Source organism: Diceros bicornis, chromosome 11 (assembly GCF_020826845.1).
Source record: "Diceros bicornis minor isolate mBicDic1 chromosome 11, mDicBic1.mat.cur, whole genome shotgun sequence".
Lineage (NCBI taxonomy): Eukaryota > Metazoa > Chordata > Mammalia > Perissodactyla > Rhinocerotidae > Diceros > Diceros bicornis.
The window spans coordinates 29,298,820-29,442,998 of NC_080750.1; positions in this window are offsets into that span (position 1 = coordinate 29,298,820).

Genomic DNA, 144,179 nt, shown 5'->3' on the forward strand with positions numbered 1-144,179 from the left:
AAGAACTTTTTAAAACTAATTTGGCAAAATGCATCATGACCCTTAAAAACATTCACTTTGCTTAATCTGTGCTAAGATACTAACCCCAATTACTGGAAAAGCTCAAAGATGCTCATTATAGCATTACCTAAGATAATGAAAAATTGAATAACACCTAAATGCCCAACAAGTATGTGTGTCACACAGGTTAAATGTCATATTATGAAGCCTTTAAAAAGCTGCCTAAGAAGAAAACAGGTACAAAAATCATGCTAAAAGAATCATTACAACTATGTATATATTTTTTCAAGGGGGCTCAATAGATACCAACTGAAAGGCTGACCCCTATTACCTTTGGGTAGCTGGAATACAGGTGAAATTTTTCATTCCTTCTATTTTATATTTCTAAATTTTTTGTAATGAGCATGTATTATTTTTACAATGGAAAAAGTAAACTCCATAAAAAATGATTAACTTTTCTAAAAGTGCAGCTCAGTATAGGTTAGGCATTAAAATAAACTGGCTTCTCAGGCATGTTTGCTTCAGACTGAGCTATTTTCAAAACATTCTCATCATATGAAAGTTGATTGAGGCCAAGGAAACCTAATCTGCTCTAATTTCAGGGTCACCAACCTCAGCCACATAAACAACCAGGAGAAGATAGATTCTGGAATGCCCTTAAAGAAACCTGAAGACATGATTTTTCTCCCTTCTCTAGCCATATTTTTTTCACTGAATACAACAAACAGGGTCTTCTCCACACATCAACAGAAAATCCCAAACAGGGAAAAGTAACATCAAGTCAACTCATTCACTGAGATACCTAAAAAAAAAAATTATATCATGAATACTCAGTGTATCCCCTTCCTCATTATTGAAACCTGATCAATAATATTTATTATTACTCTGTTCCCTTTATCATATGACATTCATGAGACATAAGTACAAAGCAAAAGACATGAAACATCTCAATTCTGAGATAGTAATATAATTAGGAAGTAGAGAAAAGATGGAGAGAGAGATGAACGCATAGATAGATATAACATCATTTATTTTCTGACAACGCGAGTCAGAAATTCATAGAATTTAGGAATTGGGAGTTACTTTATGTAAAACTAGTCCTACTTCTTCAATTTGTGTATGCTTTTGTCAAAATTAAGAAGAACGCCATAGGAGAACATTGTAGACAGATGTCAAAGAAGGCCACAATGGTGGGGAAATCCTTAGAATCAGAGTCTTGATTAAATTAAGATATTAAATTAACTTAAGCAATTAAAATGGTGGTGTAGTGCCTTTAGCCATCAAAAGCAAGATTCTTCTCTACATCCATGACAGATAATCGTGTAGATGAGGTTGGAATCCTTTAAGAATTATCTTTGATGCCTTCATCTCCATACCAAATTCTAGGTCATGTGAATTTTACCTTGAAAATATTTCTTGCATCCATCCCACCTTTTCTATTCTCATCAATCTAGATGAAAATAATAGCATTAATCCAGGCAAGAAATGAAGATCTGGGTTAAGATAGTGACAATGAGAACAAAGAGGATAGGGTGGAGATGAGATATATTTTAAAAGAAGTACAGGAAGGGATTGATGACTGATAAGATATAAATATGGCACCCATGTCTTCTGAACCAAAAAAAAAATAGGATACATGGCCTGACAATCATGAGGGTACTTGTGAGTTCAATGGGAAGGAATATTTGCTCTCAGGCCCAGCTCAGAAAATCCATGTAGAGGGATTTCTTTTTTTAAGTGAGCATGGCTGAGAGTTGTAGAATGGGAGCCAGGACGAAAGAGTGAAGACAGCCAGCAATAGGTAGAAAGGAAAGCCCTCTCTAGGCTTTAAGTACTAGGCTACTTTCTTTTTCTATTCAAGCATGTTCTCTTCTGCTGGAAAATGCTTTGTGAAACTGATCTGAGGTCGTTTCCAACCTCACGAGAAATCTGATGCAGTATTTCATCCTAAACATTATAAAGCTTGGCATTAAAAGCTTCCCAAAGTCTATTTTCCCCTGGAGTCAGGTACCATTTGTCATTTGCTCACACATTCCTTCTGGCAGACTGCTTTACAATGATTCCCATGGGCAGCTATGGGACTGGAGAGCATCCTTCACACATGACTTCCCTCTGAGTCCAGAGGCCGATGGACACAAGTAGAAAACCAACTCACCCCGTTATTGATGGCATCTCCCATTTAGGGAACACATGTGTCATCTTCCCTTCTTATTGTTCACCTGGGTTTATAATGCACCACCAAAAATGAAACTTGAAGCCTGAAAATAAGTTCTATATTAAAGTGTTCATCCTGTGAATCCAAGTATTGTTGTTTTGGGGTGCTTGCCCAAGCCTATCTGTTCCAGAGAGACAGGGAGTAGTAAGTATACTCTCAGGGTGAAGACAGAAGGATTGTGCAAAAGGGATATGAGCAGTATTTTAACAGTAAATATGGTGATTACATTTTTTGAAACAAAAAGTGTGATTTATAGTCTGAAAAACATTTTTATATTCAATACATTGGAGGCCAAGAGAAAAATATTTTTGAAATTAAAACTGAAAAATCCAAGACATTGGTCACTATAGCTCTAGAGTCACATAGAGAACAGTCTTTATTTTTTTTCAATCTTTGATAAAAGGATTTTCGAATCCTAAATTCTTAAATATGGAAGGAATAAGGGGAGGAAGGTGGGTATCAGAATGTATGTTGATCTTACTAATTAAATTAGAAAATAACCAACTGTCTCTGTAAATATGGCTCGCAGTCTAGAAGAAGAATTTTTTGGTCCATAACACGGTTCTGCAATATAATTTTAACCTATGGCCTAAAACGAGTATTGAATACAAACCCTGTTGGGAGTTGTGGGAAGTGTATAGCATCTACATTTGTCTTACCTTGTAACAGGAAGGAATATTAGGGGACGAGTAGAGAGACCCTAAGAACAAAGCAGCCTAAAATGGCAGTGTTGTAGTATTGTGGCCTTGATGGTGGTCCGTTTCACCCTTAGAATGCATGTCTAAGAGCCATTACAGCTAATGGGGAGTTGTGAAGACACAGGAAAACAGATGTCTAAAGAGGATTTTTCAGCTGATGTCTCTGTGAATATGATGGAGTTTCTGGTATCTATTAATGTTATTGATTAAACCACAGTGCATTTACATATCCAGAATGTAGTTTATGTTGAAAATTTTTCTTTTAAATAAAGACTTTCTGTACCTTTCGGCTCCCTCATGTATAGTGGAAATTTTTCTCTGCTCAAAGGGCAACCATTGCAGAAAAAGCTCCCACCTCTGGGCATCAAATGGGGGCATTCCTGAACCACTAGAGGAGGCTTTGTAGTAGTTAAAACCATACCTACATGACCTCTAACACGCCTCTCTCTCCATGCGGCCCCCTCTGTAGTGATGGGCTTCCCCTGAGGAGAGGGTAGGCCTGGCAGCAGGGATCCCACATCCACAGCCCAACAGACCTCTGGACCTCCATAGTCAGTGTTTGGGCGCGGTCTTGTACACCACACACAATGATCTCATGATTTCAAGAAAATGGAAAGAAACTCCCATCTTGGGGGAAATGGAGAGGTAGAGAACAGATTGCAGACCTAGAGTGACTCATTTCCAAAGGAGATCTCCCACTCCTCCTGAGGACCAAACAGATTCTACCAAGCTCCTGGAGAAAACTAGGCATATTCTCACGGTGTCAAAATGCTGAGCAAGATCTAAAGGAAGAGGCTAGTGTCACTCACTCCATACCACAGCCTTGAAGGTTATGTCTACACACAGACAGGTTTATGTTTAACTTGTTGAGTTCAAACAATAGCCCATATAGCATATTCTAGAAACTTTGCCCCATGACTTAAATCTATCTTTAAATTATCACAAACAAAATATCAATAGGTATAACTGTTCTGAAAGACAATTTGGCAATACTTTTCAAAAGCCTTTATTATGTGTATGTACTTTTGAACCCAGCAATTTCCCATCTCGGAATTTGTCCTGAAAAAGACATCATGGAGGGGCTGGCCCATGGCGTAGTGGTTGAGTTTGGCACTTCAGCTTCAGCGGCTCAGGGTTCACAGGGTCAGATCCTTGGCATGGACCTACACCACTCGTCAGCCATGCTGTGGTGGTGACCCACTTATAAAGTAGAGGGAGACTGGCACAGATGTTAGCTCAGGGCTAATCTTCCTCAAGCAAAAAATGAGGAAGATTGGCAACAGATGTTAGCTCAGGGCTAATCTTCCTCACCAAAAAAAAAAAAAAATCATGGATTTAGGCAAAAATTTAGCTATAAGGATGTTCAATCTATATTTGTTTATATTAGTATAAAACTGGAAACAACCAAATGTCCAACATTAGGGGACTGAATAAATTCTAGTATATTGATGTGAAATGCTTTGCACCATTTAAAAGTAGTATTATGGAAGAATATTTAATGATACAATATGCTACCTGAAAGAAAAAGAATATAAAACAATATGAACAGTATGATTCCATTTGGGGAAGGTATCATAAAAAACATAAATAAGCAAATTAAGAAAATCAAAATCTTCATCAACTTAGTAATATTTTAGTGTAGCTTCTAAAGTTTGCACAATGAATATGGGCTATTTAAAATAAAAAATAAATTTTTAATTACTACTTTTAAATTTCAAACAATTAAATATTCCTCAATATTAATTATCAGCACAGCTGTTGGGAAAGAAGAAAGAAGGGAGGAGAGAATTAGCATGAGTTGTTTTTACATATGTCATTTCTTATTCAATTTCATATAAATGTAGGGTCAACACAATTTGAATTGCCCCCTTTTGGTAGATATCAAAGAAAATTAAAATGTATATTTTATACTGAAAAGGCAGGAGGAAAATGCCTTGCTTTTCTCTGAATCCTTTATTATTAAAACTCCATGATTAAGGTTACTTCTATTTACTGAACTGGGTGAATTCTAAAGTTATTTCCCCCCTACTCCCCCAGGTGAAGGCGTTAATTTGCATTACCTCTGATTACTCATTCAGAAGAACAGCCAGGTTGCATCTGCTATATATTATGCAGTGAACTGTTGATTATCTGTGGAGACAAGGACAATACAAATAATAAAAATCCACAGAGAATACCCAAACTTCATTTTAGCGAGAAGTGTCAACAGTCTGCCAATGTTGTTAGCAAGGAACAAAGCTGATTTGAGTTTTATCTCCCAACTCCCTTCCATATGCTTGAGGATTATGCTAATAAGAGGTGAAATGACCAGCAGCAGAGGCAGCCCTGGGTAATTCCTAGTCCGGAGAATTGGTTTCTGATTAATCAAGATTTGGCTGAATTGGAGCACGGACATGAAACTGTCTCCCAATAAGGATCTTAAATATTCATCATCTAAAAAATTCCATTTACTTGACAACATGTTGACTAGAGTTTATTTCATTTATGAAACTCAATTCATGTAATACCCCATTTCTGCCCCACTTGAACCTACACCTACAATGTAGAATAAACAATGAACTCATTTCTCTTTGTCACGCTATCCTACTAAACTATCAAATTAAAATTTCTAAATATGTATTATTTATAGTAATTACCATTCCATATACCAGATCAATCTATTTAGACAATATTCAACTAACCTAAAATTCAATAGCCTAAAACTATTAGGTTTCTAAAACTTGGCAAGAAAATGTGTCCTTCTGTGACCTTTCTTTAGCTGATATAATCTACAGAAATTCTACACTCCTACATGTTTACACACACACATAAACCCTAGAAATGTCCATGATTTGATTTAACAGATGCCTCTGACACTCCATATGTCCATATATCTCATTTTAAATTTGAAATTAAGAAATTTAAGACAGGTCTTTTCAGATCTTATGAGAAATATCATTTCCCTAAAACTGCTTTTCTCTGAGAGAGTATCATAAATTGACTGACAGGGATGTTAACTGCATTAACTTTTTAAGATTCTTTCAATCCTCTGTCCTCTGTGAAATAACTATAAATTTAGATTGGTAGTTCATATGGCTCTTTCCCCCATAACAAATACAAATAAGATAAATTGGACTAAAACTCTTTTATGCTTTATTGAACAACAGCCAGTAATAAGGCAGGCTCAGAGAGCAGATTCTAATATCAGATGCATGGTATAGCTTTAAATATCTTCTATTGCACTGGATAACAGGTTAAAACCCGTCCCTTTACTAGGAGATTCAAATTGCCTCTTGTAGATTCTTCAACAAGAACTTTTCGGTCTTTCCTTTTGCAAAGTGATAAGATTTCCTCTACCTACTTTCTACACAATCTATGTCCCCATCCCAGGAAAATACTCCATTTTCACCACAAACTCAGAAAATACTAGGCATTCTAAAGAGAAACTGATTTATGATTTGCTTGGTTATCAACAAGATAACACTCCCTCTATTGTGAATATTACGAGTCAATGTCGCCCAGTTAAAAGGCAAACCTGAGCAGTCATCCTCAGTGATCCCCATTTGTTTTAAGTTCGAGAAGCTTCTCAGCTTCATAAAAATAAATATAAAAATTAATTTTTATTAAAATAAAAATCAGAAAAACATTACCAATGTAAATCTTTCTTGGCCCATATATTTGCTTTCTGATTCAGAATTTCTCCCTTTAAATAATGGGGCATGTCTCCCTAAAGTCTGGAGGTATAGTGGCTTTCTTCTGCGTGTGTGACTATTTCAAATCAAGCCTCATATTCAATTCCTTGGTGTCTCCCCACACGAGGCATGAGGAAGGAGAACCAATACACCAAAACATTGCACTACGATTTCTGACATTCACTTCCTGATTTGGGGGTAAATTTTTCCCAAATTTTATTAAATTTTTAAAAAGATAAATATATACTTTCTACCTAAAAACAATCGAATCAGTATTACAGTATTTCTACATCCCATAAAATCCAGCTTCAACATTTATTGATCTTTTAGGACCTCAAAATGTCCCTGTTATTTTCCAAAAGTAAAAAGTACAAGTAGGATTTAAAAAAAAAATAGCATTCACCTAAATATGAATGAAGGTGCCATATATAGACCACATATTCATCAGGCATTCAATAATTGCTTACTTTAAGTAAAACAAATTCCAGTGGTAATGATAGGGAAAATTATGCCTTCTATGATAAAAATATGATGTCATTTTATGACGCAAATTTTTCCAGAATTAGCAACGTTCTTTTTTCATTTTTATTTTTAACACTTTCCTTACTCTTTTATCTCATTTCAACTTGTTGGCAGCGGTCCTGGGCATTGAAAGCTTAAACTCCAAAGGGAACACATATACTTATCCCAGAATCAACCTGAGCCCACGTCCCTCAAGGTTCCTTTGTTTCTCCCTTACCTTGTTCCAAAAATTAACTTCTGATTGTTTTTTTCTCAATCACGTGGCGGGGCAGGGGAATGGAGAGCTATGTTTATTCCAACACACCCAATGTTTGAAAAGTCCTTTCATGGAGAGTACTGAAATTGTTATGCAGTTTAATAACAAAAAGAAAACAAATAAACTAAAAATATGGTGTTTCGAGGTCTCATACTGACTTTTATAAAGAAGATGGAAATTATCATTTTAAAAAATGAAGGAATCAAATGTGTTTTGTGTGTTAAAAAAAAAAAGCTCGTGCTACAACTAAATGTTCCCTTAGATTGAACATCTACTGTTTCTCTAGCTATTATGTGAAGCTAACCTCATTTATATCCCATACACTTATTTTAAACCAATGTATTAAACTACACTAGATCCTTTATCTCTGCTATTTTAAAGAATTCAAAAAATGTCCAGAGTAGAGAGAAGATAATTTCATAGATTCCCTGTGAGGAATATTCTCCTTTAGAGGCAAAGAGAAATTAGGAATTGAGCAACTGTCTTCTGATTTCATTAATTGTGATAGCTATTTGAAAAATGCATACTAAATGGAGTCTGGTTTTTCTTTAATAGCAATACTTTAGGGTCTGAGATACCTAGATATCAACTTTTTGCTTTGCTTTTCACACAAGCCTAGACTGAAACACTCTAATTAAGAATCCATCTTGCTCCTTTCCTCCACAAGTAAACTTCTCAAAAGAAAAATCCAAAAGATTTCCTTTGCTGCCCTTTCTCTCCTACATGCTGGACAACCTGCTTCTGTCCCCACTGCTCCCTTCAACTGCTCTCATTAATGTTACCAGTGACCATTTATTGCTAAATTTTTTGAATACCTTTCAGTCCTTATCCCAGTTACATAGGCTGACCCTTTCCACCATCACTGGTCCCTGGAGACTGCAAAAGTATGACCTTCTCCATGAAGCCTTACCCTACCCACACGGCAGCAGTGACTTTGAGCATCCCATCCTCCGTGCTCCTGTGCTCCTGGAGCACCTTTGCACATTCTAAGAGAATTTCCATGCGGCAAAGTACCCATTTGCTTGTCTCCCCTACCGACTATCAGCAATGCCAGTGCAGAGGGTTTTAGCCTAATTTATCTTTATACCCACATCACCTACCCAGTGTCAAGACTTGGCTGACAAATTATCCTATGTTTTCAATCTCAGGAAGTAGAGCAGAAAGCCCTGCTTGCACTGCATGATAGTTCTCTGTCACGGCATTGAGAAAGAGAGGTTTCGCCTAATTTCTTTCAAGGCACACTCCAGCACGGTTCTCATCCATTCCTCATCCTGAGCAAAGAGGACCCTATTTCAGACCACCATGTCATCAAACATCTCAAGGCCCCTTTTGTACCTGCAATGGAGCCTGAACAAAAGTGAGATGCGTGGTGGTAAGGAGACAGGGAGGACAGCCAAAGCCTAGAAAGTTTCCAAAATAAATCCACTTTTCCTGCCTCCTTCCCCTTCTCTATGCATTTAGATCTCTTTGGAAGCACTGACACCTCCGCCATCTAATCAAGACAAATCTTTCATGCGGTAATTAAAATACAGCTCATCTTCAAGGGGAACAGAAAAACAAAGCCTGAAACAATTAGCTGACTGTGCCAAACAGCATGGTTCGTCCCCTCCCGCTCCCATCCTGGCCCTCTCTCCCCACTTCCTTCAATTGCTTGCTTTTAAGTATTTTCACAGGAAGGAAAACTTCATTTTGCTGAAAGGTAAGAAACTAAACAGACACTTAGACTAGGAAACAGTTTAATTGAATTTCATATGAAAAATGCTTAGGACTGTTTATGACAAACGTCAGGCTCCCTGCTCGGCTTGAATTGCATTAGGCAAGAAAGGGAGTCAGAGGTGCTTGCTAATCTGTTATCGTCAAGTTAGAACAGAATATTGCATTAGCATGCAAAAGGACACAGGCCAGCAACACAGGCAAAGACAAGCCTTCCCAGAATGAAGACTGCAGAGGAGAGAGGTAAATTGTGCTAGTAATAACTCAGAAGGTGGAAAATGAACTTGTCCCTCGCAAGGCTGTGTGTGCCTTGATTACATTAGCGCGACTTGCGATTATTATGCAGCGTATTCATTTTTATTGTATTAGTTTTTGAATAGTCTGTAAAAGGCCAGTGTTTTATTTGGCTCCCTGAGCCACCTGTCTTTCCTACAACATCCCCTACCAGCACATTCAAGCATTAGCGTTCAGGTTTTCTAAAATCTTTTAACCATTGATGTCTGCCAGCAGTCAAATTAAATTCAAAGGGTTTAGTATAGCTCCAGGTTTAGCTTTATAATTTACTAAGAATGCCCAAAGCACTTGCAATCTAATTTGCAGTTCAGCAATGAATACCATTTCCTAACGAAATCTGCCTGAAATTTCCTTTTGAGGCTTCGGAAAAAATACACTTGTGACACCTGTGTGTCTTCCTTCTGGCACTGACTCAAAAAAATAAACCTGCCAAGAGAGAATGATATACCTCTTGCAAGGTGGCACAGGAAAAGGTATCAAGGGAATGGATTTGTTTTTATTGCCAGGTTATCTGGGTCACTCTATATTTCTTGTTAAAATTTAGATTTTTTTTTTCAATATCTTCTAAGTCCAATATTAGCACTATATTCATTACAGCTTGACTAGCAACCAGCATAGGCTTAACCAAAATCTTGGCTCTCTGATAAATAATTAGATAGATGGATAGATAGATAGATACATAGATAGATAGATAAGTGGTATATAGATCATAGATAGATAGATAGATACCACTGCAGACAAACCAAGCTTTAATCATTTCTGTATCTCTATGGAAGTAGATTCCGTCTATTTTCAGTGGCAGGCCCAAGTGTCAATTCCTAATCTTGGGACTAATTTCGTTTCTATCACTTAATCCTGAAGTACCATTGCTCGCAGTGTCCTTGTGCCTCTATTTCACCCTTACAGAAGGGAAACAAAGGAGAAAGTGACTCTTAAAATTCTATAGCTAACTTATAGGATTGTTTCGTCTTACAAAAAGATGGCCCTCTCTTACCTGAGACTAAAGTATGAGGAGGAATCCTTGAAGAGTGTTTTGAGAATCTTCCATGAAAGCTGAAAATATCAAGTGTCATTTAACTTTTATTTTTAAATGTAATCTTCCTTCCTGGTATGTAGGAATTCCAATTCCTAGCCATAATGACAAAAGTAGCTAATGGAAATGCAGCAAACCACTGCCGGGTAAACTGAAATCTTACAAGCTCTCCCTATCACAGGGATGGTACTCACCACTAAAGGAGGCTATAGATATAAAATCATCAGGCTGACTTAATTTCATTAATAAATGGCAGAATTTGGAAGCCCATTAGAGAAGTCAGAGATGCTAGCTATACCCACAACAGCGTTAATCACTTACCATCAATCCAACTAAGTGTAACTCTAGAAATCAAACCATTAAAGTATAAATTGGAAAAAGCTAAGTTTCTAATGACTCTAACGATCTAAATCGGGTTGTTGATCTCTCTCCTTTCATTTCCCACTCAATAGGCCCCTTTATACCTTATAATAAACTCTACAGTTTTTAAAATTTGAAAATACTAATGGGGAAGCATTTTTAATGTTTTTAAAGCCTACCAACATATCAGCCCTTAAAAGGAGAAGAGTCCCAAGACAGAAGGAGCAGAACTGTCAAACTGCACAAGCGCCTCCCCCAGCTCACACCTCCCCCCAGCTCACACCTCCATTCCTAAATCCCGCCTCCGCCCTGTGCAGACTTCGAAGGCTGCTTCAGGCCCGAAAGTATGGCAGAAAATGAAACAAAAGCAAATGCCACAATATTTTGATTTTTCATTTTTATCACAATGAAATACAAAACACAACTAACCTATGTCATAAAAATGAAAATGGATCTGCTTTTCAAGCACCCCCTTTCTCCTCACTCCTAACCGAACCCGTCCCCACCCACTTCAGCTTATAACAAGAAACCGTATTTGTTTGTGGAGTACCAGACAGAAAATTAGTGTAGTCAGCCGTTCCCTTTCCAATTAATTTAGTGAAGCAGTAACTAAATAATCCCATTCCATCAAGTCTGAACATAAAAATATCAGCTGCATAGCACTTAGTAAGGAGGAAGAGAAGTAACTTGCATTTTTATGTACCTTCTACATCAAGCACTTTGCTAGGCCCTTGTACATATTATTTCATTTTCATCCTTACAGGAACCCTGCAAGGAAGGAATTATTATCTCCATTTTACATAAACTTTCTTTACATAGAAAATTTAAATAACATCCTAAAGATCACAGAACAAGTATATGGCAACCCTGGGACGGTATCCAAGATCTCTCTAACTCCTTGCCTTAAAATGAAAATGAATGAATAATAAAAATTATTAACACTTTGTGTATGAGTATAGAGTAGGCGAGGGTCTATACTTGATATTCTTAATAATTCTGTTTATTTTTAAATTTTAACTTTTCTTTACTGTTCCCTGATTATCTTATTCTTAGATATAGTCATTTACTTATTGAGAAACAACTCAACCTGCATCCCTTTCTTTCCCCACTTTCGTCTTCATCCTTTCCTTTCTTCACTGACTTGGTTCTATCTCCCAAAGATCCAGGCAGACAAGATGAGAAAGAGTACGACTTGATGGGAATTAGTGAATTGTGTTTAATGTAAAATTAATTCTGAATACAGATTGTTTGTTAGATTTTATGGATACTTCTCACGTGCATTTCTGATTGGAATAACTTTACAGAGAGATTAAGGCCAATAAAATCCCACAAGATGTGGAGTGTGTGTCAGACATCTAAAAACTCTTGAGAAAGCAATTATACCGAGTGCTGTCTAATAATAAACCCAAATGGACAGCTATGATATGAACTGCGTTTTCTAACAACGCTACCCCCACCTGACTCTGCATTGCAATCTTTGCTAGACTCTCTGCAAAAGAACAGATGTTCTGCTTTGGGTTGAGAAATCAACAGCTACCATTCATATGTTCCAAAAATTCAAGGGCCTAGTGCTGCTGTTTTAAGAATGCTAATTAATTCCAGCCCTTATGTGCCAACATTCTTGCAGTTTCAATCAATTTCATTCTCACAGGACTTCGGTCCCCAGTACCCCCTTTGAAAGTCTATGGGGAAAAACAAGTAGGAAATGTATACTTCACCAACCTGGCAGGGGAAAGGATTAATCGAATATGCTCTGATTTGTCTATTTCTCATAGCATTATCATTGCCATCCTCTCTGCTGTATCAATTTGAACAGGTAGGCACACCCCAGATGACAAATTTAATTAAAACAATGCCTAGAGATGCCTTTGGTCATATTTTTTCCATTTATTTACCATTCAAATACAGACTAATTTGGGAAACAGCATAGAAAGAGCTATTTATGAATTTGTTCCTATTTTTATTTTATTGTTGTTTTTAGAGGAGTGGATGCCACTGTGCAAGTAGCTTCTTTCCTTTTTTTTTTTTTTGAGGAAGATTGGCCCTGAGCTAACATCTGTTACCAATCTTCCTCTTTTTCTTTTTTCTCCCCAAAGCCCCAGTACATAGTTGTATACCCTAGTTGTAGGTCCTTCTAGTTTTTCTGTGGGATGCTGCCTCAGCATGGCTTGATGAGCAGTGAGTAGGTCCGAAGCCAGGAACCGAACCGGGAACCCCTGGCCCCCGTAGTGGACCATGCGGACCTTAACCACTACACCACCAGGCCAGTGGCCCCCGTTTGTTTGTTTTTATATCTAGTGTTGATTGTGTATAACATCCAGCCAGGAGCATGGTAAAAAATGCGAGTTCCTGGGCTCAAAGCCCACCCACAGCGGTAGATCTGAGAAGGTAAGGGATATCCACATTTTTCAAATAAATGACCTATACTGAGGCAGAGGACCTCAGGAAATGCTGTGTTCATCCAAGTGCACTTCTGAACACGGATGTTAACAATCTGCATGACCTTTGCCCCAGATGAGAGAGCTCAGGCAGGAAAAGTGCTGTGGGTCAAGTACGGTATAAAAATCCCGTTCCGCTTACATTAACGGACCCTGCTCTGCTCCCGGCCCCACAGACGTCCTTCCCATCAGAGTCTCCCATAGTCTCCTGTGGTTTGAATCAACTGGGATGATGACAATCACTGAGACCTGAGGTGGTGCCGGGGATTTGCTTTCTTAATAAGTACCCCCGGTGAATCTTCTGCACCCTGAAGTTTGATGAACTGCTACCTAATGCTGAAGCAGATCCAGATACCAGATCCCTACCATGAACTTCCTTTGCAAATCAGAAAGACCAGTGAAAGAGCATTAGCTGAGGAGTCAGCCAGCCCTGGATAGAATCCAAGGTGCTTTACTTCTAACGGCCTGATGTGAACAAGTTCCTTAACCTTGACTTAATCTCTATGAGTTTTAATTCCCTCATCTCTAAATTTGAAATAATAGTGTTACCTTTCAAATTGTTGTGAGAATTAAACATGATAATGTATATCAAAATATATGGCACAGAGTAGAAATTTGAAGACAATAGGAGCAAGGGGTTTCACATTTGTGTCTTGCCCACTCATCTGAGGAACAGGGCCTGCGAGGCTTTCCAACAATTATTTGCATGAGTTGATACACAAGACTCTTTTGGGATTTTGCTGAAGGAAAGTAAGGAATGTTATTTTTTGTTTCAGGAGAGTTTGGGAGGGGTTTGAGAAAGAAGAGGAAGAAATGAAGAACACAGAGAGGGTAATAACGCGACTCATTCCTATTCTGTCACTTGACTTCATTTTGTACCCCAACAGGGAGGAATTAGGGCCATGGTCTGAAGGAGCTGTTTTCTAAAGAGACTTTTTGTGACTGTATACCCAGGTCGTGATGTTTTAGGGCCCAAGTAACAAAGTGAGGCAAAAAAATGGAGAGAGAGCCATTCTCTGTTTGTGGAATCCATTGCCAGTCAGAGTCCTAAAGATGGGCATCATGAGAAGAATCAAAAGACAGCACTTAGCATGTGTATCAGCGGCCTCACAACTGCCACCATGAGAAATGACAATGGAAAGGCCCCCTCAGAGGACTTGGAGGGCTGGGTGCAAGGGATCGCCACAGAAAGCAAAAAGTAAAGAAAACAGTCTAATGCTGCTTAATTTCTAAAGCTGAAAATTCATTTATCAGACATGCCAGACTTCACTGGGGAACCCCTCACACACCTGGAGAGGTCTTGCAGGGAAGCTCAATGCCCCGCAGGAGAGAGAAGGGACAGGAGCGGGAACTCTGGGTTCTTGATGTCACCGTGCCTTGCTTTGCATCCACAGATGGCTGACAATTTCCATTATAAATGCCTCTTATTGGTTCCCAGGGGACCAGCCAAGTAAGAACAGAGAGAAATAAATGTTTTTTCTTTGCCAGAATTATATGTCCAAAAAAGCTCAAGAGGCTGGCCCCAGGGTGTAGTGGTTGAGTTCATGCGCTCGGCCTTGGCTTCCCTGGGGTTCACAGGTTCGGATCCCGGGCATGGACCTATGCACCACTTATCAAGCCATGCTGTGGCAGCATCTCACACACAAAGCAGAGGAAGATGGGCACGGATGTTAGCCCAGGGCCAATCTTCCTCAGCAAAAAGAGGAGGATTGGCAACAGATGTTAGCTCAGGGTTAATCTTCCTCAAAAAAAAAAGAAAAAAGAAAAGAAAAGAAATTTAAAAAAATAAAATAAAATAAAAGCTCAAATAGTAGTAATATCATTTCTACATGGGCTTAGTTGTCACTGACCTCGAACAAACTATTTTGACTTATATATGATATGGTCTCCTCATCTGTGAAATAGCCTACTTGACAGAGGATCTCAAGGCTTGATATATGAAGATCAAAATAGCTAAAGATGATATATAGAGAGCATATAAAAAAGTCGAAAAATTAAGGTTTTGATCTATATCTGATGGTCAAGTAGTGTAGTCATATGTGAATTATATTGTATTTAGATGGGTGGGAGGAAGAGAGCAGAAAGTCTTTGTGGGTTTGCTCTGCCAATAACAGCTGAGTGACCTCGAGCAAGTCCTTTAAACACCATAAGCCTCACTTTCCTCCTCTGTAAAGGGAAGAGGTCTGTAAGATCTATTTTGTCCCTAGGGTTCAAGGTAGAAGATGTCAGGTCTCAAGAAGAGCAACTAAAAATACCATCTCCTTGTGATGTCAAGGGAGTTACATCACCCCGCCCTTTCAAGAAGCCAAATGTTGACAGAGATCTTCTGTAAGCAAAAAGGAACACTGAAAAGCCTTGTCAGGCATTCTGCAGTTGTTTGGTAATGCAGATTTGAATGTGTCTATCTTGAGCATATCCAGATGTTTATGCCATTTGGATGTGTGGTAAAAAGTTAATGTTTCACTTAATGAGATGCACCCAGGCCCCTTTCTGGCATTAAAGCCACAGTGCAGAGTGGAGGAACGGGGCAGCTTGTCTTCACAGAGAGAACGACACCCTGTAGTCACCAGCTTATGGATCACACTGGCCATTTGAGTTCAACCTCTATGTTCATTCATTAGTCATCAACAAATATTTACTGTGTAAGTTTCCTAAGCTAGGCACTGTGCAAAGATATGGGAAAAGCAAAGAAATCATTTCTGCCTTTCCTGAATGTGAAATCTAGTTTGAAGAGATAAGCATCCAAGCAATTGCAGAACAAGAAAGTATATCACAAGTGTCACATGATTCTAGATAATAAGTGCCATTTATCCGATGGATTTTAAATTTATTCAATATCTTTCTTCAGCTGAGTAAAACATCAATTCTAGATGGAGCGCTCCAAGGTTTTTCCAGTGAACGTGGAATTTGAGCTGGAATGCAATGATGAATGTAAATGGAGGAATAAACTGGAAGAGGCCGGCTACAGGAAGGAAAATTAGCATAAACAAAGGCACTAAATTGAGAAATCTCAAAGCAACCCAAACAGAACAAGTTAAATCTTGCAATGTTGCTCAACGTGGCAACCACCTACAGGTCCCTACTTACTATTTCTATAACTCACAAAGTGGATCTCATCAAACTGATCATTGTAAACACCTCCTTGACTCAAAGTGCTTGTTTCTTTAACCAGAATTACTCATTTCATCAAATTAAGTGGTTACTTACTGGACTATAGTTAGAGATCTATAAATCCTATCTCTTCATTAACACAAGAAAAAAATAGACCTTCCCATTTTGGCTCACATCCAGTAAGAATAGAATAGTGTGTCGCCCCCACTGCCCTCTTAGCTTTAGGTGGATCTCTGCCTTTAGCTAACTCAATAGATTTAATCCACAATAAATCCATTGGGACATGTCAGAACCATGAATGGCAAAAAGTCAACCATGAGGCTTCCCAGTGGAAAACACGTTGATAAATATCCCAGACATATCTGGATTTAGCAGTGTATCATTGAGCCACCGAGCATGTAAGAAATCTTGTTAACCATTAGCGATTGGTGATACAGATCCCTACCATGAATTTTCTTCGCAAATCAGAGAGACCTAAAACATGACATCAGCAGCAGCTCGTGCTTGGAAATAAACTCAGGACTAATACCAACTGGAAACACAAACATTGGGATGAGCAAATATGTTCAACAAAAGAGAGCCTTTATACCGCACATCCGGCAGTAACCTCTCTCATGACTGAGTTAAATTCTTCCTATTTAATAATTGTTAGCCTAAAATAATCCTCATTATTTTATATATTTTTCAGTCGTTTGAGTACTTTAAATCACAAAAATCTGTTTACAAATAAATTATTTTCTTTAAAGGTTTCTGTTTCAATTACCTTCTGTAACACAGCATGTCTATGATTTTCAAGTTTGGTGTTTGTTCCTTCACCTTACACATTCTGCCCTTTCACAAGTCTCTCTCACTTGGCAGTTTCTATTTATATTTCAACGTATTAGTATAACAAATTTAAATAAAATCCTCCACTTGTATCATTAATTAGCATTTGGCACTGGGCCTGATTAAATGCCCTTGGCAGTAAAATTACTTAAGTATCTAAAAGGTTATTTTTATCATTTATTAAGAACGCCTGTTAGAGAACTATTAACACCAACTTCTCAACCAGGGCAACTCTGCAGAGTCTAGTGTATTTCCTAACGCTCCTCTCCAGACTGTGCTGAGTAACCAGCAGTCAGCGTGGTCAGTTTTTCTAACAAATAAGGAAAGCTTGTCTGAATGAGAGGAAGTTTAAATAATTAAAATGATTCTTTGGCTAATCCATGCTGGAACTTCTGGAAACAAAGTTTTCTCCTCATTATTGATCATTTAGGGATATATGAACAGGGATTTATTTCACCAGCAAAATTCCTAATCTGTACTCTTCTTTTTTTTTTTATCTTTTTTATTGAAGTATAGTTGACATACAATATTGTATTAGTTTCAGGTGTACCACATAGTGATTTGACGTTCATTTACATTACAAAATGATAACCCTGATAAGACTAATTACCATCTGTCATCATATTGAGTTATTACAGTATTGTTAGTCAACAATACTTCTTATGCCGTACATTACATCCCCATGACTTATTTATTTTATGATTGGAAGTTTGGACCTCTTAATCCCCTTCATCTGTTTTGCCCTTCTCCCCACCCCCTCCCCTCTGGAAACCACCAATTTGTTCTCTGTATCTACGAGTCTGTTTCTGTTGTGTTTTGTTTGTTCGTGTGCTTTGTTTTTCTAAAGATTCCACATATAAGTGCAACCACTATGGAAAACAGTATGGAGGCTCCTGAACAAATTAAAAGTAGAACTACCATACAATCCAGCAATTCCATTGCTGGGTATATATCTGAAGAACACAAAAACAGTAATTCAAAAAGATATATGCACAGAGCATTATTTACAACAGCCAAGATATGGAAGCAACTTAAGTGTCCATTGGTAGATGAATGGATAAAGAAGATGTGGTATATATACACAATGGAATATTACTCAGTCATAAAAAAGAATGAAATCCTTCCATTCGCAGCAATATGGATGGATCTAGAGGATATTATATGCTAAGTGAAATAAGCCAGACAGAGAAAGAAAAATACCGTATAATCTGTACTCTTCTTACTGTAAAGCTGAATGTACTTCTTCAAACACCCTGACCGAATATGAACTGCACTGAGCCTGGAAAACCTTTGCTTTATAACTATGAACTCTCATTCCTAAGTCTCTTGTTCACTACTGTATTTCCAACAACTAGCCCAGTGCCTGGTATATAATAATTGCTCAAATAAATATGTGTTATGTAATGAAGTAAAGAATATCAATTCATAGTACACCTCTTAAAAGAGAGGATGGCATAAAAATAAGATGGATTTCCTTATTTTTTGCTTGTTTGTAATTCCATTTAAATATGAGATATGGCTATAAGAAGTGAATAACATGGAGGAAAAATATTTGGAGCAAGCAATGCAGTAAATCTTGGAAAATCAGCCCCTGTGACAGTATGTTTTTCCCCTTTCATGAAATGATCTGGGTGAGGAGGAAAGGAAGGTGGGAAGGAAGGGGAGGGGGGAGAGAGGGATAAAAGAAAAGAAATTCATTCTTACCTAACATAGGAAAATATTGTACTTAAATAAATGTTATCACTTAAGTAATCTATTGAATCTTTAGTATTTCTACAAATTACATATATAAATATATACACAGTATAAAATGAATAAAAATATCCATTTGCTGTGACTTTTCCAAGTATGGTGTTTTGGGGTTTCCTGACGCATCAGGAAAATTGGAAACAATGTCCCATGATGAGTAATGCTTTGGTGACTAGAATAAAGACTCAAATGTTGCAAATGGAGAGTCTGATTTACTAGAGACTCTACTGGGCTTTTGACATATGAGTAAATATTTACTAAGCAAAGAGGTTTAAGACGTAAAGACTTCCCTAGGGAGCTTACAATCTGGTTGTCTTCAAGAAGAATCTTAGAAGGAAAAAATGTATATGGAGATAAAGAGGAATCTGTGTTTCAAGAAAACCTTCAAAAAAGAAATAAAAACTAGAAAATTTCGGGATATGAGAAGACATTACACAACATAATGCATTTAACACCTAAAAGAACCTCAAACTCCAGGAAAAAAAATGCTCAGAAATGTAATTCACCACCACCTTCAGTCATAGGTATACTGTTATTCAACTTTAACGAAAAAGAAAAAAAAATCCAAATATTAAAGGAAATTAAAGTAGATCTAAGCTATATTTTGAATTAAATATTTATCAGTCAAATTCATAAGCAGAAGCTGACTATTTTTCAAATATAATTCAACAGTGAACAAGGTGAATTTTAGATCATGTGTGTAAAAGAGGCTTGAATTAATTCTCTGAATATCAACGCTAGGCTTTGTAAACACAGACAATACACTGCTCAGTATATTGAGTCCCCTTCATCTTGGGAAACATCCATTGCATTAGTTGCAAATTCTTAATTTTCTTTTCTTAAGTTTCCTTAGTGCTACTAAAAGTCAAACAGCCCAGAAAAGGATTACTACCCTTCTCCTTGGAACAGTTATGGCAAAAGCCTCAGACTAATAGATTGACATGTGTAAGCTTACTCTGTGATAAAAGGGAGAAAGACGGAGAAGAGATCTTTATTAAGGGACTTCCATGTGCCAGATGCTGTATTAAGCATATTATATGGATTACCTCTTTTAATCTTTACAACAGCCCCGCAAATTAGTATTAACAGGAATATTATTTCTATTTTGAAGATAAAAGAATCGAGAATCAGAGAGATTTGGCAGTTTTCATAATGCTAACCATTAGTGGAAGTAGGATCTGAACAAAGGTCAATCGAGCTAAAAATATCTGTGCTCACCCCACTAGTCCATGCAGCATCCTTTACAAGACAAAGTTTCAATAAAACCACCGCATACTCATTCTGGGCTGTAAATCTGCATTCAATCTCGTAGGATCTTCACTATGCCCAACTGACTGAGGACTACCAGTGACTACCTTCTGTTTCTTCTAGAACCTGTACTCTGGATGCAATATTCATACATCTGTTTCATGTACTTTGGGGATATCATGCACTTAGGTAGTTCTCTTGTGAAGCTAACATTGCCTGTTTTATAGATATTACATTTGTTTACTTATCTTATCTTGGCATCATCTCCACCACCAACAACAAAAATATCAGATTGTATTTTATTACTCTCTTCAGCCCCTAACACAGTGACTTGCAAATTGGTAGTAAATAGTTGCTGAATTGAACTGAAATATACTGAACTGAATAGGATTATCCTGAATAATAGGATAAGGCAGCAAAGTTTATATCATCTTTGATTCAAATAATTATTGAGCACCAACTGAGTGCCAGATGACATTTTATTTCATAGTACCACCCATGGCATTTAGTTTTCTTACAACATCTTTTAAATAGCGAATGAGACCCCATTTTTTGAAATATGGTTATGGACCCCTATAACTGAAGATATAATGGTATTTGATATCTTTAAATTTTGCCATTTAGAGCTATAAGCCAGTACTGTAGAAATGTCCATGGAGTCTTTCTATGTGACCTTTTTCTCCCGGGGGGAAAGTGGAAATGTGAACATTTTATCCTAGAATCTTTTTAATTAAGAAAATTCAATTCTTGAACTACGTTGGACATTGCAGGTTGGGAATAAAGTGGGGAATCTGAAGCAATGTCACGATGCTTTGTGATTTACTCCCATCGTGCTCAGATTTCCTCTCCATTTTTTGTTAAGAGTTCTGAGAACCCCAGTCCCTGAGTAATTTCGTCTGCTGGCTTCTGATCCTTCTCACTTCTTTTCCATGTGGCCATTGTGATGTGGCCATTCTGGTGGTTAAGATATGCGCATCCTTGGGGATGTAATTAAGGAGGCACTGAGATGCTTTTATCAAAGAACAGCTCATCTGCTGCAGCTCCACTGCTGTCTGTGCGGGTTAACAACTCGGCAGTCCTTTCATGTCCCAGAGTCAATCTGTGTTTAAAGGATGGAGGTGAGTGGGCAGGACAGAGCAGTTTATCTTTGCTGCCTTCTCATTTATTATCACATTGCTCTCTCACACGGCACTACCTTCGCTGATCAAAATCAGGGACCACATATCACCAGAGTCATTGGGCTGAAAGGCAAAATACATTCTTCGTTCAATCTACATAAGAGCGCCTAAAATAATCATAGCAATAAATCTGATGGAAATACCCAAACAAAGAAATGGCTTATTCCAGAGCAGGAATTACTGTCTTCTTCTTTTGCTAGCTGCTCATAGCAGTTACAGACATCTTTCCAATATATGATTATTCTCAATTATCAGATCAGCCTGTGAAATCGTGCCTGCAGCTAACGCATCTGCGCTTGATTTCAAACAGGGAATGGCCAGTTATCAGCAGGAGAAGTTGAACTCTGTTCTACTTCCTGACATGAGGCCACAACCCTTTGAAAGACTTCAGTATAAAGATGTTCTACTAAAATAGCATTCATCCAAATTGTGCTTTCTCTCTGTCCCTCCTAAAATTCAACACAATCAAAATTTATTAGGTGCCTATCATGTTCCTAGAGGGTCAAAGTGAGAAGCCAGAAAAATAAGAATGGAAGAGACAGAGGCAGATAAGAACTTAGGGAGATGGACGAAGAGAACTGCAACTCTGAAAGAAATCCTGAGGATTTTTCAAAATACCAGAAATCAGACCACTGAAATCAAACAAAAGCAAAAACATGAAAACAGAAATTTTTTCATCCATTGAAAAGACATGAAAAGTCAATCAACATGAATGTGATAGCCCAGGACCCTTAATGCAGAAAACTCGAAGCAAAAATCTGTGCCAGGAAGACAGATGGAATTCATCACTCCTTTGCAATTTCCTGAAATACACAGAGCTTTGCAAACTGTCCCTCTGAACTATGAGAGTAACATCATTTAACATGGTCATTAAATGCAAGAGCCATAACATGTATAACAACTGTGTGTAGGTGCCATAAGCCTGCTGAAAAAAACACAGAACATCTCAAATTTTGTTGGCAGACTGCACAAAAAAAGTGGTACAGGGCTCCCACACAACGCTGAAAGACCCTGTTCCACCTAAAGCCATTGAGAAGAGACTCCAAGCCCCGACTTAGCCTCATTCAATAAGCACATGATCAGGAATGACTCATTGGAGAATGGCAATCCAAGTGCCAAGAGATTGGACAGGGGCTCCACTAAAGAGTAGAGGTAGCAGAGGGCAGTAGGGAAGGTTTGCGTGACCTATCCGCTTCAAGAACAAGATATGGCTTTCCTAGGAGTCTCTGGAATAGAGTGTTTTGCTGCAATGAAACACTAGCTCCGAACAAGCCATTCCAGCACATAAGAGCATGAACTAACAAAGCCTGGAGTCCAGTGGAGGCCACCTCCTCACCCTGTTATATTATCTGAAACCAGTGGCCAGCGTTGCTATGACAACTTTTCAAAGTAGCCTTATTGGGGACCAAAAAAAAAAAAAAAAAAACCTCCAAGCACAGATTATATTTACGGGACATGAAAGAGCTGGTCAATTCAATGTAGGGTAAACGGTCAGGACAGCTCTTAAGCATTATTTAGAAATCCTCTACCCCCAATTTTAAAAATTGTCTGAAATCTTCACTTATATTGTCATGAAAGTATACAGAAGTTTCTTTGTAAACCTTAATACGATAATTACATAGAACCCCAAAAGGTTGACCTTTCTGATTCCTATGATCAAAATGTAATTTTCCTCTGTCCCAGTACAAGCATCTCACATCGCAGGAGATTTTTATAGCCCACTTGATATTCAAGCCCCATGAGAGAGAAACTTTGATGCAAAGAAGCAAGTGGAAAAGGGAGATGAGAAATTTCCCGTATGACAGTGACTCCACGATCAAGGACAGGCAATCAAAATACGACAGATAATGAAGGACTTGTCCTCATTTTCCAATTCTACCAAGAAAAAAAAATTACTTCCCTTAGTAATTATTTATTTTCCACATTTCACACGTGGTTCTTGTGATAATTGCTAACTTTGTGAAATGTTAGAACACTGACACTCTTGTAAAGCAGAGTGCCTTTTGACATTTATGAAGTGCTGATTCTCTATAAATATAGAAAAGTGGTAATCATCACAAGAACTACTCAGTGGAATAGATCAATAGTGAAGACAAATACTATTCTTTCATTGAAATTCAGAAGGCAAAAAAAAAGTCCATTTTTTATCTCGTTGATAAACTAGCACAATCTGTGACTAACAAATAAGATTTAAGATCAGAGCTATGACACAGCAGACACAGGGAAATTTTAGTAAGAAAGGAATCATAGGTCAACTTGTCTATTTCCTCTCCTCATATAGATCTATATATAGATATATGTGTCAGAACACCTTCGGAGATAAGATAGTGGCAGCTATACTGTCACTCACCTTATGATCTCTTATTAAAAAAATCACCAATTGTAGGTACTTTGTAACACAAAATAAGCAATGATATCTATCACAAAATTGCTGGAAAAGCAGATAAGTTTCAAAGGGTGATTTGGGGAATATTAAGTGTAAATCGTGCTTCAGTTTTCAAGCGACATTTCTTTTTCCTCACAACCACAGAACGGTGCTGGAGAAGGCATGGTGTCAGTTGACACCTCTGAGAAGACCACATGTAGCCCAAGTCAGAAGCTTCTCAAAGGGCTGAAGGTGGGCACTTATGCTTATTTGCCAATTCAAATCTTGTTAGGCTTGTCTGCAATATGAGAGAAGGCCGAATATCTACAAACCAGACAGAAAGCAACATGCCAGCAGAGGCTGTACCCATCTTGTGGACTCAACTTGAACGCTGGGTTAATTCTAGCAACCGACAAATCTAACGTGGCTCTCTGACCCCTCCCTCCCACTACCTTTCCTCATATTTTAAAATCTTAAAAGGATCAGGGATCTGATTGCCATCAAGGAGGTTCCAATTCCCACATGGGTAATACAGGCCTCTGAAAATATGTCAAGTGGCATCATTCCTTTATTGAGCAAATATTTGTGGAGCACCTACTCTGCATATGTCTATAAGAGTGTGTGCTGTAGTAGTCAAAATTGTGGACTGTAGAGCCAGGCTGCTCAATTCAAATCCTGGCTCTGCCATTTGCTAGCCAGGGTGGCCTTGGACAAGTTAATACAGGGTAAGCATTAACTTAGCCACTCTTGATTGAGACGCCTCAATCTTCTCATTTGTAAAATGAGGAGAATGGTAGCGCCTACTTCATATGGATCCTGTGAGGATTAAGGAGTTAATACATGTGAAGCACCATGACATCATGTGCCTGAGCCTGGCATCAGCTCTCTTGTCTCACCAAACAAGCTGGTGTTGGCTAATAAGGTGAATTAGGAACTCCCAGTTTCATATGCCTTATCTGGTCTGTACTATTTGCTCTACTTCTCACCACCAAAGAAAGAAATCTAGTAAGGCATTCTTCTATTTTTTTCATACATAGCCTAAGACATCCAACTAAGTGTTTAATAAACTGTTAATTCTGCCTCAATATTTCCAGACCCATTTACCAAAATTAATCTCATAGTCCACTAGGACTAACTGAAAAAAAGTAGTTTGTTTCAACTTCGAAAAGGAAACACTCTAAAACCCATCAACAAAACGAAAAGACAACCTACCATTTGGGAGAAGATATTTGCAAATCCTATATCTGATAAAAGGTTAATATCCAAAGTATATAAAGAACTCATACAACTTAACAAAAAAAAACTAACAACCCAATTAAAAACTGGGCAGAGAATCTGAACAGACATTTTTTCCAAAGAAGAAATATAAATAGCCAACGGGCACATGAAAAGACGTTCAACATCACTAATTATTAAGGAAATGCAAATTAAAACTACAATGGGATATCATCTCATGCCCATCAGAATGGCTATAATTAACAAGACAAGAAATAAGTGTTGGAGAGGATGTGAAGAAAAGGGAACCCTCGTACACTGCTGGTGGGAATGTAAATTACTGCAGCTATTATGGAAAACAGCATGGAGATTCCTCAGAAAATTACTAACAGAACTATCATGTGATCCAACTATTTCACTTCTGGGTATTCATCCAAAGAACATGAAAACACTAATTTGAAACGATAGGTGCACATCTATGTTCATTGCAGCGTTATTCACAAAAGCCAAGACTTGGAAGCAACCTAAGTGCCCATCAACAGATGAATGGATAAAGAAGATGTGGTATATATACACAATGGAATACTACTCAGTCATAAAAATGATGAAATCTTGCCATTTGCTGTAACATGGATGGACTTTGAGGGTATTATACTAAGTGAAGTAAGTCTGACAGAGAAAGACAAATATGGTATGGCTTCACTCCTATGTGGAAGATAAACACACAAACAAACATACAGATACAGAGAACAGATTGGTGGTTACCAGAGGGGAAGGAGGGTGGGGGGAGGGCTAAAGGGGCAAAGGGGCACATTCACACAGTGATGGATGGCAACTAGACGTTTGGTGGTGAACATGATGAAGTCTACACAGAAGCCAAAATTTAATGATGTACACCTGAAATTTATATAATGTTACAAACCAATGTGACCTCAATTAAAAAAAGAAAGGAAACACTCTAACATTCCAATTTATTATTATTAATAATAATACCCACCGTTTATCATTTACTATATACTAGGGGTTATGTTAAGCACTTTATACATTTTACCTCTTTTAATCCTTACCAAAAATCCCATGAATTGCCCCAGTTTATAGATGAGGAAAGTGAAGCTGATAAGGACTATGTATCCTGCCTAACATCGCACACATAATAGAGTAACTGCTCTAGTAGCTGCTATAACAGACCCCCAAATCTCAGTGACTGGGCACAGTAAAACTTTCTTGCTCACGTCTCAGTGTGAAGCAGCAGCGGCGATGAGGGTGGGAAGGTAAGGAGGCTGTGCTCCACCAAGTCCTTCAAGGACCCATGCAACTCCCATCTTCTCAGTCCTCTTCCAGGTCCTCCGCCCCCTGAGTCTTCTCCATTCAGATGGCTGAGGGGAGAAGGGAGTGATGATCACATATGGAGGGATATATTTCCAGCCCATGCCTGAAAATGGCACACTCTGCTCCCGCTGCTCTCTTTCCAGCAACCAGAATTCAGTCACATGGCCACACCTGAGCTGCAAGGGAGGCGCAGCAATGTGGCCGACCTGTGTGCTCATACTTACCTCTGAGACATGTTGCCAGTAAACAGCAAGTCCAGGTCCTGAACCAGATGCCCTGGGCTCCGAACCCCTACTCTTTCCCACTGCACTATTCATATCTGCACCCGCCTCTCAGATTCCCCTGCCTCACTCTGCCAGCTGACTTCTCAACAGATTGTAAGGCTAACTCACTCAATCTAAAGTCGTACTTGTGAAATTTTTTTAAAAGTTTCACATATATCTAGTTGAATATAACTATTTTTTCGACATGGTTTATTTAATCTCATCATGAAAATACTTAAGAATGCTATATGACTTTTATTGACCCGTCTCAATCTCTCACCAGCCTTTGATTCCATAAACAGGGACCATCTCTGACTGAAACAGTACAACCTCCACAGGGATTCCAAATTATTGCTGTCTCTTCAAAGTGCATATCAAAATATTACTCATACTAAATTTAAATTTGTGACATATGAGACTCCAATTATGTGCATGACTTCTGTTTAACTATTTTTATGCATATATTCACTGGATTCTTGTCCTTGAACTAAGGAAATAAAAAGACACATTGACGACCCATCTTACCAATAAGTGATAAACATTATGAAAAGCCTTCAAGAACATCCAAAATCTGATGTATTGATGCTACACTCAAAAAAATAATTGACGACAGACATAGCAAAGATTATTATAGTCAATGCAGGACTACAAAATGATTAAACATCAGAGAAGGGTTGAGCCATATACAAAATAGCACCATAGAAGTCTTACAAACAGCCTAAATATAATGTGAGAGTCTAGAATCCGATTAGTTAATTCTGCTACTTGAGCAGCACACTATTGAAAATCAATTCAAGAAACCTATCAACGGCTAACAATAGAAGCCTTTATGTTCAACAATTGGAAAAGTTTTATTAGCATCATTATTTCCATTTGCCAAATACTTTCGGCCTTCTGTCTTCTTAACAGCCAGCCCTGGTGGTCTAGTGGTTAAGATTCGGTGCTCTCACCCACTGTGGCCCTGGGTTCATTTCCCGGCCAGGGAATCACACCACCCGTCTGTCGGTTGTCATACTGTGGCAGCTGCATGTTGCTGTGATGCTGAAAGCTATGCCACCGGTATTTCAAATACCAGCAAGGTCAGCCATGGTGGACAGGTTTCAGCAGAGCTCCCAGACTAAAACACACTAGGGAGAAGGACCTGGCCACCCACTTCTAATAAAATTGGCCGTGAAAACCCTATGAATAGCAGTGGAGCATTGTCTGATATAGTACCGGCAGGTGAGAGGATAGCACGAAAAGACAGGGCAGGGTTCCTCTCTGCTGCACACAGGGTCACTAGAAGTCAGAATCAACTCAATGGCACTAACAACAATAAATCTTCTTAACATAGGGTAGGAGTCCATTTCCCAAGTTAGGCATGACAATGTAACTTGCTTTGGTTTATGAAATGTGAGTAGGAGTGACAATTGTCATGTCTAGGCAAAAGATTTAAGAACAAGTACATGATTTGCCACAATCTCATCTTCCTACTGTGGTGGATTAAAAATGGCCATAAATTCTCTGTGGCTTCTTCCATCGAGAGGTGGAGCCTTTCCCCTATTTTTGAATCTGAGCTGACCTTCTGGCTTACTTTGACCAATAGAATGGGGTGAAAGTGACAATGTGAGCATTATCCTCAAGAAGCCTTGAAATTTCACCTCTCACTCTTTCTTGGAACAATGAAGCCCAGTATAGACTCCTTGAAGATGAGAGACCAGGTAGATAAAGAGATCCAGCCATCCCAACTGCTCCAGCAATCTCAGCTGAGCCCCAGACATGTGAGTGAGGCCAGCCAGGCCCAGCCAGTCCCCAGCCAACCCACTGCGGGTTGCATAAGCAACCCCAGGCAAGAAGAGCAGAACTGCCAGCTAAGCCCAACCCAAGTTGCAAAATAGTGAGCAAGTAAATAGTTGTTTTAAACCACTAAGTTTTAGAGTTGTTTGTTACACAGCAATAGGTAATGAAGACACTCCCCTGGGCAACTGTAGTAGCAGATAGAGAGCTTCCTTCAGCCTGGATCTCTGGGTGAGGACAGAGCCGAGTCCCTCAAAATGCATAACAAGAGTAAGAGACAACCCTTTGTCAGTGAAGCTACTGCAATTTTGAAGTCGTCTTTTACTACAGCATAACCTAGCCATTCCTGACTGATGCAGAAATTGGTACCAACAAGTGGAATTCTGCTCTACCAGAAGAAAACTAAAAGTGAGGTCAGGGAGTGGACAGAGAGGAAACCGCTATCAGAAGCTACAAGGATGACAATTCCTATTGCACAGTGATACAATGTTTGGTAAAATGTTCACCTGTGAAAACTCAGAAGGCAAAAATGTACCAAATGAATAGGTAGCTCTAAGGGCCAGTGGAGAGGACACGGAACAAAGCGCCACAGCCACCCTACAATGGACACTGAGCATGAGCAGGAAACAGACCTTCCATCTTAAGACACTAAAATGTTGGTGGTTGATTGTTATCAAAGTATGTCCTGACTCATACAGCCTACAAGCCATTCTTAACACTAAAGTAGTGTCTGTCGGCACTGAAAGGGGAAAGACACCAAGTCACTGCTTTACTATGGCTACAGAGCATTTAGCTCTGGAACACTGGGAAATGAAAGCCCTCATTCCTGTGGCCAAACCTTCAAAACAACCAGATTTTCTTGAGTAAAAGCATTAGTAGCCTATGGAGTACAGGGCTGCAAATAGGAAAAAGCCCAGTGAAAGAGGAGAAAATGATTTGCTTGGGATTTTCTCCCCTTTTAATATTCTTAGGCCCAGTGTTGGGAGTTCTTTGTTATAAGTGACAACACTGGAGAAAACATAACTCCAAAAATAAGAAGAATTCTGTTACTCTTTTTATCAATGTGTAAGGCTGGTACAATCAAACACATAGAGCATTATGTAGAATGTGACTCAGAATAAAAGAGATGGTTTTGTTTTATTTTTTTATTTGGATTTAGAGTTAGTTTTGAGAAATGTGATTTTTACAAAACCACAGGACATAGACGAGCCAGTAAAAATTTACAGTGATGCTTAGACCTACCCAAGCTTTCCTCTGATATTTTTATAGTCGTGACCTCCACTCAACCTTTCTTCCTTCTGAAACTGCAACCACCATACTTGAAGTGTGCAAAAGAGGACTTAGATATCAGCAGGAACTCCAGGTGGGGGAGTGAGATTTAAGTGCAATTGATATCAGGCAACAGATAAATCTCAACCAAGGGAATGAGTCTGTCCCTTCTCAAGCAGCAGGCTTAAACATGCCCAGATCTAGGGTTGATAGATGTGTGCCACTGTTTCATATACACCAAGGTGACCCCATTCACTCAGCCTGCCATAGCAGTGATTCTTGAATAAATGTCCCCAACCGAGAAAGAAGTGCAAAAAGAGATTCTAACAAGCCAGACTCATCATCGGAATCAACATCCCTGAGCTCCAATGACTGAATCAAGCCAGGCCAGCCCTGGGGAGCCCCGGACTTCATCAGTCCCACTGCATGCAGCAGCAAATGGAAGTTTCCCCCAAAAAAATCCTGCTGATTCTCATGGAAATGGGCATACCAATATTAACACCAGCTGGGCAGCTAATAAAGCAAATATCAGTTATCTAAGAAGGCCGCTAGTATTGGCTACAAGTAGAGGAAAGAGCCAAGAATAAAGTGAATAAATCCAAAGGAGGAAAAATGTAACACTTTGGAAGAAATATGAGCAGAATCAGTAATGCTAAACTATTTGAGCATTTAACTGGGAAAGATTTGCATGCATGATTAGTGAAATTTGAAAAGTGGTGTACTTATGATTCCAAGATACATTTTTTTCCCAATAAAATGGGCACCAGCACAGAATCCTAACTTTTCCATGTAATACAGATCAAAGAATACCTATTTTTAAACAGTGTTTGCTTCAGGCTGAATCACTGTCCTCTCTTTAATAGTATCTGTAGTTGAGAGATGTGGGGCTTGTTGATGCCATATAGTTATCAACTTGTGAAATATCTGATTTTGCTATTTACATAGCCTTTAGAAATTTAATGCTGTAATAATTTTCTGGCACTTGAATTCTTTTCATAGTGAGTTTAAATATAAATACACAGCCCGATCCCTGCTACCACATCCATGTTCAAGAATACTGTAATAGCAGGCCCAGTGAACTTATAGGCTCAGAGAAAAAAAGGATTTCCTCATCATTATTCCTAGGAAAGGAATACAGCTTTCTGTCAAAAGGCCCTTGAAGCCCATAAAAAAGGAATAAGGTGGCTTGAAACAGGTTTTTGTTTGTTTATTTTGTGTTTACACAGATTTTTTTCTTCTAGCTTTATTGAGATATAATTGACATCTAACATTGTGTAAGTTTAACGTGTGAGCATAATGATTTGATATATGAAGATGTTGCAAAATGATTACTGCAATAAGGCTAGTTAACATCTCCATCACCTTGAAAAAAATTGTAACTATATTTATCCCACACAAAAAGAACTCAATGAAAAATCGTAAAGAGATACTTTCAATATTCAACCAAATAATGTGATGATCTTTTAATTACTTTGTTTGGTATTGTCTAGACACAGACTATGTGGATGATAAAATATCAAACAGAATTTTTTCTTGCCCAAAGTTTGGGCTCTGGGCTCTTCACATCTTGGTTAATACCAATTTCAAAAAACATATGTTCAAACTAGGGTCCAATACTTGATCACTGTTAAGGAACAAATCCTATTATCTAAACCAATCTCTGCAGCCTCATATCCCACATGCACCCTTGCAGATCCCTCCTCATTTACGTGTGATCCTGCCTCCCTAAGTCACCTGATGTTTCCCAAACATGCCAGACTCTTTCACACCTCCCCGTGCTGCTCTCCACACCTGAAATGTCCTCTTCCCCCTGCTAAATGTAGTCAGATCCTAGTCAGACCCAGTTCCAGTTACTCAACACAATTTCCTCTAACAACACCTGGCAGAATGAACAGCACTCTCCTCATCCCTAAAGACTTTGTTCATATAGCTACTCAAGCAATCACTACGAACCCTGTGCTCTTTTAAGACTGAAATCATTCTTTAGCCCTCATCGTATTCTGATCATCTGAGAGAGTGCTATATGAGTTATCTATTGCTGCAAAAAAAAAAGCTACCCCAAAACTTAGTGACTTAAAGCATCATTTATTATTCCACAGTTTCTGTGAGTCAGGAATCTGGGCATGGCTTAGCTGGGTTTTCCAGCTCTGAATATTTCACCGGCTGTAATCAAGGTGCTGGCAGGGGCCATAGTCTTATCTGAGGGCTCAGCTGGGAGTGGATCTGCTTTCCAAGCTCACTCCAGTGGTTGTTGGCAGGATTCAGTTCCACATCAGCTGTTGACTGGAGGCCTTCCTCAGTTCCTTGCCACCTGGGCCTCTCCATAGGGCAGCTCACAACATGGCAGCTGGTTTCATCAGAGCAAGCAAGAAGGCGAGAAAGTGCCATCAAGAAAGAGAGTGCTAACAAAACAGAAGTTACAGTCTTTTGTCGTGGTAGCGACTTCCCATCACTTTTGCCATATTCTGTTTGCTAGAAGTGAATCACTAGGTCTAGCCGACACTCAAGGGGAGGGTATTACACAAGGGCATGAATACCAGGAGTTGGGGTCATTGAGAGCTGTGTCAGAAGCTGGCCCCCATAAATGCCTTACATAGTAAGCATTCAGTAAGGATTTATTAATACAAGTAGAAAAGAAATGTGACATTTTCTTCAAATGTCTCTAGTTGTATGATCAATTCCATTAACTTTAAGGTTACGTATTAATAGAAATTATACAAAGCCTATGTTCAGAAACACATTTTCAAAATAAGCACTTGCATGCAAATAATTGATTTTGAAAAAGATCTTACAGATCTTGATGTCTGTGACTTATTTTCCAAAGGTTCAGAAGAAGAAAAAAAATAGATAGCTAAATAAGAACAATACTAAAAATGTGGCAGAATATTAACAACTGGCTAATCTCAATGAAGGATATATGGATGTTGATTGTTGAATTCTTTTCACTTCTCCGTAGGTTTTGACTTTTTTCAAAATAAAAAGTTGAGAGAGGATTTTAAAGAACTATTTCTACGTAGCTCCCTCATAAGCTAACAATAGCATCTCAAAGGCAATGTGAATGTGAATTTTAATAAGTAATACTAGCTGCTGAAATTAGCAAACCCAACAACTCAATGGCTTCACATGATAAACATTTCTCACTCTTGTCATAGTCAGTGTAGGGTAGCTCTCCTAAACGACTGTCATCCACACAGTATGACACTGTCATCTCCAACACACCACAGCAGGAGAAGAAGGTATGTGGATATTTGTAAAGGGATTGCTTATATTGGCTAAAAATATTTAGCAAAGCCAAAACAGAATTCAATCTCTATTTATGAGAAAAGTAACCACTATTTGCATTCTGGGTCCAAACTTTCTCTTATTTGTACCAAAGACTCCAGGACACCAGGAGGCAGGGTGGAGGGGGAATGGGGAGATGGGAGTGAGGGAGTGTGGAAGGCAACCACTAGAAGAATAATTAGGAGGCCCATCCAAATTTATACCAGTCTGTTAGCTGATGGGTTGTCATTTCAGTCCAGATGCTTTTAAGAGATGCAAAAAATTTAGAACTCTCATGTAAGTGAGTGGGGAAAAAAAGTGTGAAAGTATCATGCTATGTCTTTTTATATGCTTACAATAGAAATAGTCGAAGCAAAAAATATGTATGTGTGTGTGTATGTGTGATGTGTCCAACAGAAGAAACCCTCTCTGATAATATTGAACAGATTGGTAGAAAAAAGAAGGGCCTATAGATAACCACTCTGCCTTATGGATGGTCTGCATCAGCAAAACAAGGGAAAGAGAATCATGTTTCTGCATCATGAATAATGTATGCAGCATATTGAGCAATGCAATCTCTCTGTAATTGTTAGTATCTCTTTCACCAATAGAAATATCAGGGACAAAACTCTAGGACTTAATAAGCACATATTTTGTTACACATGAAGGAATTTGAGGCCAAGGGTACTGTGAAAGTATTAACTATGCTTGCATCTTTTCATCTCCACAGTTACAAGACAGAAGAGTTTAGCAGGACAGCTATAATGCCAGCAGTGTCACTGCATTATATTAGAGCATGAATTCTTCATGACCATCTAGGTAGGATGCCTTGGTTTAAGTGGTTGAACACCAAGAGGGTTTCAAAGATCAAAAGGCAATCGCTTCTTCTATATTTTTAAGTGCAAAGCATAGACTGGGATTATTTTGCTATAATTCAGCAATCATTTAATTTGCTAGGAGAGCAAAAAAGATATCGTTCTGTTCGGATCAGATTACAATTACACTCACCCTATTTATGTCTAGTTACATAGGAAAGAAGGTGCGTACTTAAAAAGACCTAAGACTCGGAGACATTAAAAACAGGGCTACTTGTACCCACCATGGATATGATTTAAAATCACTGGGAATGTTCCATGTCCTAATAATTCTCCTATACTTCTGAAAAGTTTCACTTCATCCTTATGATTCCAAAATTCCATTTATTACACTAGGGCCTTGTAAATCCATAAATCTCCTGAAATTGTGCACAAAAATGTGCAATTTTTGTATGGGTTTGTGACATTTTCCTGGAGAGAGTGTCTAGGGCTCTCATTAGATTCCCAAAAGGATCTTTGAGCACACTAAAACTAAGGCACTGGACACTTCTTTGGTTAATAAGCTCTTCAAATGCAAATTACCCTTGGAAGCTTAGTGATGCCTTTTACACAAACAGTTCCCAAAGGCTGGTTGGCGTGTGGCCCATACATGCAGAAATGTTAGCAATCTGAAGCCTCTCTCTTTGGAACATTTCTGATAACTCCAGGTTGGGTGAAGGGGGCACCCAGTTTGCATAGAACTGTATGTCAGCAGATGCTGCATGGTGCTTGCTCTGTAGTCTCTTTTCAGAAATTTTGCTAACCAGACACCCTGCCGCAGCTTAATTTCTCAAATTTCTCACCAGCCCTGCAAAGAGAAGTTGTGAAAAAGCAATGGGCGACTTGAGGGCTATAGTTCCTGAGCTTCTCTTAGTTCTAGAATATTTCAAATTGAGTGAATGAGTTAAAGAATAGCTTACAGTTTTGTCAAGTTCTTCCATGTTAAATTCGATATTTGACAATGACTATGCTAAAAAAAAGTTCTAGATGATGTTAGATAATCTTGGTCTGTTGGTATAGATTGCTCAGTTGACATTTTTACATGTAAAATAAAAATGAATGTTGTAGTTTTACTGAATTCTATGTTTTAAAAATATCTTATTTTAAAAAAATATGTCAGTATGAAGTTGCCAGCTGTCCTCTATCACGCTGAACTATCTTTTCATGTAAGATTACCTCTATCCTAATTTGAAAGTATTAAAATGTCCTTTATTTTATAAAATTATGATGATAGAAGTTGAATAGAAAAGATAACAATTTAAAATTTTCTAAATTTCCCTTATTCATAAAATCCAAAAGCCTAGCATTGATTTATACCATAATGTGAATTTACTTATCAACTTGATTTCCTACTTAGAGAGGGCTGAATGCTCTAAGGAAGAAAAGGTGAAGACCATGGAAGACACAATAAAGAGAAGTCGAGATGTTCTGAGGTTTTAGAACCCCGAGAGAGGGCTGGCATAGGTGGAGCACTCTTGCAAGGGTTTGGAGTGGTCAAGGGAAATATGAGGGATCTGGGGACCTGGGGACCGAAAGGGAAGTGGGAAAGCCCCCAAAACAAATTCTGTCTCTTTTGTCATGTTCCCGACAGCCTTCCCTGGCTGTCAGGGTATATTTGTGGCAATCACTGCCAAACAAAGTTAAAGCCAATGCTTCCACTGTAAAGACATCCTGGAAGTGTTATATTTTATATAAATCTAAAAGTTGTATTCAGAAAAGATCATCTGATGTGTTTATTTATAGAGATTTCTGAAAATTTTTGTTTTATTTTACTTTTATATTTCTATCCCTCTGGGAACATTTTAATATCTGTAGAGAAACAAGGAGATATTGTTTAAGCACAGTCAGATCTAACAGATACCAAAGATGTTGCCTACACTTGGGCCCAGCAACATGGCCACATTGCATGGAAATTCCCCATAGACACTATTCCTGCTGTTCTGAAGATTCTCAACCATCCCTTCACCCCTTCAGCAAATATTTATTTGGAATGAGTTAGATCTTTCCACTATCCCCATCCAATTCAGCTAACTCATATTCACCAGTCAAACAAGGATGTCAGATCTTTAAATATCAAAGGCCACATTTATATTAAGTTGAAAATATGTTTTTAAATTTCTAAAAGCCTTAGCAGAAGCCTTTTTTTTTTTTTTTTAAGAATTGTGACCATCAGTCTGGGAAGTGACCACTCACCTGGTGGCCTGCTATTAAAACCTCTCTGGGACACTCAGCACCTTTGCTTTACAACAAAGAAAGGCTCGTTCTGCAGCTACATAAAAGGATCTTCTAATAAAAAAGCTTCTTGCTTGTCTCAAAGGAATATTGGAGGAATGAATTAGATAATGCCTTCAAAAAGGTACTTTTAAACTGTGCTATGGAAATAGAAGATGCTATCACTATTGTCATTTTGTTATAGATAATAATGTTACTTGTTTTTCTTGGAAAAACTACCTTTCCATCAAAAAAAGCCAAAAAGCAAATATACTTAAAGTAGTCATTTTATGGACTTAAAAATGTATTTGTGGCTAGATGGACATTTCCCTTCTCCCTTCGTCCCCTCCAAGTCCAAGCAACCCCATGGGACCCAAGATTTCTGTAGTCAAGGTTGGGAGAATAGAGACAGGGCATAGCAATATAGAAGCAGAAAACAGCAGGGAACAAAATTACAGAAACTTATCATGAGAGGAGAACTTTGACAGCATGTAATTCAAATTCTTCACTATAATAGTGGAAGACTTGGACCTAGAAAAGTTAAGCAACGTTCCAAACACTATACAGTTAGTTAGGAACAGAGTTGTGGTAGTTCTTAAACACAACCAAATGGATGGAAGGAGAGAAGGAAATCTCCCATGCCTGTTTCAGCATCACCATGCATCGTCCCAGAACCTCATAGTCAAGTCCCTGAAGAGGCCTGCAAGCCCTGTGACTCTATAGCATGGGGGTTAGGAGTTAGCCCTCAAGTCTGGTGACTTAGGCTCTTTCCTAACCCCACCCTACTCCCTAGCTGGGTAACCTTGGGCAAATAATCTCTCCAAGCTTAATTTCCCTCGGCAGTGAAAGTAGATATTATCAGTACTTACTCACCATGGGGTTGCTGAGAGGATTAAATGAGACTACATAGACAGTGTTTAGCACAGTGTCTAATGATAACTGTTACTTTTAATGTCTCTAGATAGCAAAATTAAATGAGGATTAAATGAGAAAGTGCATAAAAAGTGCTCAGCACTATGCCTGACACCTAATAAGTCCTCAACAAATATTGGGAAGTATTATTACTTCATACTCTCATACACACATCCATTTAACAAGTATTTGTTGAGTCCCTCCCTCCTAGGGGCCAGAAACTATGCTCCATCTGGGGATTCCATTCCCTGAGCTCAACTTGCTTACAGTCAAATGGAAGAGACAGACGTGGCCAAATAAATGCTCTATATCAGCAGTGGGCAAACAACGCTCACAAGGCAAATCCATGCCTGTTTTTGTGTGGTCTACAAGCTAAGAATGGTTTTTACATTTTTAAATGTTTGGGGGGAAAAATAAAATGAAGAAGAATATTTCCTGACATCTGAAGAGTATATGAAATCCAAAGTTCAGTGTCCTTAATTAAATTTTATTGAAACACCACCACACTCATTTATTCAGATATTGTCTATGACTGCTTACGATCTTAACAGCCAAGGTGAATAGTTGAGACAGAGACCATATGGCCGGCAAAACCTAAAAGGTTTACTATCTGGCCCTTTACAGAAAAACTTGCCAACTCTGCCCTATGTCTTGGTAAATACTACAGTGCATATGTGCACTGAAGGAGGCTATAGAAGCAGTGGTAGGGGATGGGGGTACCCAACTCTGTCTGGGAACTTGTGGAAGCTTCACCAAGGAGCTAAGTCTTAAAAATTGAGTAGGAGTTTGCCAGATGGAAAAGCAGACATGGATACATAAAGGCTTAGAATCATGACAGAACAAGAGAGGTTCTGGGAAAATAGCACGACACTGGGTGCTTCTTTAAGCCAATCCTGAGCTCATTGTCCTAGCAACGTCCATAAATGCCATCACTATATGTTCCTGTGAGGGAACACACTAGATTTTCAACTGTCTAGTAATCTCCAGAACATTGTCCTTAACGCCAGAACAATTCTCTTCTCTGGGAAACGTCACATAGAACTTGTGATCCTTCTGAGGTTTTCAAGTTTCTGATGGAAATGAGATTTAATGGCCTCATTATGAATACGCTCCTTCCTTGTGTCCACGTCTGGCCCTAATTAGCATGTGTCACGGGATTAATCTGTAACTGTGACTGGTTCTTATTGCAGGTGTTAAAAACATACCTGGCTATGAAGTTTTAAGGAGCACTGTGACATGAGCTCCATGATAAAAAGGAGTAGAGAAAAAGAAAATATACAAGAGAAGTGCAGGACTTAGCAGGTGGCACCAAAATGACACCTGGTAACACGGGAACAGCTGGCAAAAGGATGTTAAGGTCTTCTGATCCTGGGGCCAGAAGATAGCAGCACTGACAACTGGAGATTTTCCTGAAACTTGAGACATGGGGGAGAAACAAATGGCAAATGCATACGTGACTTCAATCACCGGGGGCCATGACACCACACTGGCTTTACTCAGTGAAATCAGTCAAAGGCTCTGCTCTTGCAAACTCAGAGACTGCCATAAACTTGAAGTCACATGACAGAAACTAAGAAAGACAGAATCCAGTTGTGAGATACATACTCAAAACAAAACAAAACAAGACAAAAAAACCCAAGTATCAGTTTACCTTCTCCTCTCTGACTTGGAAGGGTCAGTTAATGGTTGGTCCACCACCTAGGGCAGCTCTACTCCCCAGTCCTTCCCACTTCCGTACAACATACAGCAGTTCACCCAGCTCTGCCAGGCACCCCCAGTGCAGCCTGAGCATTACTTCGTTCTTCTACCCAAACTTCATTCATCCAACAACATGTTGACTGAGCTCCTCTATGAGGCAAGCACTGTACTAAGAGCCGGTGGTACTGTAGGGAACAAGACAGAAGCCGTCCCTGCTCTCATGGAGCTTTCTGCAGAGCAGGGAAGACAGATGTGATGGTCAACAAACTGAATGCTCTGGAACGAGACAATCAAGGAGCCTAAAGCAGCCAAGCCGAGCAGCAGCTACGGTGAGGAGGGAGGGTAATGGAGAACTCCCCTCTGTGGACAGTCCGTAGAGGCCCCTAAGCAGCACGCTTTGTGTCCCATTTTTTGGTAGTGTTGATTAAACAAATCCTCTGGCTTTCACTTACAGCCACGAGGGCACAGGGGCTGTATCGAGGGCACAGGGGCTGTATCAAGGACACAAATCTAAGTCACATGCAGCACACAGTACTCAAAACATCTCCCCCTGCTCCTGAGTCAATCTCTGCGTGCCTGGCTCTCCCCTCACCTGAGATGAATGCTCTCGCAGAGGTCTTCTTAGTCCCCCTGCAGATAGACTTCAGTGGGCTTCCCCACCAGCCCAGCAGAGATGCCCAGACATGTCTGCACACGAGCAGGGGTCACCTCCTGTGTTCTTTCCTGGGAAGCTACACAACCCCTGAGAAAATAAATTGAAAACTTCAATTCGTCCAGCCCCTGGCTCATGAGCTATGTTGGACATGCCTGAACTGCGCTTAGAGGCAAACCCGTATCCCAGCTACGGGCATATAAACATCACTTACTGACTGACCCTGGATGCAAAAAAATTGTGCAGTATGGATTGCTGGGATCAAAATTGAATCCGCGCTGCATATTTATCATCTCCCAAACAATATTCACACCATAAATCAAGCTCCAGCACTTTATAGAAATGCTTTCAGGCACAAAGTACCTCATTGTTATGTTCTACACCCACAAACAGTGTATTTTCTTAAATGCAGAGCCAGAGGCAGCAAACCATTCAACTAAATAGGGAAATGCTCTTAATGCAACAAGTATTCTCTGTGCAGCCAAACTCCAATAAAATCAGAGGGAAAATGTACTTCCTTTGCCCTCCATAGAAAGAACGTGCATAAGTTTGAGAAAAGCTGAGAGACCCACTTATAACCTCTCTCACAATAGCAATCAAACTACCCACTCTTTGTAAAGAAGGACTACATATAAATCTCCTCCCATCAAAATGAGTAATATTGTTATTTTAATATTTATATGTGTGCCAAAAGTATACACAGCCTTATACAATAAATAAGATTGTACCAAACCAACAGTAAAGTCTCTGCTCTAAGGACCTTTCCAATCCAATACATAAGTAAAACAAGAAGGAAAACTGTAGATGAAGCCCTGAGCTGGAAATGGGAATTAGAGGTGGCATGCTTCGGTCAGTCTGTGGGCTGCCTCTGGATTCAAGGATGTACAAGGAAAGACTGTTATAGAAAGAAGAACAAAGAAGGGTATAAAAAAGAGAAAGGAGATAGAGACCAGTTGGAAAATGAAGTGTTGTCTCTCCCCCTGGGCTCCATCACTTGGGATAATGTTCAACAGAAACTCTTCCCCAAGGAGACTCAAAGCAAAAAGATTGCAGAAAAAGGGATTCGGTTCAGGTGGTGATTGACAGTACGGTCTCGGAGGGAAGACCAGGTTAGAATCCTGGCTCTCCCAGAAGTGTGATTGGGATCAAGGTCCTTAATGACTTCTGTAAGCCTCAGGTTCCTTATCTGTAAGATAGGGTGACAAGAGTGTGGTACTTAGACTCATAGGGTTTCAGAAAAAGTAAATTAAATAATGAAGAAAGCACAGTCCCCGACATACAAAAAAGTTCAAAGTAAATCTTATCTATGATATTTTTTTAAATAAATATATTTGTCCTCATCTTGAAGGCAAAAGGAAGTGGTTTTTTGGCGTGGTGAGGGAAGTACTGGCTGGTGTCTGAAAGGCCTCGGTTTTGGTGTCAGCACTAGGCAAGTCATCTAACCACTCTGGAGACAGCTTCTTCATAGAACACAAAAATGTTGGACTAAACTATCCTAAAGCTCCCAATATCCTTAAAATAATTCCATGACTCTGAGATTAAAACCAGTAAGTTCTTATCTCACTCACATTTCTTGCCAAAATGCCAAGCACCATATGGGCTCTCTGTAATCTGGATTCGGTGTTGCCACAAATCAAATCGTGTTTCCTGAGACACGGCTGACAAATTTAGACTAGAGTGTGGGTGTTTGTCCTGTTCCCTGACAAGAGCTATGAGAAGGGGTCAATCTCTTTCTTCTCATAGTTCTACATCAGTCCCAAGAAGCCCAGGTCTCTTTGTTCTGAAAGCTGCCTGACTTTGGCACTTCTCCCAGGACGAGGTGGCAGCCATTACCTTCTTCCTCTGGAAAAACACCCCAAGGCCTAGAATTATGGAAATATATTCAGTATACTTTGCAAAGTTTTCCCAAATCTGATACCACTGAAATAAAAAATACAATGCTTACTCTAAACAATGGAAATGAGGTTGGAACTGCACAGGTAATTATAGTAAAAGGAATCGTGGAAATGCATTTTTCTAGGAAAATATCTAACAATGGGTGATTTCTGAAGCCCAGGGTTGTGGTTCTGAGTGGCATACATGCAATTTCAAAATATCTCTTCACTCGTATTTCTCATAACAATCAATGCAATACTCTTGCTCTTTTGATAAGAGCTAGATAGTGTTTCATTTCCTTAGTGTTTCACAAGCACTTTGAAATCCTGTAACAAAGGGTGATATGAAACGGATGTATGAGATTTATCTAAAATCTAATTGTGTTTAGCAATAGTACTGCTTATAGAAATCCCCCTTGTATAAGATCATATGTGATATATTTACGCAGCAATATACAGTAGCCACAATAAATGATGTGAGTGATTACTTAAGCTGCAGGTATTAATGTTGTCCTCATCTCCCTTTTCTCTGGCTATTTGAGTCCCTTTTGAACATAGCTCATTTCTATGTCATCCACATCCCTTTGGCTGAATGTGCTGCTCCTCTCACATATACATTAAATTAAATTCCCTAAGAGCTAAAGAGAGCACACAAACCAAGAGAAGACCAACTCTGCACGTCTCCATTGTGCTTATAATAATAGATGTTGATTTGTGTTCAGTTTCTGTTACTGAAGAGCAGTTCCAATTTTTGAGATATAATAGAGAAAATAAAAAATAGTTCTATCATACTGTACTTTATCACAGCGACAAGCTAATTGGATGGCATGGTAGTGGTAAAAGAACATGGATTTAAGTTGGAAAATCTGGGCTTCCTTCCTGGCTCCACCACTTATGCTATGTGTCTGAGACCCATTCGGCTCATCTGTAAAATGAGAGACAGGATATTCTCCTCATTGGACCATTAGGAGGATTAAATAAAGTAATTTAGATCAATGAAAGAGCACTATGCAAATATTAGCAGTGATTGTGTAATTTAATCAGTGCCACCTCAAACCTTTTGTGGAAAAAGGTGGAATGATTAAATGGATGCAGATAGATAGATAGATAGATAGATAGATAGATAGATAGATAGATAGACAGACAGACAGATAGATAGATAGAATAGAATAGACAGATAGAGAGACAGAACTTACTAATGATAATTTCCAATACATGTATGATATTTTATCCTTACAAAGTAACCCTAAAAGTCATGGAGTCTCTGCATGCAGCTGTGCATTTTGTGGCCTGTACTAGGGTATCTCTCTAGCCGAGAGGATGAGTGGGGGGATCCAGCCCACACTCCACTCACAAGGAGCACGACCTGGCACAGGACTGTGTTTGCCTGGAGGTAGGGACACATTTTTATAATTTTCAGAAAGCCCTCCTATGGACTAGCAGTGAGTGTGACCAGAATTATTGCATTAAATCCTCAGATGATTCTGAGAAATATTATTGCCCCACTCTTACAAATTAGAAAGCTGAGACTCAAAGAACTGAAATGAATTGTCCAAAGCATTGAAGCAGGAATTGAGGTCTTCTGACACTTAGTCAATGCAATGTCTAGTACACAATGGAAACCTAAGAGCACAGGAACTCCCAAATAAGTGTTAAGCAGACTGACAGAAAACTGGACAAGACATGACAAAGGTTCAACCACAGAGGTTAGACTTCATACTCCACTTATTTCCATCAATAGGTCCTGAATCCACAAAAGGGAGAGGTCATATCAAGAACCTAGAACACAAATCTAAGACAGACAGATGCAACCTCCACCACATACTACACAATAACATACGATTCTTTCCAACAAAATGCTTTTAATATAAGTAGAGGAAACAGACACATAGCTAAATACACACAATAAAGTGTTAAATGGAACTGTGATAGAAATACAAGACAGGGGCTGGCCCCATGGCTTAGCAGTTAAGTGCGCGTGCTCCGCTGCTGGAGGCCCGGGTTCGGATCCCGGGCGCGCACCGACGCACCACTTCTCTGGCCATGCTGAGGCCGCATCCCACGTACAGCAACTAGGAGGATGTGCAGCTATGACATACAACTATGTACTGGGGCTTTGGGGGGGAAATAAATAAATAAAATTAAAAAAAAAACTTAAAAAAAAAAAAGAAATACAAGACAATGTATTTTCCAATTTGTATCTCTAAACTGATGGAGGATTCAGATAAATGCTCTTAAGATGGGGTGATGTGGGGCCTGAGACCTGACAGGATTAGAACTTGGGAGGGTGGCCCTGACGCACGTGTTTAAGAACTCTTTGTGTGAATTTGTCAGAGCATGCTGGCTGACGTGGGTCACCAAGAGCGGGGCAGGCGGCTTCAGCATCTGCATCCCGCAGGTGGGGATGAGCAGAAAAGGCCCAAGGGATGCAAGTTTAACAGAGTAGATCAAAGCCTGTAACTGGAAAGATGGATCTCAATGACCCATTGATGAAGGCAAATGATTGGGGATCCGGGAAGGATGAGTACAAGGAACAACACAGGAATAAGAGAGAACTCTGAACAAGTAGCAGTAAAGGGTGTGCTCTATGCACTCTTAAACATATTCTTACTGTGGATGAACCATAAGAAGTTTCCTTTAAAGGACCAAGTTCAGAAGGGACAAGAGGACCTAAGCCCTGGAGCTCTGGAAGGCCACCCAGTGAAGAAACAAAATATCTATAGGGATAAATCTTCAGCTTGAGGCTATGAAAGTGTCCAGTAGCCCTGGGGAGGATGAAGTCTTCAAAAATTAAGATGATTGGAGCTAGGAAGTAGAAAAAGTATAGGAACATACACAAAGGGGAAAATCTAGCACACGGTAGAGTGGCATTCATTCACTCTTATTGATTCAACAAACTTCACTAAGTGCCCATTAACAATATGCAGTAGTAGTGGCAGCTAACACTTAAACATAGCACTTCCTCTATGCCACACATTGTTCTAGGGACTTTTAATCATTTAACTCTCATTCCATTTTGAGGTAGTTATTCCTAACATTATAGAGGGGAAAACTGAGGCACAGAGAGGCTAAATAGTTTGCCTGAAGTCATTCAGCTAGTGAGTGGCATAAGCAGGATTTAGACCCAGGCTCTCTGGACCCAGAGTCCGTGCTTACATCCTTGACTATGAAAATAACCTGCTACATATGTTCTGGCTCTCTGCCAGCTTCCACAGCTGTGGTAAGCCTTGCCTTCTTCTCCTAAAGGTATTTGCCATCCAGTGGAAGTTCTGGAAGAGTAGTAAATAGAACATGGAGGAGAGGGTCCCACGTGAAGCTTCAGTCAATCACAATTTTCCTGGGTAGACCCAGATTTTCTCGCCCTTAATTGGGTCCCATCCATGGAGAGCTCGCCAATTACGGGAGCTTGATAGTGGCATTAATCAGAGGGAGGAGAAAGAATCAGACCTCCCAAACACTCCTCTACCCTTCTAGTAATAGACTTATATTACACACATTGAGTTTGAGCATTTAGCAGGTATCTGGAATTTATTTCTGGTTTACCTGGAATCCTTGATTTAAAAAAAAAAAGTCTAGGACATCCTGCAGTTTGTCATTAAATAAATGTAAGCCTGTATCAGGAGTCTGTTTAAGTTTTATTTAAGATGGTCTCCGTGAAAGTTAAATGGCCTTTAAGAAGAAACTCTGAATACATGTCTGTGTTAAAGATTATTTATGACCTGAACACATTGTAAGCATACTGCTAAGAAGAGTGACACATGTGTTCCTGAAAATGTGCAGGAAAGTTCAGAGGCATTCAAACGGTCTTTTTTCAGAGCCCCATATAATTGTTTCAGTGGTAGGCACTGTGCCTTCTGGCTTCGGCCTGTATAGACAGCCCTTGAAGAAACAGCCCCTGACCCCATGTATATTTGGCACACAGATGTTGTAAAGGATTGTTCACTACAGTTTTTAAGTTCTCTTTAAATAAACTGTTCCAGTTATTTATTGCTACACAACAAAACACGCTAAAACACAGAAGCTTAAAGCAACAAATAAAACTTATTTTTGCTCATAAATCTGCAATTGCGGCAATGATCAGTAGGTACAGCTCACCTCTGTTCCACTTGGCTTCATCTGGTTGTACTTCTCTTCATCTCCACCAGGTGGTCTGTCCTGTATGGCAGCTTCAAGGTGGCCAGACTTTTTACATGTAGGCTCAAGGCTTCAAAGGCCTGTGTCCCAAGAAAGAGAGCCAGGAGAAGTTGTATTGCCTTTTAGGGTCTTGCCTCAGAAGTTACGCCGCCTTATTTCCGCCATATTCTATCAATCAAGGCAGGCAGTCACAAAGCCAGTCTAGGTTTAAGTGCAGGGGAAAATAGACTCCACCTCTTGTGCGAGAGTAACAAGGTTCTGGAAAATCATGTGAGATGGAAAATATTGCTCCTGTGATTTCTGATGCAGTCTACCATATGAACCCATAGGAAGAATTTGTCTTAGATCCCATACCAGGAATTAATGTGATACTAACCAAGAAAATGTTGGCTGAGCTCATGAAGCTGTGAATCTTGTTCCTCTTTTTTTCCATTGGCGTCCAGAAAACTCAGAGACAAATATGTTGCCTTCCTCTAGCCAGACCCCTTGGCAAACTTCATATGCAATAACTTATCTAGTCTTCATTTTATTTTCCTACCATTATTTTCCCTTTGCTCCAATTTTTCTCACTTTTACAACACCCTCTTGTTGTGTATTTTGTGAAGCTGCCTTAAACCAAGTGAGATATGAATTTTAAAATACTCTAAAAAAACAGAGAACCCACACAATGGGAAATATATCTAGTAAAACAAGATACCAAAAGAGAATAAACCTCACTAATAAACAAAGTACATATTAAAACAAGGAATCATTTTTCACTTATAATTTAACGTGGATCCTAAGCTCAGTGGTTAGTCCCTCACTTCATGTGAATTATTAAAATGATTTTCTTTTCTTTAGTAAGGGACAGTGGTCAGGGTACAGACGATGGGATCAGTGCTTCTATGTGTACCTGGGAGAACTGTAAACTTGCACAATTGTTTTCACAAAATAATTTGGTGATATTTATTAAATGTTATAAACTTTGATCCAGTAAGACCTCTTCTGGTTCTAGAATAAAGAAACAATGCAAATTCTGAGAAATCTGTATTTCACATTAGGATATATGCATTTCCTATCATGCATTTCCTATATGTCTTAGGATGTCATCTCAGCTTATCTTTTTTAAAACCTGTGATAAAATATACATCCATAAAATTTACCATTTTAACCATTTTTAAGCATACAGTTCAATGGCATTAAGCACATTCACATTGTTGTGCAACCATAAACACTATCCATCTTTGAAACTTTTTCATTATTGTCAACATAAACTCTGTACCCATTAAACAATAATTCCCCATTACCCGTCCCCCAGCCCTGGTAACCATTATTCTATTTTCTGTCTCTATATATTTGACTATTCTAGGTATTTCATATAAGTGGAATCATATAATATTTGTCCTTTTGTGTCTGGCTAATTTCCCTTAGCATAATGTTTGGAGGTTCATCCACATTGTAGCATGTATCAGAATTTCATTCCTTTTTTAAGGCTAAATAATATTCCATTGTGTGTGTGTATATGCGTGTATGTGTATATATATATATACCACTTATGTTTATCCGTTTGTTGTTCAATGGACATTCCAGTTGTTTCTATCTTTTGGCTATTGTGAATAATGCTACTCTGAATGCCGGTGTACAAATATCTGTTTGAGTCCCTGCTTTCAATTCTTTGGGGGATATATCTAGAAGTGAAATTGTTTTGGTTTATTTTATATCAATGAAAAACTAGAAGCAATCATTATGTACAACAAATAATGGAATTTCTCACTCAATTATGGTTCATACCCTCGATATGCTTTCTCTTTTTCAAATGAGGACTCTAGAGACCGCACAGGCTACCTTCCTAGGCCCTTGTTCTCCACACCCTGCATCTGCCTCCACCACAGCACCTGACCCGCCATGTTGTAGTTCCCTTGATTGCTTCTCCTACAGTGTTCTGTCACAATGGGAGTTTTGTCTTCCATCTCTGGCCTCAATTCCTCAATGGCTGGCACATAACACAAGCTTGATAAGGGTTGACTGGGTGAAAGATAAATTAGCTAGACATGGGATAGTCAGAAATCACTTCCTAGTCAATTTGATTCAGATGTTTATCAGCTGATTGTGAAAACCTTATCAAGGACATGAACACAGACTCTAATTTGGGGAATAGAAAATGAAAATCTTAGAAATGATAGGAAAATCTTAGGAGGAGTGTGAATATACCTATTATTCGAGGGCACTAAGGTAGGTTGCTTTATTTTAGCACTTAGTATACAGAAAGACAGTAAGGTACTTAAAGACCTGGAATCTTTCAGGAAGGCCAGGTGAATCTTTCTCACACAGAAGCATTCACACATACACATGACTCTTTCCTTTCTGTTCCAATGAATGTGCATACAAATATACACACCTATATTCTAAGATATAAATGAGTGTCCAATATTCTAAAATGCTAGAGCTAGTAAAGATTTAATAGCCATAATATATCTAACTCACTCTTAAGTCTTGAAGAAATAAATTAATTTTTAGTAATATATATCAGTAAATCCCATCTTATTCAATATAGATCTTCCATCTTTTCATTTAACACTACATCCTCTTGAAAGTTGAGTCAGACCTTTATTCAATGTCACTTCCTCCAAGAATCCATCCTTGATCCACCCCTTCCCAGGGCACACCCCTCACTCTCTCTCCTTCCATGGCTTTACTCACTCTTCATGTCATTGATTACCACCTCATATGCCAGATGTTTAATCTTTCCTTTGTTTATTTTCTGTCTCTTGTTTTAGAATGGATGCTCCCTGAAGGCAAAAGATTTTATTCACCCAGTGCTTAGAGCAGCACCTAGAATATAGTAGCAATTCAATAAAAATGTGTTAAATGACTATATATATAAAGTTAAATTAAAGAATCAGGAACTAAATCCTATACAACACACACACACACACACACAAACACACACCAATTACATGTAAATACACCAAAAGTTAACAGTAACATCAAAATTGTCACATTGGTGGGATTTTTCTGTATTCTAAATGTTCTAACACAACTGCTGTGTACCTAGGTAGGGTGTTGCCAAGGTGGGCAGTTTGCTGTCAAGAACTCTCATGTTGGCACTTCAGTGAATCCACAGTGCTCTAGAATCTTTTACTCAACTTTGCAAGCTCAAGTGGTTGATTTTTTTCACAACCTGAGAATACGTCATTCTTCTATGGATGCACTCACATTAACCTTGCCTACAAAGACCAATATATAAAACCAAATGCAGAGTATGTCTTTAAAACAAGAAATTTATCTGCCAAGGGGACCTCAGCTGTGACCCATTGACTTAGTGACTATGAAATCAGATCAACAGTATTTGACATTAGGATTCTGATATTTAACGGGATTAATTGTTCTATATGTGGACTTGGTGGCTGCATCACCTCAAAAAAGCTGTTCCCATCCCCAAACAGATGAAGTCTGCTGGCCAGAACTCCTCCTGGTCAGAGCTGGGACATAATGGCGAGTCTGCCTCTGTGACTTTGCTAACTTCCATCGTTGCCCATCTACTTCTTTCTCAGATTGACATGTTTTTTCTTATGACATTAATCCAACTTAACTCATAATAGCTTTTTTTTTAATTTTTTTTATTTATTTATTTTTTTCCCCTCAAAGCCCCAGTAGACAGTTGTATGTCATAGATGCACATCCTTCTAGTTGCTGTACGTGGGACGCGGCCTCGAGAAGCGGTGCGTCGGTGTGCGCCCGAGATCCAAATCCGGGCCGCCAGCAGCGGAGCGCGCACACTTAACCACTAAGCTATGGGGCTGGCCCCTCATAACAGCTTTTTGACATGCTAATATAGCCAGTGTTGTATTGTACTTCCTGCTTCTAGACCTGAACAATATTTATACTTGTCATGTTTTGCATATATCTAAAGTCATCATTATGCTTTGATTTTTTTCCCCAAGACTCAAGAGTACCTTTTTTGCACTGTTGCCTGCATTAGAATTATAAAAATAATTTCTAAAGTCAGGAAAGAAAACAATCCATATTAGGAAAAGTTCCTTTTTAAATCAGGTTTTTAAAAATATAAATGCTTCAGAACTTGTAACAGGCTCCCAGCTTGAATCTAAGGTGTGTTGCCCCCCAAATTTAGTATATCTGGACATTGCAAAAGGACTAGTGGGACAGACTCACCAGGGATCTATTTGAATGAGGATCAAGGTTCTTCCTAGGAAAGAACTCATGCTGAGGACAGAGTAAATGGCTCCAAACAGCCTCAGTTTGGAAGGGAGAAGTCAATGAGAGCATAGCATGTGACTGTCACTCAGACTCTCGTCCAGCCCACGCTGATGGCAGGTTGCCCCAAGAGCCAAATACTTCTTTCTCCGAAGCCTCCATGGGGCCTTCAGATTGTAAAACATCAGCAACGGTAGTGGCAGGTGGCTAGGTGGTGGCAGTAGCAGCATTGTGCACATTGTCACCAAGGGTGGTGACTGCTAGAATGCTCTAGATATCAAGGACACAGAGGTCAGTGCCCCCATTGCCAGGCATCAAGTAACTTGAACAATGGCAGCTGTGGTGCCTTGGATGGACACTGGTGACATAGCTGAGTTTGACATCTGCAATAACCGGAGTCATTATAGCAAGCCAGGAGAGGAGACATTTTTGAAGTTTACATGACACAGACATTTCTTATAGACTTTTAGACTATTTTACCAAATTTGAGAGAGCCGGACTTTCTGCAGACCAAATGAGAACAGATACACAGAAATATTGCTTTGTGACTGTTGTTTATACCATTTCAAACCAAGATATGTGTGGCCTGGGAAATATGGGTCATATACCTAAGAGTTAAGTTTCAGTTGAATAGAATCATTTCACTTATGGAAAATGATTCATTCACAGATTACAGAAGACCAAATAATCACTATTGTTCTCATTCAAATCAAGCTACATCTAGCTTTAAAAAATGCTTATTTCTAAATTTAAAAAAATTATTTTAAAAATACAGAAGAGCACAAATGACATCGTAAACACCCATTTCTACCACTCAAAATGAATATTAATATTTTGTCATATGTGCTTCAGATCTTTATCTTTTTTTTTTTTTTTTTTTTTTTGGTGAGGGAGATCATACCTGAGCTAACATCCGTGCTAATCCTCCTCTTTTTGCTGAGGAAGACCCACTCTGAGCTAACATCTATTGCCAATCCTCCTCCTTTTTTTTTTTTTTTCTTCCCCAAAGCCCCAGTAGATAGTTGTATGTCATAGTTGCACATCCTTCTAGTTGCTGTATGTGGGACGCGGCCTCAGCATGGCCAGAGAAGCGGTGCGTTGGTGTGCGCCCAGGATCCAAACTCGGGCCGCCAATAGCGGAGCGCAGGCACTTAACCGCTAAGCCACGGGGCCGGCCCCAGATCTTTATCTTTTAAGAAATAAAGCATCACAGTCAAGGATACTGCCCCCTACATTCCCTTCCCTGCTCTCATTTCCCATCCCTCACCTTACATCCCAAGAGGAAATCATGGATGCAATTTTTAAATACACAATAAACAATTTAACACATTATTTATGGATACATAAGTACAAAGCAAAAGTAAAAAGACAAGGAAAAAATACAAACCAACCTAAAATTTTAAAATAAGAGATGGGAAGAGAGTATTTTACTCTTCTTATAAATACTGTAAACTATAAAGAGACTGATTCCTTTTGAATTCAAGGAAAAGTAATCAAGGATAGTGAAATACTTTACAGAAAAGAATTACATAGCCATAATCTCACTCTTCCTTTTCAGTTGAGTGTGAGAAAATGACAGAAGAAAGTTGGGAGCTGGGAACCAGAGATAAGATAGTGTTTCTTCCTTCCAGCAATTCTTCTTTTTAGAAATTGAAAGAGGAGGAGACAAGGAGAGACCTGCAGTTGATCTCTGAGCACTGAGTAGCTGGAGGCACCATGATACCAGCCAAGCCTAGAGAATTAAAGCAAATGCCTAGACATGGCTTTTGATGCCAAGCTAAGAAATTCAAGGTAAGCTACAAAAAACGTTCTAATCAGGGCCTACATATGTTTGATTACAATAAATAGATATACCTGTAAAATTAGTTAAAAAGCTACTCTATTTTTCCATAATCTTTCCATACTCTTCACTTAATTTAAGAGTGACTATAAAGCTTCATTTAAGTACCACGGTCATTAAAAGTATTTAAATAAAGTTTTCAATTGAAAAGCGAAAATAATGTACAAATTGGGAATTATATATCAGGGGTCAGATTTCTAATTAAACAAGGAGATTAAACCTATCATTTATCTCTGCTCCTTCCTGAAATCCAACCAATACCAATATTAAAGGAATAAAAATATATTAACTCCCAAGTTCTCAAAACATGGGTAGGGCTTGGCAACTGACCCTAGACTGGGGACAAGAGTGCATTGTAGGTCTCCCAGAAAGCAAACCACAGGAAACAAGAGGGCAGACGAGCAGAAGAGAGCTATCAACAAGGTTCTGGAAGCTAGAAAAGAGGTGGACTTGTGGTAACTGAGTTAGTCAAAGACAGAAGGCTGGAAAGTGCCATGGTGGAGGATACGGAGGATTCTTCTTATCTTCTGATAAGAAGAACTAACCTCTTCATACCATAGCATTCCAAAAAGATTCAAGATTGGGAGATGCTGGGAGACAAGGCTGATTGATAAATAACATCCCCCTTTTTTCTCAGGTGAGTTCACACCAATTAAGCTATAGATGGGAGCTGTACAGCAGGACATCAAAATGTCACCTTTAATGTACAATCCTGGATTGGATACTGGACCAGAAAAAGATTTATGGAAAAACATGAAATTCACATAAGGTCCATGGATTAGTTTATTGTAACATGTTGGGAATCTCCTGCTTTCTATCTTTGTGATGTGGTTACATAAGATGTTAATATTAGGGGAAGCTGGGCGAAGGGCATACGGGAACTCTCCGTACTATTTCTGCAACTTGCCCAGAAGTCTAAAATCATTTCAAAATTTAAAAGTTTTTTAAAAAGGTAAATGTCTCCTTTATTACCGATCAAGCTTTTATGAGAAAACATAGTTTATTCCGCCTGAATTAGGTAAATTTGCTGACTCCACTCCTGAATTAGACAGATTTACACATTATCCACAGGCAATGATGGGCCAACTCAGGTATCACCACAGGATAGAGCCAGCAGGCCCTAAATGGACCATGGCCGAAAGCCGACGAGAACACATGTTCTCTACAGACAGGGAAATCTTACATTTGAGATCATACGATCACCGGAAAGAAAGATGAGAGGAAAGGGCCGAGCGTCCTTGCCCACTTCTTCTCCTATATTCTCCAATTAAGTCCCTCTTCTCACCTGGGGAGGAGTGAAGGCGGAAAAATAATCTAGAAGTATTATTCTAATACAGTGATCTCAGACTTTTTGGTCTCGAGACCCTCTCATACTATTAAAAATTACTGAGACCCAAAAGAACTTTTGTTCATGTTGGTTATATATATATCAATATTTACCATACAGCTGCTACCTTTCAGTATCTATTAATTCATTTAAATAATATTAATAAACCGAGTACATGTTAACATAAACAACATATTTTATGAAAGATAATCATATGTTCCAAAAGAAAAAATATAGTGAGAAGAGTGGCTTTGTTGTACATTTTTATAAATCTCTGTAATGTCTGGCTTAACAGAAAACAGTTAGATTCTCATATCTGCTTCTACATTCAATCTGTTCTGATATCACACAACATCATGTTCCTCTGGAAAATTCCCCTGTACACTCATAGGAGAATGTATGAAAAGGGCAAATAATATCTTACTGTTATTATAAAAAATTTTTTGACTTTTCAGACCCTCAGACCACACTCAGAAACACTGTTCTAATAAACGCTCTTCTACATGCAGTAATGGCAAAGTAAATGTGCCCCAAGCAGGAGAGAGCAAGCACCTGTGAAGGCTGGAGGGTGAGCCTGAATGAGAGCAGCATTGGTTGAAAGTCTGTCTGAAGCAGTTAAACCCCTCCTCCTAAGTCCCCTCTCTTAGCTGGTACAGTCAGGTGACTGTCTCTCTCTCTCTCTATGCTGGCAATTTACTGAGAGCCTAAACCCAGACAAGCTCCAGACTCAGAGAGGCCAGCCAGAGCTGAAGAACACCCTACTAGAACAGGAAAACTGGGTGAAATCATGCATAAGGTGCAATGAGATCACCCTTGCCTTCCTTGGCTCCTAGAATCCTGGCAGCCTGGATTCCCCCCAACACACACACCCTAAGCCAGAGATTGGGTAATTTTTTTCTGAGGAAACTGAACAACCCAAGAAAAAAAAGACCTATTAAATACTGACAGTTGGGCTATCCATTAATGAAACAGCACCAACCAATTACCCTAAATTAAAGCCCATGTCTTGACAAGCCGTGCCTCTGCACACAGTTCCAATCAGCTCTTCATGCTTCAATTCTTCAGTGCCAATAGACAGTCCAGGATTACTAAGCCAAACATTCTCAGAAAGCATCCAATGGGGGAAAAAATAGACAACATGATAAAAATAAAGTAAAAGGACAAAGCATTAAAAAAAAAAGAAACATTCATCAAACAAACAACGGACTTCTTAGAAGGTAAAAATATAAAACCAGAAATTTAAAAATCAATAAAAGTTTTGGAAGATAAAGTTGAGGAAATCTTTCAGAAAGTAGATCAAAGAAAAACTGATAGAAAATAGAAAAAATAATGCTAAGAAAATCAGGGAATCAATACAGGTTAAACATACAACAAATATGACCCCATAAAAAGATAACTGAGAAAATTATCAAATATATAAAAATGAAAAATTCACAGAATTGATGAGCTTGAGTTTCCAAATTGTAAGAGACCATCACATACGCAGGAAAATATGCAAACATATGAAAAAGAAAAAAACCCACACGTAGATATGAAACTCCAGAATAAGGGATAAAGAGAAGACCCTAAAAGTTTCAAGAACACAAAAATAGGGAACACATGATGATGGAGATTCAGAATGGCATCAGACTTGACAATAATAACTCTGGAAACTTCATGGTAATGGAGCAATGCCTTCAAAATTCCAAAGTAAAATGATATCAACCTAGAATTCTAAATCCAAACCATCATTCAGAGATGAGGATAGATTAAAGAAATGCTCACAAATACAAAGTCTGAAAAAGATTACTTCTCAGGCAACGTTTTTCAGGATGCTACTATAAAATGCAATCCACCAAAAGGAAGTAGTCAACTAAGGAGAAAAAACATGGAATCCAGGATAGAAGACACGGTAGCCAATCTTCAAGATGGACCCAAACGAGCCCCTCCTCCTGGTATTCACACCTTTTTACAGTTCCCTCCCATTTTGGACAAGGACTGATCTGTGTGACCAATAGAAGATGGCAGAAGGAAAAATCTGTCACTTCTGAGATCAGGTTATAAGAAACACTGAACCTTTCATCTTGGTTGCTCTCTTGTGCTCTTTCTCAAGTCACTCACTTTGGGAGAAGCCAGCTGCCATGATGTGAGCACCCCTATAGAGAGGTCCATTTGGTGAGGGACTGAATCCTGCTACCAAGATCCATGAGAATAAGCTTAGAAGCAGATTCTCCAGCTCCAGTCAAGTTTCAGATGCTTGCAGCCTCGTGAGAAACCACGAATCAGAACCATCTAGCTAAGCTGTTCCTGGATTCACGATCCACAGAAACTGTAAGAAAATAAATATTTATTGTTTTAAGCTACTAAGTTTTGGGGCTATTTGTTACACAGCAATAGACAAATAATACACAGGGGATCCAACACAGTAGATAAATGAAAAAAATTCCCAAGATAAGGAAGCCCCAGGGCAACAGTCATGTAGCAATCTTAAACAGTATCCAGTCTGGATTTGAGCAGGAAGATTTGGGCTCTAGGAAGGATGTCTACCGCAAAAAGTGGAGCTGGTAGATTATCTTATGTATCTTATGGTAGAGAAAAATTGCATTCACTTACTTCAATACAAATACACCTTTAGTTACAGTCACAAACACTTCCGTTTCAGACTGGAGTGTTAACAGGTACATAGAAAGCTAAGCAGAAGAAAAATTGGAATAATTATTAACTCTAGAAAAAAAAAGATTGTTCTGGAAAGGAAACATAACTAAAGCACATATGTAGCCCAACTGTGAACAATATTTATAAAATCATAGTAATGTAGATATTGGACACTGATTTTGCCCAAAATTGTAATAATTCTATAAGCCTTCATCATTCTCTGTCTTAAAAACAAACAAAAAGAACTACTTTGATTAAAATAACATTTTAATTTAACAGTGTTTACCTATCATGGGACACAATCAATGGACAATGTCTACAATTAATAAATCACAAAATAGAAATTTTCTCTGGATATTTGTCAGTAGCCACCAGAAGATACCAAAAATAGAAATGTCAAACGTGGTTTCCTCTGGGAGCCAGGACTGGGAATGGCGTTCGGATATTTATTGCTGCATTACAAAATACCCCAAAGCTTAGTGGCTTAAAACAAGAAGAATTGAGACTTACAACAAAAACAATGCAGGGCTGGGTAGGAAAGGTTTGCCTCCACTCCACGCAGAGGCAGCTAGGATAGCTCAAGTAGGGCATAAGTGACGCTCATCCAGATCTCGTGCCATAGCTACACAGTGTCTGAGTGCCGGGTCTTAAATTCTGACTCCTTGTGCTCTGCCTCAAGCCCACGTTAAATTTCTAATGTGAGTTTATTCATTCATGCTGTTCTGCAAACTTGCTGTCAGCCCCTAGGAATAAGAGAGAAAATCATCAAGATTAAAGAGATACTAAGGCCACGAAACACGTCTAGAGCCTGCCTGAGGGCTCCACTCTCCCCAGAACTGGAGTCTAGAGAGCCGCAGGAGGTTTGGAAAGTGTTAGTCAGGAGATGGTCCGCCTACCACGAGGGAGCCCTCGGTGTTCAGGTTTCCTCTCTGAGCCAGCAGAGATGGGCGATTTACACATTTCAGGCTGATACCATAAACGAGGCAGCCATTTCCTATGTTGCTCCTGCATGTTTTCAAAGCAAAAGAACCGCAGCCAGCCCTGGCCTTCTCCTTCACCTCTCCACAAGACCTAAGTTACTGGCTTGAACAGCCAGATGGGTGCCAGAGAAGCTGTCTGTCATGATACAGAGGCCTGCCAAGAGACAAGCCACTCAAATCAAAGAATGAAGACAGAAATGCCATTTGCGGACCTCTTTGAAACTGTCTCAAGACAGAAGCTTGACTCCTTGATGTCTCAAGTCAAGTGACTGAATCTGGTGGGATGACTTTTTTTTTTTTTTTTTAAAGATTTTATTTATTTTATTTTTTCCCCCCAAAGCCCCAGTAGATAGTTGTATGTCATAGCTGCACACCCTTCTAGTTGCTGTATGTGGGACTCAGCCTCAGGATGGATGGAGAAGTGGTGCCTCGATGCGCACCCGGGATCCGGGCCCGGGCCGCCAGCATCGCAGCGCGCACACTTAACTACCAAGCCACAGGGCCGGCCCGGGATGACTTTTAAGATTGGATATAGGTGACATATTTAAGGGTTGCATCTGAGAACGCCCCATTGCTTTGACACTGGGTAGTGAAGAGGAAAACAATATGGCTCTGGGTATAATAGGTCTTTCTTATCCAGAAAAGAGCCCATTTTAAAACAATTTTACTTCGTATGAGTTATGGTAACTTTGAAAAGTGATTTCCTTTTTTTTTTTGCTTTGCTCTGCTTTTTGCTTTTGTCTGAAATTCTACTATAGTAATAGTATAAAATGTAAACTAGGCTAGAGCTTTTCTATTTCCTATGTGAGTCATGATTAGCAATTAGAACTGGGAAGAAATACAGCAAGGATAAAGGCCATCAACAGGTAATACCAAGATCTTGGCCTCTTCCTCATGAAATCCTTTTTCTAGATTTATTAACATTCTCTCTGTTGAGGATGTTTACATGTAATGAAATGACCAAAACAAACGAAAAAAACAAAACCTTAAAAAAAGACCATTCATTTAAGCCTTAAGTTTACCTTCCTTTATTCAGATCTTGTGAGTTCTCTACTCTTTTATATATGTATTTAAAAATTTAAAGGAAGTTGCTAACCTGAAATTTCTAAATATACAAGGGGATGTACAATATGTAAGTTAATTAATCAAGTGTTGCCATTAGATTAGACTAAAAGTTTCCAACAAGAAACCAGTATAATTTTCACCTCTAGAGTTCTGCATCATTTGTCTAATCAGAAAAAAATTTATTGAGGAAGTATGTTTCAGGCACTATTCTAGGCTCTGGGGGACACAGCAGTGTTCCAGATGTCTATTGTTGCGAAATGAGTTATCCCAAAATTTAGTGGCTTAAAAAATAACAATCATTTTATTATTACACCACATAGTTCTAGAGGTTGACTAGGGTAACCTAGGCAATGTCTCTTGGGGTCTCTGACACCCTTGCAGTCAAGATGGTGATTGGGGCCTGGAGTCATTGCAAAGGCTTCCTCAATCACATGTCTGGTAATTGATGCTGGACCTCAGCTGGGGATGTCACTGCATCAATTAAACGTAGCCAATTCTTGTAGCCTGGGTTTGCTCACAGCACGGCGGCTGGTTTCTAAGACTGAGAATCCCAAAAGAACCATGAGGAAGCTATATTGCCTTTTACGAGTTAGCCTTGGAAATCACATAGCATGGCCTCTGCCAACAGTCACAGGCTGACCAAGATTCAAAGGGAAGAAGCATAGACCGCTCTCGATGGAGGAGTGTAATGTCACATTCTAAGAAGACAAGAGATCTTGCGGCCATCTTGGAAAATTCAATCTGCCGTGAGAAGTAAACAAAAATATAAAGTCTCTACCCTCATACATGTGTTTAGGGGCAGGAGGAGCCTGGAAATAAACAAATCAAGAGATAAATACAGAAAATATCAGGTGATGATAATTCTGTGAAGAAGAGAGAGAAAGGGAGGGGTATTTAAGATATCTATTTTATGGAGAGTGGTCACAAAAGGCTTCTCTGATAAGGGGCCATTTGAGCAAAGATTCTGGAGCAAATGAGCAATTGAGCCACACAGATAGTAGTGCAAGAGCATTCCAGGTGGAAGAAATAACAAGTGCAAAGATCACAAGAGGAGAGGGTACTTCATGTGGTCAGGGAGTGACCAGGAAGGCAGTGTGGTTGGAGCGGCAGCAAGGACTCAGGGAGAGGGCAGGAAGGTTGCTGAGGACCAGTCTCACAGGGCCTTTGACCATGGTGGGGACCATGGACTTTCCTCCAAGTGAAATGGAAGGCATGGAGAGTTTTCAGGTGGGAAATAGCAAAGTTGATTTGCATTTTATAGGATGACTCTGGCTGCTGTGTGACAAAGGGAAGCACAGCAGGCAGATCTAGGGTGGAAGTAGGAGATCAGTTTAGAGACTTCTACAGTCATCTAGGTGTGAAATCATGGTAACTCGAACAAAGAATTAGCAGTAGAAGTTGTGAGAAGTGGTCAGGTTCTGATGCTAAAAATATCAAACTCCATTTTTTCAGCATTCAGACAATAAGCCACATTTATTGATCTAAATATTAAAACCTGAGTTTAAATAATAAATGTTGATGAATAAAAATGCACCAATTATGGGCCGGCCCCGTGGCTTAGCGGTTAAGTGCGCGCGCTCTGATACTAGCGGCCGGGGTTCGGATCCCGGGCGCGCACAGGCGCACCGCTTTTCTGGCCATGCTGAGGCCGGGTCCCACATACAGCAATTGGAAGGATGTGCAGCTATAACATACAACTGTCTACTGGGGCTTTGGGGGAAAAAATAAATAAATAAAATTAAAAAAAAAATGCACCAATTATCACGTGGCTGCATATCACAAGCAAATTTTCTTTTAACATAGCATTATGGGTTATCTCAAACATTTCCTTCTACAACTTTAATGTTTGTCCCTCCTGTGACATAGTCTAGTCCACATATCCAAAGTGAAATGCAAAATTAAGGCGATCATCACTTAGCCAAAAAATGTTTGACTGAAATATCTAGATAACCAAAGAAAAGGTGTTTTAGAGGTCCATATGATCTAGGTAATTACCTCAAATTTCCACTTCCCTTTATGTATGCAGATAACAGTAGCAGCTGGGGTGAAACTCATGGGTAAGAAAAATGTCACCCCTGTGAGGTAAATGGCTTTTATAGGACAAGAGAGTAAATCACTCTTCAGGGTACTAGGTGCCCTAAAGGAGGTCATTCCCTCCCACACATCAGATCACTTTATTCCCGGGGAGTTTTACGTTCCTGCCAGCTCATTGACCACACAGTCAGGACGGCTAGGCAGCTCTTAATAGATTATGGGTTATGTCCTTATTATGTTTGCTAAATGGTGGTACATCTAATCATTTTTATCATGGAGGGAAATTTCATGAGGTCTCTCTGGCCTAGCCAAATCCCAAAACAGGATTCCCTGTGTATTCCCTTATGCCATAACTGAACGTTAGTTGAACCAATTAAAGAGAACATAATAAGCCAATTCGTTTTTCCTCACTTTTCTTAATGAGTGTATAATGTGTGCCTGCTCAAATTACAGCTCATTTGATAAGAGTCTTTGCTACGCTACTACTACAATTTGGCATTATTTCATTTCTTTCAGTGTCAATGGCATCAATCCAATAGCTGAGATTCTCCTTTGAAATTCCACAGGAATTGAACTTGTCCTTACAAGATAATCATTTACCCTTTAAATCCAACATCCTGACCAGCAATGTGGATGGCTGCAACACGGTCCCTCAACAAAACGAAGCTGAAGCCAAACCACATCCTAAAGATGAGGCTCTTCCCTGAGGAATCAGCTGACACTCAGATATAAGGGCTTTGGCTCCCATGTTTCCAAACTTACAGTATTATCACGCCACCACCAGAGGTGAATCACTATGTTCTGTTAGGTTCTTTTGGCTGTGATCCATTCACCAAGATTGGCATGCAGATTGAGCAAAACCAATCCAAGGCCAAGATCCTATCCATGAATTATGGGGAAAGAAAAACTCTTGGATTATTGTAATACAGCCAGCTCTATATCTAAAGGGAGAAAGACAACCAAAAAAAAAAACAACAATAGAATAGAGTCAGAAAATTTTGTAACTTTGTCAATATTTATTTTCACCTAATAACTCATTAAATCACTATAAAAGTCAACGCATATGGTCGGATATGACAGTTTAAATTCCAGAAAGAGTTATAAGTCAAGTTAAACTCATAATACATAATGTAGTCTGGGTGTCTCATTCATGAATTATAACATTTCTATTACATCCCAACTGCAAATTACCAACTTGTTCCCTGTCCTGCCAATCTCTTGATTAAATGGGGGACTGTTAGGTATTATGGAAATATATTATGGTAAAGGATGACTCCATCATTTGTCTCCATTATTTCAATATCCTTATTTAAAGTTTCATCACCAGAGCAGCTGGCCCAACCTGAATTGTTGATTTAGCAAAGCGATAGGAGCAGGGAAGAAATAGGAAAAAAAAAAAAATGTGGCCAGAAAGGCCCACATTCCATAGTCATTATCTTGCTGTGTCTCATCATATCTTGCTCTAATATTTGTGAGCCTTCAATACTTTTTGTGTCCATTTTGATCACTTTAGTTCCTTCTCTTCAAAGTTATTCTTGCTTTATAGGCCTTATTCCCATGGGACTGAAGGGCATTTTATTTTGTCTTACACTGATAATGGGGCAATAAGTTGTACCCATCAAGTTTCCCTGTAAAATGGTTTAATGTCTTGAAGCAGTGCCAATATGTCAGCTGAGGGAGTGAATCAAGTAGCTATCATTTCAAGTTTATTGGAGATCCACACTGCATTAGGTCCTCATAAAGAACTTGTTTAAGAATTAGTCTCTTCTAGAAGCTGAGATTCTAAAACTAAAGGACATATAAATATTTCAAAATATAAATAAGTACCTATATATTGATCAATTTTAATAATTTTCTTTTTATTTGTTTTTGTTTTGGATTAAAGTGGTTTATTCCCTTTTTTCTACTTGCAAAGAAATACAAATTCACTATAGAAAATGTTGAAAATAAAAAGTCCTAAAAAAAAGAAAACAATAATCACCCACAATCCCAATATCCAAAGATACGGAGTGGTAACATTTTACAGTTTCACAATTAATTCTCATTTATATTCTCCATTTATAGTAAAAGAGAATAAAATCAGTGCATTACTAGCAGAATTTTTCTCAAGAAGGAAACCATCTTTGTTTAGGAACACAACTAAATAGACATATTTGGTTATAAACTTGAAGCCCACAAAGCTTGGCGTGAATCTTCTAAGACAAGACAAAAGAATATCTAAAGGTTTTTCCCTGGAAATGGACAGGAATAATAATCTAGGAGGAGAGAGGAGGAATTAAAGGAGAGACGGGCACCCCTGGCATGGTAGAGGAAATGACCAGTAATTTTTAAGGCAGTTCTATCAGAAGAGTAGAACCAGAAATGTTTAATATGCTTTTAATTGGAGCAATGAACACAGACCCTCTGACCCTCCAGATCAACCCCCAAATCTTCAGTAAAGTCTGCAATATACAGCATCTTAAGTTGGTGGGAATTTAGGGAGAAAAGACATTGGATAAGGACAATGTGCAAAAGGATAACATTGTGCAGGAAAAGAAACAGCATCCAAGAGGGCAAAATGCAGACTGGAAATCAAATATGGAACCAAAGTAGGAACTCACAGCCAGAAGTGATTACAAAAAATATCACTTTCCTAGAGTCCCAGAGATCATGGAAAAAACATTGAGTTTCCCACTGAAATGGGGACATAAACAAAATCGTATTTAAATATAAAAGACAGATGACCCCTAAACAAGCTGGAAGTTTCAGACCTGATATCTGGGTTACATTTTTAAGAAAATACTGTAAGCTTTAAGTGATGATGATGATGATGCAGTTTACATAGTTAAAGGTGGATGTGATGGAGAAGATTATGGGATTGTTTTTAAAAGACTATTCAGTCATCACGTAGCCAAATAAACTTCCAGTATTTGCCAAGCACTTCCAGAGACAGTTTGCTCAGGTAAATTGAATACAATCCTGATTGTGTCCAAGTTTCACATCTGGTCCCATTAACAGCTTCTGAACCTACTCTCCCTACCCACAGCTAGCTCTTTGGAGAATCTTTGGTGTTGTTTACATGGTAATGAGGGAGGAGTAGAGAAGGCAATAGAGAATGGGATTGATTAAGTATGAATCCATTTGCATTATTACCATGTGCTCTGCCCTGAATCACAGGCAAAAGAGACTACAGGAATATAACCTTCAATACACAAATAAATCCACATAGGTACTGTCAACAAAAATTTAGTGATCAGGTGAGGGAAAGTCACCAAAAATCAGAGGAGTCAGGGATGTTTGGTAAATTAAGCTAGACTTTAAAGAATGTACAGAATGTCAATGCATAAAAAGAAAGAAAAGAAAAAAAGATGAGGGAAGATCATTCCAGGCTGGACAAGAGTTTGTTATGACATGGAGATGGGAGTTAGAGAAGAGAGTAACTCAATCAAACAGAAAGTTCAAGCTCAGGTTGGAAATCCAGAGTAGGATCAGATTATGGAAGCTAAAAAGACTGAGTCTCAATTTATTAGGAAATGGAGAGCCATTGTGGATTCTTGCTCAGGAACTGCCATGGTAAAAGTGGCATATTAGAAAGATTGGTTTTATCTAGTTAGAGGGATAAAATATAGTACACAGAGAAGGTTGCTACAGTCATCCAAGTTCAAAGTGATGAGGGATGTGATTAAATGGGCTAAGTAGTGCTATCTTCTTATGTGAAAATGGCTATATTTACTAGGCACCTGAGAGCAATTACACAAAGGAACAGGAATTTTAAGTAAGTACCTATTTCGATTTTATTGTCTAAAATTCCAATGGATTGACAAGACTAATAGGCATCACAGCACAAGGTGGAGTGGGGAAAAGAGGAAGATGGTAGGGAGTTATGTGGAATAAAGAGTTTAAGAAAAGAAACAAGCAAACCTAATGTATTCATTTCCTAGTACTGCAGTAACGAATTATCACAAACTTAGTGGCCTGAATAACATAAATTTATTACCTTACTGTTCTGAAAGTCTGTAAAGAGCATCTTTGTTTACACTCATTGGCCAGAACCTTGTCTTGCCATCACACTTAGCTGGGAGATGAAGGTTTGTGGATCTAAGATGTGCCAGCCAGCCAACAGTGTCTGTCACATCCCATAAAACTATTTCCTTAGTGGAAATAGAAAGCTTTCAAATGGAAACAAAACATTACTTCACAATTAAGCACCAAGAATGAGAAAAGAAGGAAGAAGAAAGAGAGAAGGAGATGGAAAAACATTTCCTCCAAGAGAAGAACTTTTTGACATTTGACAGAGTGTATGGGACATCAGAAACTATTTCCTACTGAGGTGATGCCATGTTTTTCCCAGGAGATATTTAAGGATTTTCAGTTGCAATCAAGTGGATGGAAATGTCTTACAATTTCTCTCCTACTAGAAAACAAGGAAATGGACAAGATAGTCCCCTGAGTTGCAATTTAATCCCAAACTGAGCTTCTGGAATATTAGGTTTCTGTCGTCTCAAGAACTGTCTAGGAAAGTGTTCTGGCGATAATCCAGAGGCTCCAAGACAGGAACGAGGACAAGAGTAAAAAATGCCAGATATTAAAAAAAAATAAAGATATTTAAATGTTTCTAGGGATACATCAACATTATAAATGGTTTGATATAATGTCATTTTGTGTTTAAATGATAAGCTTAGGGTCAATATTATCTGTAATGAGTCAAATTCCATACATGGGCTTCCTCCATAGACCCAAACATGCAAATCCAAGATGGAAGTGAAAAAAAAATCACAAAATCTTTCAAGAATCTAGTCACTTAAGAGAGGATACTGTCATCTCAAATATTCCGAGAAGACTATCCAATTGAAAGAAAGAATGTGTATGTGTGTGAGAGTGAGTGTATGACAGAGAGAGAGAGAGACAGTTGGGAGACGGGGAGCAGTAAAAAGAAATAGAAGTGTTTTTTTATGAATAAAACTCTGAAAACACTGCATTCCACCTGTACAGAAATTGTTGAGCAGTGTTATTTTGCTGACCCAGCAAGATATTTGGTTAGCAAATCTCCTGACTACATAAGAACACATTGAAAATTACTTAACTTGTTAGTAACTTCAAAAAACAGAAGTTCTTGGCAGTGTCTTTGCTATGGAGCCCTATCTCTTGTTTTTGAACTCATTCACTGGTCTTCCTGCAGCTACTATTCCCACCCCTCTCTGATCTGGCAGAGCCTTCCTTTCCCACCCTTGGCTCCAAATCCCAGTTTACCCACTTCTCTTTGTCCAAGAACCTGCATTATAGTCCTGCAATCTCATGTGTACGTCCCCAGACTGAATATATTCAAGTGGTTCCCTCCAATAATCCTCTTATCTAGGCCCATATAATTTATGAAAGCGAATTTTGTGAAGGTTTAAATGTAGTCTGTACCATATTCAATTTAATTCAATAAATATTTATTAAGTGCCCACCTAGAATTGTGTTATGCATGGTATGGAATATAAAAGAAATATATAGCACAGTCCCTCCTGTCAAGGAGTTTACAATATTCCTGGGAATAAAACTTGGATGCTGAAGTAATTACAGTGTGCAAGACAGTATAGAGCAATGCAATAAAATTATGCAACCAAGACCAAAATATAAGGTGCAGACAACATTATGTTTGGTCAGGGCAGGCAGGATGGAGCTATGGGGAATAGTTCACAGAGGAGATGGGACTTGAGCTTGTCCTTGAGAGATGCACGGATTCGGCTGGGTGCTGCAGCAGAGAAGGGCACTTCAGGCCATGGAAAAAGTGTGAGTAAAATCAGAGAGCAGGAACAGCAGGCATGACGTGCAAGAAGAAATGTGAAGAGGCCAGCCTGACGGGAGAGAAGTGGAAGGGAGGTCCCAGAGTTTTGTTAGAAAAAGCTGGATAGACAGAATATAATAAAACCACATTTCTGTGCCTTGAAGGGCACAATAACGAATTTGGACTTGAACCATATGCTCTTCATCTATCCATATCTCTTCCTTGATGTTGAGTCATTCATTGTCGTCAGAGAATTCATTCACTGACAGCCAGCATGACATGTTGAGAAGAACATGGGCTACAGAGCGAGAAAGCACTGATTCTGCCTCATATGTGACCTTAGCAAAGTCATTTAACTGCTCGAGCTTTAGTTTCCACAACTGTAAAAATGGGACTATCAATGCCCATCATTTAGAGTTGTTGTGAAAAATAGGGATAATGTGGATAATGTGCCTTGTGGGTACAAGTAGATGGAATCCTTTATGAGTGTCATTCATTTAGAACCTATTTGTTGAATGTCTGCTCTGTACCCAACACTGTGTTCAGCACTAGGAAAATGAAAACGAAAACACACAGTGCTTATTCTCAAGACATGAATGACACAGTTTACAACAATGGAAAGAGCAGCAGCTTGGAGTCACATATACTGGAAGCTGAAGCCCATTCCCACCACTTACTAGGTGTATGAATTTGGGGAAACTATTTAATCAGTCTAAGCTTCGGTTTCATCATTTGTATAATTGGTCTAATAGTATCCACCTTACAGGCTGATTTGAGAATTAAATATAAATATGTAAAGAAATATACCGCCTGACAATTGGAAGCACTCAATAAATGTTATTTGCCTTATAGTGGAAAGGTAGGCATGAAAAATAATCTTATAACAAGAAGTAAATGACGGGAAGGGAGTTAGAGAAGTTTTCACAGATGACAAAGTCCCTGCACTGAGACTTAAATAATGAATAGGATTTGCTGAGTTGGCGTGTATTAGGAGGACATTCCTGGAGGAGGAAAAATCATATGAAAAAGTACAGAAACATTAAAAGGACTGGCACCTTCTAGGACATGCAGATAATTCAGTATTGCTAGATCATAAGTTCAAGGCAGAGTCCAGGAGATAAAAGTGTGAGATAGACAGGAGCCAAATTATGAAGAGCCTGGAATGTCACAGGAAGGGGTAGAGCCCATCTGATGAGCCATAGGGAGTCATTGTTGAATGTTGAGTAGTAAAGTGACATGATCAGCACTGTACATTGGAAAACGCTCTGTGGCATGGAGGGAGAAGGGCAGGAATAGCAGTGAGGAGGCTATTGAAAAAATCTGGGTGAAACAAGGAGACAATGGGATAAATACTGAAGATATTTAGGAGCTGTTTCCAAGAGAATTTAGTTTTGACTGGATTTTAGAGGAGGGTAAAGATGAGCAAAGAATCTACCATGCCTCTCCTTGTCTTTCTGGAAGATGATGCATTTCTTGAGATCGAGAATACAGATAGGAAGCGGGTTTGGAGTAAAGATGATGTATTCTCTCTGGGACATGATGATTTTGAGGTGCCTGTAGAACATCCAAGGGGAGATTTGGACATATTGTTCTGGAATTGACAATGGAGAACTGAGCTGGCTGCTGCTGTAAACTTAGAAGTCGTTGAGATGTATGGATAGGGCTTAGCCCTGAGAATAGGCTCGCCCTGGGAAAAGGACAAGAGAAGAGGCAGCTCTCAAGTCAGGCCATTGCTACTTAGACCTAATAATTGAGTTGCTCAAGTAGACAACACTCAAATCCTTTAAGGCAAAAAGATAAATCTTGGAAGTAGAGTATACTTAGGTATGCCCAAAGTCAAAGAAACCCTTTTTCTGGCACACCTTTTCTCTACATGATGTAACTTTCACTTGTTTGAAAGAAATGAGAGAGAGTGCATAGAGAGCATTCTTGGATATTGAGGGACTACATACAGGATGACAATTATAAACACACTGTCTTTAGAAAAGCACTTCATTTACAAAGCAGATTTGACAGCTCAAGTGGCTTTTTGGCAGAGCGATCCTGCCTGGCCCCTGTGCGACCTGGTGAGCTTCGATTACAGCTTTGATGCTAGCTCTACCACAGAGACCCCCTAAAAGGGGAGTGATAAATGAGGTCCTGTCAGGCTTCATTCCCTGGGTGGCCTTGAATCTCTGCTGTTATCTGTTACCCTGCCAGTACTGACAGTGATGAACACAAGGCAGGCAGCTAACGACACCCCGATTCATTACCCAAAAAGAAGGGAGAGCAGAAATAAAGGGAAGGTGACTGCCATGTCGAAGCTTCACTCACGTCCGTGCCATCTTCCTCCTACAGGTCTGAATGGTTAAGAAATGATGGAGCCCATTTGTCTCAAACAAGGGCTCTAATGATACTCCGAACAGAACAAGTCACAGTGAAGCTTGCTGGGGAAACTGTACGCTGGCCTCTTCATGGTAAAGCCCTTCACAAGCCTTATAAACATAAGAAAAATTATGTAGCAGCCTGATTTTTTTTTTCAGTTCACTCTTACTGTAGAAAACATTAAAAATCAAAGACACATAAAATCATCAATCTATACTGATTGCCCATGCTAAATTGTTATTCATTCCAGGAGAGCACACAGTTTCTGTAAGATTATAGTAAGCCTGTAACTCCGCAATAGCAAGCATTTCAGGCAGCCCTAATCATTGTTTTCCATAATAGACATTTATATCTTTAAGTGGGTATCTGATTCCTCCCTAAGCAATATTTCATCAAGATTTTTGTTTCAACGGGTTTTTTTTCTGACCTAATAGGAAATGAAGGCTTTTGCTTCATTGTCTCCTTTTTCTTATTAATGGGACTTCCTGTGATATCTGAAGACACTGTGCATGTTCAATAAAGACATCTTGAATTTAATGTCCAAGGAAGACAAGATTTTCCATCTTAATCCAGTCTATTTTAATCCAAGGTGTTAATCAGGGCACTGGTTCTGTGAGACAAGAAGAGAAAAGAAGTTTAAAAAAAAGTAAAAGAAAAAGTTTCATAGTCAAACAGATTTGAGACACCCTGGGTTTATTCCTTTCCTACAGATTTCTTTCCTGCAGGACTTTTTCAGAGTCTTTAACATACTAATGTGCATTTTGACTCTCCTAAAGCAAATATAGTCTATAGTATTTCTCAGTCTATTTTCTTCTACTTAGAATATTTTTGGGGGATATATATCTAGACTAGCATTACATAGAACCACACTTTGGGAACTGTTGGTCTCGATTTGCCCAGAAACCCCATCTTCTTTTTTTTTTTTTTAATTTTTTGTTTATTGCAGTAACATTGGTTTATAACATTGTATAAATTTCAGGTGTACATCATTATACTTCTATTTCTGCATAGATTACATCATGTTTACCACCCAAATACTAATTACAACCCATCACCATGCACATGTGCCAAATTATCCCTTTCACCCTCCTCCCTCCCCCCTTCCCCTCTGGTAACCACCAATCCAATCTCTGTCTCTATGTGTTTGTTTATTGTTGTTATTATCTACTACTTAATGAAGGAAATCATACGGTATTTGACCTTCTCCCTCTGACTTATTTCACTTTGCATAATACCCTCAATGTCCATTCATGTTGTCACAAATGGCTGGATTTCATCGTTTCTTATGGCTGAGTAGTATTCCATTGTGTATATATACCACAGCTTCTTTATCCATTCGTCCCTTGATGGGCACTTAGGTTGCTTCCAAGTCTTGGCTATTGTGAATAACGCTGCAATGAACACAGGGGTGCATGTATCTTTACGCATTGGTGTTTTCAAGTTCTTTGGATAAATACCCAGAAGTGGAATAGCTTGATCATATGGTAGTTCTATCCTTGATTTTTTGAGGACTCTCCGTACTGTTTTCCATAGTGGCTGCACCAGTTTGCACTCCCACCAGCAGTGTATGAGAGTTCCCTTCTCTCCACATCCTCTCCAACACATGTTGTTTCCTGTCTTGTTAATTATAGCCATTCTGACGGGCGTCAGGTGATATCTCATTGTAGTTTTGATTTGCATTTCCCTGATAGTTAATGATTTTGAACATCTTTTCATGTGTCTGTTGGCCATCTGTATATCTTCTTTGGAGAAATGTCTGTTCAGGTCTTTTGCCCATTTTTTAATTGGGTTGTTAGTTTTTTTGTTGTTGAGATGCATGAGTTCTTTATATATTTTGGAGATTAACCCCTTATCAGATGTATGGTTTGCAAATATCTTCTCCCAATTGAGAAATCTCATCTTCTTACTCATTTATCCCATCAACAAAATTAAACGATTCTAAAGTTATGTTCTAAGTATGAGGCAGAGTGAGACAGTCTGAAGGTAGAATAAACGCTAACAAAGATGTGTTTCCCCCAAAGAATGCACAGATCTTGCCCCCTATATCCTGTCCTTGTATATTCTGCTGTTTATCCTTATTTTCTGTGTCTAAAAGAAAGAAGTGTGGGTTAAAGAAGATGCTAAAACAGAGAGAAAGGCAATAATCTTAAATTTGGGACAAAGGCAATGGAGATGGTTACTACATGGCTTTTATCCTTGCTCTTTGCTAAAGATCAAATTGTCTTTCTAAAAAAAGTAGCATAAGACATTACCATTTCTTTTGGAAAGCATTCCAAGTTTTTTACGTAAGTACGTAGGAAAGTGGTCAGAGCTTTAGAAACTACAGCATAAGTTAAAAAACAAAAAAGTGCCAAATCTGAGAGCAAGCACAAAAGGATAATTCACTTCAATATTATATCTTACATGTTTCTTGTTATGTAAGACATATATACATTAGCAGCATTTCTCATGTTGCCTATTTGGTTTCTTCTAATAAAGTAGGCCACTAATTATGTTTCAAAATAACTTAGCTGAGGAGATCTGAAGTCTGGGCTTTAACACAAATGAAACTTAAAAGGAGATATGAACTAATCAGCTTTGTTTATGAGCAATTGTTTGTTAATTAAGCCACGGGGCAAAGAAAAAAATTAAAAACAAACTGAAATTTTCATTATTCAAAGAATTTTAAACTAGTATCAAAAGCAGTGTGTAAGCTGCAAACTTGTAATGACTAGAAATGGACTAGATAGCCTCTATGAGCTTTTTCATCTTTAAAAAGCAATCAGGATTCAGGTGGGGAGAACCGATCATCCAAGAACTAAAGTAATATCGGGGAGATGAAACTATCATAAATTAGAAGCAGCCCATCATTCTTTTTCCCTGCTATCTTCTCTCCAGGAGAAAGTAGACTCTCTAAAAAAGCTGACTACATCCTTTCCTCATGTGCCCCAGGAATTCAAAAGCCAATCATGATGTTTCCTAAATAAAGTACAAAGAAAGATACTTCCATTTTTTTTTTCCTTGTTCTCAGTGGCAGATTATTTGGATCCCGACCTCAAAGAATTTACCAGAGATAGGACGAATATAATTCTGTGGTTTTTAACAGAATGAGGTTTATCCTTCCACCATTTCCATGTAAAATTCTTTCTTTCCAATTTTCTACAACCAACTGTACGCCTTCTACTTTCTCTGCAAAAGAATTTATTTCTGTCTGGCCCATCTGAATTGTTCTGTTCCCTTGCTACCCACTGGTGACAAATATACTTCTTGGTTTCTAAGTTCTCTGAGGGCTGGAGGATTGATGGGTATGAAGGAAGAACTGGGATCGCCAATGCAAGGAAGGAATTTATCTTATTAGTCTCTGATTCAAGTTAATCACCAGGGAGATAATATTTTAAACTCCAAAAGACTTCTTGGAAGTTTCCAGAATTTCTCCAGAGACACAGATCAATAGACCAGAATAATCAAAAAAAGGGAGCGAGTTTGCCAAATGTCACTCACTTGGTAGGGTGTTTTACTTGAGTAAGCAAAAGGCTTTTAGTGGAATTATTCCAACCCAGTGAAAGAAGGAGCAAATCAACCCTCCAGGGAAGTGCCTCCAAACTGCTGCTGAAGATAAAAGAAAGGGTGACATTTTAATTCCCATCTCCAATCCTCAACACAGGGATGTAGGTGGCACTTGTTTGTTATGTTGTTTAGTTGATGAACAGCTTTCCCACAGCACAGAGCAATCAATGCCCTCTCCACTCAAAATAATGCATGATGATATGGGGGTCCAGAGCCCCATAATTTTGCAGATGACCCCCTCCTTCTCTTTCAGCTAGAAGTAACTGAAAATGAAGTCTGCCTGATTGCTGTGAGAGCAACTTTGGCTTCTTTGATGTTTAAATATGAGCCCCCAGAGCTCAGGGCTAAACTCAGAGTTATCTGCCCTGTTACCCTGAAGCAGGCATAAAAATTCAAAATTTTTAAAGCAATGTCTAAGTTTTAAAAACAACAAAGGAATCATGCATGGTAGGGCACCAGGTAACAAGCAAGCCTCTGTCTCCCAAGAACATTTCCTGAAATGGCTCCTTTACCATTTGTTAATTGTAAAGCACACAGGACTCCCAGCTCACAGGATTTCCTCTTCTTTCTAGATGCCCCTCACCTTTACACCGCAAGCTCTAGCTGCACCTACAGCTCCCTTGGGACTTGGCTCCTTCCCAAGCATTTCTGTCTTCAACTTGATACATATGCTCTTCTCACTTTCTCATCCTCTCTCTCTCTGCTCCATCTCTTTCTCTGTTCCTCTTTATTTCTCTCAATCTTCCTCCAGACGCCTTTCTTCTTTGGTTATGGCAGCCACTTAAGCATCCATGGGTGCTCCAACTTGGCTTACCTGGCAGGGGGCCACAGAGACTGCCCAAGAGAAAAGAGACACTAGGAAACTGTAAAAACCTGAGCTAGAACAAAGCATTTCTTTAACTCAAAATCAAAAGTATTTTCCTTAGCCCATGCTGCATGTGCTATATTGTTAACTTCTATCAAAGGAGTTCATATCTCAGGAATCACGGGAAAGTTTCAAATATGATTGATGGCTGGTCAAAAGAACATCCATAGCGCGATAAGCCGCAGAGAAGGAATGTGTTGAGCCGGTTCAGGATTGCGTGGCTGTGCCTTTCAAATTCCTTTCATCACAATCAGTGACTGTAAGCACTGCAGGGTGAGAACAAGCCAGGACTTTGTGGAATATTCTTAACTGCTAATATGTAATCCATACAGCCAGTGGTAGCAGCCCGAGGATAAAAGATTTAAAGAAATGAAGACACAAGGACTGATTTTTTTTGAAAGGCAACTTGGAAGGAAAAAAAGAGTGAGAACAGTAAGATTTATGTTAACCCATTGGGAGTGCTCTGGAAATCTCTTTGATGAAGGATTGAGATTGCTTTGAAGCAGACTTTATTGAAGCAAAAAGTAAGTGTGGTGCCCAGGGACTCGGGTTGACTGGGTCACTTATCAGTCAGCCTGACTTTGAGTTTCCTTTTTCTTGCAAATTCTACATGCTACCAAACTCCGAAATGCTGCTCTACAAAAATATTCTCCTTCTGAAGAGGAGGTTTGTATTTAGCCTTAGTAATTGGTAGAAACTTGACAGATAGGGCATACAGTAAAAAGATATGAACCCAGAAAAGAAAATATACACACACAAACATACCCCAACATAACATGTAAAAGGCTACTAAAAAATCTTAACCATTATGCACGTCTGTTCTCACTTTGAGCTCAGATTTCAAACACAACACTGCAGGAGAGTTGGGACAAACCCAGTGAACATAATGGGAAGGTAAAAGTGGCTAGCAGTTTCTGTTAATGGAGGAATTGTGTGGGCAAACATGGCTTTAGGAGCAAGAAGTAAAGATGGTCTTGGCTAGAAAGGAGAGAACAACAAATAGAGGGGTTTGAACCATCAAAGAATTTGCCTGAAACTAGGTATATAAAAGCTTCTCTTAAACTAGTGAGACTGCCAGTTCAGGGACTGTGGAAGAATGCCTTAACAGAAAAAGATTTTTTTAAATCAAGGAGGAAAAGTAACAAGTACCAATGAGTGACATAATGACTAGAAAAAGACACACTGCTGATGATCAAGGAAAAGATGGAACTCTGGATTGTCCTTTCTAGCATAAGCTGTTGACTGTGGCTCTGCTTAGGATGTTACAATTATTCTTTTCTATCCTTGTCAGCTATGACCATAAAGTAATGAGGCTGATTTTTTTAACAAACAAACTACAGCTTCTACATTCAGTGTTGATTTTCAAAGAAATCAATCTGCTGTTCTTAGATTTTAAAGTCCCTGATATCAGCAAGCTATTTTCTTTGTGACTCGTGATTTGCCTCCAAAGTCAGTTTCCGAAAGGAAAGTTAAACCCAGAAACTGTTTGAACAATCATACAGCAGTGCTCGTGGTATCACCGAAGTTAGTGTTTAACCTTCCCAGGTAACTCTTTGGAAGGACAATACTAACTCTGAGATACAAGTTCAAGAACGGTCGTACAGAAATCAGGCATTGGTCCCAAAACAAAGCTATAAAATTATTGAAGCAGGAGGATTGGTCCTCCTATACAGCCCTGTACACAGATACTGAGAAATAAAGCAATCTGCTTACACTGACCAATGAAGAAACCATACTAGAAAATATGATAGCAAGTGCAGTGGAGACTCCACCTAGATCATTATAGCTCCTGAAACAAAATGAAGTCACTATGCTGCCATTTGCCCTGATAAAGAAATACAAACACAGTGTATTCTCAGATGTTTAGCCTACAGATATGTTCCATGGATAGCCACAAACCCAACACTAATCGCCAAGGTGGTTCCTAGGGAAAACGATAATACTACCACTTGGCAAATGCTAAAACCCACCTCCTCCCCTTAGATTTTCCACAAGAGAGCAAGAACACTTAAAGAGAAGACACAGAAACTTCAATATCCTAAATGAATAAATATCTTTCTACAAGCAACTCATCCTTTCTTCTATAGAAGGAAACAGTCCAGGGACATAACAGTAAATGGATACATCTCCTCTACACGAGGAGCTCAAGCAGCACCATCCCACCCAACCTCAAAGAGTGATGAATGATAAATACTCTGTTGTTTTGTAATATCTGGGCCAGTTTATTGTGTTTTATTACATTGTCCACCATTGTTGGAGTTCCTTAGGGGTGGTCAACTCCAATGCCATAGAATTATGGCATTCCCATTTGGTCTAGGGGAAAATAAATATATTGAACACATGAACTTTGGGAAAGTTCATGTTTTTTCTACTATTTGCCAGCTTCTGTAAAATCTACTGGTTACCTGAAGCTTTTTCCCAAATATGAGGGAACTGACTCAGTACAAAATGTTGAATTTTGGCATTCAGAGGAAACCCAGAATCCAATACAACGGGTTGACATATTGGTAAATGTTTTGAGCTCCAAAGTGGCATTACTTCTAAGTTTCTGAGAGATGAGCAGAGCCCAAATAGGAGAAGTCCTTGAGGCCATATCAGGGACCAGAGTCAGAAAATTATCACAGGTGATTTCAGACTTGAGGATGAGTCATCAAACTCCAAAGAAAGCACTGAAAAATGGTTTGAGGAAGGAATGATTTCTTTACCATAACTGGTCAATTTCTCTGACAAACCAAGATGATGCTTTCAGATCAGCCTAAATTGATGTGTTAATGCACAACAATGGAGAAAGAATGGGATGAAATAACATTTGTTGAGCCTCTATCATGGGCCGAAGACTTTACACCACAACAATCCAATATGAGAAGAATCATTACCTCCATTTCTGCACATGAATCACTTGAAGACTCAGAAGTGAAGTGATTTATCCACAGTCACAGAGCTTGCAAATGGTGGCTACAAGATTCAAACCTGATCTCTCTGGTATCTAAAGCTAGGTACTTTTCACATCCCTAAGCTGAGCTCAAGTAACTTCTAACAAGATGTCTTACAGTTGTTTCCTGCTTTCATGCAATCTGTACTATGAAAATCCAATTTTACGAAAGACTTTATTTAGGAAAAAAACTCTATTTTAAAAATAATTCGCCATTGAGTTCTTTTAATAAGGAGCTCACCTAGAATATCTTAATAAACGAAAAGAATTCATCTCTTGCATCAAGTATGCATATTTGTATAAGCAAGGGGTCATTTTTTATGATGCATCACTCGTTTCCTCCCCATCTATCTCCTCACCGTGCCCCCACCAACACCACTACCAACAACCTCCCAGTAGTCACAAGCGTTTACCTAAGGCTGGTCCTCAGGGAAGCCATAGACAAGGCATTTAAGCAGGTGAAAACGACTGAAGAGTATGAACTTGGTAATGATAGGACAGGGTATATCTCCTCCTCTTCAGGCTCCCCTCTGCACTATTGTTCTGACTCAGCTTCCCCAGCCTCCCACTAGAAAGCCATATAGCATCCATTAAATACAACATAAACACTATACTCCATGGGGCCCCAAATAGAACCTAACGTGCAAACAGCACTTAAAGGCCCTTGGTCGCCATTCTGTTACTCCCATCACCAGCCTGGTTCAGAAGCCTCATAACTTGTCCTCTCCACAAGTGACTTGGCTACAAAGCAAGTTGTTTAAAGTAGCAGATAACAACCTCCCTTGAAAGAAACTAGTGAGGCATTTTAGAAAACAGGGTCTGTAGCAAACGTGGTCACAGGAATCACATAGCAACCTCTCAGGACTCGTTTCCTTCGGCAACACCCTAACGATGCTGCTTACGGTCTAAATGATGGAGAACAGTTCTCCCCCACCCCCTGAGGTCTGTGATGCCCCAGTATTTCCTCTGTATCTGATGCGGGGAAAACTAAAAGGATGACAGTGCCAGAAAACTTTCTCCTGGCTAATAGAGAGAACTTGAGATCACCGGGAGAGGCTCAGTCTATTGGAAAGACTCTTTGGGCAGTAATGAGACTGAGAGATTGATCTGCCTTCAGCCAAGGCCTCTCCTAAACCATCCCAGATGAGACTCTAGCTTATTTTAAAGACCTCCTAAGAAAGCAGGCTCTTAACTTTTCCCTTCTGCACAGGAATAAGGAGAGAAATAGGAAGGCAATTCATTTACATCTCAAATCAGCATATATGTGAGTCAACATAATTGGCCAAACAAAACTGAATTCCATGATACTAGGTAGGTTATTCTTAGATCATTCATAATGAAAGTATTTTCCTATCTATTGCCTATTTATAGGGTCCGAACTAAGGAAATCCAACCAAATCATTTCCTTGATCAAAATTCTTCTACGGCTCTCCATAATCTCAGGAATCGCATGTAAAGAAGATTGGAGAGAGAAACCCTCTTTTCACATGCCAGCCATGCTTTCACTTAGGGCTTTGCACTTATTGTTCCCAGAAAGCCTATGACTCATTCCCTCACCTCCTTCAAGTCTATACGCCAATGTTGCTTTCTCACTCAGACCTTCCATTACTACCCCACTTAAAACTGCAACACTCCAACACACACACACACACATACCCGTACCCCTTTCACACTTTTTCTCTATAGACCTTATCATCATCAAACATACTATATAATTTATGTCTTTTTTAATTATCTATCTTCCCCTAACAGAACAAAAGCCCCATGAGGGAAAGTATTTTGGTCTGTTTTGCTCACCGTTCTGTAACCCTAGTTATTAAAACAGAGCCTAGTACACAGTAGGTACTCATTATACGATTGATGAGATAATTGAATGAACATACAGCTTCTGCAAGACAGAGTTGTATAAGCTGGCAAATGATTACCTTTCTCAAATAGGACACAGACTGATGAATATGCAATAGCTATTCCTAGTTAGGATTTTAATTCTGGTTCTCTTTGAATCTTCAGCTGTGATCCCTGGAGCCTTAGCAAGTCTCTGAGATGTGTCTTCTCCCCACAACCCCTTCCACAGAGCCATGAGAGGGAAGATCAAAAAGCAGGGCCTCTGGCTCCCTGACTCCTGCTTCAACCAAGCCAGCTCTTCTATTACACGTCTTATGCACTGGGGTTTTCTGTAAGATGTTACTAGAGAAGAAACTGTCCCATTGATATAAACATAGAAAAACTCTAGTCTAGACCATGAGACAGAAAAGCATGAAAGAACACTGGGTAGAGTGTCATGGAAACACGAGCTTAATTCATTCCACACATATTTATAGAGCATCCATTGTGTTCCCAGTCTCGTGCTAGACACTGGGAATACACAGAAGACATAGTCAGGCTCACTTTTAACCAAGTTCACACAACAAATAATTCTAATATCCTCTGAAACTCTGAGAAATCAAATGAGCATTGAAGAAGGTTGTCAGGGATGCGTCCTGCCAGATGCATCTGCTGAGTCTTAAGCATAGCTATTAGTCAGGTAAAGCATAAGAAGATTGGCCTTCACTTCTTGACTTTAAATAAGACCTTAACCTCTTTAGAACTTAGTTTCCCCAACTATAAAAAAAGGGCCTGGAAAATTAGCTGATATGTAAAGTTCCTCCCAAATGTAAAACTATGTATCCAGCTTTTCCTGCTCACTCTACAACCAGATAACAGAAATCATTAGTTTTGAGTAATACTACTAAATATGGAGTGTTTTGGCCAATTCATCTGAACATTAATAATACATTTGGCACAGCATGATGATCTGAACGTCCCAAGGAGAGTCATTTAATTAATTGATGTTTTCTTCCATATATGAGAGATTTTTGTTGCATTGTCCAGATTCAATTTCAATAATTCCATTATAACTATGCTCCACACTAGATATAAAGTTATATAAGATATATATATAAAATAAGTTATGGAATTACAAACTTTATTGTTCACAATTAGTATCAAGTTTTCTTTTTTTTTACATTTAAGACATTCTTCCACATTTAACATATTGAGCAAGGAAGCAGAGCTCTCTAAATCTGTTAAATTTGGAACTACCAAAAATTTCAAGACATTTTACTCCTCCATGCTTTCAAATCATAACTAACATGTCAGCCAGGAATTTGTTCATTGTCATCAACTACCAAACTATCGAAAGTTAACAAGATAGCATCATGATAATGAGTGGGATTCTGAAGTACATGTGCTTGGAGAATGTCTGTGTTGGGGCTTTAGATGTGTATAAATCTCATTACACTCATGGTGCCCAAGAACTTGGTCCCTAACCAGGGGATTGAAGAAAACGACTTAGCATCAAAGGAATAAAGTTAATAGCAATATTTCTAAACACAAATGTTGACATGTTCTTAATTTTAAGAGGAAGCAAGGAGAAAGTAAAAGGATATGAAAAGAGATATTCTTAAATTATGAAATGTATAATGGATTTCATTTACAGTTTTGGCACTGACTGGCTGTGTGACTTTGGATAGATCACTTGAGCATTTTGAGACTGTGTCCTCATTTATCAAATGAGAGTAATAATACCTATCAGAGGAGAGACATCCCAAATTTCCATCAACTGATGAATGGATAAACAAAATGTGGTATATCCATACAATAGAATATTATTTGGCATTAATAAAGAAAAGTACTAATACGTGCTACAATATGGATGAACCTTGAAAACATTATACTAAGCAAAAGAAGTCACAAAAGACCAGATATTGAATGGCTCCACTTATATGAAATGTCCAGAAAAGGCAAATCTATAGGGGCATAAAGGAGGTTAACAGTTGTCTAGGCCTGGGGGATGGAGGGATGGTGCAGTGACTGCTAATGGGTATGGGGGTTTTTAGAGGGGTGATGAAAATATCCTAAAATTGATGTGGTGATGGTTTCACAACTCCATGAATGTACTAAAAACCAGTGAACTCAACACTTTAAATAGATAAATTGTATGGTATTTGAATTACATCTCAATAAAGCTGTTATTAAAAAATAATACCTATCAGGTTTGTTGTAAGGATTAAACAATATAAAACATATGAAAGCTCTTCATCAAGAACATTCTGTATAACATTAGCCATATAATTACATTTAAATTTTCCTGAAAAAAGATGTTTTGATGCCACCCTATCAATCCAACAATACCTAAAATAAGCCTACAACTATCAAAGTAGTCACTATCCACCACATGGTCTTAAATTAGTACGTGTAACTAATCTGGAGGCAGGCCCCGTGGTACAGCGGGATGCCAGGAGTCTGTCTCACTAAGATTCTGTATTCCATCTCCATTGCTGAAAACTTGGGCAGCAGTCACTTTAGACCTTGTCAAACTTGTAACTGTCTCACTACTTGATATCTTACTCTGAACATATGCCAATAAAGCAGACAATGATAAATGTGCTGCAAGGTATTTTGGACATCGGAAATCTACTGTAAAAACAGAGGGGGCAGGTGTACGTAAAGCAAGAGAGTTGGAGAGAGAGTTTTCTCATATGATATAACCATGTCAATTCTAATTCTGAAACCCATTTGCCCTTGCATCTGGAGTACATCTTGGTGAACACAGCTTTCTCTTGTTTCACTTAACAACTGCTGTTAAAACTTTAGTGACAGAATGAGAAAGCCATTAATGGAGATTGCCAAATGTCTAATTAGGTGATGTTGAAAATCAAAGAAGGGAAATCCAACTGCTAAACATAATAAGCTATGGCATAAAATCATTGATGAAAAAGAAAATGACACCTTTGCCTTGTTAAAATAGGGTACACGTATTAGGTATTTTCTGCCATTCTCCATGATTAAGTCTGTTAGGACTAGTTATTGACTAATTAAGTTTCAACTCTACATTGATTTCACATCTGATCAAGCTAAAATCCAGAATTACTGTGAACTCAGTGTAACTTGAAAAAAAAAAGGAATTAAACCTCTCTTTCTAAAACTAAAAAAAGTAAAAACCATAAAAGAAAATATAAATGTTTGATTACCTGAAAATCTTTAACTACTTTAAAAAAAAAACACCTAAACAAAGTTCAAAGACAAGAACCAGATTGTGAAAAATATTTGAAACAAATAAAAAAGAAACATGCTTATATCCAGAATATAGGAAGAACTTCTAAAAATTAATAACAAAGAGATAATCCAATGGGAAAATAAACAAAGACTATAAACAGGCAGTGCACTGAAGGAGAAATACAAACGGCCAAGAAATATATGGCAATAAAGTCACCCTCACTAATAATCAGGGAAACACAAATTAAATCACTAATGATATTTTGCCCCAATCAGATAGGAAGAAATATTAACATTTGAAAATATCATCCACTGGCAAGATTTTATAGAGAGAAGGATCTATTCATCAGTGGTAGCTATATAAATTAGGAGATTCACTTTGCGCCACCTGTTAAAATAAAAAAAGTTCATACCCATGACCCAGCTATTATACTTCCAGAAATCTACTCATTAAAAAGAAAACACTGTAGCATATGCAAAGATATTCATGCAATAGAAATTGTAGAATTGTTAAATAAAATGTTGTATACTCAAAAGGGGGAATATTAGATCATAGATAAAATGAATAAACTGGAGTATAAGTGTGTGTCTGTGTGCATCACCATAGACGGTTTTGTTTTAAAAGTAATTTGCATAAAAATATATAAGATCTAATATAACTATAATGCTTTTCATGTTACAAAGCAATACTATACATTTCCTAGAAATACATATATGTATGTATATTATTAGCGCAAAAAACAATCGTCTGGAATAATATAAACCAAATTTGTTATTATGAATACCACCAAAGAGAGGTGCCACTAACAAAAGGGATAGCAAGATTTAGGTGGTAGTTGAAGAGGACTTCAGCTCTATCTATCTGAACTGTTTTTATAAAAAGCAAAAAATGAAAACATAGTGAGGTGTTACTTGTATATTTTTTTAACTATATGTTTAGGAAAAAGCCTGAAAAGAAGTCTATCAAAATGTTCAAGTGGCTTATTATGGGTAGTGGATATATTCAGGATTGTTATTTTCACATATTTGGGGGGGGGGGATATGGTTGGGGGTCGGGTTCCAAATTCCTCAAGTTAAAAAAACGGTAGAAAATGTGGCTACTATAGTTTGCTATTCAGTCATATAGAATGACAAGTCCAACTAAAAGAGTGGCCCAGATTTCAAAGCACACTGTATACTATGTGGGAGAGATAACCCACTAACTAATCCACTATTATCCATTAGATTAAACATTAGATTAAAATCTTTATTAAGCTTTAAGCTTTCACCTTGAAAATCAGAGAGCAGACCTTTGAAGAAATGAGCAGAACCAGTAGATTTTTGTGATTAAATATTACTACATAATTTGTCTTAAACACTTTTCCTTTTTAAAATGTCAAGATAATTATATGTTAAATATTATCTTAATAAGCCCTAGAAATCCAGATTTTAATTATAGAAACTTAGAAAACGTGAGCTTCTAGCCTCACATCATTTAACTCTGGCCCCATGGAATTTGCAGGCTACACCAGAATCCTTCATTACCTGGTTACACACTAGTGGACAATATGACATTTTGCTTGGAAATGATATAGGATAATATGATGGAAAATAACTGCACTTTTTCTATTGTGCTTCTCCTGTAAGGCTATAAATAAGTTGAATTGTGCTCCCTTGATTTATGTTTATGACTATTATTATGAAGATTTATTTTGGGTTCAGTGCTGACAGTGTGCTGAGTACTGTACCAGAGTCATAAGAAGAAATGGTTATGCCCCAGAGGCTTACATACCAAGACAAACAATTCAGCCATAAAATACACCAGCTAAGAGATGCTTAATCTCAGCAGTGCAATGCTTCTTGGAGTTTATACGTAGGTGGAGAAAATTTCCTCCTCCTGGGGGAAGAAGGTTAACGCTCTTTGAAAGACTTTGAGGGCCAGTTTTCAACAGAGATTTCATACAGGGGTAAAGAAACATCAAAGTGCATGCTCTTAGGGCATAGCAAAGGGGATGGTCGATTGAGGGTTCCCCAGCAAACAAAGAGTTTTAGGTAGTGAGTTAGGTATTGTGGGTATAAGATTGCCCTTCAAGGACTTCAGTCTAGTGGGCATACTCAATTCTACGATTCCAGATAGGTTAAACGTGCTACTTTTATATTACAACCATCTTAAATCTGCTCTGGAATAATATTGGTCATGGACATCTAACTATTGAGGCCAGTGTTTCAAAATGTATATTTTAAAGAATAGGAGGTTTGGAGGATGTTTTTAGATATGACAAAATAAAAAAATCTGTGGACAAATAAACTTGAGAAATGCTGGGTTAAAGTGAAACAAATATCTCTATTGCAAGAATTCTCCAAGTCACCAATCTGGCCATGAAAATTGTGAATCTCTGAGTTTGACTACAAAATAATTTTGGGTAGAGCACTTCACAGGACTAGTATTCCAGGAACTACACATTGGGAAACACCAAGTTTGGTGGAAGGGAGAATGAAAACACTGTGTTTTAATCATGATTGTTGTTCTGGTCCTTTGTTTTCTAATTCAAGTGCTCAAAGGACATAAGGCACACCAATGTCTCTTCCAGCTGAGCTGAGCAAGATACAATCCTCTTCATCACCTTCCAAGCACGGTTGGAAGGTTAACAAGTGTAGGATAAGGCATAATACATGAGTCTACACATTTGTGATAGCCAGCCTCCAAGATGGTCCCCAATAATCCCTGCCTCCTGGTATTCCTGCCGTTGGGTGGTCCCCTCCCACAAAAAATAGTGCTGACTTGTGTAACCAGTAGGATAGTGTGGAAATAATGGAGTATGACCTCCAAGGCTAAGTCATAAAAGTCATTACAGCTTGTGCCTTGCTGTTTTGAATCACTTGCTCTGAGCGAAGCAGGCTGCCACATTGTGATAGTACTCAAGCAGCCCTACGAGAGACCAGTGTGGTGAAGAACAGAGTCCTTCTGCCTACAGCTGTTTCAACAAGGCTCTTAAAAGCACCAAGTCAAGACTTCAGATAAATGCAACCCCAGGAGAGACCCTGAGCCAGTAGCAGCCAGCTAAACTGCACCCAAATTCCTGATCCACAAAAACTGTGTGAGATAATAAATGTTTGTTGTTTATGCCAATAAGTTTTGGGGTAATTTGTTACACAGCAATAGATAACTAGTACAACATCCCAGATTTTTCAAGATTTCAAATATTCTGTCCTGTTGTTCATCCACGTGCCCTAATTTGGGGGTTCAAAATATTTGATCACCAAAAGAACTGCTTGCCTTGTACACAGGGTTAGAGTCACCGAATCTCAATCAGTACTAGGACGAAAAGAGCTCTGTATGGCACTCTTTCAGAACATAGTATCACCACCCAGTTCACTGAAAACTTCTATTTCCCAGATGGGGCAGGGCAACTTCTCAACGAACTGATAAAATCACAGAGATAACTATCAAGATCCTTTTGGAAAATAGGCCCAATGACCAGGTTATTGAGAGTCAGAAAGTGTCCTCTACTAGGGGGGTTGACACTGATATTGTCTAAACTCTTCTATGGGGTAAAGCAGAAGGATCAATCTCTTATACTAACTGAGTTGAGGGAGTAGAGGTGAATCCAGCTCTCCCCTGTGGAGCATCAGAAAAGAGGGAATTGAATAGTGTCCAAGGATGAGGGCAAGATTGGGAATAAGAGAGACAATACAAAGGGTCTGAAGAGAGCTGTGCAGAGAGGTGAAAACACGATAAGAGGCAAGGGGGCCTGGAGCCAAGATAACAAGAACAGAGCCAGTGGGTTTAAAGGGCATGCCCTAGTGCATCAGTAGAAGCCCTGTAGAAGGGAGCTGTGGAGGATGCTGAGCAACTTTGGAAAGAGGGTAGTCCAACGCAGATGTGTGAAAAATCCCCAGATCATATGAGAGAAGCAGACTGACCTGGAAGGAATAGACACACAGGTTAGGCAAGGTTCACAGAGCCACATAGGAGCAGCATGCTCAAAAGAGGCTGTGAGCTATACGACAAGATGCACCTCAGTGGGAAATGGAGCATTAGGGGAAGGTCCTATCTGAGTTATGACCTTGGGGACATACCCAAAAATAAGTGAGAGGGGGAAGAAAGGAAGAGGGGAGGGAAAGACACAGAGAAGTATATGGACTTCTTTGTTCATAGTAGCCACTGTTCCTGTTAAGGAAGTTTGGCAAACACTTAGCCTTACCTATCTAGCTGGGTATGGATTTCTGAGTGAAGAGGCAAACCACAGGAAAATAACCCAGGGTCGCTTGGACCGCAAGTGCCTCTGACACAAGAGTATGGGGTGTTTGAGTGTGTATCAGTCTCCTTTTGCAACATTGATAACCTTTTAAGGAATTCTGCATGAATAAGTTGGAATTATTTTCTCCCATTGCACCAAGTCCCAAAATAGTCCATGACCAACGATCCATTACAGCCGCCGGTAGAAATAAATTTACTTGAAACTTTGCAACAGGCTCAATACACAGTCTTGCCCACAGAAACGCACGTAGCGATAATCAGTATTCCTCTCTGGCCCCAGAGCTGGTGGATAATTACAATTAAGCTTCAATGGATTAGCTGCCAGCGGGACAGTAGATAGTGAGTGGTATTTTACATCTCTACTTTTTCAGCAAATTTGGGCGTGTGAAGTTTTTTCCTTCTCCACAGAAAACAAAAAAGTTATTTCCAATTAATTCAGGAGACCATCAAAATTACTGAAAATTGTACTGTTCCCCATGGTAGGATGAATGAGGTGCAGAGTGACTCTCTTCATTGTGTTAGGAATGCAAGGGTCACTCACATTACTCACAGAGCCCCTAGTTTACATTTTTCAATTAGAAGATAATCAGTGTGCCATTATGAGTAAAAATTGTTGGAATGACCTTTTGGCTGTATATTTTAACCTGCAAGTCTTCGGGGAGGGTTTGATTGAAAGCATGACAGGAGAACAAGGTGAGTTATACTGATGATAAATAAGAACAATTATCACACTTATTATCTGATAAATAATTTATTGTGATTTGCCATTAATCCATCTCAAGCCACCTCCTGGATAAAAACACACCCCGAAGACTGACTTCTTCCGCTTTCCCCACATTGTATCAGAAATGCTTGTCTGAAAAGCACAAAGGAAGCGTTTACCTGGAATATAGAGCTGTCACTGCATACTTGATCATTTTAATCAGTGCACATAAATTATGCCCCTTATATAAATGGTAAATCAGTACTTCTCTCTCAGCTTAAAAAAAAATGTCTGTGAGAAGCCATAGCGCAATACTTAGGATTCTGTTTTGTTTTTAAATCTTGTCTTCCATTCTTCTTAAAAGCCATCAGTCTATGCATTTTTGGTCAACGCCTGCAGCATGTTCCTAATATCAGAGTGTACACACTATTATAAAAAGATAATTAAGTTCTTTACAATACTCCATAAATCCAATTGCTAAAGATTGGTTGAATCTATAAAAATGATTCTAAATATTGAAGACTAGTGACAAATGTTTTTCTATTGCACTCTACTTGCTGCTAATTCCAAGAGGCATACATGTATTATTCTTAACCCTGATGCCAGATAAGTAATGTAGATCTTTTGGAGGTACGGATCACATTTCCCTAGTGACTTCATCTACTGATGTCTTTAAAAAATACTATTTTTTCCCTTTGTGCCTTCAAATCTGACCCCATGGTGTCTCTTGTTCAAAGATGAGATTTTAATTCTACTTCTCTTTTTTTTTATAATTTTTGTTCCTTTTCAAAAATGGATTTTTTTAAGTAAATTAATTTGATTTTTCATTATTTATATCTGATGTTAAACATACATTCTTTGTTAGGATTTTTTTTCCCATGATTTTTTCTCTTGACATTTTTGGCCACTGATTTGCTATTATTTAATTACTCATCCTAGCTATAAGCTTGAACTCATTTCATAGGATTCCAGGAACATTTTTTAATCAATAGAACATTAATATTCGGCATAAATCCTTGTGTCCTTATCAGAAATTACAAATTGGTGTTACATGTTGTGGTCTTCCCTACTTTGGCACTGAGTTATGGACCTGAAGTAAAAAGGTTCTAGTCTCTGCCTTCACACATGTGAAAGACATTAAAATATCTTTTTAAGATCTGTTGAGAATGTGATCACACCACCATTTAAGTAATTTGACATCCTCAGAGTCAGGGAATTCTTCATCATAGCTACCCAAACCCCTCCAGCTACAATGGAAGCCCATTTTAAATTTGACTTTAGGACTGGGAGACTCATTGAACTTTATTTTACAGATGAGGGAACAGCAGGTAAGCAGACACCACAGTACCTTATCCTCAGTGTATCCTCAGCAATGGATGGGGGTGGGGGAAGTTTTTGATAGGCATTCCTTACTCATGGTCAGAAAGTCTTTTATCCACCATCATCTGATGAGCCAGGATCAACTTCATAGATCCCCAACTAGAACAGGCCTGAAAAACCCCAGCCCCACATGCCTTACAGAGTAAAGCAACAGAATGGAGAATTATGAGTGCCCTTCATAGCATTATAATTTTAAATAATGAGTAAATTCCTAGATTACACTCAATTTAAGGACAAGGCTACTTTTCCTAATATATTCAATTTCTAATATATCATACACAAGCTATAAAACCGCCCTCCATGTGGAATCATAGGAACTGTTTAAAGAAAGCTAAAAGGACCAGAAAAAAAATTCTGTGCAGCTTTCTCTTGTCTGACATGAGAAATAGATGTCACTAATGCAAATCAGGACAACTGAAGGTCTCGTGATAATGCAGCATTCAATATTTTCATGCCAACATCAGGAGAATTTACAAAAGGGAAAATTTTTCTTTTTCTCTCACCTATGTCTCTCTATTAAATATATGTATGTGTCTGTGGATGTGCGTGTGGCTCAGACCGCACAAATACACTACCAATGAAAAATAAATGGCACAAGAAAAGAAGTATTCTACTCCCTTCCAACCAAAATTAATATGAGTTTCTTACAGATGTGTTCCTCTTTTTAAAAGATAATCCACTTTGAAAACTGATAATCCAACTCTCCCCATCTAGAAGATCTCAGGGAAATTAGGTGGATGGTATTTGATTTACGGAGGCTAGCAGAATGCTTACAGGGAGATTCTTCTGTTTAAAGCAATTCCAGAAATGGCCCTTCTGTGATGACGCTTGTGATAGAACATTCCAGCACTCCCTACCAGGCAGAACAAAGCTCACATTTCACACAATTCCAGATATCCTCGGGCTTCCTAAGTTACCACCTGTGGTTTGGATCTAAGCACAGAAACCTAAAAGAGGAGACAAATCATCACTAAATCTCTTGGGTGCCAATCCACAAATATGAGGAGCCAAGGGAAATAAGCGGGCAGCTCTTGAAGTGATGCTCCCAGAAAGGGAATTATGACCTGGTTGGCGTGGGGGAACCTGTTGGGATAAATCAAAGGACTGAAATGTCAATACGGAGCAATGCAATCTGTGAAGAGAGGACAAAGAGGTGGGGAAAGGAGGGCTTGAGCTATAGATCAAAACGAGTTGGACTTGCAATGAAATACAGATGGATGATAAAGGAAGTAGCTACGCTGAGTTAAGGTAAAAGAAATATATGAAATAAAAGGGAATTAGCAGTGGGGGTCCTCTGTGCACTACTAAATCAGGATGAACTCACTGATAAATTACTGTAGAGGGAAAAAACAGATACCCATATCCACATAAATAAATAAAATGTAGCATGGGTATAAATCTTGGCATCGATGTCTCCCTGCTGCTCCCTACCAACATGTTCCAGCTTTCTTGCCTCCTTTTCCTCCTTCCGACTCCCAACAAGTGTGGACACTAAGACCTCCGTTTAACTTCTCGCCTTCGAATTAATGACGATATTCTTGGTTTCAGTCCTTTCGGTCCCTTAGGCAGACTCTGACCACTCTGGGGTTTAAAGGCACAGTATAAATATACCAAACATAAGTAAAATGCTAAATGACAAGATCACAAAACTCTGCCACTCTAGATTTCAATTACTGAGACATTTCTTAAGGGATAATAAAAAGAGCAAAATGCAGGTCATCCGGGAATTTTTAGAGCTGCGTTGCTTAGTTGCTTGTTTCATAAAGTGGAAAGGGCAGCTAGAGGTGAGTCAATTTAGGCCTGCTCACGACAAATAAGGAAGAAACAATCAGGAATCTCAAGGTGAGGGACACTTGAGAGCATGACCTGATTCCATTTGCTATGCTGAGAGGAGCCTTATTTGTGCAACTTCTCACAGATACACAAAATAGGAAAAAGGTGAAGCCATAAGAGAGAATTCTACCCTGAAAGTTAAAACTCACAAGAGAAAAATCTGTGAAGCAAAATTACAATGTGAAATGTCATTCTTTAAAGGGCTTAAACAAGAAGTGTGATAAATGTTATTACTCTACAGTGCCATAAGGGTGTTGGGGACTCAATCACTACTCTGATTTTGCCCAACAGGTGTAAGAAGGCAGTTATAGGAAAACAGACCTGTTCCAAAGTGCTTTCAGGCTAAAGGCTGCAGGGAGAAAGGCAAAATGGGAAAACCACTAATACAGCCATCAAGCTCATAAATAACTTTGGATCATTGCTGTCTAGTTGCCCTCTTGGGTTTAGAGGCACCATAAGGTCAGGGTAAGAAAAGAATGAGTAAAACTAAAGGTCAGAAAGGTCCAGAGAAAATCCATTCAAGAACCAAAGGAAAACCAGCCTAAACCAATCTTTAAGATCGATTTTCTTAAAGATCTCAGCAAAACAGTTCCAAGAAACCCTCTAATGTCACTTCAAGATCAGGTAAGTGTGTCTAAGACTGGAGAAGAACAGCTGCACTTCTAATCTGGGATACAGATAATAGAGTATCTAAACAGTTAGAAATTAACACCCATGGGGATGGTGCCCAGATATGTGATCACAGAAACTTTACAAAATGTGTGCATGCATGCGTGGATGTCAATACATACATATATACATGTCATCATGGACTCTAGTTGCAGTGCAAAAGAGACAGATTTTAATGAATTAAAGTTGATATTTTAAACATTTTTTTCATGCTTCATTTCGACCTTTGAAATGTATCAACATTAAGGCTATATTATCCAAGTTATGGGCAAGCCTTCCCAGGCTACAGCCACCCTAATGAGGTCCTCCATGAAGGGACCATAAATTAAGAGAAGAATCTGAGGGCAGCACCATGAAAGAGAAGGGCAGAAAGGGTCAAGAATCAAATGAGTTTGTTCCCCAAACTCTCCTATGTACTTGAACAACGAGCTGTGAGAAAGAAATGTTCTCTCCCAGTGCACAAGGCCACTTGCTAGCTTATTAGTAAATCAAACTACCACCAAAAGCAAGATGGAAGATTCAAACTCAGGTTTGGGCTTCCCCAGCAGGGATGCCAAAGTCCATCCTTACAGACCTGCATAGACTGACAGAGAAAGGTGACAATGACATACCAACTTTTTTAAAAAGAAAGTTATAGAACAGTATATATAGTCTGATCCCATTTTTGTTAAAACACACACACATTATAAATGTATATATTTTATGAGCATAGAAAAAGATCTGAAACAATATACAAAAATCTTGAATGGTGTTTACTCTTGAGTGAAAGTGAGAGTGGAGAGATGAGATTTATTTTGACTTGATTCATTTCTGGATTGTTTTAATTTTTATAATAATGGTGTCATTTTTATAACTTGAAAAAACAACTTTAGTATTCTCAGAATTCAACCTTGAGACTTCCCAGCCGCTTTCTATGATTGCTTGTTAAAATAAAGTAACATTTGTCCATCCAACTTCCATGAAATCTCTAAAGGTCAAGAATTTACGTTCTCTGTGAAAGACAGAGAAAGATTGAGTTGATGCTCCAGGATAAGGAGACAAGAGGGCTGGCTCCGTGGCTTAGCGGTTAAGTGCGCGCCCTCCACTGCTGGCGGCCTGGGGTTCGGATTCCCGGGCGCGCACAGACGCACTGCTTCTCCGGCCATGCTGAGGCCGCATCCCACATACAGCAACTAGAAGGATGTGCAGCTATGACATACAACTATCTACTGGGGCTTTGGGGGGAAAATTAATTAATTAATTAAAAAAAAAGGAGACAAGAAATAGGATAACTACATACAATGCATGTGCCTGGTCTGGATCTGGACCAAAGAAAATTATTTTTTTATCTTGCAATAAAGGACATATTAAGATAATTGATAAAATTTTAATAAAGTCCATAGATTTAATAGTACTGTCAATTTAATTTCTTGGTTTTGATAACTGTACTGTGGATATACAGGAAAACATCCTTAGAATACTCACTGAGGTATTTAATCATGAAGGGGCATCTATCTTGTCTTCTACTTACTCTCAATTGGGTCATAAAAAAACATAGATATAAATGTATAAATATAGATACACACACGGGGAGAGAGAGAAAGAAATGAAAAGTAAATGTGGTAAATGTTTACATTTGGGCAATCTGGATAGAGTTGATACAGGAATTCTTTATACTGTTCTTGCAACTATTCTATAAATCTGAAATTATTTCAAAATAAAGTTTTAAAAAATCCAGAAGGAAGGAAGGAAGGGAGAAAGGAAGGGAGGGAGAGAGGAAGGAAACTTGCCTTCTCTTCTACTCCTTTCTTACAAAAGATGCTCTGGTCGTCTTTTCTGTTTTGTTTGTTTGTTTGGTTTTATTCATTTACATGGTTTGATATCATCAGTGAAAGCTGATATATCTTCAGAAGGAAAAGTGAGTTTTCACAAATACTTGAGACTAATTTAGCTAATAAACATCTCAAGATATTTCACAAGCAAATATTGATAGCAAGTGTGATTAACCCGACTTACCAACAGATCAGAAGATTTAAAGAATTTGGACAAAGTCAGAGTAAGTCAGTGATAGGATTAGAAATAGAAACCAAGTTTTCTAGCAACTCATTCAGTATGATTTTTTAAGCCAGAATTTTGTAACGTAGCAGCTATTCTACAGTGGAAATTGCCCCTGGGAAGCTACAAGAGTTCATCAAAGGCAGAGGGTCAGAGTCTTCTGTCTGCTGTGGTGAGACACTGGTCATATTGCTATGCACTCCATAAATCACAAATAATAATATCCCGAGGCATTCTCTTCTGTATTAAAAGATAAGAACTCTGTTTTTGTTTCCAGAACCATTGCTCTCTTTCCCTGCTTCACATGGCTCATGTAATTCAGAAGATAGACTTCATTCAAAGAATGAAAAATAGGTGAGTCTGAATCCCAGTGCCTCTCTCCATCAATTCAGCAAGCTGCAGAACGTTATCTGCCTTGTAAGTAGCTCAGCTCCCCCTAACAAGATGAATTTCTTTCCTAAAACAGGTTTGTACTTAGGGCTCCACCATCAGCAGTGTTAGCACCACTCAGAGGAAAGGATGTGTTGCTATAAGAAGCCCAAATATGGGTTTTTTAGTGTGCAGGTAGACCTCATCTTTGGAGGAAAAAAGATACATAGTACTCATATATAATGGGCCTTAGCCAGAAATGGTAAGGAAACATTGTCCATGAATCCTGGCAGAAACAGAGAGGCAGGCAGAACTTCAAAGTCATCTTGAGACTAGAAATGGCTCCAGAGGCTTTCTGCAGGCAGCATTCACATGGACTAAAACCTTTCCACCCAAAGTGTAGTTCGCACACCAGCAGCTTCAGCACTACCTGGGAGCTTCTTAGAAATGCAGAATTTCAGGGCTGTCCATGGATAGGTTGAATCAGTATCTGCATTTTAGCAAGATCCCCAGGAGATTCTTAAGCACATTGGAGTTTGAGAAACACTGGACTAGAGGAAATGATGCAAAAGACAGCTTGAGCCTAGAAGAAGTAGAAGGAAACAAGACCACAAAAGAAGACCCCCTGTTCTAGTCTGAACTACCCACACACTGGCATCCAGTACTCTGCCACTTCATCCCTCCACTCCATCCATTCTCCCATCCCTCCCACGGGTCTTGGATCCACAACCTGCATTCACCCTAAGTGAAGGGCAGGCACTAAACAGCCTCATGGCCTGTTATCTTAGAAAGATGATCATATGGTTTTCATCTTTCATTCTATTATTGTGATGAATCATATTTATTGATTTGCATATGTCGAACCATCCTTGCATCCTAGTGGTAAATCCCACTTGATAATGGTGTATGATCCTTTTAATGTGCTGTCGACTTCAGCTTGCTAGTATTTTGTCAAGAATTTTTGCATTTATATTCATCAGGGACATTGGTCTGTAGTTTTCTTTTTTTATAGTCTGACTGTCCTATTTTTAATTGTCTGGGAGACTAAAAGAAATAACTTCCATTTATTGAGTGCCTACTATGTACCAGGCTCTGTCTCAGGCAGTGTACATATATCATCTTATTTAATGCTTGTAACAACTCTGTAAAAGTTATATCATTAGCTCCAATTTACTAATTAAATAACTAAGGCTTTGCCCAAGATCACACAGCAAGAAAATATTTGAGCTAGGATCCCACTCTAGATTCTGAGTTCTGTGTTCTTTGTCCTATACCACAACTACGCAGAAACTGAGATTTTTAAACTTCTTATTTCTTAACGGAAAAAAGTCAATTCTGTATGACTCCACTTCCACAGGAAACTATATTCTGTCCAGAGCAGGATATCTAGTTTCAGCAAGGCCAGAAATTGTTCATGAGTTATTATTGGAGATGGGAAGAAAATTTATAAATAGTGATGGAATCTTTGTCTGACGGCATTCTAAGGGCCTCAAGAGGTCATCCAGGCCAAATACATCCCAGACCACACATTTCCCTTAAAACACTGGCTTGAATGGTGACATGAGGAGAAATTCACTTCCACAAGAAGCTACCCATTCCATTTAAATGTTTTGCCCTCAACTGGAGCCAAAACAGACTCCAATTTTTCTTTGGAAGCCACACAGAATAACCCCAAACCTCTCCCTTCAATAGCTTTTCAAGAAATAAAGACAATACACAGGACACACACGAAAGTAGAATTTCTCTTTTACCATTAAATATCCTTGGTCTTTGATCTCTTCCTTATGTGACATGACTTTTAATTCCTTTTCCATCCTGGTTCCTCCCCCAGGCACACACCCATCTGCCCAAGCCCAACTTTAAAGTGAGCACCCGTGACCCATCTTGCAATTATGGCCGTGGTGTGGCTGAGGCAGAGACATTTTCTCCCTTTATCTTCACCCCATATCTCTCTTTCCATCCTGATTTTTACCCCAGGTCCTCATATACAGTTGATGCAAAAGGTAATCCATCTACCAAAGAGCAGTGCTGCTGATAACTACACAAACGCATTAACTCTCCGAAGTGTTCACCAACCCACTCACCCACCTGCCTCCGAAGGCTCCCGTTTTGAAGTGGCAATGTGATCAGTCAAGTCAGCTCCATGTTCCACAGCCCACACGGTACAGGGAAAAAATTACTGACACTGACTGTTCTTGCTGGAGAAGCAATTCAACTAGATAGCAGCCTTCACAACAGGAAAGGAACACTTTTAGTCATCCTGTAAAAGAAAAAAATATATTTTTTTAATATATTTTTATATATATATATATATATATTTTTTTTTTTTTTTTTTTACTTCATATATATGAAGTAAAAAACCATTTGCCCAGAAGCCATAGCAGGGCTTATGCTCTACTGACCTAAGTAAAAACTAGGATTCCTCTTTTTAATCAGTGCTTAAGCACTTCACAGACACCAAAGGCAATGAAGTCAGAAATACTTGATTTAGAGTCTAAGCTCAGCCCCTGTGGTTTGCAGATTAGGATTTCCAAACCAACTCAACGTGAGTGGATGCACTACAAGGACAGGAAAGGCCCCTCCGGGCCATCCATCATAGCTCCCAGCAGCTCTGCTTCATTTCCTGCCCACCAGACCCAGGGAGGAAAGGCTGTCTGCATTTCTCTCTCCCTCTCTCTCCCTCTCTCTCTCAATCTGTCTCTCTCGATCTCTGCCTGCCCCTCAATCTTGTTTCAAGAGAAGCCCAGGGATCAGCTTCTCCGCTACAAAACTCAGATCCACCCCTTGCACAGGAAGAACCATGAGGTGTTAAGACATAGTCCAGTCAGCTTTACTCACAGTTGCCAGGGCTTACTTCTTTCCCTCACCATTCGCAGAAGGAAACGGTGTCTCTAAACTCCTCATTTCTCTTTACCAAGACCTACTCAGACTTACACACCCTTAAACATTTGTTTCATAAATTAGATTTCCCACCACCAGCATGATTTACATAGAAACAGCACAGAGTGATTTGGAAATTGGACCGCAGAGAGGTTACTTTAAAGCAATGGTTTTCCACCGGTCTTCCACAAAGTCCTAGGGTATCTTGGAACCTCCTCAGGGGGCAAAGGGAAGGCCCACGGATGGGCTTCAGATCCCCTCATATTTCTCAACTTTATATATGTGAATTCTATGTAGGATTTTCTTTAATAGGAATACTCTTCCACGCAAAAAAAAAAAAAAAAAAGGAACATTACTACCTGGAAACATTCCTTTCTCACTTGTCACCCTACGACCATGAAACACACACAGAGAACGATGTGTGCCTTCTCTACCTTGCCATGAAAGAGAAAGGGCGAAGAAAAGCCTTTGTGTTGGACGGTAAAAAGCCACAAACAGGCGGAATGTTTACTGCTTCAGTCTCCCAGGGTTTAGAACGACACAATACCAGAGAACTCGGGATCATCCGGTCCAGCCCTTCATTATTCAGATGTGAAAATGGAAATTCACAGAGGTTAATGGCTTGCTTTATTAACTTAGAAGCAAAGTCACTACCACAATCTTTTTTATACATAGTAGACACTCAGGGTTGAAAGAATAAATGTTTACATAATTAATTCATTAATATATACCCAATTCATTCCAGAAAAGAGTTCAGGTGGTTTTCTAAGAGACATAAAACAAAAAAAGAATGGTATTTAATAGGAGTGAAAAAAAGAATGAGTGGATGTGATTAAAGTTTTCCTCATCTTGAACTCAAGCTCCAAAAATTTGCTCTTTGCTGCCTCAAGTGCTCAAGACTCTGAAAATTTACATTCATTGCACTTTTCTAGGTTGTTCTAAATTTTGAGTGATGAATAATTTTCTACTTACAACTTTAAATAACTAGTGAGAAACCAATGAGGACTTGCAGGCAAGGAGGTTTCTTTGTGTATAATATCTTATATTTGGTAGATTCTGCTTTGATTTCATGAAAATTTGTTTGCTCTTCTCTCAAGACCAGAGCCTTTCTACCTCCATTTGCTGTAAGAAAATAGAATCAGGTTGTGATGAAGAGCAGGCCAAGTAGAGGGCCTAGTGGGCCACGTGGGTTGGTGTGTGCTGGGATTGGCCTGATCTTTGTGTGCAGAGGCCTTATGGGAGAAGGCTCCAGTCTCGCTTCTCCGAGGTGTGCCTCTGGACCCGCAGCAACAGCATCACCCAGGAGCTTGTTAGACAGGCGGAATCTCTGGTCCCTCCCCAGACCCACTGAACGAGAATCTGCATTTCAACAAGATCTCTAGGTGATTTGAATGCACCTTAAAGTTTGAGAAATAGTGATTCACAGCATCCTTGAACTCTCAGATGCAGATGTTCAAAATGCATACATAGAATAACTAAATAAAGCCTGACTCGTACGGTTGGAATGGGGCATATCAATGAGAGGTTGTTTTGGGGGGGCAGGGTGTGGGGGGGGTAATTTGGTTTTTGTTTGTTTGTTTGTTTTTAGAGGGTTTTGTTAATGTCCTTGTTGAAAATAACAAGTGAAAGTCAAATGGGAAAAAGGTGCTTTTTGAGCCAATTTGATTACTCATACTTTGGCACACATTGACAAAGATATTCACCCCCAGGGGGCATAATTGTTCTTGAGAAGTGACTTTGTTGTAGAGAAAACTTTTGTTTCCAGAGGCGCAGGCTACACAGCACGGAGTGGAGTAGAAATATGGCGATTATCCAGTTCGTTCCCTAGCTGTACACAGACAGACAAACCAATCCAGGTAGTGCAGGCTATAAAAAACAGTCCGAGGTGCCTGAATTATCCAGGTTCACTGCTAACATTGTTCAAATGAACTGGCTCACAGCCAGACTCACACATCATTTTGTGCTTTTAAACATAGTGCAAGGGGAACCTGCACAGCAGACTTGAGAAGGGAAGGGGCAGGTGTAGGTAACCCCTGGACCCAGACAGCATCTAAGGAGGGGTGACATTAGGCTTTGGCAGAGCTTCGGCTGCACTGTCTGCAAAGCGGTGATCACATGGAAGGCAGGGCGACCTGCCAAAATACAGACACGGGGACCAACCAAAGGATAATTGCTGTAAATTCCATACAGAGAGCGAAGACAGAGATGTCAGCAAAACACGTCGCCTGACTGGGTAGCGGCTCACACAGGACTGCAGGGTAGAGTCGGACAAGAAAGGGAAGATTTTTGAAAAGGCCAAATTTGTTCAAACCAGGTATGGCAGGCTTGCTGGAAGACACATCAGTCAAGGACGAGAGTCTCTGCTCAGAGGTATTTCTGTCACATGTACATGATGGCTTCGCAAAACTAAATATAAGAAAAAATTATAGCTAGATTTTCTCCAGGCGTGGGGCATGTTCGGATTGCAATTTTGAAAGAGGGGAGATTAACCAGTGTTTATTCAGCCCCTCCTAAGTGCCAGGTCTCTTTTCAGGCGCTTTGCATATGTCTTACAAAAGTTGGCTATTGGGAAAATGTGGGGGTTTAACCTAGAAATCAGCTACCCCTAAGGGGCTTTTCTGTGAACTTTTGGGATCCCTAAAGTTCCTGAAATTGTATGAAAATTTTTGCATGTATTTGTTTTTTCTGGGACTAGAGACCATACCTTTCATCAGATTCTCAAACAGATCCATGATCCCCAAAGATTAAGAATTACATTTAGCTGAATGAACTATGAAGGATGAAGGAACTAACATCTATTGAATATTCTCTGCCAGGCCCTGTATTTGGTGACATCATTTAACACTCCTAAAAACCCTAAGGTAAATGGCATTATCCCCATTGTACAGCTAAGGAAGAGAAAGGCTAAAAGAGGATGAGAAGCCTTACCAGGTAAACACACCTAGTAATCGTAAGACCTGGAATGTAAACTCATACTTATCTAGTCCAAAATCCACACTTATTCTATGATACTAGGCTTCCTGCATGTTTTATTTGCAGAGGGTGGGGTTAAGAATTAGTGAGAGGGCCTGGCCCCATGGCCTAGTGGTTAAGTTTGGCACACTCCACTTCCGTGGCCCAGGTGCGGTTCCCAGGCACGGACCTACACCACTCAGTGGCAGCCATGCTGTGGAGGTGACCCACATACAAAATAGAGGAAGATTGGCACAGATGATAGCTCAGGGTGAATCTTCCTCAGCAAAAAAAAAAAAAAAAAAGAATTAGTGAAGGAAGGCACTAAGGAAGACCGACGTGACATTTTAGCTGGCTCTTGAAGAATGAGTTGAGTTTGGCCGGCTAGAGGTAGAAGGAAAGAAACGCCAGGTGGAGGGGGCAAGGGAAGAGGCAGAGCAGTGAGAAGGAAGGTTGTCACCTCCCCTCCTATTGGCTCAAGAGCTTCCTAAAGGCTGAGAGCCAAGTAACATTCATAAGACTAAGTGCATCCAGGGGTTAAACGTTTAGCCCATTTAGTTTTAAATTTCCTATCACCCAGACCCCAGTGCAATCAGAGGATAACCACTCCTATCAGAGACCCTGACATAAAGCCCAGGAGCTGCTTAATGCCCGGTATCGATTCAAACAAGTGCATTTTGTTTATTTCTAATGCGTCTCGAGCCGGGAGAGCGGGTTTAGTGCAGGTCAGGAAGAAGCCAAGAGCTTACCCAGGGCCACTGGGGCCCAAACGGCAACACACAGCCTCTCTGGAAGTAAAAGATCATCCGTTAAGTGTGCGAGTTTAATGCATCTCCAGTCCCCCAAGATGCTCCTGCCTCAATATAAATAATATCCAGAGACTAAAATATTCCACGTGCACCGCAACACATTTAATCAGGCTTTTAGACACGCATCGACTATATGGCAGGGTCCCGCTGCCTTCTGAAATGGAAAAGCCACTCGACAAGGGGACTATTAGCATAGAATCCCATGTAATTGAATTGTGGTTTTAAATCCCGTGATTAACAGATGGCCAAGTCTTGTCCCCGTGTACTCGCTTCCCTCTCCTTACCCTGGGGAGACACAACGCACACCCCTTTGGACCGTCACCAGCAGCCATGCTGTCTTCAGCTCTGGGGTTATTTTTAGCACTTAACTCTTTTTTTATAAAGGACACACTTCATAAGCATTATTATTGCTCAGGTAACAACTCCAACCAAATCTTCTCATTGGCTCATAAATGAATTTAAGTGTATAATAGCCCAAACCTTTCAGGCTCCCTGGATGGAAATTCTTGAGATGTTATTTTCCGCAGATGGAAAGCAAAAGAATATTAAAAGATAAAGATACCTGATATTCATCTTGTTTCAGTAGATCATAAGTTCTTCAAGGGCAAGGAGAGGTCATTTGGCTGATTGATTTAATATTTATTGAGTTGCAGCTATCTTCACGGACCATAGAAATCAATGTATCAATACACTTCATTACGAGACAAATGCGTTGCTCTCCTTAGATAGGACCAAGCATCATTCCCTTTGATGCCTTCTTTCCTTTATACTGATTAACAACTTGAAAGAACAGCTCCTGTTCTAAAAAATATATGAGTAGAAAATACTGCATTTGATTCCATAAAACTGGAAAAAAAGATTCTCCGTCTCTCAGACTAGTGGTACGAAATGGAGGAGGTGCTAGAGAATGGGGCAGAGGAGCCCAGCATCCCTGAAAACATTTCACTTTCAAAGCACACAATCTCAAAACTCCTGTATAATTGTGAGATTTCATACTTAGTATTTCCTAAACTATGGTTTCAGCTGGAATGGATGAGCTGCGTAAAGAAACTTAAAAATAACATTTTTAAAAATATACCAAAAAAGAAGACAAATCTCTAACAGTTACTATCAAGGCCAGGAAATGTGTGCCTATAAATGCATTACTCGTGCCCACCAGCATGTCACCTAAAAGTGCTACCTTTAGGCAAGGAGAAAATGACACAGGAGAAAGGGTGGCTGCAGTTTCACCCACGGGAACGAACACCAGGTCCAGCTACCGGAACAGCACACCCAGAGCTCCGGGGAAACCGTGAGCCCAACTTCGGCAGCTTGTCATCAATTCAGTGTGGATGCTATTTTGTAAACACATCTAATTTGGTTTTAAATTTTAATCCATAAAGTCATTACTACAGGACTCCTGGCTGCTGAAATGATGAAGCAACTGCTTCTAAAGCAGGCACCAGAGCTAGCCGGGGCTTTCTGTCCTCGGCTCCCTTCTTTGCCTTCCTTGTTCCTCTCTCATCTCTGATTTCCCTCTCCACAATGTACTGATTTTCCCGTTCATGTCCTTCCACTTGCATGGAAGATTTTCTGTTGCCACCCGACTGTGCTCGCTGTCTCTGTCTCTGTGTATGTGTGTATCTCTGTCTCCCTCTGTCTCTCTCTGACTCTGTCTCTCTGTCTCTTTCTTTTACACACACGCACACACTGAAGTTCTTTGCCTCTTTCTGACCCAGTATTCCAATCGCTGCCTCCTCTACTCTTCCAATTTCATCTACTTCTCTAACATAAACATTGCTCTTTAACAAAAAGATCAGGCTGAGTGAGTTTGGGGGAAAGAATTGTCTTAAAGAGCTGCTGGCAAGGAACACAGTTGACTGACAGATGGATTGACCAACTGACTAGGCCTCCAGCATCTCAGTTATTGCCCTCCTTTGAGTATTGGTTCTCATCAGTAATTAACTAACCATAAGATGAGAGAGTTTTTTCAATGGAGAGACCAGAAGGTGAATCTTTCAAAACGTGGCATATTATAAAATTTGGTTTCTTTAACAAACTACGTGTCAGACCTGGTTCTAAGGAACTTATGAATTTTAACCACTTGTTTACTCTTCATAACAACCCTTTGACGGTGGTATTATTCCTCTCACCCATTTTACAGGAGACTGAAGCACAGAGAGGTCAAGTAACTTGCCCAAAGTCACACAACTGGAAAGTGACTATCACAATTTCCACCCAGACAGTTTGTCGCCAGAGTCCATGCTGTTAACCACTACACTCAGCTGCTGCTTATGTGATTGATTGCATCCTTGTCTAATAAAGAGGAAAATTTGCATTCATTTTTTTTGCATTCTACTATTAAAGCCAAGTTTTCTCTATCAGGGAAAACAGACAACTGATTTACTCGATTGGGTAATTATTACCTGATTTATCCCATTGGATCAATATTTATCCTATTTTATTTACCCTATTGGGTAAATATCTTATTGTGCAAATCACTTATTGCTCAAAAATCATGTTTATGGTCCCCCCATCATTAACAACAACTCTAGTATTGACTAGAGGTGCGCTAGACAAACCTCTCACCTTCCTTCACCCCATTTGTTTTACTAGTCGATATAACTAACCATAGACAATTTCCTTTCCAAAAAGCACCTTCTTAAAGAACCATTCTCAAGGACTTTGCCCTCCTGCTCAGTGAGGCTTATTATAGCACCCCAGAGCAGCCAAGCAGATATAGCCACAGAGTACCCAACACAGAGGCTCAGGAAGCTTCCCTAGAGAGGAGTCAGTGTTGATCTAGAAATTCTTCATGTTCTGTGCTGCTCTGTGATCATCAACCTAACTTCCTTTACTTGAAAGTTAAAGTGGGCAAAATCAACCCTAGACAATTTGGGAAAGCCGGGAGAGAGATTTCATTCTTATCTGTAATAATAATAATAACATTTTCTGTTCTGCAAGACTGGTGTTTTTAGTGAAGTTTCTTCCAAAGTATGCTCTGCTTTAGGATTTTAAAGCCCAAAGGCCCCAAGATTTTTCCTCTTTCAAAAATGGATGGTTCTGCCTTTCATTTAAGGTGCAGTTTAGAAAGAAGCAGCCTGTGAAACCAATTAACTAATTGGAAATCACTTAATGACTGTGGCAGCATTTTGGATTTCTGGTGTTGGTTCACAGCAGTCAAGAGAAATTGCTTTCCAATATTATGATAAGGTAAGCTGTGGAGGTCTCACAGGGGGCGGCCAAAGGCTGCTGAGAGAAACAATCAGCTCTAACATGCCCACCAAAATAATGGAGACATTATAACATGGAATTCAGTGACTGTAAAGTAAGCACAACAGAAAAATCCAAAGATATGTGAAGATCTGCTGAGAATAAACGTGCAGCTATCGTTCCTTGCTATGGTTTTTGAGAGCTGACAATGTTCGCATAGACATTATGCTGCTGAAATTGCTCTCACAGAGAGAGCCAGGCATGTGCGGAAAGGGACCTGACATGAGGAGAAGGAGAAAGCAGAGTAAATGCTCACCCTAGAACAATTGTCCAATTCAGTGTTTTAGTATGAATAGAGTCATTGTTCATATTAGAGAAATAATCGAGTTAATTGCACAAGAGTTAACGTAGCCAGAAGAAAATAAATTACGCCAAACATAATATTTTATCCATTTTATCCATTTGCTTGTTTCAAGGTAGTGAATTCTCTTAGTATGTTTCTAAATAGCATAATTCATTAGAACCAAAATCATCACTGTAGAGAACAATAGCAGCAATCTCTAATGGTGTATCTAATCCCTTTTTACTTTATTTTAAAAGAGAGGCATAGTGGGCCAGCCCAGTGGCGTAGTGGTTAAGTTCGCACCCTCTGCTTCACTGGCCCAGGGTTCACAGGTTCGGATCCCAGGCACGGACCTATGTACCTCTCATCAAGCCACGCCGTGGTGGTGTCCCACACACAAAATAGAGGCAGATGGGCACAGATGTTAGCTCAGGGCTAATCTTCCTCAGGAAAAAGAGGAAGATTGGTGGGGGTTGGCCCAGTGGCATAGTGGTTAAGTTCGTGCACTCTGTTTCAGCAGCCCGGGTTCACAGGTTTGGATCCTGGACCTAGACCTACGCACCGCTTATCAAGCCATGCTGTGGCAGGCATCCCACATATAAAGTAGAGGAAGATGGGCACGGATGTTAGCCCAGGGCCAATCTTCCTCAGCAAAAAGAGGAGGGTTGGCAGCAGATGTTAGCTCAGGACTAATCTTCCTCACAAAAAAAAAAAAAAAATGAGGAAGATTGGCAACAGATGCTAGCTCAGGGCCCAATCTACCTCACAAAAAAAAATAAGAGAGAGGCATAGGGATATGCATAGGCCTTGGTGATTTAAAATTGCTTTCAGGTAAACAATTGGTTCTTATTTCTCCTGGGCCTCAGAATTATTTTGTGAGTACAGCAATTCTCTTCACCTCTCTTTGCCTCAGTTTACTCAGCTGTAAAATGGCCTGACACCTGTTAGAAGAAATAGGTATTCCAATGATGGTCCAATTTTACAAACATAGAGCCAGACTGCTATAAATTCTTCCAACAGTAACAAACTTTTTCTTCCCCAGGAAGTTGGGGCAACAAAGACTCTCTCCTGGAGATATTTGCTGTTGTTTTCCAACCCGAAGGAAAGTCTCTACACACGCCTGCCACTCCACTACCTGCTTGTGGGCCTTACCTAGTCCCCAGCTTTATTAATTCAGTAATGATGAGCAACATAGATGCCTCCTCTGTGTACCACCTTAGATGCTTGCTTTGTACCCAACCATGACCCAAAGGACAGAAGGTCTTCTCTTTTCCAGCAGCAGCATAAATAAAGATGGTGCCATCCACACAAATTGCTATGCCAAGCATTAGCCCATCAGACCATAGGATGGCACCAGCCCTTTCCTCTCACCTGCCTCGGATATTAGGTGCTCATTCAAAGCAGGCTTCACTTATTAGAGCCACAGCCCGGAAGTCCTGCACACACGAAACACTAGGACAAGAAGGGCAACAGTAAAACTATAATAAACTGATGATTCTTCCTTTAAAACAATGCTTCATCCTGAGTGGGGAAAACAAAATGTTTAACTTACTACCTTTCTTGGGATTTAACTTCTAATCTGCATTTAGAAAATGACATCCTACTAATTTCAAGATTACATCAGGACAAGAGGGCTGATAAACCCATTTTAATTACCAGTAAAGATAGTAAGTAAAACAGAACATTGAATTTAATGAAATACTGGGGGAGCAGCCACATCAAGAATTCCCTGGATGTGAGTTGAACTACTTCCTGAAATAAGAGGGAAACATTTTTATCTTCTTCATAAAAGAAAAACCTCCCAAATATCAAAGTAGAAAAATCGTGTGTAAGTGAACCTTTCAGATTGATTCAAAACATTTTCCAGGATGACACACTTAAAGGAAAATATGTGATTCAATTGATAGCATTCCAAAGCGTAGCTGTCCCGCTTACATCACGTTGCATACCGACACAAAGGTGAGACTATACCTCCCAAGACAGGTTGAATGCCAACTTGTACGGCCTCATTTGCAAAGCCCGGCACTCTGGAGCTTAAACACCCCTGCTGTACAAATGGTGGGCAATTTCGTCCTTTGCACAAAGACAAGACTAAGCCAAAGTCTACAACAACTCCCCTCTCTCTGAGTCTTTGAATTAGTGAATGTTATTACAAAAAGAAAATATATTTTTATCTAGATTGTTACTTCTTCCCTCTGCTGTCTTCTACGGCTTTGCCCGTAAGCTCACAGTTTGTAGTTAAATTGGACAATTACTGATCGAAAAGTGAATAATTAATGAACAGTCACCGTATATGTTTGGGAAACTGTGACCCAATCATTCAACAGATAGCTGAACCACTAAAATAAATGACTTGTTCCATTCATTACCTGATCAGCATTTGTTTAGAGGTTCCTAGGTGCCCTATCAAAATTCTAATCAGTTCTATTTAAATTACATTTTTTGCACTGCATTGTTATAAATGCTAATTTATGCCTAGAATGGAACAGCTTTATTTCTTACCTCCTGAAGAAACGGATGAATAAAAACATACTTCTACAGGGCACAAAAGATTATCAAGGTTCAATGACTATTGGATTTTGTACTTGCCAAAACACATCCTGAAACTCTGAGCTGAAGCTTTAGGAGACAGCAAGGACATTCAAATCCTCCCACAAGAAAGCCGTCCCTGTGAGGAGGCAGAGGACTGTCACAGCAGCATCTGCAATCACCACCGGGGACTTCCTGCTGTTGGGATGGGAGCAGCTTTTGGAGTGAGGGAGGGAAAGAAGGGGAAATTCTTACTGCTTGAGAATAATGATCCACAGGATCTTAAAGGCAGATGGTTATTTCAGAATCTCTGGGCGACTTGCCTGCATTGAGAGGAGTTTCCCCAAGCCTGATACCATATCTGTTTTTGCCAAGGATGTCCATCTCCAAAAGCTGCTCCAAAGAGAAGATGGAACCACAGTTTTGCTCTCCTGATGTAAGAAGCCAGGCCACTTGCAGCCTAGGGGTGGCCCAGACAGGCCCCAACTCATTTGGGATCTAGAAGCTCTAGAAGAGCTCAGAAGAGAAAGAAGACTGAGTGTAGTGTTCTATAAATAGCTAGAAATCTCCTAATGAGACCACAAAAGTTCTACTTGTAAAACTACTTCATACACTACGATGCTCCCCACCGATCCCAGGCTTGGTGTCTGTGGAAGTCAGTGAGCCTGCCATTACTCTGCCTGGAGTGGGAGGCATCAAATTCAGAATTCATTGCTAGAAGTTTTTTATAAGCTGAGGAATTACCTTGAGAGGATTGAATTTCCAAGTGCAAGTCAGCAGCTGCTGGGGAGGCGGAGGCCACCTCAATCGTCCTGCACCACCGAGTCTTTTGTGGAGAGGGGGCAAGGCGAGGCCGGATCAGCCCGGCTTAAGGCTGCATGGCTGGGGGAGGGTGGAAAACACAGGTTCACACAAGCATTTAACCTCTTTTAAGCAGTGCAGTGTGGCTGAGGCTTAAAACAAGGCTGGAACATTTTCTCACTTATTATCACCTTGATAACCTGTTTCTGAAGCTAAGGAAGGAGTGTCACAAAGAAGGGGGCCAGGGGAGAGCACTGAGAGAGGAGGGCTGAGTCACAGCACTGAACAGAGGAGAACAAGCTGCTGTTTTCCTGTTTTCTGTGTGCAGGTGGGAAAAGGTGAGGCAAGTTCGCTCTCTCAATATTCCTCCTTTTAAATAGAAGCAGTATTTTCCAGATCCCATTGCTAATCACTTAATGGGAAAGGGAAGAAAAGAATAGCTTTCGTTCATTTTCTTTGGAACCTATTCATTAGTTTGAAAGCAAAATTTCTCTACGAAATTACTAAGTAATGGTGGTCTTTCTACAAGATCTCGGGGTGGGGAGACGGAGCAGAGATGGGAGAAGTAAGGCAGAGGCAGGAACAGCTGTGCTCAGGTCATTGAGGGGAGAGGATGATCTTCTAGGACAGATGTGGCTGCAAAGGCTTTTGCCGGTGGGAGTCCTCCTCAGGGAGAAAGCTACAGGGCCCCTCCCCACACCTTCCCAAAGCAGCACTAAAGAAGCATGCCTCCCTGCTCCAGGGCTGAAACGAATCCTAAAAGGAGTCTTTTTAGAAAAATTATGTTCTACAGTGATGTTTCTCAATTTGGTTTAAACTGTAATAATAATTGATTCTAATAGTCATAAAAATCTGTCATCCTCCTTTAAAGTTTTTTGAATTAAACCAAAATCAAAGCTCTATGATGTGAGTATGTTTGAGTAACAGCCTCACTGCCATTCCTACTATCTGGGGGCCTCTAAAACCCACCCACCAGCCTCCTGCCCCAGAATCTTTAAGATCTGAAACCAAAAGTCCCAGACGATATTTCTGGTCAAATCCTTGTATCACTTACATTAGAGCCATAGAATTTCAATTTTCTAATCTGAAAAGGAAAATGAAGTCACTGGGGGAATATGTATTGTCAACTTGATTTGTTACCAAATTTTCTCAGATTGTGACGCCTGTTCATCATTGTGATTATCTTGTTATTTTCTTTGCAAGAATTTAATGTTAACTGAATGGCCACAATTTTCCTAACTAGCCAGGATGAATGATAAGAGGGTTTCACAAAATCATAGTTGCCATTGACTCCAGGCCAATAATTTGGCTTTTCGTTTCAAAAAGTGATGTTCTCAATCAAAATTTCACTCATATTAGAAAAATGAGAAGATGTATTCCATCTGTGAAGTGATTCACATTTTAAATATATCAGTTTAGTCTCCATCCTATCAGTTATAAAGATATGAACAAAGCCAAAGATAGGGTCCTGTGACATATCACTAGAGATCTCATTCCAGATTAAAATCAGTAATCAATATTACATATATATCTTATTGTTCAACCTTTTTAACAATTACTTAAAAGATGAAATAAAAGGGCATAGTGGTTAAACTTAAAGATGGCATGAAGCTGGGAGAGATAGTTAATATTTTGGATTGCACATGACTCAAAAGTTCTTGCCAGGCTGGAGCAATGGGGGAAATTTAACATGAGATATCACAGGAATAAATGTAGCTCTGCACTTAGGTTCAAAAAGCCATTTTAGGTACATTACATTTTACCAGCCATCGTGTGAAAAATCAGTGAGGCTCTTACTTTGCCATAAAATCAGTATAAGCCAGTGTAATACAGCTGCCTAAGATGCTAATTCAATTTTAGATGACATTAATAGGCATCTAGCCCAAAACAGGAGAGGTAATAGTTCAGTTGTACAATGGTCAGACACCACATCACTAGAAGAGAAAAGTTACTACAATCTCTTCCACCAACTTTGTGAATTTGAACAAGTCATGTGATTTGAGCCCTAGTGTTCTCATCTGAAAATGGAAATAATAATAACTGACAAACATGTTCCCATAAAATTGCTGTAAAATCAAATGAAACTGTTTCCATAGAAGTCTTTAGAAAATTACAAAGTATCATTGCACTAGACATCTGCTGTTTGTTACCCAACACCATCCGTCTCTTGCCAATAAATGCAATCCAGCTCTCCTTTGGGGAACCTCCCCTCCACCATTTTTAGCCATGTAGTGGGCCCTAATTGGCTGAGACCACAGGCATTGGTGTAGGAATGGGCACATAACCCAATCAGAGCCAAGGAGACATGAGGAGACTACACTATAGCTTTTGAACAAAAGAAGCTCTCACTCCTTTGCTGTATCTGATCATATAGGAAGGTGAGTCTTGGGATAGCATCCTACTACCGGGAAGGAGTCACAGAAGAAGGCAGAAATGAGAGAGAGAAGAAACTAATGACCTCATTGGACATTCTAGATCAGACCCTTCCCCCAGATGAAGCCAGCATTCCCCTAGACTGTGCTGCATTCTAAGCCCATATATTCCCTTTTTTAAGTCAATATGACAAGGATGTTTCCGTCACTTGCAACAGGAATGGTCCTACGATTTTACATTTGTTTTAATGTCTCAGAAAATCTAGTTATTCAAATATACGGAAATAATAAATGGAGAGTTTTCAAAGGGAGATATACATATATTTGTTCAACAAAAATCAAATCTATGTTCAGATTGTGTTAGACTGTTATGATCGTTAGATTGTTAGATTGCCATGTTAAATTGTGCTTCCCAAAACAAGCAAAATTTCATTATCGACTATGCCTTGGATCCTAAGACTCATATAAGGAATTACATAAAAATTTTGTTCGAAAGAGAAATTTTTAGCATCCTGCCTCTGGGAAAGCCATGTTTCCAGCCTACCCCATCTCATCTTCCTTGTCTTCCTGCTGAGCTAATAGCCAGATCTCCAACTAAAACAGCAGTACCCATCTCTGATTAATGGGACCTTTCTCCCCACCTTTTTTAATGGCTTCCTTCCCATTGCGATTTCAATCAGAACATTGCGGGGAATCCCTCCTGGTGCCTCTCCAGGACCACTTCATTGCCATTTTTTATGTATTCCTCCTCAAGAAGAGAAAAGCCAAAGAAATGTCTCCATATTCCAAGGCTAAAATCAATGTGGAAAATGAAGCACTTTCTAGCCAGAAAGGACCTAGAGCCATTAACTAGTCCAGAGGTTGGTAATAGGCTAAATTTGGCCCACCTGATTTTTATATACAAGTGTTTTTGTAAATAAAATTTGATTTGAACACAACCATGCTCGTTTGTTAAATATTGTCTACGCTGCTTTCATGCTGCAACAGCAGAATTGAATAGTTGCAACGAAGACCATATGGCCCAAAAAGCCTCCAATATTTACTATCTGGCCCTTTATAGAAAAAATTTGCAAACTTCTGATCTAGTCCCATCATTTCATCTTTAAAAAGAAGCTTAGGCCCAGGAAGGCTAGCTAATAGCAGACAAGAGACCAAGCCCAAATTTGTTCCATGTGGTAGTGTGTTCGTGTTCTTCTCTTATCCACCTACTAGATTAGAGGTGCCTTGTAGGCAGGGATTGTGCCTGATGTTTTTGTGGTACCCCAAACAATGGAGGCTGAATACTGAAGTCACCATTAAAACTAGTTAAATAGATGCAAAGAAATGGAGGAAATAAGGAATTCCTTCAGGGACTTCTGTTCTTTGTAAACCATTGCCTCTCTTGCCTCCACAACCTCCAAATATTTGTAGCCACAAACCAATCCTTCTCCCACTGGACATGAAGCTACTATGTGTGACATCATCTGTAAAATGACATAATAGCATCCACCTCCCAGAGTTGTGAGGGTCAAATGAGATAAAGTATGTAAGAAATGTAGCACAGTGCCTGGCTCATGTTAAACACTCAAAGCGTAGTGTTTTTATTGTTATTATTATTATTATTATTATTATTATCATCATCATCATCATCTTCATCATAAAAATGGAGGCATCCTGAGATATAACTGGGTATTGGGGGCTCATGTAATTACTGAACTGGAATTTCTCTTAGATCCTTCCACAAGCAGTGGGGAAAAAACACAAGAAGGTAGGACTTCAACACTCCATTTCTGCAAACAATTGAATTCATATTCAATTGCCATCACCCAAGGAAGTCAGAGTACAAGTAGGGGAAACATTCTCCTAGATCCCAACTGTACTTGTAGCACTGGAAGGAGAGAAAGAAGATTCTTTCCCTGGGGCTAAGGCATTACTAATGTCAACACATAATAAACCAAGAAAAAATTTAGCAGTGTGTCAAACAGCATGTGTATTGTGGACTCATTTGTGGCCAAGGACATTTGTCCTAATTCTCCCCACATGGGAATGGTCCCACTGGATACAAGGGGCTCCCCTCGGGACACACAGGCCCCTGTCTAGTCTGACTAACCCTTCCTTCTTTAGATTTTACGGCCATAACTCGCTCTCTCCGTCAATAGAAGTTTATTGCCATTGGTCAAGAGCATACCACGTAAGTTGTATGAAAGACTTTTAACTAGGGGCAAAATGTTTTTGCCACTCATTCCATCCTTTTGCCAAAGAATTATGCTTACAATGTTATTTGGTATGTTGATAGAGCCTCATATGGACATCAGAAGGGAAAAATAAGCCTCACAACCCCATGCCAATGGAAACAGCCAAGTACTCTTCCTCAATGTCACCTCTGTTTCTGGTCTAAGATAGCAGATGGCAATCCTCCTTTAGATAAATGCCCCTTTAGAACCTAACAGGGACATTTAAAGCCATGTAGTCTACCCTCTCCCCTACCCAATCTCTTTTTTTGATGCTAATCTCAGGGAGTAAAATTTTTCCAGGGTTGCTTAGCCCGTATTGGGAATTGAAACCTGCATGTGGTCTTCTGTGAGGTGCTAAACTCATTTGCTTACGCCTTGGCAGCCAGGAAAGATTACTGGGGCTAATAACCAGTAAACTCCCACTTGAGGAGGGCCTTTCCCACCCCAGCCGCCACTCCTACTGCCGCCATCTGTGTTTGTTCTTTTACTACATAAGAACTCAAACTGGGTGGCGGGCCTGTTCTTTCTAAAAATCTTTCAGTAGCGTCTATACCCAGAACTGCCTCATCACAATTATCCTCACCAAACAAAGGAAACTTCACGTTGAGAATGGATATGGTTTTCGGCCAGCACCAAATGTCTCTCCTTCTGCCTTTTTGTCTTTCGGATCAATCAGAACATGTGAAACTCCCAAATGAAGAGTAAACACCAGCCCAGGTTCCTTTCATCTCCTAACATATGTCATGAAGGAGGAAAGAAAAAACCCTATTCCCAGCTTCAATCAGCCATTCATTTTCTGCAATGTGAACCTTAAACTGAAAGGGATGTTCTGGGGGAGCTGTGGAGGAGGGTGCACGTGGGCCGGCTCCTTGGAAGATAATAGGTATTCACGGCATACCTGAGTCTTGGAGTCATTATCTCCCCTGTGAGCACTTCTGTATTTATATATAATGAGATCATTACCAGGCAGCTATTCCAATTTTATTCAGACTTTAATATTTCTTGAAGAAAAAAAATAGCATACAAAACGGTTTGTGATGCCAACTCAATCAGACGTGCTGTTGATGGAGAATTATTCAAGTGCAAGCCAGAACAGAAAAAAAAATAATTTCAGAGACGTTTCTGTCAAAGCCAAGTTCTCCTGTGATGATGTTTCAAGTGAATGTGCCGAAGTGTCCAGAGGTGAGGAAGGCAAATGACAACTAACAGAAGAGAGGGCTGTGTATAGGATTAAAAACAAGGCGTGTTCCAGTCTAAGGCGTGTTCCAGTCTAACCATTCGGGCAGCTAGGACAGGACCTCTGGCAGAGACTGGCTCCCACTCCAGCTTTCAGGGGGTAATTAGACCAGGGAAGCAGCTTTACTCGCTGTCAGCGTCACAAGAAGTAGGCAGGTGTTAGAAATTAACCCTTTTGTGGCTGTTTCCGTTTGTGATTGAACTCAGGTGTTTAGGCGAGGTAGGCAAGAGAATCGCTTTCGCCTTTCACAACAAGCAGCTTCACTTAAAGAAGGGACTTGCTCCCTATCCCTGTTGCCTCTGCTGGAAAAAGGATATGTCAGGATTTTCTTTCCCTTTGTCCCTATTCGTACTAAATGGCTAGAAATTCAGTGCCCCTAGTAATCAAATATTCTGGCTAAAGTTTAATAAACCATGTTCTATCAGTTTTCAGCAAATTAGAAAATGAAAGAAATCGAATACTAAGACTGAAAGAAAAGGAATCTCTCTTTGATAGTGCAGATGGCACCTCAGGATTACTCCACGCCTTGGGTGACAATTATGAAAATTGTTCCTCACTGGCCAGCACTTTTAAAAATGCACTCTGCTCACATGAGCTCTCTGGATGCTTGAACTTCGGATAAACACGAACCTCCCGGTTCATTTCTAGGATCTATGGTTTATCCTGAGATTACAAATTCAAGAAGAGGATCATTCTAGCTATTGGCTTTCAGTCCTGAACTGCAGATGGGAAGAAGCAGTTGCAGCAGGAACGAAGACTTGTCGTCACAATAAATGTGAAATTAAAGGATTCTGGGTCTTTTTTTATGGTGATTGTAAAGCACCCATTATTTTTCCCCTAGCATCTCCTAACAGGCTAAACCAAAATAACATTGGAAGAAAATTTACAAAATGTACCTGCCGTCCATTGAGCCCCTAAACGTGACTTGAACATAGGGTTGGCGGATTTTTTATTATTTGTGTTGTCCTACCTTAAGGAGATATCTTGCAATGGTTAGTAATTAGTTCTGGTTAAATTGTTAAGGCTATTTTATAGATCCCAGTCTTGGGACATACTCAACATTTAGAAATCAGTCCGTAAGAGAAAGAAAGGGAGCGAGGATAGTGATCTCATGTCTCCGTGAAATATAGCTAGCTCCACCACAATCTATACTGTGCAGGCAAAGAATTGCATCAAAATAGTCCCAAAAACTCTTGAACTTAAAAGAAACTTAAACAGGAAAATGAGAGCAATTTTCTCTTTCCACATAAACCCACAATTGTAGCAATCATTATAGGATTAACTCCTTGAAAAGGGGAAGAATCAGCCCAATTAAGAATTATTACATTTCTATCCATCACTCACTATCGTGTGTTGGCACGTTGTACGTGTGTGCGCGTGTGTGTGCACATGCATGCGGAAAGAGATTTTTCATTTACCATTAACTTGGACTCTCCAGAAGAGCATGACAACCCAGCAGTGGTCCTCCATCGGTCTCCCTTGTCTCTTATCTACCTTTCGGTCTTCCCTCAGCCTTAAAAGAAGTCTCTCTTTTTCTCAAAAACCAATGGCCTTTCCAGCATCCTCAGCCCAGCCTCCACTGGTCCTTGCCTTCTGTCATCAAATATGCTCTTGTTCCTCTTCTGTGGAAAATCCTTCTGAGGCTGGATATCAGGAGATGTAGGTTCCAGTCCCCGTTCCATGTACTTGCCTTGACACTGGCAAGACTTCCAGCAGCATCATTTCTCCTCATGCTATGTTTTTACAATTCAGCCTTGCTACTGCCTGCAAATACCGCTTTACTTTAATCCTTTCTTTAACAGCCATCCCTTCATTACCTCACCACCCAATCTCTCCTTAAATCTCTAAAAGACAGCTTTCATATCCACCACGCCACTGAAATTACTCTTCAAGATCATCAAATCCAATCTTTTTGCCAAATCAAATAGTCTCAACCCTTTGGACTTTTTGGATATATCTGATATGACCAAGGAAACTGTTCTTGCAACAATTTTCACTGAACTCCCACATTGTCTGTTCCCCTCTGCCTCAATTTTATCTGGTCCTACCCATCTGCTCTGGGGCACTTGACTCTACTCATAGCTGGGCAGGCAGCTATATGTGTGAGGGCTTCAGAGATGATAAGATATTGCTCTCCAACCTCACCATCCCCACCACCACCATCCCCAGAGCACCCCTCCACACCAGATATGTGATTGAAGCATCAGTACTTCAGGTTCAAGTACCGTATCTCACAGAATCTTCTGTTTAAAAAGTAAATGTCTCTTAAAGGCTTATATATTAATTCATCATCTATTAATACAAAATTAATTTAATAGATAATTAAATGTTAGCTCAGAAATCAGAAAGTAGCACACTGAAGTAATGGAATATAAAATGAGTTCATTTTGAAGGAATGTCAACTCTATTGTCTAGATGCAACAAAATAAAATCATGCCCAAGAAAACAAATATACTTTAATACCTATATAAACATTATTTGCATAATTAAAACAATATAAAAATTTCCGTAATTGACAACTGGCAAGGTAATATCCTATAACTCTCCAGAACTCTGATTAAGATGACAAATTTGATGCCCCCTCAGAGAATCAAAGGTATATAGTAAGGAGGATTCTGGGAAAGTTAATTATCAATATCTGTCTATAGAGGTTCTAATATAGTATGATGATTTACTGTCAGAAATATGAGAGAGACATTTCCTTTTCTACTAAATGTTGGTGCTTTTTAACTGCTCTCCCCACTCTAACCAGGGAAAATTGGTCACAGGTTTCTGCTGAGACCCAAGGACCGGATCATTTTTCCCATAAATAGCTTTCTCTGCACACGTGCTCTGTGGGGAACACTTAACCCTGTATCACTGCTGTTGATAAAGTCTTGGAGCCTCACCCGAATGATTAGCTCACTACTGTTTGGACTATTGTCAGTAATCACCATGCTTTGTGTAAAGCAACTGAGTGTTTATTTAACAGAGCTCACTTCTTAATTTTTGCAGCTGCCCAAGATGCTTCTTTTCTGCAGTCCCAGAACCAAGATCGCTGGGTAGGAAATAAATTGTCTCAATACTGTATGTGAAAGTGACCAAGATTAAATTTCTCTTTTCTCTGCCTGCAAAATGTACTCTGGTACCAGATTAATAAGATTATGCCTCCACTCTGGAGCAAAGTGCCACATTTAATCATTTCTAGAAGTGGGCCACCTGACCTTCTGCTTGTTAGCTTCATGAACAACAGGAAGGGACCACCAGGCAGTGTCAAAGGCCAAAAATACCTTGTCCCTGTAGACCTTCTCCTCATGAAGGGTCTTAGGAATCAAAGCAAGGGCATTATCACCTGGTATTCCACAAACAGGGGGAAAAAGATTGAAAACCCCTAGCATTTGTACTAAGAGAAACTGTGCATATCATGTCAATATCAGAACCGCACAGCATTTGCAAATAATATCCATTATGTTGTATGCTAACATCAGGAAATGAAATTCAAGGACAGCATAGAAATTGGGTGTATTGTGGATCTATGAGGTGATTCTTAGATTCTTTGCCTCTTTATGAACCTGAATGACCGTATCTTGTGGGAAAAAGCAAGCTGTGGTCAGAGGGCAAAAAAAGACACTCTTGCCCTACTATTAGTAAATTCTACCATGAAGAGAGTCTGAAGATAGGAAAGCTAAAGATGACTTATTTAGTTCTTCTTTCTGTCAAAAAAGACATCTGCTCTCTTTACCTATATCAACTGGGTGCCTTCTTCAAGAAGCCATAGAGTAGGAGCTCTCAGTTGCCCTATATCAGAGGTTGGCAAACTATGGCGCACAGGCCTGTTTTTGTAAATAAAATTTTATTAGACACACTCATTCGTTTACATATTGTCTATGACTGCTTTTCTGCTACAGTGATAGTGTTGAGTAGTTGCAGTAGAGGTCTTATGGCCTGCAAAGCCTAAGATATTAACTATTTGACCCTTTATAGAAAAATTCTGACTCCTGTCCTATATCCTGTGTGGCAAAGTTTAAAATAATTATATTAATGGCTAATGTTTATCAAACTTTTCAACATGCAATGCACTTTTTTTTTGTGAGGAAGATCAGCCCTGAGCTAACATCCGTGCTAATCCTCCTCTTTTTGCTGAGGAAGTCTGGCTCTGAGCTAACATCTATTGCCAATCCTCCTCCTTTTTTTTTTTTTGCCCCCAAAGCCCCAGTAGATAGTTGCATGTCATAGTTGCACATCCTTCTAGTTGCTGTACGTGGGACGCGGCCTCAGCATGGCCAGAGAAGTGGTGCCTCCGTGCGCGCCGGGGATACAAAGCCCGGCCGCCAGTAGCAGAGCGCGCGCACTTAACCGCTAAGCCACAGGGCCGGCCTGCAATGCACTATTAAATATATTACATGAATTATATCATTAAATCTCCACAATAGCTCTATGAAGTATGTATTTTTGTTTTCCCTATTTTAAAAGTGGACTGGAGGCTTATGGAATCAATAAGGTCCCAGGAGAAACTTGTAGTAAGTGGTGGCAGCTGGATTCAAAGACTGTCATCTGACTCCAGTACCCACTATCTCGACCAGTAAACAATATTTCCTCTAATATAATAACAGCTACCATTTGCCAAGTGTTCACCATACACTAGCCTTTATGTATATAGTCTCTAAAGCTCCCCACTGCCTACATTTGTACTTTCCAAAGATCAGGGAACAGGAACCCAGATTGGTTAAATAATTTACCCAAGATCAGACAGTTCAGAGTAGAAGATTCTGTGTTCAAACTCAGACGCTGTAGCTCTTTCATTACATATGCCACCTCATAGCAGCAAGACAGCATTTAAGAGACAAAATAATAAGCATTGGAAATAATCATTTTTTTCTAACTTTCCATTCTGTCTAGGAAGATGATGGGTCACCACACTCAGGTACTAGCCCTCACTAAGTCATTGATGATCTGTGTGGCACTTAGCACATCATATAACCATTTCAGATCTCAGTTTCATTGTTGGCAAAAGAAGGGAGTTCCAGCTGGATGCTCTCTGAGATCTTCCAGCTCAAATCCTCTCTAAACCTTCCACTCTGTCCCCTCAAGAGTGATGTGGTCATTTTTGCTCTGTGTGTATGCATGTGGTCCTGGTAATACTGAACAACTACCACAAAGAACAAGTCAAGTTTCTGGTTTAAAATTGCTCCCATGGGATAATCTCTCATTATGGACCTTAACTGCCTTCCATTCAAGAGAGAGGCTGAACTCAAGTCAACTCCTATGGTCACTTATCATCACAGGATGGCTCGTGAAAACAGCTGCGTCCCGTCAGAACACCAAGAGGACTCCAGACACTTCTGACTCTTGCTCCTTGTTCACTCATTTTCTTGTCTGTGATTTGGGGTATTTTGGCCAATTTATTAAACAGCCAGTAAGATCTAATTCCTGAGGCCAGATGGGTCAAATGCAGTAAAATGTGCATTGAATATTATGTGATTTGGTGGAGGTGTTTGTTTTCCTTTATTATAATCTTTTATATCACTACCATCCAGCTGGCAAATTAAAATAGTAAGGCTGATAGCTATTCAGAAAAGTAGAACTTTCCCAATGAGCTGTTTTATCTATATCTTATTTTCTAATCCTATTATCTTCCTCTGTAGACTATCGAACTTTTAAGGACCACTGAAGTCACCGTAGAGATGCCTACATCAGATTAAAAATGGCTTCCCAAGCAAAGGCTGAGTTCTAAAAACTGCCCTTTAGAGTTTCTCAAATGGTGGCTCTTCTCAGCCTGGATCCCTTCACTTTGACTGATGGGCAAAACTGATGTAAGGAAATACTTCTACTGAGTTTACTTCTTTAAGTGACTTGGTTTTTTAAAAAAAGAAAAAAAAGGCCATCTTGCCAGTGATCCCTTTAAGCCTTTTTAATTGCAAAATTCTTTTTTATGGTGTTGCTGACCTAGCCTTAGCAGAGTTCATTTCAGAAATGTGCTGAAGTGGGTCCCAGCACTGACAACTAAGGCTGAGAAATGTTTTAAGTATCACGACTCTACATTTTTCTTCTGTCTGTGAGGTCCAGGGATTCATCCTGTCTGAATCACGCTTGCCCTTTGTTTATGCATGAATAAGATATTTTAGACACTGAGGACACGGCAGAGACACCAGCTCTTCCTGGAAAAATAAGACCTAGACCTCAAATGAGGGTGACTCCATGGACTGGCCCCAGTGCCAACTAATTTCCAAATGTGAATAAAGATACATTGGTTAGCAAGCTTCTCCAAATCTCCTATTGGCCCCTAACCTTTAGCAAGGCAAAAATGTCACATATAATGGATCCTAAAATTAACGGCACATTTGGCTTTTCAGTTGATCAGAGCAGCTGAGAATGAGTTCAGTCTCTTACTTCCTCAAGATAAGAGGTTGTCATTATTTGAGTACATTTAGCACCACCACAGACATCAGGCCTCAGAAAATATCTGATAACTCAGAAGCTCAGAATATGGTAAAAAAAAAAAGTAAACCTGCAAAAAGTCATTGGCCTCATCCTCTACCTAACTATTGATAGGGCCATGCCTAAAGCATGCTGTTCCTATATCACTTAGGAAAACCTCTTCTTTGCCAAGCTTTGCTCATTCGTTTACTAAATAACTATTTATTGGGCACCTGCTATTTACAATATACTGTTCTAGGCACTAGGCATACTCTGAACACAATAGACAAAGTCCACATTGTGAGAGCTTACGACCTAGTAAAGGAGACAGGCAATAAACAAATAAATAAGAAAAAATGTATGGTAGTAGTTAGTGCTATTTTGAAAATGAAACAGGATAATATAATACAGAAGAGCTAGACTACTTTTTTGAATAATCAAGAAAGATTCTCTGAGGAGTTTCAACATTGAAGTTGAAACCAGAATAAAGATGATGACACCCTGCGAAGATCTTGGCTAGAGGGAGAACATTCCAGGCACAGGGAATACCTCCCACAAAGGCCCTAAGATGGAAAGGAATATGAAGTTTTCAAGACATGGCAAGAGCAGAGTGAGGGAGAGGCAGGATTTGTTGATGGATTTGATGTGGGGGGTGAGGGAGTCAAAATGACTCTCGGGCTTTTGGCTAGCTCATACACATTGACCCTGTTCACTACTTTGGCATCTGAGATTGTGATGTTTCAGCCAAATGGCACAAGAAGCATGACCAATTGCACTGTAAATTTGAAACGCACCAGGGGAACTGGTATATTTTATAAACTATCATCAGAGAAATCATCACTGCTCTGCCTCTCTCCTACAGAGAAATTTTGTTACTTGAGAGAGACTCTGAGCATGCCTGCATAAGAGGAGTATTGTTCAGTAGAAAGAGTGCATTTCCTCATTATGTTCCTGTAGCCAGGAGGCACATGAACCAGAGAGTGGGCTGGGGATTCTGTGCTTTGTTAAAGTGAAGAGACAATCGGCACCAGGAACATTAGCCATGGCAGTACAAAGGATTGCTCAACGATGTATGAAAAGAAAAACCAGTCATCCGAATTGAATTTTCAGCTGGAGCCTAAGAGGCCAAATTTAATCAGCCACCTAAAATTTTCACACAAGTCAATACTTCCTCCCTTCTCCTTGCAAAGGAAAAGGGACTGATTCTTTATTTTTCAGTCAAGCAGGTGGCCCTGAGGCAGCTAACCAGCTGGCCGAAATCTAAATACCTTCGCCAAGACAAAAGCCAGTAACATGATTGATTATCTTCTCGTTGTAGGAGAAGAGAACTTCCCCCAGCCAATCAGCATGCGGAACTGCTACGGGGTTATCACTGAAGAAACTAGACTCAGAGCTGATAAACAAAGGATCGGAAATCCCAGGCTCCTATTGGCTGAGGCTTCATCTACCAGCTCAATTCCACTTAATACATTGATTTCTAACAAGGTTCAGTTAGTTTCTTAGTTGTTAAGCCCTGGCTTTCTTTTTCAGACCCTGAATAGGTATCCACATTCCCAATTAATCATTTCAATATATCTGCCTCAGAGTTGGAATTGGTCTGCCACAGAAAGAAGGCTCTTTCTCCAAACATCTTGGAAGTATAGACTTGTGAGAGCTCACAGATTCCTTCCAAACTCCCTTCTGTGTCTTCTAGGGGTGAAAAAAATGCCTTGTGTACATCCCACTTTGGGGATCCCACAGTTATGATCCTATCTGACCACGGTTTGTCGTCCAGCATCCCAGGCACCTTGAGAGCAGGAAGGAGGAAGGTCCACCTAAGGCATCAAATCTGAGATCTTTGCACCGGAAACTACCAAGTGAGGGTAGGACCGGGCCAAACTGCCCCTGTGAAGTGGCGCTCTCAAACCTCGGTGGGTTTCCTGCCTCTGTGCTGAAATTCTCATGGGCATCTACAACATCTTCTGATCTCAAATCCAGGAGGAATATGAAAGTTGAGACTAACAGAGAGTTTGTCTGAATAAGCAGTTGAACAAAGGTTTCAAATCCTACTTGCTCCTTGAGACTTATCAAGCTTATCAGTGCCTCGAATTCCTCATCAGTAAAATGGAAAGAAAGAGCCATGAAATAAAATACTGGACAGGAATGTAAAGCAGGGGAATGGAAATCCCATTCAAGGATCAGAATAACTCTTTCTGAAACATCGTAATGTAACCGTGTCCCTTATTCCTAAGAAAATCAGTAGATGGTGTTTACTCCCTGGGAATCTTCTTTTTTTTCTTCTCTGTGATTGCCGTGTCACGGTTTGTAATGTTTGCTACCAGCCTTGATATTTGAGCTTAAGAAAAAGGCCCTTGGAGAAAGAAGTTGTCACAGAGGCAGAAGAAGCCAAGCACCCATTACCCTAAAACTCTCCTCCCACAAGCTCAGGGCGAAAGACAAGGTCTTCTTGTCGTGGGTCATAAATCTGTCCTCTCCCAGGTCCAGAAGGTTACTTTCCTCCTAAAAACTGAACATCTGACTTGTCAAAAATTTTTTCTTATTGATCAGATAGAGACAGAATATTGAAGTTGAAGAAATATTTGCTGAACTATCTCCCTTGTTTCAGGGAAAAGCTGAAATTCTAATGGTGCCTCTGACCATGAAGATTATAATAGAGGTTGTGTGAGGATGGATGTAGTTCGGAGTTAAAGGCACTACTCTCAGCCTAGAAATATGAGCCTGATTATTAAAGGCAAGAGTGCCAGCGATTGAGCCATGGGAGCCGGGGGGAGGACAGGGAAGCCAGGGGACCGCTTGGCTCCTCTCCCCACCAACTAGTTTAGTGAGGAAATCACTGGCATCCCATAGCTGCTCTGGGTCTACTTGCATCCTCTCCTTCTATGCTCTCGGGCAGAAGCACAAACACATCTTGTGAGAAACCAAATAGCAGTGGCAGAAGAGGAATGCTATTTTCCAAGGAATCAGAGGAGCCTCAGCTCAGTCCTGAGGGTCCCTGCAGAGCCTGTTTCCCGGCACCCCCGTTCCTCCAGGGATTCTTCCCCAGCACGGCGACATTGCCACATTCCGTAGACTCGGTGGACATTTTAAAAGTCCCCTTACTCAGGGTGATCAAAGATCAGTTATGGTTCCAACCACAGGAAAGGAAAGGTAGAGAAAAGCCTTTCTGTGGTTCTTTTCCTCGTTAATGGCATCCTATATATTCAGTGGTTTTTTAAATGGTAAAGAGAGAAAGAAATGAATGAAGGCAGGGAGGGAGGAAGGAAGGAAGAAACGAAGGAAAGAGAGAGAGAGAAATGTTAGAGAACACTTTTAAAATCAAAAAAGTGACAATGAGCATGCTGACATGGCGTGAAGCACAGCGCCCGTGGGCACCGCACAGAGGGGTTAGGGTATTAACCGCAGAGGGTCACACAGCAGCAACGGGGGAGGAGGGGAGGATTAGAAGAATTGCCTGAGCAGCTTTCCCAAAATACCATTCTCCTCCCCCTAGAGATTCCATGGTTGATCTACAGCTAACAATTTGGAAAGATGTCCAAAATGTGTTAAGTGAAAAACTCAAGATGCAGAAGAGTTCGTTTGGCAATATCCCATCTCTGTGAATATTATAGCCATAATTATATATCATATTTGCACATGTCATTATATGCCCAGAATAATATGAAGAATATACTGCAGATGTAAACAGTGGTTTTCTCTAAAGGTGATGTTATAAAGGGCTTTCACCCTTAAATTAACATATGGGCACATTTCAAATTATTAATGAGTATGTTCCTCCCCCTAACTAGATTCACCAAAACCCTTTACTGGTACCCTGGCAGGAGTCACTCACAACAGAACAAGAAAAATGTTGTAAATAATCCATTTAGGGCAGGAAGATTCTGCCATATGCTAACAGAGCAAAGGTTTGAGACTGAGCGAAGTGGGAGAAAAGACCCCACGGGCTGGAGAGAAGACATGGAGGAGGCACCACCAGGGACAAGAGAGGGTGACAAGGAGATGCCATGAGCCCCACAGAAGAAAGTCTGGCCGGCTCCAAGGAGCTGCAGGAAGTGAGAGTGGCTGAGTTATTTTCTCTTTGCCCCATGGTGAGGTCCACCCATGGCCAAGGGTAGTTTGTCACCCAGTGATGTCCACCTAGGAGTGACACTGATCTACTCCCCCAAGTGTACCAGCACTGCCCCATGCCTGCCTCCCCACCCACCTCCCGTGGAAAACTCTCAGTATCGATTCCAACACTAGACATTCAAGACCGTCCACCCGGCCCCAAATCAGGTGAGACATGAGCACTAGAGAGTGATTAGAGAGTGAAAAGAAAGCCTTGCTCTGGACCAAGATGGAACTCTATGGAACAAGCTTGAAATCCCTGAGCTAGGATGTCAATGGAAACACACCACCCCTGTTATATGAATATTTCATAATGTCTTCATTTTTTGCTACATGCATGTACTACTTTTTTGATGAGAAACATGTTTTGAAATAACCCATTATGACAACATTCACTATTTATCCAACCTAAACTCCATATTGGCTCTTAAGACCTTCCCCCCATCAACTTTCTGTCAGGCCAATTCAGTGTCTAATTAATGCTCTGAAGACACCTTTCCCCATCTACAGGTACACAAGCACGTGTGTATGCGCACACACACACACACACACACAACTCATGTAGTTCCTTTTCCTTTCCATTTGCATGCCCAGGATCTCCACCTGGAATACCTTCTTCCCTTCACCCCTCTCATCCCTTTAGTTATTAAACACTGATTGAATTTCTCTTTGGCTTTTGAAAACAATAGCATTGTTTTTCAATTACTTGATCTGCCATTGTTTGCCCTCACACAACTTGAATTGGGGATGTCTCCTCAGCAACGATGGTTAGTTTCCAGTACACAGTCACGGCATCCAATTTACCACTGTCCACCGCCTCTGATACACAATTGGGAATTAGCTGCTCCCCTCCCAAAGATTATCACTCACTAATAATCCTGGAATCTAAACATTGTTTCCAGAAAGTACATTTTCAAACTGGAAGGGGTTTTTTAACATTTCCTGGTAGTAGTTGTAATAAGGCTCTGTTATCAGATTAACAGAGAATGATGATGTCACTAATAAGTGACATTTGCACAGAATTCTGCAGTTGACAGAAACCTCTTCACATTTGGGTTTCACTTACAGGATCTCATTCAGTCCTCAAGGAATGGGATATGAGAATGAGACTCTTCCTGCCTCCATTTCCACTGACTTGCCAGAAAAATTGGTATCTGTTATCAGGATGATTGGGACAGACCTCTCTCAGCATATTTACAGAGATGATCCAGGAACTCCTTCCACAACTCTTGGTCCCCGTATTCTGATAAGGATATGAAAAGAGGGCAGAGAGGAGAAAGAATTTTTGTGAGGGGTTTTGATGAGAATATCTACCAAGAAATATCTTCAGAGACAGCTACGCTGCTGCGAGTCCTATGAGTACCCAACAACCCCCTTGTGAAACAGGGAGGTGGGGTGCTACCCCAGAGCAGTAAGGGGACTTCTGCGGACCATGGTGAAAAGTGTTCCCTGCAGCTATATCCTTACATTCTGACCGGAGTAAGTAACTCCCAGAAGAAAGAGTGGCTGAAATGTGAAAAACCAGAAGATCTGCACTGTATTCAGTTTGCTGCCTGAGTCTGCCAGCCCACAGAAGGCCTAAGGGAAGACAGTTTGGCTGGAGAAGGAGCTGGAAGCCAGTTCTGGCTCCCTCCCTACTCGGTCAGTGGCCTCAGCAGCTGGGGACAAGGTAGAAGTTTCTGGTCCTGCTGTGGTCACATCCCAGCTTCTATGGCCCAGTTGTTGGGCAGCAGATGATACATCTCCCAGCCTTGACCTGTGGTTCCACATCACTGAATGGGGATGCAGCCCAAGGAGACAGAGCCATTTCCCATTTGAAGACCAGAGACCATGATTTATCTCATCTCGAAGGGAAAGAAAGAGACCTCTCTCCTTGCCTGGAGGAAAAGAGGGGAGAAGGGGGGAGGAGAGGAGAGGACAAGAGAAGGGAGGAGAGGAGAGGCATTGCAAGTAAGAAGTCTTTTGAAGCATCAAAGAGAAACTCAAAGCCTGGAATACATACATCTGCTTCCTATATTATGCTATTTCTGGAAATGAAGTTTGACAGAAAAGTGTGTCAATGGGAGAAGTAACACTTCTCTCACCTCGCTGAGAGTTACTGCTGTGTTCACCCCAGGGTCTAAATGTGAATACGTGCCTTATTGTACACTAGCACCCCTTGTGCAAATGGCCACATGAGCCTGGACTAAATATGGGATGACTATTTAGCGTTATGGAAACCAGTAAAGCACCATCAAACTCTGGAAAAGAAAGATATTGACCGAATAAATGCCTCTTCCTTTTGATGAAAACAGTAATGAAAATAACAAACCTATTAAAAATAACTGTGCCACATTCAACTTTGAGAATCTTGGTTTGATTTCTTTAAAAGGCAACAGGATTAGTCCCATTTTTGTAATGGGAGTGTGGTTATTTTTATCCTACTTTTTCCAATCCGAAGCTTGCAAGGTCTCTAGATAAATCTTTGCCTCTGGACGGGTCAAGCTGAAATAGGCAGATTTCAGAATGTGACATCTACAAAATATAGGAATTAACATGTTCTCTCCGTACAGGGCCCACAGCCAGACCTTCATGCCATTCTTTCAGCAAGCAAGTCGATTGAGAACCACTGTGTGTCAAACGTGATGCCAGGGGCTGGGCACACAAGAGTGAAAAAGACACACAAGGCATCTGCCCTTCTAGATCCAGGAAATCAGTGTGGAGAACTAGCTGGGAATTTATGACAGGTAGAGATTTCAAAGGAATTGTAACTCAAGATCAAATTAAGTTTTAGGGGTGTGGGTTTTTTCTTTTTCATTTTTGTTTTTACCTCATCTCACATTTTGCACATGATAAACAATCAACATGTAAAGAATTTACCAACAAGATACCAAAAGGTGCATGATAATCAGGAAATTTCAGCTTTTTCTTAGCTGTTGCATGGCACAGCTAAGAAAAGGACTGATATTAAGAACAAATTGAGATGTAGGTGAATGTATGGTGCTCTGTTTTCATAGAGATTCTGCAGTTGATTCTCTCATTTGGTGATTTTTGTTTAATGTTTTGTGATTCTATCACCCAGGTAACTTGGAAGACTGTGGGAAAGGAAGAGTCAGGGCAACAAAGAAATGTATTTCTATCCCACCAATATTTTATTCTTAAACTCACTCTCGAGTAGGTAAATACTTTTTAAATGGAAGAAATCAGTCTCTGCTTTTCCCTTAACTTCCCTTCCAAAATGAAGGAGATTTTCTGTAAACTTGTCTCCCTAACCTGCAGATTCTGTCTCAGTGGATCAATGAGAAAATATTTTTGACAAGTCAAATGTTCATTTTTTAGGGGAAGAATAACCCTCTCTATCCAGGCTGCCGAGACTGTGGCTTATGCGTTCTCAGTCCCTCAAGCCATCAATCCGCATTTCACTGCAGACATTGCCCAGATGTCTTGGTCAGTGCACATTAAAGGCTCAGTGTGCTGGCTTCTAAGGAAAGAGATTTCACATTAGCACATGTTAGATATTAAGGAACATCCTTCTCCATTGAAAGAGAAATTTTATTTCTCAAGGAGAAAAAAAATACAACATGTAGTCACTAGGATGCATTATGAACCTGTTATTGTGTGTGGGATTTATGATCAAGGTCTCTCTTCTACAAGGATTCTTCAGCTAACGGCGGAATTACGGATTTAAGGAGACCACAAGGAAATGTTGCACAGACCTTTGGCTCCATCTAGTGGCCATATCCTGTCAGGTCTTGCAAGCGTTTTCCTCTCGGAATTCGAGAATGAGAGGCTCTGGCAGCAAAAGCTCAAAAGCTCATGCTCTAAACAGGCTTGGCAGAGGACAGAGTTGGCCAACACAAGAACTGTTGTGCCTCAGAACACTGTGCTGGGTACATGACATTTCCTCGTAGATTCCCAGAGAGAGCTGCAACCGGCTCTCATGGCATTTTCAAAGGAGCCATTTTCAAACCAATCTGTAAAGTGCTTTTGCTGTCTCTGCTTAGTCACCTGCTTGAAGCACACTGTCTGGAATGCACAGGGTGTGTGTGTGTGTGTGTGTGTGTGTGCGCTCGCACAGTGTGAATGTGCACGTGTGGTTGGGGAGAAGCATGTAAATGCTCAGGGCTTATGCTGAGCTCTGCCATGCCAACTGGCATCAGGAAGGGACATATGCAAAATCACACTCCACATGGCCTCTAAATTTAGATAAGCTGTCAATATCCTGCACTAGAGGGGCCTTCTTCCTCCACGCTCTGGTTTAAAGGCTTAAAAACAGAAGCCAAGTTTAGCCCATTTGAAAGCTCAGGCAGTTAATGGGGCTATCCAGAAGGATGTCAGATAGCAGCTTACACTCCTGGCTAAATGCAGTGGAGATCCCACAAGCCTCACAGAAGCAGCAACCTGGGTTCTGTCCCCTCCTTCTCTTCAACCCTGCACCTGCCAACAGACACAGAAGCAAAATGGTCAGAGACTGGCGAACTGGTCCTTCCCTCTTGCTTCTGCTCACTCACCCCTCAGGAACCACTACTTACCCAATAAATTTTAAGGGTAGAGGTCTACAGATATTGGGCAGAGATGGAAATGCGGATCCTCTTTCACCCAGCAAGTCTGTATTCCTTGGGGAGAGGGTGGCTGGAGATAAAGAGAAGGCATCATCAGCACTGCAGGGCTCAGAATGGCTCTGACAAAACACTTAAGCAACACATCTGTCTCAATGTCCTTGAGAGCAGACCAGTGGTTGAGGATGATCTCAAGGTGACATCAAGCACCTCACTCACATCTACTCTGGCTGATCATGAATCCAGTAATGATTGCCCTATTTTCTCCTTGCCCTATTTATCTTTATTGCCCTATTTTTTAAACTATTTTTAAATTATTTTTGCCTGTCAGTAGGGAATTAAAAGTAAAATGTGGGTAGGACAGAAATTCACATTTTGGATCCCCTTGTTTATTTAATCCCCAAGCAGAATGTGTGCCATACCATCAAAAAGATATCAGTTACCTCATAACCCCTTTCCTGTAAAACAGGGCTATTAATAGTAACTACCCCGTTGGGTTATTGTGAGAATTAAGTGTGTTCGTACATGTAAAATCCTGTAACAGTACCCAAGTTTTCAATAAATGTCAGCTATAGTGGAGAGTGTGGGGCTCCTGCCGTGGAGAGACTGGATCCACTTCAGGAGGTTGGGGCGTGTACATGGGACAGGACTGTGTTGACTGTGTGTGTGGACCTGTGGGTGGCGGGGCTTGTCAGCTGCATAAGACTTTTGTTTCTCAAAGACCCACCTAGGGGGTTTGCCCCACCATCCAAAGCCTGAAACAATTGGTGCTCCCGTGCGTGAGGCCAGCCCCACCCAGCTGCAATCCTCAGAGAGCTGACAAGAGACCTAAAGGCTAGAGGCTTATAGCAATTGTAAACCCTTGAGCCTAACAACCTGCCACGCTGGGGACCTACTCACTTAAAAGAAATACTGCAACACAAATGTGGTATTAGAACTCGCAGCAAACTATGCTGGGGCTCCCCACACCCGATAAAGAGACCGAAGTGCCCACAACAACTACAAGCAGCTGAGCATTACAACAGCTGACCAGGAGCATAACTCGGCCTCCCCGGGTGCATACAGGGAGAGCAAACAGGCCACAACAGAAGGACACACGTAGCCCACATAGGAGTCACCCCTGGAACATTGAGAACTGAGGAAAACACACTGCAGGCCTCCTAAGGCATCACTTATATAAGGTCACCTATCCAAGAGCAGGAGACGTAGCTGACCTACCTAATACATAGACACAAGCATACGGAAAGAGGAAAAATGAGGAGGCAAAGGAATACATTCCAAGTAACAGAACAGGACAAAACCCCAGAAAAGGAACTAAGTGAAACAGAAATGAGCAACCTACCTGACAGAGAGTTCAAACTAAGAGTGTTAAGGATGCTTACTGATCTGGGGAGAAGAATAGATGAGCTCAGTGAGAATGTCAACAAAGAAATGGAAGATATAAAAAAGAACCAATCAGAAATGAAGAATACAATACTGGAAATGAGAAATTCACTAGAGGGACTCAAAAGCAGAGTAGAGGATACAGAAGAACAGATCTGCGAGCTGGACGAAAGACTAAAAGAAATTACCCAAGCTGAACAGATAAAAGAGGAAAGAATTAAAAAGAGTGAGGACAGTCTAAGGGACCTCTGGGACAACATCAAGCACACTAACATCCGTGTTATAGGTGTCCCGGAAGGAGAAGAGCGAGACAAAGGGGCAGAGAATCTATTTCAAGAAATAATAGATGAAAACTTCCCTAACCTAAGGAAGGAAACAGACATCCAGGTACAGGAAGCACAGAGAGCCCCAAACAAGATAAACCCAGAGAGGCCCACACCAAGACACATCATAATCAAAATGTCCAGAATTAAAGATAAAGAGAGAATCCTAAAAGCCGCAAGAGAAAGACAAGTTACATACAAAGGAAACCCCATAAGGCTATCAGCTGACTTCTCAGCAGAAACTTTACATGCTAGAAGAGAGTGGCATGATATATTTAAAGTGCTAAAAGGAAAAAACTTACAGCCAAGAATACTCTACCCAGCAAGGTTATCATTCAAAATGGAAGGAGAGGGCCAGCCTGCGGCTTAGCGGTTAAGTGCGCGCGCTCCGCTGCTGGCGGCCCAGGTTCGGATCCCGGGCACGCACAGACGCACTGCTTCTCTGGCCATGCTGAGGCCGCGTCCCACATACAGCAACTAGAAGGATGTGCAACTATGACATACAACTATCTACTGGGGCTTTGGGGGAAAAAAAATAAATAAATAAAAATTAAAAAATTAAAATTCTCCAAAACACTTTAAAAAAAAAAAATGGAAGGAGAGATCAAAAATTTCCCAGACAAGCAAAAATTAAAGGAGTTTGTCACCAAGAAAACAGTGCTACAAGAAAAGTTAAAGGTACTGATTTAAGGGGAAAAGAGAAGACCACAAATAGGAAAAATTATCTATTTCCATGATAAGAGGGTAATGGATACAAATGCACAAAAAAGAGGTTAGATATGATGTCAAAAACATGAAAGGAGGGAGGAGGGGAGTTAAAGAGTAGAGCTTTCAGACAGAGGTCAAACTAAAGTGACCATCAATTCTGTATAGAAGGAGAAAGGAACAGAGAAGGACTACTAAAACACTGAGAAAAAAACAAAAAGAGTTAAAAAATGGCAGTAAGGACATACTTATCAATAGCTACTTTAAACGTCAATGGACTAAATGCTCCAATTAAAAGGCATAAGGGTGGCTGATTGCATAAAACAACAAGACCCACATATATGCTGCATACAAGAGACACACTTCAGACCTAAAGACACTCACAAACTGAAAGTGAAGGGATGGAAAAAGATACTCCACGCAAATGGCAATGAAAAGAAAGCTGGGGTAGCAGTACTCATATCAGACAAAATAGACTTTAAAACAAAAACTGTAAAAAGAGACAAAGAAGGGCATTACATAATGATCAAGGGAACAATCCAACAAGAGGATATAACACTTGTAAATATCTACGCACCCAATGTAGGTGCACCTAAATATATAAAGCAATTATTAACAGACATAAAAAGAGAAATAGACAGTAACACAATAATAGTAGGGGACTTTAACACTCCACTTACACCAACGGATAGATCATCCAAACAGAAGATCAATAAGGAAACATTGGCCTTAAACGACACACTACAACAGATGGACCTAGTGGATATATACAGAGCATTCCATCCAAAAACCGAAGAATACACGTTCTTTTCAAAGGCACATGGAACATTCTCCAGGATTGATCACATATTAGGCCACAAAACAAGTCTCCATGAATTTAAGAAGATTGAAATAATACCAAGCTTCTTTTCTGACCACAATGGTATGAAACCAGAAATCAACTATAGGAAGAAAGTCAGAAAAGCCACAAATATGTGGAGATTAAACAAAATGCTACAGAACGACTTGGTCAACGAAGAAATCAAAGAAGAAATCAAAAAATACCTGGAGACAAATGAAAATGAAAATATGACATGCCAGAATTTATGGGATACAGCAAAAGCAGTTCTAAGAGGGAAGTTTATAGCAATACAGGCCTATCTCAACAAACAAGAAAAATCTCAAATAAACAATCTAACAATGCACCTGAAGGAACTGGAAAAAGAAGAACAAACAAAGCACAAAATCAGTAGAAGAAGGGAAATAATAAAAATCAGAGCAGAAATAAATGAAATAGAGAGTAAAAAAAATTAAAAAATAAATAAAACCAAGAGCTGGTTCTTTGAAAAGATAAACAAAATTGACAAACCTTTAGCTAGACTCACCAAGAAAAAAAGAGAGAAGGCACAAATAAGTAAAATCAGAAATGAGAGGAGAAATTACAACAGACACCTCAGAAATACAAAAGATTATAAGAGAATGCTATGAAAAGCTATATGCCAACCAATTCGACAATCTGGAAGAAATGGATAAATTCTTAGAATCATACAACCTTCCAAAACTGGATCAAGAAGAAGTAGAGAATTTGAATAGACCAATCACCAGTAAGGAGATCGAAACAGTAATCACAAACCTCCCCAAAAATAAAAGTCCAGGACCAGACGGCTTCCCTGGTGAATTCTACCAAACATTCAAAGAAGACTTAATACCTATCCTTCTCAAACTCTTCCAAAAAATTGAGGAGGGGGGAAGCTCCCTAACTCATTCTACGAAGCTGACATTACCCTGATACCAAAACCAGACAAGGACAACACAAAAAAAAGAAAATTATAGGCCAATATCACTGATGAACATCGATGCAAAAATCCTCAATAAAATACTAGCAAATCGCATACAACAATACGTTAAAAAGATTATACACCATGATCAAGTGGGATTTATTCCAGCTATGCAGGGATGGTTCAATATTCGCAAATCAATCAACGTAATACACCACATTAATAAAATGAAGAATAAAAATCACATGATCATCTCAATAGATGCAGAGAAAGCATTTGACAAGATACAGCATCGATTTATGATAAAAACTCTGAATAAAATGGGGATAGAAGGAAAGTACCTCAACATAATAAAGGCCATATATGACAAACCCACAGCTAATATCATCCTCAATGGTGAAAAACTGAAACCTATCCCTCTAAGAACAGGAACCAGACAAGGATGCCCACTGTCACCACTCCTATTTAACATAGTACTAGAAGTCCTAGCCAGAGCAATCAGGCAAGAGAAAGAAATAAAAGGGATCCAAATTGGAAAGGAAGGAGTGAAACTGTCACTATTTGCAGATGACATGATTTTATATATAGAAAACCCTAAAGAATCCACCAGAAAACTTTTAGAAGTAATTAACGAATAGGGTAAGGTTGCAAGATACAAAATCAACATACAAAAATCAGTTGCATTCCTATACACTGACAATGAAGTAGCAGAAAGAGAAATTAAGAATACCATCCCATTTACAATTGCAACAAAAAGAATAAAATACCTAGGAATAAACTTAACCAAAGAGGTGAAAGATCTGTACACCGAAAACTAGAAAACATTGCTGAAAGAAATTGAAGAAGACACAAAGAAATGGAAAGATATTCCATGCTCTTGGATTGGAAGAATTAACATATTTAAGAAGTCCATACTTCCTAAAACAATATATAGATTCAATGCAATCCCTATCAAAGTCCCAACAACATTTTTCACAGAAATAGAACAAAGAATCCTAAAATTTATATGGAACAACAAAAGACCCCGAATAGCTAAAGGAATCCTGAGAAAAAAGAACAAAGCTGGAGGTATCACACTCCCTGATTTCAAAATATACTACAAAGCTATAGTAACCAAAACAGCATGCTACTGGCACAAAAACAGACACACAGATCAATGGAATAGAATCGAAAGCCCAGAAATAAACCCACACATCTATGGACAGCTAATCTTTGACAAAGGAGTCAAGAACATACAATGGAGAAAATAAAGTCTCTTCAACAAGTGGTGTTGGGAAAACTGGATAGCCACATGCAAAAAAAGGAAAGTAGACCCTTACCTTACACCATACACAAAAGTTAACTCCAAATGGATTAAAGACTTGAATGTAAGACCTGAAACTGTGAAACTTCTAGAAGAAAACAGGCAGTACGCTCTTCGACATCGGTCTTAGCAACATCTTTTCAAGCACCATGTCTGACCGGGCAAGAGAAACAATAGAAAAAATAAACAAATGGGACTACATCAAACTAAAAGCTTCTGCACAGCAAAGGAAACCATCAGCAAAACAAAAAGACAACCTAACAATTGGGAGAAGATATTTGCAAACCATACATCTGATAAGGGCTTAATCTCCAAAATATACAAAGAACTCATGCATCTCAACAACAAAAAAACTAACAACCCAATTAAAAAATGGGCAAAAGACCTGAACAGACATTTCTCCAAAGAGATGTTCAAAATCATTACCTATCAGGGAAATGCAAATCAAAACTACAATGAGATATCACTTGACGCCCGTCAGAATGGCTATAATTAACAAGACAGGAAACAACATGTGTGGGAGAGGATGTGGAGAGAAGGGAACTCTCATACACTGCTGGTGGGAGTGCAAACTGGTGCAGCCACTATGGAAAACAGTATGGAGAGTCCTCAAAAAATCAAGGATAGAACTACCATATGATCCAGCTATTCCACTGCTGGGTATTTATCCAAAGAACTTGAAAACACCAATGCGTAAAGATACATGCACCCCTGTGTTCATTGCAGCGGTATTCACAATAGCCAAGACTTGGAAGCAACCTAAGTGCCCATCAAGGGACGAATGGATAAAGAAGCTGTGGTATATATACACAATGGAATACTACTCAGCCACAAGAAATGATGAAATCCAGCCATTTGTGACAACGTGGATGGACATTGAGGGTATAATGCAAAGTGAAATAAGTCAGAGGGAGAAGGTCAAATACCATATGATTTCCTTCATTAAGTAGTAGATAATAACAACAATAAACAAACACATGGGGACAGAGATTGAATTGGTGGTTACCAGAGGGGAAGGGGGGAGGGAGGAGGGCGAAAGGGATAATTCGGTACATGTGTGTGGTGATGGGTTGTAATTAGTATTTGGGTGGTGAACATGATGTAATCTATGCAGAAATAGAAGTATAATGATGTACACCTGAAATTTATACAATGTTATAAACCAATGTTACTGCAATAAACAAAACAAAAATAAAATGAAATAAATGTCAGCTATAGTTAGTAAATTCTAGCAAGTGAAAAGAGCAGGACCAGAGAGACAAAAGAGACTATTTGCTCTTCAGAAATTATTTTTGTAGGTTGCATGACTATGTTTGTTTTTAGGAAATGCATGTCTTCTTTCCAAGACCTCAAGCACCTTAAGGAGGAGGCGGCATTAAGAGATCCTCCGTGGCATTCTGCAGCCTCCACATTCCATCCACACCTCAGGAGATAAAGAGAATTTGAATGGGAAGATGTGGACTCTGTGACTGCCAACAGGCACCTGGGGACACCTCCTTGATGATCACACTAAAAGGCCTCCAGGACCCTTCAAAGAAGAGGCCCCCCACTGTCAGCAGCTGTGATCACCTGTCTTGGAATTTATGAAAACCCTTAGGAAGCATTATAGATGTATGCTTCAACTTTCAGGGCAGACCTGGAATTTTAATTCAATGAAACTATCTGAACAGTCCACTCAGGAGAAAGATTGACATGCCGTGGGTGGGGGAAAAAACTGCTTCATTATTCATCCTTCGTGGGAAGACAAGTAATTTCAGCCTGACGAGACCGAAATGAGAAGAGGCAGGCAGAGTGAGCAAATGAGATAAAGAGACAGAAAGGCAGATGGATGGATGGATGGATGGATGGATGGATGGATGGATGGATGGACGGATGGATGGACGGATGGATGGACAGATCGACAGACGGATGGACAGGTACATACATACATACCTGCATAGAAGGATAGATACATACATACATAGAATGAAAGATAATACATGCATACATATATATAGGTACATAGCTAAATCCATAGGCTACTGAGGAGAAAGGTAGAATGAGAGACACATTAAAACAGCCTTCTTGTTCCTCACCGGAAAAACATAATGGCATCCTCGATTCCAGCCTGTACATCGTCTCTTAAAAAGCTCATTGAGAAGTTCGGTCATGATCCTGTCCTTATCCCAGAGCTCTTGGGAAGCCTTGCCATTAACTCTTACAATTGCTGCACCTGCTCATTCACTCCTGGGAAAATGTCAAGATCTTTTTCCTTTTGTGGAACGGAGGCTATAGGGGAGGCACTCCTCTTTTTCTGAGATTTTTTCAGATGGTGTTTTTTTTTTTCTGCTACGATTCCGAAGATTCTCTTTTAGACCACGATAGAAAGCACAAAGAGGCATTCAGCTCAGCCTGCAGATTGCCAGAAAACCCTTCACATCCCACAAAAATTAGAGAGGCTGCCGCACTCATCAGCAATAGTGTATAAATTTGGAAGGAGTGATTTTATAGCATCAGACCATTTTAGAATGAGGAGAAACATTAGTCCATCCGCTTCATCTCAGAGATGAGGGGATGGAGGTACTTAGAGCTAATCTTTGACTACTCAGTGCCTCCTTTTTCTCATCTGTGAAGCAGAAGAATGCTAGCACAGTGGCTAAATTAACACAAGTTGATATTCAGGGCTGTGCTGTTAATGAGCATGTGTTGTCTCTTTTGAAAGCCAGGAGCCCGGCTGCCTTCTCCACGCTGCTGAGCAGAAGCAAATCTATCCCCCTGCAGCCCTGCAGCCCTGTCCCAGGCCTCCTTCTCCCTGAATTCCCAAGAAGTAAATCCAAGTAGACACCTGGCTAGTCCCAGTCCGCCTCGTGATTACAATTCTGAGTGTTATTTACTCAACGACCACATTAGGCACACGCCTTTGGTGGGGAATATTTAATGCAGATGTTTGGGAAGGAGCTTTGCCAAAATTGTTGGAAAATGCATGCGAGGAAATTATCTCCTGGTCCCTCGGTGGGTATTATGTCTTTTATTGTGTCTATATTTTGAAATATTTTCTTTTTTAAAGATGTGATTTTGAAAGACTGCTCCATTGAGGGCATGGGGGAGGGGAGAGCAGGGAAAGAAGAAAACAGGAGAAAATGACACGAGAAGGGCCCACAACCCAGTAAGGGAGGAGCTCGATTATTCCACTGCTGCTCCACACGGAGCTGTCAACTGGAGGCCCATCTCGAGAGAACAGGAACTTGGTGTGAGGCGAAACTCCTGAGAGCTGTGAGGAGGCAGGAGAGGTAAAAGAGGCAGGCACCTATAAAGCAAGATGGCCTCTCCCGGTGGGTGAGGCTGTGCCAAGATGGTAGGCCTGTGGGCTTACAGTGGTAGGAAAGACACTGAGATTTGACCAACGTAGAATCAGCCTTAAGGACCAGCCAGTGAGGAGCAGCCAGCAGACAAAATAGAGCAGAGAAAGCAGGCTACAGAAGAGAGTAGGACTTCTGGGGGAGAGAATTCGGGAAGGCTAAAAGAGGAAATCTTAAAGGAGCGTCAGGTGCCCATCTAGGAAATGTCAAATTTCTCTAAAGGAGAAAGGAAAATGATAGTTATCTAGACTAGAGCCTGTGAGATCACCACGGGTGGGAAGAAGTATCTGGAAAAAGGTACGGAAAGATGGCCTGCAAGGTAGCATATACTCTGCTCCACCCTTCCCAAAGAGGAGTGTCCACACGGATGAATCAAAGTTTAAAATATGAACAGACCTTGGGGGCTACAGCATGGAGCTTTCAGCTGGGCAGTAAAGATGGCCAGTTTTTTTTCGGATTCACTCACATCTTAGAGGAAAGACGGCCTGGGGGTTCCCTTCTGAGAGCTGCCCCTACTCTAAGAGTAGTCAGGGAAGGGGAGAGGAGAGTTCATGGAAGTCAAGACAAACAGATCATGTCGGTCACCCGCCTTCCCTTAGGCCTCCTTCAAAGGCCACAGAAGGCTGTCTCTAGCCTAGGAAATACAGCCAGTAAGTATTTTACCCAAGCTTGCCAGCGGCTACATTGGGGCTAGGAGTATAATCCAAATAGCAAGGAAGAGTGGCCTCTATCTGGCTTTGTGCTCTGTGTATGTGCTTTTGAAGAGTTCACGGAGGAGTGGACACCACAAGAGAGGAACACACAGCCTGCACAAAGCAATTGTGCAAGGCAATTCCTAAGGGCCATCTCAGGGAACCTGAGGGCCGACATAAGAGTCTCATACCTGGAAAGATTAGCAAGGAAGGCCAGAAGGATCCACCACCCCCCATTATTCTGAACATTTTAGGCAGCATCCAGCCCAATCAGACCTGGGTCGCTAAAACTGGCCAGATAAAATAAAGACATCCAAGAATATCTCAGAGGGTATCCCACGCAATTTAAGAGACATAGAACTATGGATCTTGACTCACTGCCGTAAGAATGTTATAAGATGCCTGGAATCTTGGCTACATCTCTGTGGCTGTTTCTTTTCCCTTTTTCTGTTTCACCATGGTAAGCAGCACTGGAGCCCTAGGACCAGATATTCCATCTGCTGCAGGAAGCAGGAAAGCTAGCGAAAGAACCTCCTACTCTACAACCAGACTTAGATTGGGAAGGAGAAAAAGCCCCCGGGAAAAACCAGAAGATGACAGCTCAGAAGAGAAGCATGAGGGCCAGGCTGAACTTCTGGAGCCTTCATAGCTCAGTAAGTGGGAAGCCAGTCACAGGGCTTGAGGAGGGACACAAGTGGCAAGAATTCGGCCCTGAGCTGTAGGTGAGGAGCCATGAGGGTTGGTCATGACTCCGTACCTGCCTCTGTGGGCAAGTCTTCTCACCTCTCTAGGTCTATCATGACCAGTAAAGTAGGAGTTGGCTTCTTTACTAAGAAATTAGCCAGAGCAGTGGTGTACCAAGGTGGGGTGTGTGGAAGCAGTCAGCCCCAGGAGCAGGAAATGAGGGGTGCGTTGTCATTAGAGAATTTTAAAATAATAGTAAAACTGACCCAATCATTCTGCTTGTTATTATCATCATGCAGAGGCAATTGGAAGCAATGTCCATACTAAAATGCTCCTCCTTGCCAGGGTATTTTATCACATACACACACACACACACACACACACACACACACACACATTCTGTATGCTATGAGGCCAGAGGGCCCTTAGTTGGCAGGAAGTCCGTAGAAGATCTTTCCAATGCCACTCAATAATTACAACTAGTGCTATACTAACCTTGAAACATAACACTGCTGAAAAATTCAGAGGTAGTGTAGTAGGCTGAAGAATGGCCCCAAAAATATTAGGTCCTAATTCCTAGAACTGTTAATAGTACTTTACTTGGCAAAAACTTTGCCGATATGATTATGTTAAGGATCTTGAGATGGGGAGATTATCCTGGATTATCACGGTGGGCCCTCAATGCAATCATAAGCATCCTTATAAAAGAGAGGCAAAGGGAGATTTGACACAGATAGAAAAGAAGGCTTTGAGCAGCCATCAGAAGCTAGAAGAGGCAAGTAACAGACTCCCCCCTAAGCCTCTGGAGGGAACGCAGCCCTGCAGACACCCTGATTTCAGCCCAGTGACATTGATTTCAGACTTCTGGCCTCCAGAACAGTGAGAGAGTAAGTTTCTGTTGTTTGAAGCCACCAAGTTTGTGGTAATTTGTTACAGCAGCCATAGGAGACCAATACAGGCAGTAGAGGAGAGGTAACTCCAATGAATGGAGAACATCTCCAAGGGCAATTACAGTCTCTATAGAAAGGACTTCCTGTGGTTCCATGGCTCACTTAACCTGCATCTTCTCCCAGAGCCCAGCACTCCAGACCATCAGAGGGCAGCAGGAGATACTAGAGATGAAGCCTTGTGAACACAAAGTTGGAAAAACAGCTTCGACGGTGCCAGTACCTCCAGCTGACCTCTGGCAAACTCTGCCCCAAAGAAGGTGGCACCAACCACCACCATCGCTAGTGCCCTTGGGGCACTAAGTGTGAATTTGCCGCCAGCCCAGAGTTCCCACAGTTGAGAGATCCACACACTCATACTCAAGTGACGTCCTGGACAATTCCTGGAAAGCCTTCCCCGGTTGGCTTTGCCTCTCACTCTCTGGCTGGACTGTCCCTTTGGTAAACATCCTTTGTGTGCTGTACGGATGGCAGATCATTTATCCATTGCACGAAGCATTTCATCAGTGACCTACTTTCTCACTCCACACATCACAGAAACCAAAATCCCTGTCTAAAGTGAAAACAGAAGAGAGCCCAGAGTTCAAATAAACTGGTTGTTTTAAGCCCCAATGGGCAGAAGTAAAACAACAGGCTCACCTGTGCTAAACTTCCCTTGTAAAAGAAGGAAACTTAAAAAGCAGTAAAATGCCGTGAGAAACAGGGATTAATACTGGTTAATAAACTTACCGAAACTGTGAGCTGCCTCTGTAGCTCATCCCACTGTGCCTCACATCTACAGTCGGTGTGCTGCTAGAAACAGCCCTGATGGTAATGAATTTATGTGAATCAAAACACGGCTTAAATACACTCAGGAAGAGTTACTCACTAAAGAAATCTCTCCACAAATTCTTTCATAATGTGAGGACTCCGTTTTTAATTTATTTTTGATGAAAATCTGGATTCTTCCCATCATATTTGCTTAAGGAGAGGTGCAGATTTACAAGTACAAATTCAAGTAAGTTCTGCTCCACTGCCAAGGTTCATTGCCCTCCTTCTTTCAAGGAAAGCTGGGATTCTAAGCCTCGACTGTGCCACTTTTGCAAGTGTCGACTTGCCTGGCCCTAGAAGAGCTCCCCTAGCAATTTCCACATCTTCCTCCCAGGGTGAGGAACACTCTGGCCACTGAGTCAAAAGATCATTGAGGGTCCCACAAGGGTAAAATGCACCTAATTTCAGGAGAAGGGGAAGTTTTCAGTGAGCGAATAACAAAAGGCAATATTGATATTTCTAAACCAGAAAATGAATTCAAAATATTCTAATTCTATTATACAATTAGTTACAGAAATAAGAGAGAGGAGAAGAAAAGGGCTTGGGAGAGAAAAATAGAGAGGAAGAAGGGAGGAAAGAAGATCAATATAAAGGAAACAAGAGAGTTAAGGGAGGAAAATTAAATATTTGGGAGACAGAAGGGAAGCTGTGAGGAGAAAGAGGTACAGCAGCTTCCAAAAATTTAGAAAATCTCTTTAATCGCAGAGCCTGTGAATTGAAAAGTTCCCCCCGAACTATTAACTCCTTACATTTGCACAATATTTTACAATGTCCAACAACCTTCATTTTGATCCTCACAACATCATGATGAGTGCTCCATTTTGCGCTCCAAGTGCAGTGCCTGGCCCTCCTGGTTCCCAGCACAGTATCTTTCCCATTACCCTCCTGAAACACGAGTGGGCGCACGGTGCGCTCCACAGTCCTCACATGCTTCTTGCACTGTGTGTAAACTTTGAAATCACCCTCAATTCATTTGTACTAAATTCTGTTTATAACTTGTCTTAGTCTGCTCAGGGTGCTGTAACAAAATACCACAGACTGGGTGGCTTAAACAACAGATATTTATTTCTCACGGTTCTGGAGGCTGGAAGTCCAAGATCAAGGTGCCAGCATATTCTGTGCCTGGTGAGGGCCCAATTCCTGGTTCATAGATGCCTCCTTCTCCAAGCGTGCTCGCGTGGTCTTTCCTCGGTGCATGCTTGTGTAGAGAGCTCTCGTGTCTCTTCCTCTTCTTATAAGGACACTGATCCCATCATGGGGCTCTGCCCTCATGACCTCATTTAAACCTAATTATCTCCCAAAGACCCCACCTCCAAATATCCAAATACCATCACGTTGGGGATTAGGCTTTCAACATATGCGTTTTGGGGCTCATGTTACATTTGGTCCTTAACATAACCCCAGCCACAGAAGCTAGGGTCTGTCAGAAGTTTCCCCTAGTAAGTAGTGAGGCCAGGTATTGGTAACACCACTAGGTATTGGTAAAGACCACTGGCCTATACTGACAAGGGGAGCGTCAAGGAGGGGAGAGAAAGCAGAGGAAAGGAGCTCTGGGAAGCTCCCCCTCCCTCAGCCTGCCCCAGAGAGACTGCAAATTGTGGGGACTTTATCCTGGATCCTCCCTCCCCTGTCCTGGAAGCCTCCTATCCTTGGATAGTGTTTCCTCTTCTTCAAGGAAGCCCGGGGTGCCCAGTAGCCTACCTGATATGGACTGAATGTTTGTGTCTTCCCAAAATTCATATGTTGAAACCCTAATCCCCAGTGTGACGATATTCGGAGATGAGGCCTTTGAGAGGGAATTATGTCATGAGAGTGGAGGCCTCATGATGGGATCAGTGCCCTTATAGGAAGAGACACAGACAGTTTTCTTCCTCTCCTTCTCTCCCCCACCACGTGAGGAAACCAGGAAGCCGGCTCTCAACAGAACCCAAGCACAGACTTCTGCGCCTCCGGATCCGTGAGAACTAAATGTTTGTTGGTTAAGCCACTCAGTCTATGGTGTTCTTACTATAGCAGCCCGAACTGACTGAGACACTTCCCCAACTTAAAAACAAACACCTTTGCTTTTCCAGTACACAGGTGCTTATACCACCACCACCCCCAACTCACACACACAAATACACACACACACACACACCCAGTGTTGTGCTGGTAAATGTTCATCAATTCACTCTTTAAAAGAAAAAAAGCCCTGATTTTAGGATTTGCCCCTTCAGTGGTGTAAATACCACCACTATGGCTCATTTCAAGCAACCAGCCTGATGTCACTGAATGGGGAGTCGGGAAGATAGCACAACAGCACATCATTATATAGCATTTCCACTGCACAGACACAATAGACATAAACAGCCTCCAGGCATAGATCATTGTAAAATGTGGTAAAATTTTTTGGAAATGATGAGTTTTGAGTATTTATTACCTTTATTTCTAATATAATTTATTGAATTGTAACTTTATATAATTTAATTCTTAATAATGATGCCTGTGTTGAACAAAAAGCTCACAAATTTCCAGAAAATTTAACAATCGGCTCTCTCCAGCCTGGGGGGACCAGCTGCAGCAAACATTTGCCCCACCCACTCTCCACCTAGGCCTTCCTTCTGGTTTGCTAAAGTGACTACTCATTGGTGGCATTTATCATGTGACCCAAAAGAGCAACTACAAAGGTTGAATTTCAGGAAACTTAGAAGGTCTATGAAGTAAATGTTTCTTGGTCTTCTCTCAAATTATAAGTGTTTTTCTGTAGAGACACTACCACCAGATAGATGATGCCCCCAAGCGCTGTGCCTTTTGGTGGCTGCGGCCCCTGCACTTCATGTCAGCTGGAACACATACCCACAAATTCAACGTGGGCCCCAAACATCAGGATAAAGAGGGAAAAATCCGGTCCACCACTTGTTTTGGCTACACAATGACAAAAGACCAGTATAACTAAAACGTTTTTCTCCTCTGAACTGACTGGATATCTTGATATTGTAGAGACAAGGCCAGATTCCTCAAAACGGCCATGCACGGACGCCTATCAAGTTCTTTCTAAAAAAAGCTCTCACAGCCTCGAAACAGAGGGGAAGAAGGGCTGCCAGCTCTGCTCCAATGCCCTTGACTAGAGGTTCAGCTTCCTCACTCTTCTTTCCAAGCACACGATATTTGAAAAAAGGACAGCAGAGCCTGCAAATCCTCTCATCAAAGAGGCATTGACTTTTAATTTTACAAATGTGGCTCTTTTCCATAAGGAACAGAGAGAATTCATTAGTAATCCTACTCTGGAGACTTATTCCACCTGCATGTTTCTTTCTTCTGGCTATCGTATAATTACACCCCAGATTTCTGATTACAGAAACTTTTCACCTTAACCTGTATATGATTTGAGAACCTCTCATTTTCTGGTCTCTCCTTTTCCAGTCTGCCTTAAAAAGAAGAGGAGAGCCAGCCCTGATGGCCTAGTGGTTAAAGTTCAACGTGCTCCGCTTCTGCGGCCCGGGTTCAGTTCCCAGGCACGGAACCACACCACTCATCTGTCAGTAGCCATGCTGTGGTGGTGGCTCACATAGAAGAACTAGAAGGACCTACAACTAGAATATATACAACTACGTACTGGGGCTTTGGAGAGAAAATAAAAAGCAGAGGAAATAAGAAATTGGCAAAGAGGGGCCGGCCCCGTGACTTAGCAGTTAAGTGCACATGCTCTGCTACTGGCGGCCCAGGTTCGGATCCCGGGCGCACACCGACGCACCGCTTCTCCAGCCATGCTGAGGCCGCGTCCCACATACAGCAACTAGAGGGATGTGCAGCTATGACGTACAACTATCTACTGGGGCTTTGGGGGAAAAAAAAGGAGGAGGATTGGCAATAGATGTTAGCTCAGAGCCGGTCTTCCTCAGCAAAAAGAGGAGGATTAGCATGGATGTTAGCTCAGGGCTGATCTTCCTCACAAAAAAAAAAGAATTGGCAAAGATAAGTATATAAGTAGGTACCTTCCCTCCTAGATTGTGCTTCATCTGTAGGTAAGAGCCATGGGTGGGAATGCTATGCTAATGAGACCGTCATCATCCCTAGAAAACAATTCTGATGTGTGTCCCTCTTGTAAGGGGGCAGAAGCCATCTGAACACTACCTTCACATACGAATAAAAGAGGCATTGAAAAGATGCTCATTTAAAACGTGAGACACTTCATAGACCTGTAAATTGCCACAAATACCAGCCGTGTAGATAACTTCACATGTCATAACCTGTCCACAGCATTGTTTTACCATTTGCTGAAATGCGCAGAGAAGGAAATTACGTGAATCAGCAGCCTTTACTCCTTGCCTCATCTAAATCCTTCCTCTGCTTTCATAGAAGCAAGGCCATTTTCAAAGCCACTCTCTGTACGAAATTGCCCCCACCATGCGTGCTCTGGCAAGCCGCTGTACAGTGAGAGGCACGGGTGTGTGAAACACAGAAAGAGTTGCTGATTCAAGAAGGAGGCGGCATCTGATGGGGCTCCTATCTGCCTGTAGCTCTGCTAGTTGGAAGAACAACAGAACATCTGAGCCGTTGCAGTGTCGCTCCCCTACTCACACACTTACCATTTCTTCTTTTCAAAAAGAAAATTTCTCTTTAGCTTTGTGTTATTAGTTTCCAGTGATGAACAATGGGTTGGAAATTCTGAGAAAATAAACCACTGAAATTATTATTCACTCCTTGCTCCAGATTGCTCTGTGAGCTACAGAATACATGTTCTGCATTCGGTGACTAAGGCCCCGTCCCATGTGTTTTCCCAGTTCAATCAACTGTGCTAAGAACTGTCACAATAGCCCTTGACGACAAGAAAATAAAATTTAGGGTAGAATGGAAAGCCTGACTTGCATGGTAATTCTGTTTGCACCTGTTTCTCCCCCTCTTGCTTCGTTTTCCTCCCTTGTTGACAGTGTTTACGAACCTTTTCATCCGCCTTAATGACAAAGGAAAAGGAATGGGTTATTTTTCCAGTTTGGATAATTACTTCTGAAATGTTGTCACAATCTTCCAAATGACTATATTTCTTTCATGTCAGACCACCGTGATTTCTGCGTCGCACAGGTTGTGGTTTTGTTAGGGTTCTGGTTTGCCGAGAGCTGTGGGAGTTTTGTTTTTTTGTTTGTTGGTTTTAAGAAAAAGACAGAGCAAAAACCAAATAAGTCACCATGATAACTTATGACAGAAAAATCAACATCTGAATCAAATGATAATCACAGGAGCCAGGCGGCAGGGAGAGGATGTGTCTTGTGCCAAGAAAAGAAAGGCACGGAAAGTTATTTAAAACTGATCGAAACCCACTAGGAGTCACAATCCCATCATGGTTTCCCTTTGGAAAAGCAGTTTTCAGAAGCCCCAATTAACCTTAATTAAATTCTGCCTTCGTAATATCTGGAATTTTAATTGACTGGGAAGGTGATCATAAATCTCCGTTCATAATGTGGCTTAGCCATTAGTCAATCCCCGGATGGCACACAGCCTTGTCGAGCAGGGGACTTACTATTCTGCCGGTGAGGCTGGTTTTTAGATCATAAAACAAACATTCAAAAGAGAAAGCCCCTCACTGTCAGAGCCAGCCTGAAAGGGGCTTCAGTACAGAAGTTCACAGTAGAAGGAAAGGATTCTGATGAACCAAAGGTTCACGTTTGTGCTGTCGGTTTCAATGCTTTCCTAGAACGTGAATTGAAGCACCAGCCCCGCAGGCCCCCCAGAAAGAAATTATCCTTCCAATCATTTAGGAAAAGCGTAATATTGTTTGTGTTTTCTCTTTCAGAAAATCAACCATTACTTCACTCCTTTTTTATTAAAACAGCTGAGGCCTGGGAACTATCTTAAGCCTTTCAGTTTCCTGAATGTGGCTATTTAACTCAAAGGCTCTCAAGGAGGGTTGGTAGGACGGTCAGAATGACCTCAGTGCCTTTTCAGAACCCCAAAAGCATATCCAAAACTGAGGGAAGAAGCCTGAGCATGCGTAGTTTGAAGAAAAAAATTAATATACCTGGTAGATTCTGATTTGGAGTTCCTTACTACCCTCCAAACACACCTCAGGTTGAAAAACCATTGTTGTTAGTGCTGTTGAGCCAATATCAACTCTTAGCAACCCTGTGTGCAGCAAAGCACAACCCTGCCCGGTCTTTTGTGCCATCCTCTCGCCTTCTGATGCTGTATCAGACAATGCTCCACTGCTGTTCATAGGATTTTCAAGGCCATTTGTTTTCTGAAGTGGGTGGCCAGGACCTTCTTCCTAGTCTGTCTTAATCTGGAAGCTCTGCTGAAACCTGTCCACCATGGGTGACCCTGCTGGTATTTGAAATACTGGTGGCATAGCTTTCAGTATCACAGCAACATGCAGTTGTCATAATATGACAACCGACAGTCAGGTGGTGTGGCTTCAAGGGAACCGGGTTATGGTGGTGAGAGCACCACTAGACCACCACTAGAAAAACCATAGCTCTAGTCAAATTGACTGACCAACTCAATCAAACAATCAGATGGATTGATTTTTGTTTCACTACATTGAATGGATGATGAATTAACTAAGATCACCAGTTATTTTGAAATTGTCTAGAAATAGTTCGAACGTGATTTGACGTTGTAGGAGAACTCATGGCTCCAATAGTTAAGTTACTCTCTTGCTCCTCTCCATTTTCACCCACATATTTTGATCCCTCTACCATAGTCAGAGAAAAACCAGGGTATTTCCCCCATATAGTGTATTCCTTGTTTTTGTGTTTTTCATTCAAACCTTCACTAACACTGAAAACAGAGACCATTAAAACCTTAAAAAATCATCAACAGAAGGAAAGAAAGTTCTGTATTCTAGCCAGGCGGGGGAAATGAGTGAAAAGGTGAATTTAAAGAGTCCTGGTTGAGCATGGGGAAAATTAGTCCCTCTTCTAAAGATTCCCAACCCTCTTCTCACTTCAACTATCACTATCCATTTCTTTCAGGGTCT